The sequence below is a fragment of the Ambystoma mexicanum genome, chromosome 10 (assembly GCF_040938575.1).
Source record: "Ambystoma mexicanum isolate Mex_15411 chromosome 10, UKY_AmexF1_1, whole genome shotgun sequence".
NCBI lineage: Eukaryota > Metazoa > Chordata > Amphibia > Caudata > Ambystomatidae > Ambystoma > Ambystoma mexicanum.
In genome coordinates, this window is record NC_090932.1 from 1,194,917,826 (window position 1) to 1,195,062,004 (window position 144,179).

Genomic DNA, 144,179 nt, shown 5'->3' on the forward strand with positions numbered 1-144,179 from the left:
TATGCAAGAGCAGCAGGGGACCAAAACAAAGTGGTGACAGTGTGCAATATAAATATCCTTAACATAGCATAATGCATTGACTGAACTGGCAGAGTGGTTTAGCTATCATGTGAAAATGGCCTCCACTATGCAATACCTGGTACCAACGTTTGTCACTCAGGAGTCTTTCATAAATTGGGGGAATGCCTTGCCATTTATGAGGATGATGATTTGCCTGGTACTTTTGAAGACGTTAAAAATGAATATGAAATATGGGCATTGACATGGCTCAAGGTGCCCTCTCATGAGAGGCCACACAATATTATGGATGCTTTAATGCATGCAAAGGTGACATTCTACCCAAACTTGCATTGCTTGCTAAAAATCTTAGTCACATTACCAGTGACAAGAGCCTCTCCAGAGAGGTGTTTTAGTTGTCTTCATAGACTTAAAACCTACATATGGTCTACAATGGAACAGGAGCACCTTTCTGGACTAGCTATGGTGAAAATCTTGTACTCACATTGCCCCCCCCCCATAGAAGCCATTATTGAAGAACTGGCCAAAAAGGGGAGTCACCTTGAAATAGCTTTGTGACAAGTACTAGAGTTATGCTGTACACGTGTTATGATGTACAATCTACTTTTTTTCGCAAGAATATTTTTTCAAACGTTTCTATCCATGGCATGGCATATATAAATTATCAAAGCAGCTAAATGTGTGCCTTGTCTTTCAATTCAATAACATTTTCATTCTTCCTGGTATATTATGCTTTTAAATGTACCATTTGATACTTGGTCCCCACACCAGTTGACCTTTGGGGGCAAAACAGAGGGGTTGGAGCCTCCAAGTTAGCCCAACCCAGTTTTAAGTGGACCCTCCCATTCCCAGTTAATCTCTCCTAAAATGTAGGTTTCACTGCACCCCTGCTGACAACTGTGCTCTCATCTCAGCCCGGGGCTGAAAGGAATTAATCGCTGCTTGATGCAAATGCTGCCACATTCAAGTACTTGCAAATGTGAGTGAAGTGGACTTTTCAGTTAATTTCTTCATGAACTTTCCACTAATCTGATGAAATCTTTGACTGGTGCCACTCTGTCTAAAAAGGCAAATATTTTTTGGGCATCCAGTTTTCATTGTTTATGTTTTGTCAATTTTAGTGGTGTTTTTCCAGTTTCTTTAATCCAAAAGTTGTATATCTTTGTAGATCAATGTTATATATATATTTTGGGAAATAACATTGTTTTTGCAGTGTATACGAAAAACATGTATTTATTGAGATACATACTTTATGGAGTAGAAACATCATGGGATATACAATGTTGAGGGAACAGTCTATCAAAAGGGCTAGCCAACACGCTTCTCCTGATAAACCCGGCAACATATGTCAGTGAGACACTCTCCCTGGAAAGGATGTAGGCAATTTTGAGTACAGATTGATGTACTTTATCAATATCTAGGGCAGGTTCTACAATGTGTGAGGGCCTGTGTGACAAAGGATATGCAGGGGGCCCTAATTTGCACATGTATAGACATCAGCGTGAAATCACAGACAATTATATGACAGGAAGTGATATGAGGCTTTGATACTTGATGGTATCATGGGAAGCAACATTACCAGAAATTGTCATGAGTAAACCAAAGTGCAAACAAAATGTGTGATGGGCAATATATGTTATGTTGATTCATATCATGTACCGCTGACAGTTTTATGTCTCCACGCTCTATTATTTATTGAGCAATATAATGAGTAGGACATTTTGTTTCTAGAGTACAATGTGGATAGAATGAGCTCTACGGACTTCTTCTTGTCACAGATTTCTCACAGTGTAACAAAATGATTTGCCTACGATTACACACTTCAGTTAAGTGGTGATGCAGGGATTTCAGCCCAATCCGAAACATAGAATTGTGACCACATATATTTTCCTGGCACTAGTTGGTAGAAAGGTGTGTTTTTGTCTTTCAAGAATACTCTATGCACAAGTCATAATAAACCACTCTGACAAACATATGCATCCTTGTAGAATATTGTTATGCCAAAAGAGGATAACTGTAGATGCTTTGTTTTCCCTATCTTGAAAAGAAGTCTGTATGTGAGATAGCCTGCTGGTAAGATAGCTCAGTGGGTTGAGCGCTTGCTGCTGCAATCTATGTGTGACTTGCCGGTCATAGGTTTAAATCCTGGCAAGGCCAACTGAGCCTTTCATTCTTCTGTGTTCTATAAATGAGTATCAACTTCGGTTGGGATGATAAATCAATGTAAATATGTTCTATGTGCAGCGATTTGGTGAACGTGCTATATAAATAGCAAATCATTATTATCATGTATCAGAATGCAAAGCATCGTGAGATGAAATAATTACTTTTAAGTTGTGTAAATGTACTTTTAAGACTGCAACAAAATGTGTTGATGTGGCCACCTAGTTTAGTTTTAGTTTTACACAGGCAGTCAAGCGGAAACTAGGGTGGGTCAGGAGAGCCTTGATGCCCTCGAGTAGGAAGGGGCTTAAACATGTAACATACTGTGAAACAATGTACTTTGTTCCTAACTCCTTGGACACCCACCTCCTTCTCACCTGTTGCTGTCCTAATCTCAACATGTATGCAGGAACAGAAGCAAAGTGCCTGGGAGCATGTGTGCAGATACTGAAAATACAATGTTACACTGTTTTTATCTGTAAAAGAAATAAAACATTTAGCAGTGGTTATTTAAAGGAAGTGTGCCATTTTTATTTTGTGTGGCAAATGAATGAGTGGTCGCAACAATGGCTATCATTTGGTTCACTGAAAAATGTTTTACTTTACAAAAAAAGGATGTATCAGAGATTTTGCAGTGCCTGTGTATGTCCTATTCTACATATTTTACAATAGCTACAAATACAGCCTAGGGGCACAAATACGTATGCTATAAAATCTATGTAACAAAAATACTTGACTCTAGTCATGGGCTATTTTGAGGAATTTTACCAAATTTCGAGATATGTTTATTTGTGGGCGTGTGTGAATTCATGGTTGCATACAAAGGATTTTAAATGGTCTACAATACCTCAAAGTAGCTCCTGCCAACAGAAAAGTACTTTTGTGATGTAACACACATAAAATGTGCAGTGTTTATTATAATGTGAGGAGACAGGGGAGGAAGCAATTGGAGAAAGCATACAGGCATGCTGGGGGTGGCGAGGGGATAGAGCCCTTCTCCTACTGCATGCCCAGCCCCCTCTCCAGTTACATATGCATCCTCTCCGCAAAACAACATCCTCCCATCCTTGCTCACACTAAGGTACCACTAGGAGGAGGAACAGCCAGTGTTTGTAGTTTTAAACCAAGGAGGCACTTTTTCTCCCAGTGGTGTTTTCTGGGGGTTTACCAGATTCAACTGAAAACCAGAAAGCATAAATATCTTCTTTATTCTCACACGCTAAAGGCACTGGTATTTCCCAGCAGACTGATGAAAACAATTGCCCCTTGCGGAGGCCTTTCTAGAAGCCATAATGAATCAATGGAAAACACAGTTTTAACAGACTCAACTTTGTGAAATTCTTGTTTACTCCCCACAATAAAAAGTAGGAGGCCATTGATGGGTGCGTCCACTGCATGAAAATCACTGAGAAGTGCTTGGAGGTCCACGTGAAGTACTCATAAACGAAGGTCCAAAGCTGATTGAAGAACTTGTGCAGAAAGAGCGGCTGTTGTTGCTGTTTCCACCACGAGGAACGTTCACCAAAAGGAAGGGTGCTGCTGCATGACAGGTCCAGATACCTAAACCAAGCCCCATCAACTACTTGTGAAGAAATTCAATAGCCATGGAAAGGAATGTTGAAAGGCTGATTTCCTAAATAGCAAGCAAGAAGGCTGCTGGCATTGCTTCTTCTGTGGGCTTCTGTACAAAAGGCTTGTTTTAACTATTGAAAATGCTGCACCACTCATGCCATGGTGATGATGTGACAATACTAGGTGATGTCATGAAATAGACCAATAGCCCTCAGGAAGGAAATAGAAGGAAACTCACAAAGACTTACCACGCTGAAGACAATGCAGCTAGGTGAAGTCAAGATAGAGCTAGAGACCAAAGCTCTCCAGGTGCATAGGAAGCCGTAGACACTTTGAAATGCAGTTCTGAAGAACAACAAACAAAGCTCTAAGAGCAGTGAAACCAAGTGAAAATCCATTGGACCTCAAATGTCTGGGCCATTGTCTATGTCTATGTGCTTATAACGCGCCGGAAGCCCGTGGGCATCAGAGCGCGGTGAGACCAGTGGTGTTAAATTCACGGGTATAATCTATCAGGATTTAAAAGTCCCTACAGGTAATATCAGCAACCTAATGTGCTTCGGTACTACTGGAATAGAAATGTTTTCAGAGCCTTCCTGAAACTGAGATGGTTTCCTTCCTGTCTCAGGGCTACAGGTAGCTAATTCCAATATTTTGCCGGCTTGATAGGAAAAGATCTTCCTCTTCCAGTTGCCCTTTTGGCCTCTGGAATGTTTAATAGACCTCTGTCTGCCGATTTTAGACATCTATGGGGCACGTACAATGAAAACAGTTTTTTAAAGTACGACGGCGCCTCCCCAAAAAGGCATCGATGGACTATTGTCAACGCCTTGAACTTGACTCTATCCTCAATTCTGAGCCAGTGCAGTTCTTTTCTTCCTTCGGATATGTGGTCTCTATATTTCTTTTTCTTGATGATGCGAACTGCATCGTTTTGCATCACTTGGCACCTTATTAATTCTTTCTTGGAAGCTCCCAGTACCAAGGCATTTCCATACTCTAAACGAGACAACAGGATTGCTCTTGCGATGGTAGCTGTATCTGTCTCATTTATGAATGGTCTAATGGCTCTTAGAAGACATAAGTAGTATATGTTATTTTTGTACAGGTAATTAACCTGTGCTTCAGATCCTACTGACTCTTCAACCATCATCCCCAGAGTTTTTACTTTAGACACTACTGGTAAAATGGCTTCTTTAATGTGGAAGGCCTTGTATTGAGGGTCGAGTTTGGATCTGGCCTGACGTGATCCAAAATCCATAGTTCGGTCTTGGTATTGTTTAGGCACATCCAGTGTCTTTGCATCATGATATTGACGATATTATATATTTCCTCTATTTTCGATGGCATAGTCTGCCGTTAGTTCAAAGATCAGCTGCCTATCATCAGCATAATTGGTAAAATATACGCCAATTTTTTCCAGCAGGTTGCAGAGGCTTCTCATATAGAGGTTAAAAAGCAATGGGGACAGGCTGGCTCCCTTAGGGACACCAAGCAAGATCGGAGTTGCTTCTGAGAATGTATCGCCCCAGTGTATTCTCGCCTTCCTGTCCTTAAGGAATGATGCTAGCCATGCCAGTGCTGTTGGCGAGCACCCAGCTATTTTGTCCAATGCTAATTGGAGAAGCTGGTGGTCGACCAGGTCAAAAGCCGCGCTAAGATCCAGCAACATAAGTAACCCTGGTTTGGCTTTCTCTATCAGCTCCAGCATACAAGTCTGTAAGTCCAACATGGCTGACTCTGTGCTGTGGGCTCAAGAGCATTCGTTGCTCTTGAGCCTTTTACCTGGATGTCTGTCCTGAAACCTCCTCTCTCTGCGAGGTTGAAGACAACCATAATCGCACTTCTTTTATAAAGATGCATGCTCCACGCAGAGCTCTCTAATATAGGGTCCCTGCTGATATTCCTGCTCCTGTACAAGAAACGCAAGAGGAGAAGTCGTTGAAGTATCATTGCTAAAAAAGATAACTGATTTACCAACCCTGCCTCAAATAAACATATAAACATATATCAAATCAATTATCAGAAGCTTCAAAACAAAGACAGAGAGGCCTGTAAGAGGAATGCATAATGCCGATGAGCCCTCACCAAGGAAGTACAAAGAACTTCAAGAAACCACACAACTGCAGAAGCAGCAAGGGGCCGGTAACAGAGCTGGCGAATGAAAGTTTTCAGATGCTGTGGAAGTGGAAGACCCTCCGAGATGCAGTCCCATGGAGGATCAGACAAAGTTGTCAGAGCTATGGGTGTGAATGAGTGCACATTCATTGGCCTTCCACACACGGGTGCCCTGAATTGCTCCTTGTGCTTTTGACAGGGCTGTCAGTGCCGCAACCCCTGTGGGGTCCTTCGGTGAAAATCTCCAAATCATGCTCCGTTGTTTTAAGGAGGACATATCATATTATACGCTCTTAAGACATGTCACAGCATTGCTTGAACATACCCCTGGGAAAACCAAAATGAGAGATTACCATGCACTGTACCACCTGGACCGGTGCCAGTGGGCAAGCCAACTACTGCGCCTTGCACAGGCCAAAATCCGACACCCATACTCACCTCGTGTTGATCCAGAAGGAAGCCACCATTTCGAGCAGCAAGTGCCACAATTCAGACACATCACAAACAAACACCAGGCACTAAGATAAGGTAAGCTAGAATGCAAGAACAAACGTCACTGTTGGATGTGACTCCGCCGAAACGGAAAGATCTCAGCTTGAGGATGAGGTCAAGCATTGCTGCCTGCAAGAGAGGCGCTGAGGGATGGGTGGGAGGTGGGGGGTTCCACAGCAGAGACTAGGAATAGCCAAGCATTATTCCCAACAATTAAAAGTAAAGGTTTATGAAACTCAACGTTTCCATTAGCTATTTGCTGTCTTACACTTTCTCCTGTTTATGCTATTATTTTGCTGCTCTGTAGAAGACGGAAGATGTGACACACTGTTTCATTCACTTGTTTATGAGGGATAACGGATTGCTCTTAGGAGAAAGGTGATGCCCAAAGTCTCTGTGTTTCTAACACTGGAACAAAGGAGGTGGGAGCTGTACCGTTACAGTTTATGACGGTATTTACCCTCCGTTTATTTAACCAAATTGTTTAGGTCACAAAGTAATTTTGCTGACTCTTTTAGACCCCTTGACATATTGCTGGCATTTTGGAATATAGCGTTTTTTTGCCGACAGGGATACCTCTTCTGCAACTATTTTTCCTATACTGCCCTACGTAAATTATTTTCCTGCCAGGGCAGGGGTACTACAAACACTTTATTAAAAATGCCCCATTTTGTGCTGTGTGAGTGAGTGCCCTAAGCCTGTAAACATGTTCACTGTTATAGGCCTGGTCTCAGCTGTGTACTGTTCCTTTTGCTGCACAGTGTTGTAGCCTTTTTACTACATCGGTACCCCTGTGCTTCCCAAGCAGGAGCAAAATAACTACTAGGTCGTTTACAAGCTCCACCTCCAATCCATTTCATTTTGAGGTCGTTCTTTGCATTTTATTTATACAAAGACCAGGCAATGTGGATGTTTTTGCCGACTGGGCTCTCTCCACATCCCACAAAAGAGTCTTCATATGAGTGGCATAGAGTTCTAACTGGATGAGAGTCTCACAGACCTTCCAATGAATATCCTGGTGTGTGGTGTGTGTGTGTGAGAGAGAGAGAGAGAGAGAGAGAGAGAGAGAGAGAGAGAGAGAGAGAGAGAGAGAGTGTGTGTGTGTGTGTGTGTGTGTATGTGTCCCCAAATGTGGGGCCTGGCTGACCTGTCCTAATTGAATAGCTGCAAGCACTTTGAATGGTGCATGGATTGAGGCCACGCCAAGCATGGTCTGTGTTTATATCTCTGAGGGTCCTGTGCCATTCCTCAGAACCTGCTTGGGATCACAGCTGAAGAAGAAGGTGCTGTCCTCATGATATTTGGTGTGGGCATATCGCTCGTGTCTTCTGAAGGAGAAGATATCCTCTTTCCCGTGCATGGCTCATCCTCCTTCTGATTCTGTGGAAACAGCAGTATCTTCCTGTGCCGCAACCCTGTGTGGATGTGTGCATCCTGATCAGCTCCTACATGCGTTGTCCGTGACTAGGACAAAGGGTGGAGCCCAGCTGCTGAGCTGGAACTGTGTGGCATGTTGCTGCAGGTCAAATTCTGCTCTATGATCATTATCCACACGGGGCCCACCTACTTTGGTTACTGAGTCCTTTGTTCCCATCGAGCACCACTGGTCTGTAGTCAAAGGCTAGTACTGTGGTACCTCTCTGCTGAAGATTCACTGCCATCCACCATTCTAAGGGCAATTTCTTGTGGGTGACATGGTCTAGGTCACTGGAACAATCCTTCGGTCCCCAGGGGCTTTGTTTGCAGTCCTGGGATCAGGTGTTAGAACAGTGAACTGCAAAACCTGTTATCTCCTTTGAACACTGCATCCTTTCAATCAACTCCATTTTCACAGAATCAGCAGCCTCCCTCCTCCACATAATTGAAGTCTGCTGGCTTCAAATCCATTGCTGTTGTCCATGTTCATTCCTTGGGGGCTTCATGTTGAGACCATTTTCAAAGGTACCACTGTATTAATTTCACTTTATGGTATTCGTTGGTCAGTTTTGCAACCTTCTTTTCCTAGTCCACTGGTCATCGAACATGGGCCAGGAACTCATCTGGCGGGGTACTCCACCCTCGGGAGCCTTAAGTTAGCTTCATTGGCAGCTCCCCTGGAATGTGGGTGATGCTTGCCTCCCGTGTAACCAGGAGCTTGAATATTGACTTTACCTCGTTGCTTTCTAAGAACAAATCTTTCGGAACTTCTGCAACTCCTTGTAAGTATTTGAGACATTTACGTACCTGGAATCCTTCTATGCATACCTGTTCTTATATTGGAGTTTTTTTTTAATTTTTATTATTCCATTGATTTGTACTATTTATCTGATATTTTAAATGCTTTTGTGTGTAAAAACCAGTGCTCTCCCCTCAGAAAGTCCCCTCAAAGTGGATTGTACTAACATATATCTAACCTATATAATGATGTATTCTACTGACTTTAAAGGTGCTTTGGATCTTTCATAGACTTTATGTTCTGTTTTTACTAATACGTGTGTCTAATTTTAGAACATAGCTGTATTTGTATATACCCCTTAAAATCTTTAATTGTACCAAAGGGTATATTTTTCAGTAGGTATTCTCTGTGGACAATTCTTTGTTACCTGCTCGTGGGTTGGCAAACAGTACTTTAAAACCGTCTTTGTCCCCTCTTAAGAATGAGTTCTGGCTGCGCTGTCACGTTACCAAAGTGAGAGTCAGATCTGACTTCCCTGTAAGCTCTACCTTACACTATGGATTGTTTTCCCGAGTGTTTGACAATGAATGTCATGTCATGTGCATTTCTTGACTGATAATGACATTTTACCATTATTTACACCTATGTAAGCTTTATGTTCTCGGTGCACAGTGTTCTGTTTGGGGGTACCTATTCCTGCTCTATTATAATTATGTGATAGCACATCACCTTCATCCACCTGCAAGGTTTCGAAAGTGCACAGGTTCTATGCCCCTTGTGTGATATTGTCTATCCTCTTCTGTTGAGCTTTGGGTGAGCTCAACACCTGTACACCTCATCTGTCTAGATGATGCTAAATGAAACACCTGTATGAACAAAATGAAACAGTGGGGAAAGGTCTTCAGACATACAATGGACATTAGTGAACAGTGGGATTTGGGAAAATGAAAGTGGTGTGGGAAAATGAAACTTGATTTGAGCAGTCGAGAGTACAGTAGAGTCTTAGCGGGAGCAGTGTAGGGATGAGTTTGTTGGGGGTTGTGAGAAGCCGGGGGACCTTAAAACACTCTCCCTGCACTGACACCTTAAGTGCCAATTCCTGCCTGTTGAGGATGCTGAATTCTCCATCCCCCTCCAAAGTTAAGCATAATGAAGTGTTGGGCATGTGCTTGAGAAGCTGGCGCCTGAGTTGACTTGTCAGACTGGGAGCTGTAACATTTGTAGTGCTGTTGCAGCATTCCTAGTTGCCTTTGGCATGTCAGGCCTATGAACCCTCCCTTCACTGACTGTCTATCTTACCATTCCATCCTGATTGTGCTACTCACTACTATCACCCCCTTTACAACATAAGCATGCACTAATGTGGCCTGTGTGTGAGAGAAGTTGATACCTAAATTGTATAAAACATTTACATTAGTGTATAGGATGCACGATTCAGGGAGAAAACATCATTGAATGCTAGCCTTTGGGATTCTTTAAAGAGATGTCAATTTCTCTGCCAGGCACACCAACTATTTACTTAGCATATTTGCACTGAGCAAACACACACATACTGGGTGCAAAGAAAATAATGTGAAGTGTGTTGAAAAATTATTGTAGGTGGTGATAACAGCTGGTATGTATTAGTGGTACGTTGACTGACGCAACGCGCCATCTGTAGTAGTATGGAGAACGAATTTGTGCTGGGCTAGCTTGATTGAACCGGCGCCCTCGCACACAAAAGTTAAATTGATTTGAAGAAACAGATTTGGAGCTGTTGGACATGTTGATAGAAGTGGTGATCACATGCTGTGGGCATTAGTGACAGGTTGAAAGGGACGCACTCACGCAAAAGCAGTTAAATTGCATAAACAAATAAAACATAAACAAATGTGGGGCTACTGGAACAATTGTTGGATGCCATCATCACAGGTGGTAAGCATTAATGGCAGGTTGATTGGCTGAATGGCACAATAAACATGCTTGGGCAGTTTGATGGAGACGGAATTTGCAGTGGGCTAGCTTGCTGGAAAAGGTGCGCAAACACACAAGCAGTTGAATTGCTTACAGGGAAAAAGCAATACCAACTAACATGTCTTCAGAACCAGTGGGCCAACTTAGTAAGAGCAGAAACAGTAGCTGATGAAAATATTGGGGATGCATGAATCTTAGGTAGAAGAGCAGTACAGCATCAGTCAGTGACCATAGGTTGCACATCAACCACTACTACAAGTATAGCAAACATTCAAACTCTGATCATGTTGGTGGCTGCTAATGCTTCTCACTTACCTGTGTCAGCCACCTTAATGTAGCCAGACCAAAGCCCAATTCCCTAATGTCAGAGTCTAGCAAATGTGGGATGTATCACATGCTCCCTGGATGCAACTGAAGAGCATACACATCCAAGCTGTTGAGGTGCCAGCTGAAGAGTCTCCCACTGTATCTGTGGCTGAAGGAGGAGATGTTCTTGAGGTGGGGTGGACTTGCATCTCTCTGCTATAGGTCAAGCACAGGGGTGGACTGGCCTATATGGAACTCTGGAGATTTCCCGGTGGGCCTCTGCACCCTGGGCTTATTTTGTGTGTTATTTCTAAATTTTCTCATAGGACCACATTGGGCTTGCTGAAAATGTGTCATATGAGGCCACTTTGAACATTATTTCCAGGGCCTCTTTAGGTCCCCAGTAATTATTTCCAGGGCCTTTTTTAGTTCCCAGTCCATCCCTGGTCAAGCATAGCAGAGCCATGCCCAGTTGCCCATGTTGAAGAAGTAGAATGTGTCTTAGTCTAGCACACCCACTGCTTCCCCCCCCATTCCACTCCTTTTGTCTCTGATATCAATGATGGCAATAGTGGTGGTGAGGGTGATGGGGGTAATGATGAAAACCAGGACATACATGACTACACCCCCTCTTCTCATAAGGGAACACTGAGATAGGTTCTAACGGCTAGGAGCACTGATAATGAGCCCAAACTTAGCAGTGGCGTAGCGCGAGGGTTACAACTACCCCCATATGTTCAGAGTGAAGAAATACCATTGCAAATCGTGTGTACACTATTTTTTTTTCTTTTTATTATATTGTATTTGGTTTACAAAAAAAATGAATTCTTTTACAAACAGAATAGTTACACATAAGAATAAGCGCATTAAAAGAAAAGAAGAAAAACAATCTAAATTATAATCATACTTCAAGTTTCCCTTCCCATTCACGTTTAAAATTTCTCCTATTTGAATAGTCAGTTTTACCCCTCCACGTCTTTTTGCGGTCCTTCATTGCTTAACTTCTTACCTAATTACTCAATGACCTACGTTTAGGACCTCAAAATTTACCCCCCACCACCCTGGAGACCAAGCACTTTTCTAATCAGAGGACAACATTACATTTTTCCGACCTCTGAATCACTGCTATTGTTAATCCCTGTAAAACACCAGAGATCAGCCTGTCCCAAAACATGTCCAGTATGTAATATGCACACTCAAAGCCACATTTTTCAAAGAAAACGGATCTTGCTTGCCACGTGCCTTCGCAGTCCATTAATAGATCCGAGATGGATTGCTTTTCAGGATTTCTACAAACCTTGAATAATTTAATTGCTGAGTGTCTCAGTCCTCTATTTGCTAGTGCCTCCCCTGTGTGAAATTTCACCAGATATTTATTTGAGAACCCTAATTTTTTGTCAGCTTTCAACAATGGGTTCGGAACATACTTCCTCAATGGTATTAATCCAATCCATTAAAAAACTGGATTTCTATGTCTCTCTTCTCTAGCCAGTCTTTTATGGCCATGTTTATGTCTTTATGTCTAAATATAATGTGTCTTCTTTTGCTAGATGGATGAGTCGGAAGAGGGAAATTAGTTTCCACCTCACCTGTGCCTTTAATGACTTAAGGACCTATTCGAACCTAATATTTTCAATCGGCAGTCAGGTCGGTAAGCCAAGGACTTTTTTCCACATTATTCCTTCCCATTTTTGCCATGTGCTATCCCACAGATGAGGTTTGGCTTCCACCCCATACGTTATGACTGGTATTACCTTTGCCTGATAGAACTTGATTAATGGTAAAGTAGACAATCTGCCGTATCTCATCAATAACTTTTTCATCTGAGCAGAAAGTTGATTGGTTTTCATACCAATATCTTGTTCTGCTTTAAATGCTGCCAGTACCACGTATATTTTGTAACCCAGATATAACAGCTCTTCGAACCTTAGAATTTGTTGGCCCTCCAGCTTCCATTGCTGGAACATGACCTTTTTGTTCTTTTGTCTGAAGACCATTATCTTTGACTTATTAGGATTCAAAACCAATCCATTCTCTTTGGCATAGCACTGTAATTTATTCAAAAGACGCTGCAACCCGATTGCCGTTTTATCAAGTAAGACAATGTCATCGACAAATGCAAGCCAACGGATTTTAACTCCATTCAGTGTTGGACTTGCCAAATCCTCTGGGACCAGGAAGTGCCCATATCAGCCAGATATAAATAAAAGAAGAAGGGTGCCCCCAGGGCACCCCCATTCCACCCTCACTGGGTCTGATAGGTGCCCCTCCTTGTCGAGATGAACTCCAACCAGGGTATTTGTATGTAGTTCGATTAACATACCCAAAATTCCTTCCGGCAGCCCCCTTGCTCTAAGCTTTGACCAAAGCCTACTTCTGTCGACTAGGACTAAAGCTTTAGAGAAATCGACCCATACCCCAAATAGCTGTTGTTCCTCTTATTCCCTGTATTTTTGTCATGATCTCTGCTTCCAAAAGGTCAGGGTTTTCCCAACTCCCTTGGAAGCAGATCCATAACCCAGGTTCCGAGTGCCAACCAGTCCCAATTGGGACCTTTTGGACCCAGTCCTGGCGCCAGTGGCACCAGGCTCATAAATATGCCCAGTCCCAGCGCTGGAAGCGCCGGGCTCATAATGCTTGGGTGGACTTACCTGCAGCAGACCATGCTGCTTACTTGCCTGCCAGTTGAGCCTCTGATCCTCTTCTGTTTGGAACTACTTTTCCTGTTGGGTGGGGCTGGAGCCACTCCCTAGATTTAGAACACTGGAACTCTTCTGGAAGGCAGGAACTCTTTTCTTACCAGGAACTCTTTTCTTACTTAGGCGTGGCTGTGGAAGGAGACACCTAAGCACTACAGGAGACTATTTAAACCACACCCGGTGGATGAATCTTGCTTTGCGTTATTCTGCACCCTCTGCAGCAGGACGCTCATCGTGTCTTCTGCATCCAGTCCTGGGCCTAAGGAAAAAGGCTTACCATCCTGAATCCAGTCTTCAGCAACACCTATAAAGACAAGAAAGAACAGGTTAGCATTCCGGCATCTGAAAGGCAAAGGCTTACCATCCTGAATCCAGTCTTCAGCAACACCTATAAAGACAAGAAAGAACAGGTTAGCATTCCGGCATCGGAAAGGCAAAGGCTTACCTACTCTTCGTGCGCTCCGGAGGTCTTCATACTGCATTCCGGCATCTGAAAGACAAAAGCTTACCAACTCTTCGCACGCTCCGGAGGCCTTCGGCGCTGCATCCGCATCTGAAAGACAAAACAAGGTGCGTTTAAAGACATTGGGGAACTTTAATACTCACGTGCCATTACTCCTTTCCACATCTAATCCAGTGGGTATTCCGGCACCCTGCAGCCGCTCCGAACTCGTACCTGCAAAATAAAAAGACAGTTAGAGCGCATCGTGAAGCAGGCAACAAGCGCTTACTCACGTGCTTCCAGGCGCTTCTATTCATCACACGGGCTCCATCTTCAACTCACTTCAGCCCGTCATCCGCCATCGCCGGAACCCTGCAAAACAAGAGACATCATTACTAAAGACTTTAAAAAGACATTTGAATGACTCGAAACTTACCGTTCGTGCAGTAAACGACGGACAGAAGTCCTCTGAAGTCAAGAGGCATGCGCTACCTATCCAGTGAAGAAACTGGCTACAGCACCCTGCCCCGAGGCAGATGGAGAGCTCGGCATTCACTTACCTAAGGTGAGAGCGTTAACCTTTGGGGTCTACAGGAGAGGAGAAGAGGAAAGAGATAGGGACACCCCAATAACCCCAGTTCATTAACCCCATATTTTCTATCTGCAGACATCTTACTCTACACGTCAGGCATACAGTGCACAGAGGTCCAGCCCAAAGAGCCAACCGGGTGCTACACATCACCTTTGAAGATACGGTAGTCGCCCAGTCAAGACCGGCGCCTCTGCGAGAATCAGGTGAGCGTTACAGAACGCAAAGCCTACCGCAAAACTCTCGCCCAGGCGCTATGGAAACCTCGGATACTGACCCCCTAGCCCGGTTACTTGGGGAACTAAGGGCAGAAGTGCATGCAACTCGTCAGGAAACGAATGCTCTAAGAAGGGAACTAATTATTTCCAAGGAGAGAACAGACAATCTTGCTAGACAAGTGCTACAGTCACAAGCCGGACAGACCCCGTTACCCGCATCAGGGGCAAATCTTCCTTCAACATCCTCTATGAATCCAGTGCAGATCAACCTACCTGGGAATGTACCTCTGGCTCCGCCCGAGCGATTTTCTGGTGACCCAAAGAGGTTTGCAGTATTTATCAATCAGTGCCGGTTGCACTTCTTATGCCGGCCAGCAGCCTTTCCAACTGATCAAGCTAAAGTAGCTTTTGTACTTTCGTACCTTAGTGGCAATGCGGCAGACTGGTCGATCCCTCTAGTTCATCAAGATGATCCGGTTCTCCATGATTTTCAAGCCTTTCAGCTTAGTATGAAAAAACTGTTCGCAAGACATTCACAGGGACAGGCCTTGGACAATGAGCTTCTTTCGTTGCGACAGGGTAATCAAGACCTTTTGGCTTATATTGCATCTTTCAATAGACTAATAGTGGAAACTCAATGGCCTGAGGACAAAAGGATTACGCTGTTTTATAGAGGTCTACGTGGAGAGCTCAAAGACGTTTTAGCCCAAGTAGTGAATCCCCCACAAGACTGTTCGGATTATATAGACTTGGTCGTTCAAATAGATCACAGGCTGCAGAACAGGAAGACCGATCGTTCCAAGTTTGATGCTCGAGTATTTTCCAAACCGCCAACTCCTTCCAAAGGAGTAGACTCCGGGGAATCCATGCAAATAGGGGGTCTGAAAGGTCCTCTAACACAACGGGAGCGGGAAAGGAGGAAACAGTTGCAATTATGCCTATATTGCGGAAACTCAGGGCACTTTCTTCGAGACTGTCCGGTGAAACCTGCCAAGAAGGCAGTAGGAGCTGCAGTTACCAAAGTTACAAACTCTGAGCAGGGAAACGACCTCGCCCGACAAGAATAGAGGTCCTCTTGCCGAGCGTAAAAACCAGTTCCGTAACCTCGCATTTCGTGATACCTATGGTCCTCATTAGCCCTGATAATCCGGATCGATTACATGCAATTGAAGCTTACGTCGACAGCGGTGCCATCGGCAATTATGTGGATCATGAAATGGTTTTGAGGATGAATCTAACTCTTTGTCCCAAGGCTGTAAAGGACGTCATTACTACGGTGGATGGTACAGAGATAGCCTCCGGGCCAGTAACGCATACCACTCAAGAAGTGACGCTAGTAAGTCAAGATGGACACCATGAGAAGATCGTGTTCGATGTGATCAAGGCCCCTCAGTTTCAGATTATTCTAGGAATACCTTGGTTAGAGAAACACAATCCTCTGATCGATTGGCGAGCAAGAACGGTCCAGTTTCCAGAATGTGTCTCTACTTGTCACCCTCCACCTGGTGTTGCACTGGCCGCAATTTCTTCAGAGACTCCCCAGTTACCTCCCGAATACCTAGAATACCAAGATGTTTTCCGGAAGGATCAGGCTAACTCTCTACCTCCTCATAGGTCTTATGACTGCCAGATAGACCTGATACCTGGATCTACTCCTCCTTGTAGTAGAATTTATGCCCTCACCGAGCCTGAGAACCTTCACCTTCGACAATACCTGGATCAATACCTGGCAAATGGGTTTATTCGTCCTTCCAAGTCCCCTGCTTCTTCAGCTTTGTTCTTCGTTCCAAAAAAGGAAGGAGACCTTAGAACTTGTATCGATTATCGCTCCCTGAACCAGATCACCGTTAAGAATAGATATCCGTTACCCTTGATCCCTGAACTCCTGGACCAAGTCAGAAAAGCATGCATATATACAAAGCTGGATCTTAGAGGAGCTTACCACTTGGTACGAGTAAAAGAGGGCGATGAATGGAAGACGGCCTTCCGCACCAAGTATGGGCTATTTGAATATCAGGTCATGCCCTTCGGACTTTGCAATGCTCCGGCCGCCTTTCAATATTTTATGAACGATGTCCTCAGAGAGCTCATAGATGTTTGTGTTGTTGTTTACATTGACGACATCCTCGTTTATTCTTCATCGGAATCTGAACATCGGAAACACGTGAAAATGGTCCTCGAAAGATTGCGTCAACACAAACTTTTCGCTAAGTTGGAAAAATGTGTTTTCAACGTGACTGAAGTTGAATTCTTGGGATTCATATTATCACCTGGCGGGGTGCGTATGGATTCAAAGAAGGTTGATGCAGTTCTCAAATGGCCGTCACCATCCTCCGTAAAGGGTGTGCAAAGCATGTTAGGCTTCGCTAACTTTTACCGCAGGTTTATCCCTGAGTTCTCTCGAATAGTCCAGCCCATCACTGCCTTGTTAAAGAAAAACAAACGTTTTGAATGGTCTACCGCGGCGGAACAAGCTTTCCAGGATTTGAAGACTAAATTTATCTCTGCACCAATCTTAAAACACCCTCGCCCCGAACTCCCCTACATCGTGGAAACTGATGCTTCAAGCCTTGCCATGGGGGCAGTTCTATCACAAAAGGACCCGGTAACCAATCAGTTGCATCCCGTGGCATTTTGGTCCCGCAAATTCTCGCCTCCTGAAGTCAATTACACGATTACTGACAAGGAACTTCTGGCTATCAAGTCTGCCTTTAAGGCTTGGCGGCATTATCTGCTGGGGGCCCGACACACCGTTACTGTGATTACGGATCACCGAAACCTGCAATATTTGAAAACCGCAAAAGCCCAATCCTCTAGACAACTCCGTTGGGCATTATTCTTTGCCGAGTTTGACTTCATAATTACCTATCGACCAGGTACAAAGAACGGTAAAGCCGATGCCCTTTCTCGGATGGGAGTGGAAGAACACTTGATCAACCCTAAACCTGTACCAATCATTCCCGAACAAAGAATTCTGGGTGTAATCGCCACAGAATCCATAGAGGAAGTTAAGGATAAAGCCAGGCAGCTTGTAACTCCAGCAGATATACAGAATTGGCATCTGCAGGGAAAGGACTTTGCAGTAAAGGACAACTTATTGTATTTCCAAGAACGATTATACCTACCCAGCACAGATTTACAGAAAAAAGTAATCTCTTGTTATCACGACTCTTTAATGGAAGGTCATCCCGGTATAGCCAAGACCTCAGAAAAGATCAAGCGCTACTTCTGGTGGCCGTCTTGGAAAAAAGATATCAGAGACTTTATAATGTCCTGTGGAGTATGCGCCCAAAACAAGAGTCAAAAGGAAAGACCAGCAGGCCTCTTACGCCCTATTGACATCCCACCTCGCCCTTGGCATACGCTTTCTATGGACTTCATCACCGATCTACCTCCATGCTCCGGATACAATACGATTCTAGTAATCGTGGACTTATTCTCCAAGATGGCGCATTTCATTCCGCTCAAAGGCTTGCCAACAGCAGCAACTCTGGCCCGAGAATTTCTCGAAAACATCGTCCGACTGCACGGTTTTCCTTCGGTTCTAATTTCGGATCGAGGTAGTCAATTTATTTCTCATTTTTGGCGAAGTTGCTGTCGGTCGGCTCAAATTGATGTGAGACTATCGACCAGTCACCACCCTCAGACCGACGGACAAACCGAGAGGACCAATCAAACTCTGGAACAGTATTTACGCTGCATGCTGCAACAAACTGAAAAAACTTGGAAAGATATCCTTTGGATAGCCGAGTATGCCTACAATAACTCTGTCCACTCGGGAACTGGGAAAACCCCGTTTTTTCTTTTGTACGGCAGTCACCCTCGAACCTCGGAGTTGGATCCCCTCCAAGATCTTGAAACACCAGCAGTAGACTACCTGCATTCTACAATCACCCAAGCCTTTAAGGAAGCTGTTTCTCACCTTCAAAGGGCTAAAGAACAATACAAGAAAGGAGCAGATCAACATCGGAAGGAAGCCCCTCACTATCAAGTAGGGGATCAAGTCTGGTTATCCACCAAATATCTATCTCTAAAAGGGCCACGCACATTCAACCCAAGATACCTTGGTCCCTATTCCATCACTACCATAGTAAACCCAGTAGCGGTCAAGTTGGACTTGCCCCCACACATGAAGATACATCCGGTCTTCCACGTCTCTCTATTAAAACCCGTGCAACCTCAAACCCGACTAACCAAATCTCCAAAACCTATCCTAGTGGATGGAGAACTCGAGTTTGAAGTCAAAAGCATTCTGGACTCCAAGATCTCCAAATCTAAACTATTCTACCTAATTGACTGGAAAGGCTACGGCCCCCAAGAGAGATCCTGGGAACCTGCTGGATATGTCCACGCTCCTCGCCTAATCAAAAGATTTCACCGAACATTTCCTGACAAGCCAAAACCCCCGGAGAAGTCCGGTTTGGGAGGGGCCTTGAGGGGGGGTACTGTCATGATCTCTGCTTCCAAAAGGTCAGGGTTTTCCCAACTCCCTTGGAAGCAGATCCATAACCCAGGTTCCGAGTGCCAACCAGTCCCAATTGGGACCTTTTGGACCCAGTCCTGGCGCCAGTGGCACCAGGCTCATAAATATGCCCAGTCCCAGCGCTGGAAGCGCCGGGCTCATAATGCTTGGGTGGACTTACCTGCAGCAGACCATGCTGCTTACTTGCCTGCCAGTTGAGCCTCTGATCCTCTTCTGTTTGGAACTACTTTTCCTGTTGGGTGGGGCTGGAGCCACTCCCTAGATTTAGAACACTGGAACTCTTCTGGAAGGCAGGAACTCTTTTCTTACCAGGAACTCTTTTCTTACTTAGGCGTGGCTGTGGAAGGAGACACCTAAGCACTACAGGAGACTATTTAAACCACACCCGGTGGATGAATCTTGCTTTGCGTTATTCTGCACCCTCTGCAGCAGGACGCTCATCGTGTCTTCTGCATCCAGTCCTGGGCCTAAGGAAAAAGGCTTACCATCCTGAATCCAGTCTTCAGCAACACCTATAAAGACAAGAAAGAACAGGTTAGCATTCCGGCATCTGAAAGGCAAAGGCTTACCATCCTGAATCCAGTCTTCAGCAACACCTATAAAGACAAGAAAGAACAGGTTAGCATTCCGGCATCGGAAAGGCAAAGGCTTACCTACTCTTCGTGCGCTCCGGAGGTCTTCATACTGCATTCCGGCATCTGAAAGACAAAAGCTTACCAACTCTTCGCACGCTCCGGAGGCCTTCGGCGCTGCATCCGCATCTGAAAGACAAAACAAGGTGCGTTTAAAGACATTGGGGAACTTTAATACTCACGTGCCATTACTCCTTTCCACATCTAATCCAGTGGGTATTCCGGCACCCTGCAGCCGCTCCGAACTCGTACCTGCAAAATAAAAAGACAGTTAGAGCGCATCGTGAAGCAGGCAACAAGCGCTTACTCACGTGCTTCCAGGCGCTTCTATTCATCACACGGGCTCCATCTTCAACTCACTTCAGCCCGTCATCCGCCATCGCCGGAACCCTGCAAAACAAGAGACATCATTACTAAAGACTTTAAAAAGACATTTGAATGACTCGAAACTTACCGTTCGTGCAGTAAACGACGGACAGAAGTCCTCTGAAGTCAAGAGGCATGCGCTACCTATCCAGTGAAGAAACTGGCTACAGCACCCTGCCCCGAGGCAGATGGAGAGCTCGGCATTCACTTACCTAAGGTGAGAGCGTTAACCTTTGGGGTCTACAGGAGAGGAGAAGAGGAAAGAGATAGGGACACCCCAATAACCCCAGTTCATTAACCCCATATTTTCTATCTGCAGACATCTTACTCTACACGTCAGGCATACAGTGCACAGAGGTCCAGCCCAAAGAGCCAACCGGGTGCTACACATCACCTTTGAAGATACGGTAGTCGCCCAGTCAAGACCGGCGCCTCTGCGAGAATCAGGTGAGCGTTACAATTTTCACTCATGAGATTTATTACAACCCCATTTAGGGTGGTGGAGTGACCTCTCCTTAAACCAGTTTGGAGTTTTGACAGCATCCTCTCTCCCCTTCCCCAGCCCTCCAATTCTCCCAGCAAAATTCTCATAAAGAGCTTACTTTCTATGTCCAAGAGGGCGATCGGTCGGTAGTCCGATGCCATTGACCAGTCACACCCCTTGAACAACGGTATTACAATTGCTGATTTCCATGAATGGGGAAACCCCTGCCTTGCCAGGATTTCCCTAAATAGCCAATATAACAATTTTGACCATAAATGGGGGTTATTCTTCAAGACTTGGTACGTTACACTATCTTTGCAACACCTCAGAGAGCTCTCGGTGAGTATGGTGTATGACGTCAATCAACGACAGCACCTGCCAGATCTTCACAGCAACAAGTACAACGTCTTACACCTGACCGCCTTACAGAGTCCCAAGAACCCCCATCTTCTGCTTCTACTAAAGAGCAAATTACACCTACTGTGAGTCCACAGAACATATCTATGCTGTGCAAATTCTTTGTAGAGATTCAAGAGCAGTATCTTGCCTCCTGCACTCTGTGCAGACAAGTTTTGACCCATGTGAAGCCATTAATCAATCTAGGTGCATCATCTTTGCTGGGCCATATGAAGTGACATTGTGCGCAAGAGTGGTACCAACCTACTACATGGCATACCTCTAAGAGCAAGAAAATACTCAGCATCATGCTGCCCCTTCCCTGCAGGAAGAACTGGGTCGTGCCTCAGCCATGCAGCAAACAAGTGTAACTACCAGTGCACTCAGCAGCTCTCAGATATAAAGTATAGGTAGGGGAACAATGTCTATGTGCGAGTCTAGCCCTAATGAATCATTTAAGCACAATGCCAGTGTAGCCAACTACACATGCTGCTGCTCAATACTAAATTGGCAATAATGCTGTCAGCAGACCTTATGACATAAGCCTTTGTTGAAAGCAAAGGTTTTAGAGAGACAAAGGCAAGTGCTGATGCCCACTGGTAACACGTTTCATACAAGGATGTCCCTGCATTGTAGGATGGAGTAGTTCTTATTGTGAGAAAGGCCTTGGACAGGCCAGATGGTAGAAAAGTCCACTTCACCATGCAGACAAGTGGGTAAATAACTGATTACATGGCAGTAACAGCGCATTGGGTCATCTTCCCCTCTAGTGGTGAGCAAGCAAAGTCATCAAAGCAGCTGCATGATGTCCACCAGAAAACCACTTTGTGTATGCAAGGCTTTGATTGTAGGAACTGCACATGAGCAGACATCAGGAATACAGTGGTGCAGGTCGTGGCAGAGTGGCACACTCCACAGTAACTAGCATTGAGATGTGTCGTAGTAATCAATGGCTCGAATGGCATTGCTGCACTAAGTCTGAGAAACACAATGTGCGTGACATGCTTTTTGCATGTTCTCTTCCTTGTGATGGGAGGGTGGTGGCAGGAGATGCTCCGCTGTACTTGACATGCTTGCAATTGCACACATGATGTGCTCTCATTACCAGCCAGTCAACAGCAATGGAAATGCTTTTAGTGTGTTGCAGGTTCACTACAGACATCAACACCCCCAGCTAAAATTGTCTGTTTTGACCCACTAGAATTCAACATTGGATATGCTTGATCAGCAGTGTGAGCAAAGCAGAGCTAATCGACTACTGCTAAAGTCACAGTTGAGCATTAGATGGGGCTTTCTTCAAACCAAATCAGTGGCATCTCACGCACAATGTCTGCTTCTTGCTATTGCCCTTTTAGGAAGCCAGAGTGCATGTGAGCAAAAGCTCTGTGTCACTGACTGAGATACTTGTATTGATCTACTTGAAACAAAACCCTATTTGCATATGGTCATTCCCCTTTGGCAAGCGAAGAACAGTGGTCTTGAGGGTTTCCCAGAGCAATGCCAGATGTTAAGATTAATTTGAAACCTTCCAGCCATCACCTCTTTTGTTTTGCTATAGTCACCCCAAGTGGGATGGGTATGTCCTGTTTAAAAATTCAACAGAACATGGTAACTCGGGCAAGTCAGCAAGTCAGACATTGCACAGATAGTGAGAGAACTGATGGAAACGTTTCAGAATGGCCCACACATAAAGTGAATGAAAGAAAACAGTGTGTATATTTTGCCATAATTCATTGACCCCCAGTTAAGGTATAGGTGGCAGAATCACACACTGTGAGCAGAAAGACAGCAGATAAAGAAGACATAGTTAGAATATGCAAGACTGCACTTGAAATACATGTTGCTAATTAACTTGCTTGCAGAGGAGAGTCTTGAAGCACAAGCATCAACAAATTAACATCCTCAGCAACCAGTAAGGTGTCTGTCTACATCTGTTAGTGTCTACAACCAGGGGATAAGATTAATTCTAAACCTTCGAGCCATCACCGCTTTTATTTTGCTATGGTCACCCCGTATGGGGCAGCTATACCCAGATGTGGGTTGCGAGCCTTCTCGGCCTAGAGACCCAAGATACTCCTCACAGATGATGTCCAATGAGGTTGAAACATGTCTGGGAATGCTTGTGGTCTCATGCAGAAGGGATTTGACCAAACAGTTCAGGCTGGACTGCCCCTTTTGTAATGGCTTGGTGGGGAAGAACAAAGGTCTGGAGGATTGCCCAGATCGATGCCAGAGTTTAAGATTAATTCTAAACCTTCCAGTTGTTATCTCTTTGGTTTTGCTATAGTCAACCCAAGAGGGATGTGTATGCGCAGACATGGGTCCTGTGCCTGCTGGGCCTGGAGACCCAAGCTACTCCTCACTGATGACACCCAATGAGGCCAAAACATATCTGGGGATGCTTGTGGTCTTGTGCAGAAGGAATGTGGCTGAACTGCCCATTTTGTGGTTTGGATCAACCTTGATTTGCAAAAAACTGTAAAACGGAATCCTTCCCATTCGGACCTCTGCACCCCCGTTCTTCCCTTCACTCTGGCCTTCCTCTTTGGGCTCTCCCCCTGCACCTTCAACTGAAGTCAGAAACCTTGGTGTCATCTTCAACTCCTCCCTTTCCTTCCTCCCCCACACTCAGGACATTGCCAAGAAGTCCAACTATCAGCTCTTCCTTCTCAAAGGAATTTGACCTTTTCTCACTTTCCCTCAGAGGCTCACTGTGACTCAAGCCCTTGTCCTCTCTAGAATTGACTACTGTAACAGCCTCCTCCTGAAACTACATTCTTCCACTCTGCAACCCCTCCAGCTTATCTAGAATAGGGCAGCAAGACTTCTTCTTGGCCGTAAGCCCAGGGACCGCATCTCTCCTGCACTAAAAATTCTTCAATACTCTCCCTAAACCACATCACTCCTCTGGCACCAACTCTGTGTGTGCAAAGTGTTTTGCTAAGCAGAGGGCCTGGAGTTGTTCACTTTCCTCTGTGGTCTCCCTCCTCTGGAATAGCCTCCCCCTCCACCTGCGCCTTGAACAGGATCTGCTCAAATTCTGGAAGATCTTTAAGAATGTCCTCTTTTCCTCCTCCTTCCCTCCTTCTCTCCTCTGATAATCTCACAGTTGCTGAATTGGTGTCCTTGGCTCTTATGCATATTTTGTGCCTTGGCTTCCCACATCAATTCTTCCCAACTCCTGTCTTTCCACAGCACTTTGCATCTGCATACCCTCCTCTCTGGATACTCACACGTGCACCTCTTGTGACCCAGGCCTTTTCGCACTCAACATTCTAGCACTTAATCCATGGTCCACCCATTGGCTCGGACTTCCCAGCACTTACCCCCTCTTCTCTCTTCCTTTCTGCACTGCATGTTCTGAATTACTTGCAAGGCACAGTAGGTTTGTCCACCTCCCTCTTCTCCCTCTGCTCTTAAACATTATATTGTAATGCTGTAATGTATTTCCCTCTCTCCTTCCCTCCCTGCCCTGTGGGGGCTTTGAACAGTATATTCTTATTGCATTAGCGCCTAACAAGCAAACAATAAATACAATAAATATGGCGTTTCCCCTTTTGTAATGGCTCGGCATGCAAAGAACGATGGTCTGGAGAGGTTTTCCAGAGCAATGCCAGAGGTTAAGATTAATTTTAAACCTTCCAGCCATCACCTCTTTTGTTTTGCTCTAGTAACCTCGAGTGGGATGGGTAGGCCCAGATGTGGGTTGTGGGCCTGCTGAGCCTAGAGACCCAGGGTACTCCTCAGTGATGACACCCAATGAGGCCAAAACATTTCTGGGTTTGCTTGTGGTCTCATGCAGAAGGTATGTGACCAAGCAGTTCAGGCTTGACTGCCCATTTTTGGGTGGGACCACGCCTGATTTTCATATGGCTTTCCCCTTTTGTAATGGCTTGGCAGGTGAAGAACGATGTCTCGAGGGTTGCCCAGAGCAATGCTAGAGGTTAAGGTTAATTCTAAACCTTCCAGCTATCATCTCTTTTATTTTGTTATAGTCACCCCAAGTGGGACCGGTGCACAGATGTGGATCCTGTGCCTCTTGGACCTAGAGATCCAAGCTACTCCTCACTGATGACACCCAATGAGGCCAACACATTTCTGGGGATGCTTGTGGTCTCATGCAGAAGGGATGTGACCAAGCCTTTTGGGCTGGACTGCCCTTTTGGGGTGGGACCAAGCCTGATTTCCATGTGGTCTTTTGCCTTTTGTAATGGCTTGGCAGGTGAAGAACAGTGGTCTGGACAGCTGCCCAGAGCAATGCTAGAGGTTAAGATTAATTCTAGACCTTCCAGCCATTGCCTCTTTTGTTTTGCTATAGTCACCCAGAGGGCGATGGGTATGCCCACATGTGGGTCCCATGCCTACTGGTCCTAGAGATTTAAGCTATTCCTCACTGATGACACCCAATGAGGCCAAACCATGTCTGGGGATGCCTGTTGTCTTGTGCAGAAGGGATGTGACCAGGCAGTTCAGGCTGGACTGCCCCTTTATGGGTGGGAATAAGCATGATTTGCATATAGTGTATCTTCTTTTGTAATGGCTTGGCAGGTGAAAGACGTGGTCTACAAGGTTGCCTAAAGCAGTGACAGAAGTTAAGATTAATTCTAAGGCTTTCAGCCAGTGATGCTTTTGTTTTGCAAAGTTGTCTGGGGCAGTGGTGCCACTGGCATAGTGTACAACACTCACACATACAAGCATGTGGGACTCACCTCTAAATTATGCATTCTTGAAATGCCTGGGTCAGAGAACAACAGGTAGCAGTAATGGGACTACAGCTACACAGATGGTGGATATGAATTTGAGTTATAAATGCCAGCGTGGCAAGAATGATGACCCACTGCAGTGTTGGTTCTCCAAGCATTCTGTGTGGTCAGAAGCACTTGTCTGTGTAGCCATTGCCATTCTAAGCATCAGACCAGCAATTATACATTCAAAGCATATTTTTAGTGCTCAGGACATTATTGCCTCTGACCACAGGAGAGCCTCAGTGTAGCTCTTGTAGAGCAACTGGTATTCATTAAAATGAAAGAGCATCATAGCCCAGTTGACTGCGGCAAGATACTGTTGCTTTCACAAGCATAGAAACAGCATCCTCAACAGCAGAGCATAGTTGAGTTAGCGAATGACCTGTGTCCCAGTAGACAGCATAGCATGGGTAACGGCGTGGGGTGGTGGCTTTTGTGGTTTTCAGTGATACGATTAGCTCAAGCTCTAGAGATTCAATTGTATTGCAGTGGTGATGGATGAGGACCGTGGTGATGATGAGCACATTTGTAAAGCCCCCTCGTAGAATGTCAAGTACCAAGTGTGCTGCATTTTGAGTGTCTACTATCAGTGCATAACACATGTATGCATGATCAATTCACCCTAGATTTTCCAACAATTAAACATAGTCATTCACTCACTGAATTTTTACATCTCTATGTCTTGCAGGGGTGATGGCACAAACTGAATTTCGATGTAGCTCATCTCTCGCTGCAATAGGGACACACACTTAATTGATATATATCTCCTCTCTTCTGAGGGTATTTGTACACACTGAATTTGTATGTCTCTCCACACTGACCGAAGTGCTCTCTCTGGGGAGGGGACACATGATGAATCTGTATGTCTTTCCTCTCTTGCAAGAGTGGGAACACATGCTGAATGTTTACATGTCTCATCTCTCACAGGGGTGGACACACATACACACACATACACACACTGCATATTTCTCTTCCATTGCAGGAGTGAGAGCACACACTGACTTTTATATCTTCATCAGTAGACATGAGCTTGAATAGGGAGGAGTTGCTTAATTAACCATTTTCAAGCCTGAGCTGAATACCTTCATGTGGTGGGACTTGTTGCAAAATAACATTACCAAATCTCAAGAGAACTGTTCCTATTCACATGCTCTCGCCCTAGCCATATGAATGGTGCACCACCTATGCAAAATAGGACAGGGAGATAGTGAGAATATTGGAGAATATTGGAGGTCTCACTGAATGTTGTATGATTCCATTCCTACCCAAAATAATTATGCCAAATTAAATGGAACAAAGTTTAACATACCATTTTTTCCGGTATTTCTTTTTGGTTTTTAATATTTGCTCCATTCAAGTTTATTCAGATTCCTCCATTAACAATAAATACATTAAATCAGTAAACATTTACACAATTATATAACAATTTCCAATCGAGTAAAAAATAAAATCATGATTCAAATCCAAATAAACCAATGTCAACAAATTCCATAAAATGTAAGTTTTAATATCATGGTCTAAAAGTAAATTCCACACTCAAATTTGTTTTAAACGCCTGGTCTAAATATTTGATTAGGTCGAAAAGAAAATTTGGGTCTGAACAATTAAAAATTAGAGCCATCACTTCCTTACAAGTTCTGATATTATGCACGATAATGAGAGGCTATAGGCTGGGCAATCAGAATAAAATGTGCCAAATCTTGATTCAAACCCATATCACAGTGACATGTTGGTGAGACCTTTAACCACATAGTTCTTTACGTCAGTGGTGACACCTTTAACCTGGTCATAATTACTATTCTTCTCCCCTCTGGAAAATTAAGACTGTGAATGGGGCCAGTGGACATGGAGCTCTTCTTAAACTCCATGTTAAATTGCAAGCAAAGACAGGGATTGCAGATTTTTTTGCATCTTCTCTAAACCAGATTTTAATTTCAGATTTTACTTGCTCTGGAATTTCCAGCCCTTTTTTTGGTAAAAACGAGTCCCAAAGCCTACATCCTATTTTATCCCAAACCGGATTGTATACCACCTTGTTTACCGCTGGGGCTCCCTCCATCACTGCAAATCCTCTCTGAACATTTGAATATTTTATATCCCCCAATTTATGTTTAGTGCAGAAAGCCAGATGACTAGCTTGTGCCCTGGACTGATGCTCTGTACCCAAAGTTCTATTCTAAGGGCACTGCTTTGGCAAGTCGGAGAAAGCCCAAGAATTTGGCACCACATTCTATGGACTGCACTACCTCCAGAGGCTTACAGGAACTGTGACCCCAGATCTCACTGCCATGCAACATCTGAGTTTCCACCTTGTAGTTGAAGACCTCTATGCACTTATAAAGCCTACGGGCTCTGTATTTAAAATAACATATTTGTAACCCTTGAAGGCTGGTCTTAGCCCTATCAACGGTTATTTGATGTGCTCCTTTCAGAGACCATCTTTCAAAATGTTAGGCCCAGATAAGTGTATGATTCCACTTCTATGAAGTCCCTTTTTATTTCTTAGCCTAAAGATGTCTTCTTTTTTCCAAAGATCACAATCTTGGTTTTATCTCTATTTAACTTTAATGTGTGTGCTTCCAGAAAATCCACGGCAAAGTTAAGCCCTTGCTTCAGCCCTTCAGCCCTTGCTTCAGACCTGCAGGAGTAGGCTCTGGGAGGAAAGTATCGTCGGCATAAAGTAGGGCACTGTATTCCTTATTAGCCAGCCTCGGCGGGCACACTCTATTATTATAACTTACAGGATCAAAACCTTTCATAAAAAGCATAAAGTGGAGTGGCACAAGCGCACAACCATGTTTTACCTCTCTATTGGTCTAAAAAAAAGACTGTATTTGTCCCCCTTTCCTCCATATCTCGCCACCGTCCCAGTTGGTTGTAAAATAATTGAACCAATCTTAATAAATCGGACGGGATCCCAAATGATATTCCATCAAAGGCCTTTTCTTGATCTATAAAATCAGCATACATCGCTCTGCCTCGTACCTTGCCTCGCACTTTGCAATATTTGACATTAAATATTGATCAAAAAAAGCAGTGATCTATTGTTGCAAAACCACTCCTGCTTGCGATTGGTCCAGGATATTATTGTGCAAGGCCCAGTCTTCTAGTCTACTCAGGATGCATTTTGCATAGATTTTGGCCAAAATGTCCAGTAGCGAGATGGGACGATACCAATTGGGATCATCCACATCCCCTTTCTTAAAAATTGGAACTATGATAAATATTTGTTCAAATGTTCATATTTTTTTAAGGGAATGAAGAAAAAAATGAAAACAATATATAGCATATATAGACCCACCCCACCCAGAAACAAAGCAAAATGTATTTGAATAGTTTCCACAAGTGCCATGCCACACAACAAAATCCTGCTCTATAAAATGATATTCTGCACTGGCCATTATTACCTCATAAGCCAATTCTCCCTGGCTGAAGATGTACCTGTACACTCAGCACAATGACCCTATCTGCCGGGCAATGTTGTCTGTAGCCCTGCCCTCTGGGATATTGACACTGTTTCCCACACAGCCTGAAATGGCACCTGTGATTGGCTTGGTCCTTTTGTGTGTAGGTACCTACCCATCACTGTGTGAGTGGGACTTGCTCAATGCATTGACAAGCGTGCGCTTATGACAGTATCTGATCATATTCACTGGAATGGTTCTGTGTTGGGTGGAACTTGTCATACACATCCCTGTGCCAGTGTCACAGATTTTAAAGCGGCCCATCATAGCCAGTGAATCTGTAGCAGAGATATTCCTTTTCCTGATGGTCTTTGACTCCGGGCACACGGTACACCCGTCAAATTCAGCCTCTGGTATTGAAACCCCATCAGGCAGCTTAAACTGATCCCAGGTCAAATAGGATGCTGGCAAAGGCGGGCTGTCTTCCTGCCCTCCTTGCATTTTCGGATGGGTTCCTGGGCCCTCCATGTACCTTCATTGTGCTTTGTGACTCCTCCTGACACCTGTGCTATCGTCTCACACTTCCTCCTGACCCCGGTAGTGGTAGCTCCCCTCCTAACACCTGCAATACTGTCTGTGTCACCGCCTCAGGCTCCTCCACTGCTTCCATGTAGCCACTGTTCAACACCGTCATCATAATCACCACCAGTCCCGCCAACAACTTCTACAACAGCATCATCTGCAGATTGTCTGTGTGCCTCAGCCCGAGAATGTTCAAGAACTGTCTCTGCCCTCTTCTTAGTAGGAGGATAAAAGACCAACGTCAACTTGTGGATCCAGATGGCTGCAATTCTCCTGCTCAGACTGCACCACATCAGATTCCTCACACTGCTATTTTTTCAAATTACAAATAGGTTCTCCTAAACAAAACAAAAATCACGTTTTTTCTACAAATAGTGAACAAATTAAAGTTTCTTAACTAAAATATCAAAGTTTTCCAATGTCAGAAAAAACTGGCTTTGCAGGTATACTGGAATGGCCTTCAAAAGTTTGAAAAAAAAGGTTTCTCTAACTTAACCAACAAAGGTTTCAAATTAAATTCACAGCACAAAAACATTATTATCTAACACAATGGTTTTCCAAATAAACTGCCTGGCTCCCAAAGTAAAAACAAAACAAGGCTCTCGGCTAAGCTAAAAAAAAAAATGAAATTTTCAAATCCCAGCACACACAGTGCCCCAAAAAAAAAACACTTCAGCAATTACTCTGTTTCTCTAACTCTTGATGTCGAATAGCCTTGCATCTTCTTCTTGCCGCAAAATCCAACCTGGACTCAACATATGTGCTATATTTAAACGGGCCAACCACCTAGAGAATTCTGCCTGGTCATATTTGCAAAGTTAGGAATCTTGGGATACTGCTTGAGTCCAACCTCTTACTCGAACCACTGATTGGGACACTATGCAGCAAATTCCACCAACAACTCCATAAAACACATCACTACTGGATCTCAAAGAAAAAGTGGAAAACATTAACAGCATCTGTATATGCCTCACAAAGAAGCAGTTCTGTAAACTCAGAGTAATCCAAAAAAGAGCACCCCTCCTGATCTTTGGTCTCAGAAAATAAGACCGCATCAGCAAAATGCTGCAATCACTGCAATGGCTTCCAGTCAGTCCAGCAATGCATAACCTTCAGATTCGTATGCATTTCATGCTGAACCTTTTGGTGCACAGGTCACAAATACATCAACAACAGAATTCACTACTACATCCCAATAGAGAATACTCTGCAATTACCAACATGCAGAACAGACTTGCTCCAGACAGAAAAATAAGCACAGGTCAAATGTTTGCCATCAAAGGCTCAGAGGTGCGGTGCAAACTCCCAGTTGAATTAGTACTGGAGACTAAACAGCTCAGGTCCAGCAAGGCCCTAAAATATAGTATGACGTGATCCTTGACTGATTTCCACCTTTGAAAATCTTGACCAGAAGTAATGCATTTAAGACTGTGTGTGTAGACATTTGTATTCAGCTTCTGGCATTACCACATTGACACACAATACATGTACTAAGGGCCTCATTACACGGAATGTGGTAAGGGTTTACCGGTACCGGTAAGTGCACCGGTACTGGTAAACCCTTACCGCCTTACTACGAGGTGCCTTTGCGGGACCCGACCTTAACGGCTGGTTTTACCAGCCGTTAAGGAACGGGCCCGCAAAGAGACCTTGGTGCTAATTACGCCGCCGCAATTTGTGGTACCGTAATTAGCTCCTTCCCCATTCCCATTGAGCCCTATGGGGTCAAAAATGGGAATGGGGAAGTGCCTTGGTGAATCGGGAATTACCGCCCCCGCTCACCTTGGAGTAGGGCGGTAATTCGGCCATCCACCAAGGTGGACACGGTAAAATACTGGCGGCAACCATGGCGCTAGTAGCGCCATGGTTACCGCATACCGTGTAATGAGGCCCTAAATCTTTAAAAAGGAAAAACAGAAGACTACAAGCCTCAAAACATCATCATGGAATCTGTCAAGTATAAAATACATATGCCTAATATATAAAGTAAGAACTGTAATCTTGCTGTGGATTATACCATTGTTTCTCTGAAGCCTTCTCTTCCAACCCTTCCCTGCTTTGGACACGGCCCACCCCTGTCCAATCTTTTTGATGTCAAATGGCTTTGTATGCAAGCAGCATGTTGTACAGCCCCAAATATGTAACTAAAGGTAAGGTGTAGCATTTTCATATTCTGCAATGGCTTAAGAGGTAGAGTGGGACAATCAAAGCACAATGGAAATAGCACAGGCAACAAGTGCAACGACCTCTGAAATTGGAAGAGCCGCCACCATATACAATAGGTATGTCAGTGGTAGCACAAACAGCTGAATTCTAAATAACCTCCTGCTTTTGAGTTTCTAACCCTAACTGCCCCCACCTCACAAGAAAGGAATTAGAGTTGTCAAGTTTAGAGTTAATTACCACTTGATTGCGTAGCACTGGAAGTTTGAGCAGAAAATGGCAATACAGCGGGCGAGAGTTGCCAGGTATTGGTTGAAAAGCCAGGGCGAGAGGTAAGACCCCGGGGGAACACCACATGTGGAGAGGAAGACAGATGATAGGAAGGACCCAAGTTGGACCTGGGAGGGTCGATCAGAGAGGAAAGAGGTCAGCCAGGCCAGAGCCTGATCAGTGATGCCCAAGTGATCCCGGAGACGGTTGAGCAGGATGGTATGGTTGACCGTGTCGAAGGCAGAGGAGAGATCAAGTAGTAGACAATAATGATGGTTTTGGAGGAGTGGAAGGGGGCCAGGAGGGCCTCTAACCTGGTACCACCATTAATGAGAGAGAGAAGAGAGATCATATGTGGGGTCCATAGGCCTGAAGAGGAAACAACAAAGAGGATGTTGCTAAGGGTCTGTCTGCAGGTGTAGGTATCAGTGATAGGGAGGCCTGGGTTTGAGAACAGGATGTCCCTTTTGAGCTTCTTCCTACCAGAATTATTGAGAGGTATAGGATAGTCAGTAGAATAGCAGTTAGAGAAGATAGGGGGGACAGAGAGCACCATAGAGGGGGCGGGCTGAGAGTATCTTTGGACTCTATCCAACGTTTCACTTGGTAGTGCATTAACAATCTGGGGTGATTCTATTATTGCACTTTTATAGGTGGTAACATAATTACTGGCAACTTTACCACTCTGCCAAAATGTATAATGTGTTGTTAAATGGGGGATTGGCCTCCAGCCAAGCCAACTCCAAAAACTAGGTACTGGCATGAGCAGAATGTGTGTGCATGGTAATTCCTCTGGCTCCCCAAGGGAGTTCCATGAACCACATGAATGAGGGTAAATAACACCATAATGCCACCTGTAATCTTGTGGTTATTTCTACATAAACTTTCAGCAATCGTGTTTGGCAGTGATTCTGGCAGAATTGTTAACAAATTCATAGTGATGCCCAAAGTCGTAAACTGGTTCAACTCCTGCAGGAATTTGAGATGGGTTTCTCATGGCTGTAATTATAGGTGGGACAGGGGGTTTTGTCCCCCCAACTTCTGTGGCATGCCTTTTTGTCCCCCACATCTTTTGGAAGGAGGGCAGGGGGGCTGCAATCATTAATTATGTAATTGGACAGCGCAAGCCCAGCTGGGGTGACCAGCAAGGCTTGCGCTATCTCCAGACATAATGCTGAGATGCCTGGCAGTCACACTGAGAAATGGAATGCAGTATTTGAAATTCCACATGGTCTCATTTGCGCCCCCAAACCTCCCACCCCTGCCTCAATCTACTTTTTTGGTAACATCAGTGGAAGATGGCATTTTAAAACACAACAACAAAAAAAAAGCTGCAGGTTCATTCCAGATGAAGGAAACTCATCTATTAGAGCTCTGTCCAAGCCCTCTGAGACAAAATACATGCACACGTCCTAATTATTATATGGATTGCACCAACAGAAGTGACTTCACAGAAAAGGATATTGCAAGGCGCATCGTCGGTCTTTGATACTTAGAGGCACCATGGAAGTGACTTTAGAATAAGTTGTCGTAAATAAGCCAAGTGACCAATAACTTTGCTGTGCAAAATACATAAATTGCACTATTGTTACATGTGGAGCAACTCTAAAGCCATTAGGCTTCTCCATTATAATACCATGATACATTAACATAAGCTTTGAAGTGAATCAGAGTCACTTTCACTTGCAGGGCTGCAAATAAGGCACAATGTAATTAAATGATTTGCTCACTATCACACACTTGGTTAAATGGTGAAACTGGGATGTGGACAATTTAAGCGACCGGGCACATCTTTCCAGGTTTAGTTGATATAGATATTTATTAAGGTTTTTCTTTACATTTCATGTGCTTGAATAATTATTTATATCAATGCTTTGGAAGCAAACCACATTACATAACAAAATAGCCTTTCATAGTAAACTAACCATAAAATATATACATTGTCATAGAAATATGTTGAGCAATGGGAGTATGGCTTTAGTTTCATTCCCCCCATTTTGCATGCAAAGTCAAATTAGCATCATGTAGATTAATGTGAGCCTAACAAATCCCCCTTGGGTTTTAAGGCCATAGTCATTATTTCATAAATCATGCAACATTATGCACCCTTCTCACTTATGATCACTCCCTACCATTCACTTGTCTAAAGGGACAAAGGTCCCTGATAATAGTACCCCCCTCCCTCCCATCAGCCTAATGGTTCACATTGTAATACTCTGTTGATAGAGAGCAACGTGACGACCCTCTGCTGCCTGGAGCTCCTTGGGACATGGTCTTGCCAGTGGGACACCTTTACCATTCAGAATGGGTAAGGTGTCCTGCTGCCAGAACAATGAACATGCTGAGCAGGAATTGCTCAGCACACATTGTCCTGCCAGCGGGACACATTTGCTGTTGGGCACCCTCTTTGAGGTGCTGAATGGGAGAGGTGTCCCAATGACAAATGTCCCAGTTTGGCTCTCAAAAGAGCCACGGGGGTCAGCTTGCCCCCCCCCCCCTGCTTCTCCCGTGCGGTACTCCACTGCTTGGAGCCATTTGAATACAGGAAAACATACCTTAATTTTAATCTGTTAGAATCTTGTAGACAATTTCTATCAGCACACACACATATAAGGTGCTGTGCAGAACCCCGTTTCGAGATATATGGCATTTAAAAATTGATACCAAGTATACTTGGTCACCCACTGCACTGCATTAACCGATGGCTTCTGCCCTTGAAAGAAAGGAAAAATCAAGGGAATTGCTGACATTCCAGTGAATATGTTCCTTTCGGCCGTGGCATTATAGTTCAGCTAGGTCAAGTCAATTTAGCCCAATATTTCAGGGATCAGGGGGTGATAAAGTCTGGTCTGCTCAATGGATGTTGTGCCACTGTTTCCATGTGTTATTGTATATGCACATATAAATGTTGTGTGCACACAGTGTATGTCAATGGAGGTGCTGGGTGCATTTGTGTGTGAGTGAGAGTGTATGCAAGCATATGTATCTTGACTTTTGTGTCAGAATGAATGATAAATAATGCATTGTTTGTATGTTCTATTGTAATTAAGTGTGTGAAGGTTATGTTGTGTCACTGGGTGCATGGCAGGCTGGCTGAAGATGTGGGGGGGCCCAAATGAATTTTAAAGATACGCCCCCAGTCTTATTATGAAAGTTATACCAGCGCGTCAGCAATGGACTCTTGTGGTGTAGTAGTCTAGTGTTATTCCTCAGGGATTTAGGTTGTTTGACTGAGGTACAAACACTAGGCGGAATTGACCGTAGTCATTTTTGCTGCAAATATGTTTTTACCTCGGTACAAAAAACCCATGTCCCCCCAAACTGCCAGTACATCCATAAACACCCCAACTTACCTTTTCTCCATCCGCCAACTCCCCTGTACCCTGCAGTCAAATCCATCCATCTAACGTGGGTCGGACCTGACACTGCAGGGTCCCCTTTTCTTCTTTTTTTTGTTGAGTCCCCTGCCACCAATGCTGAGGAAGGAGGGGACACCCCTGCAACTGCCAAAGCCAAAAATACCGAACATGGGGAGCGTGGGACACCCCCACAACGCTAGCTCTTCATGTTCTGTATCTTCGACTTCTAACTAATGGTGGTGACCGAATTCAGTCAAATCTACCATTCAACCAAATCTTTTCGAACAATTTGCCCGAAACTATCCTTAAGAGCCACCATCCGCCCTCCCTCCACCCCACCAATGCCCCCCCAACATTTTCAGCAAAGTAACTCCACCGGGGCTTCTCTTTCAGGTTCACTCTGTATCCTTCTCGCTCCCCACACCAGCCAGAGCACAATCACTCCCATACAAGAAGCACAGGGAAAGCTGCCAGAATTAAATAACGAGGAAAAAGCAGCCCTAATTGAACTTATTAATAAATCAGAAAGAAATCATCTAGTGTGATTGCTATGCGCAACCGCACTTGCATCCAAATTTCTGGACAATTTGGCTGTGTCTGCTTGGAAAATTAGCTTTCAGCAGCAATTGCTAATAAGGCGCCGACTCTGTAAGCCCCAGCACAAGAGCTTGATTTACACCGATCCAAGAAATTTTAATTAGCAAACGTGCATTGTTAAAAAGTCATGCTTTTCATGGCAAATGCACCCCAAAGACCCAATATTTAATCAGTTTGGCTGCGAGGTACAAGCATAGATACACAAATATCGATGTGAAATATGGTCTGCAGCGTCATTCGGTTGTAGGCCACTTACTTCTCTGCCTTCTGTAACACCATTGATATTTGTGTTGTCTCCACAAATTTACTTTATAATTATAAACCACCATGCCGTGAGCTTTTGGCTTTAGGTCACCCTGAGATTTGTCATTACGTTCATTATTAACATAAGTGAATGTGGCCAGGGCTAAGGGCGGCCGAGGGGGATAATTATTCTCAGCTGAAAAACTTAACCTATATCACAAAATATGTAGTTTTCTCAATGTATATGATATGCTAATGCAGAAAGGTAGCGGTTTGGTGTTTTCCAAATAAGCGCTGATCACAAAAAACAAGTTGAGTATTTCTGTGGCTATTTATTAGGTAAATTAGGTATGTCCCCTGGATGACACGTGTTTCGGCACTAAGCCCTTCTCAAAACTGGACATTAGTTATACATTCCAAATGGCCTCTTAGCTCAAATCACCATGAGTCAAATCATGTCCCATCTTATACAGTCATGGGGTAATACCTGGCTTCTCGAATCTTGGAGAAAATATCCATTAGGTCTATAAACACAGTGTTCCAAAGCTTTGGAATGCATTACTAACGTCCAGTTTTGAGAAAGGCTGAGTGCCGAAACGCATGTCAAACGGGGGACATACCTTATTTAGGTAATAAATTACCACAGAAATACTCAGCTTGTGTTTTGGGCTCAGCGCTTATTTGGAAAAAACCAAACCACTTGCAATTTACAACATGGAGTTAAGGGTACTTCTAGGTTACCAGGAGCGACATGCAGATTTTTCTAATAAAAGACCAACGGTGCAGTGAAGCCCTCTATGTTACCCCAAAAAATTGTGACAAATTTATAGCAGAATAGTCTCTGCTTTTCATCATCCTTTCATCCTTCGAACATCTATAACAATGAGTCCTATTGGGTAATGGTGTCATATGTTACACTTGGCCAACAGGGACGCTGTGGTCACCTTAGTTACTATTGTTTCCCTAGATCAGTGGAAAGCCAGTGTGATGCCTCCCAAGCCTCATCACACTGTTTACTGTTATGTCCTGCACGGGCAGAATTTGTTTGTATCTTCCAAGTTAGGCAAGATTTATCCACCAGGTGCTTGATCCCCATGGTATTTGAGGCTGATTTGGGGGGTTTTAGTACAGTTTTCTCGAGTTGCAACACTGGAAATTAACTGGGACAAAACAGGCTGCAGTTTGAGAGAAAAAGGACCCACAAGAGTTAAGGAACAAGACATGGGCACACATATGGCAAAGCTTGGCTGTTGACATTCAACCGAAAATAAAACTGTTTGACAAAGTGTGATATGTTGGTCATCAATTAGACAATATACAAATTACCAACCAATTTCACTGATAAACATAATGGTTAACAAGACTTACAAAACATGTACATTATAATTTCATAGACATTCTTTGTAGACATGCGTGATCATGATAAATATATAGTGACAATCAAGGTTGATTCCTTAATACAGACAGATATCACTTCTATTATTTCTTTGGGACAGGATGGTGTGTCCTAATGTGTCTACTTGTGTGTAGTACGAGGCATTTCGGGCATATGGGATATCTGTTTTGCCAACAACAATGAAGATGATAATAATGTGTAAGTGAAGCTTTAAATCTAATGAATACTTCACGACCTGAAAAGAGTTAAATGTTAAAACACAGAGAAACGTCATTTGTGGGAGGTGTCAGGCTGTGCTTGTCAGATGTTGTTTCCAATGCTGCTAGTTCACCCTGTAGAGGGCAACAAAAGGGGTGTCTTTTTAAAGAATGAATTATGAGGCAGATATATTTCAAAACTGTTTACGGTGAGTGGTCTGGCATGGGCTCAGTCACTACAGTGCAGCGATGGGTCCCACGTCTAGACCACTAGTTTCTGGAAGCTGGTTTAATAAGTAAGGGTGGGTTCAGATATGTGAACATTGCACTAACCTTTTATATCTTGAAGTATGATTCACTTGAGTGGATAGTATTTCTGGACGATGTCATCACCCACAGTCACTGTAAAAGAGGGGTGATGCTTTTTAAATGAGTTGGATGGCCAGTTCTCTGGTAGGAGATGCTTGATAGTGACGGTGAGAATATATACTGATACAGAGTGTGGCGTGCTCCTTACTTGAGGAAAACAGCATGTAAACTGCATGCTATAATGTGGGAGTCTAGACAGGGAGTCCGGATAGTGCTGTTACATCTGACAAACAGAACTAGTGCAATTCAATAGGGTGGGACTTTGGAGGTGCTACTTGGTTTTGTGGAAATCTGTCACGTCCACAGACAGGAGACGTATGGAGAAATCCGTCCTTTCGCGTTGAGCGATATTGATCTGTGTAGTCAGGGCAACGCATGCGCGTGCGTTCATGTGTCCTGTTAGATGTGATGTCTGGTGAGCGCTGTAAAGCAGACCGGCATGTTGAGTGGATGTATGAGGAATGATATCAATAACTGAATAACAGATCTACTCAATGTGAGAATCCAAGATGGATATGATAGTTGTAATTCAGATGGATAAATAAAAACAGCAAATGGCTGGGACAATTGTGAGTGAAACGTTTGTTACAGCACTACAGGTGTTTAAACATGAGCATCATTGTCTAAGGTGAATAGACATGTCTACATTATTGTCTCAACCTTAAATATATCTCAGAGTACATCATAAATCTTACACAGATGTAGGTAAAACATAATAATTCAGGAAAACATGATGCTAAAAGGTAAGAAAATATAGGATGTAACTGAAATGGCACTATTACAAATGACAACTTAGATCCCAATCAACATTCATCGCATGTGGGGACATAAAGTCAAGCTGATCTATCCAGTAAATGTCTCTTTGTAAAAATAATCTAGTAATGTTTCCACCCCTCTCGGGTAGGCATATGTGTTCAAGAATAAAGAATTGCTTTAGGGCAATGGTGTGTCAAAATTTGCTGAAATGCTGTGTGACTAGTGATCTTTCTGATGTTTGTCTGACATTGAATTTCTGCTCAGACCAGCATGTTTTGGCTTTACTCGAAGTCATACCAACATAATAAAGCCCACATGGACATTTAATACCATAAAATACAATTTTGGAGTCACAAGTGGAAGTGTGGTGAAGGGCACTATTGTAGCCTTTGTGTGGATGTGTGAAGGTGTTTCCTTTAACCACTATATGACAATTATTGCAATTATTGCATGGCAAAGTGCCTTTAAAGTTGCGAGCTTTGTCCTTTTTTGTAGCAGGGTCTGCTTTCATGAGAAAGTCTTGTATAGATTTACTCTTGTAAAGTGTGAAGAGAGCGAGAGTTGGAAACAACTGTGCTAGGGCTGGATCCAGTGATAAGGTTTTCCAGTTGTGTCTAATGATTTTCTTTATTTTGGGACTTTTCAGGTCACATATACGAGGTTGTTTTTTGGTGCGCGATTTTTAGGACATAAGCCCTCAGTTCCTGTAATGTTCTTGGCTCTCTGGGCACATTCTTGAACAGAATCTGGATTATAACCAGGGTTGAGGAATTTCTCTGTGAGCTGTGTTGCTCTATCGGCATAGTCTTTATCATCTGAGATAATGCACCAGTACTGTAGGAATTGACTTAAGGGAATACTGTCAATAGTTCTTTTTGGGTGAAAGCTTGTAGCATAAAGCAAACTATTCCTGTCTGTTGGTTTGGTTTGTATTGTGGTTTGGAGTTTACCTAGTTTGACCTATACTAGTACGTCTAGGAACTCAATAGATGCTAGACTGAATTTACTGGTGAACGTAATTCTCGGTGCCAGTGATTCCAAGAATGTAAAGAACTCTAGTAATTCTTCCTGTGAAACGTTCCAGATGCCGAATAGGTCATCTACATATCTGAAAAAAACATTTCAGTTGTTTCTTCCATCTCTCATTATTGGTAACATAGGTTTCGTCTAAGTAGGCTGTGTATGTACTTGCGTAACTCTGGGCTATTGCTGCTCCCATCGAGGTACCAAAGGTTTATACAAAGAGCCTATTCTCACATTGAAACATTACTTCTGAAAACAATCTTGAGCAATTTCAGAACCAGTAGTTGGTCAGCTTTACATATTTCCTTTGTGGTGAGTAACAGCCATTGCATGGCTTCAAGCCCAGCATGTTGTGTGATGTTTGTGTAAAGACTAGATACATCCATAATGAACAGAATATCTTAATTTTCTGCAAATGGTATAGCATGAATATTCTTCAAGAAGTAATTGGTGTCTTTAATGTAAGTCATGAATGAATGCATGAGGGGTTTAATGGCTCGGTCTATATATTGTGCTAGTGGTTCAAGTAGGCAGTTGTTAGCCATGATTATTGGGCATCCTGGGGGTATTCAGTAAGTCTTTGTGGACTTTGCGAACAGAGTACATCACAGGCATTGATGGATATAGATTTGTCAGAACAATACAGGCTGCAAACAGAGTCGCATAGTCAAGATGGGAATATATATGGGTGCGCTAAAACTGGTATAATACTGAAACGTGTTAGTTGAAAGTATACTGTAATTTTTAAACTCGCAGAGTACTGCAATTGTGTGATGGTAAACTGAGAGTTACCGCCATTGTGTATGCCGAGGTGTAGAAGAAGTGTTGTGATTCTGGGATTTAAAAAAAAAACGTTATAGCGCAAATTGGGAATATATTGGCATTGCCAAACTAGGAGTACACTGGGATTTTATAAACTGTATGTGTGTTGGGACAAACTGGGTTTATGCTGGAAATGTGTAACAGTAAACTAGGTGTATATTGTAATTCTTTTGACTAGTCTGTAAAGCTTTGAATCATTGTGCGGTCGTGCAAACTGGGAATGAACTGGGATTTCACAAAGTAGTGTCCGGGGGTTATCAAATTGAGATTTAGAGCTAGGCTTGTACCAATTTATATTAATGACTGAGAGTATGCTGTGCTATCAAACTGGGACAATACCAGCATTTTAAAAACTGAGAATGTCACACTGGAGTTAAACTGTTAATGTCAATCAATGGTCATACTGAGATATTCAGTCAGCACAGATGCTGGGATTGTTCAACATGTAATATGCTAGCCTGGTGATATTGGAATATGCTGGGAAGGTTCAAAGCAGGAAAATATTGTGGTGTCAAAAAAAGTGTATTGGGCTTGGCACCAGAAGATCATGGTGGACATTTTCAAAGTGGTTGCACACTGTTATACTAGAGCTGTATAATAGGAAATATACTAGATTAGTCAAACTGCAAATACACTAAGATTGCCAAAACAAGGGCATTCTAGGATTAACAAAATAAGGGCTTTCCAGCTGAGTCTAACATTGATTTGTAAAACTGGGGATACAGTGTGAGTTTCAAAACTAACACTCTATTGGGCTTTTAAAACTGGGGGTACACTAGGGTTATGAAAATATGAACATATTGAAACTGTGAAAATTAGGATGGTCACACTGAGAGCATACTGAGACTGTCAATTTGGATTTATATTGACATAGAACAACTGAGTTTTCTTGCTCTGCAATTGTGCAAACTAAAAATATATTGGAATTTTTTAACAGTAAAGTGCATCTTAATTCATACCAGATAGTATTATGTATATAGCATTACAAATCTAGTAGCTATACGGTGAATGCGTTCGCCAACAATGGTAGGTAGAAAGCAGGCATAGCTCACCTCCCACTGTCGGTGCAGGGCCCGCCTATAAACACGATTTGCATGCTCTGTAGCAAAAAGCTACAATTCACCCATTGCTGAAATTGGGTTCAAGGATCAAAAAGATCTGCAATGTGCTTACCGTGAGTGTTTTTCCTTTGAGGTTTGGTTCTACCGTGGTATCTGTGTCTGGTCAGTGTTACGATGGTTGCTATCATAATGATAACTTTGGAGTGGGTGGTAACTCCAGATAGTATAATCCGAAGGTGGCCATATTGCAATGGTTTCTAGATGAGTAATAAGTCATCTATTGTCTAAAACATATCTGTCGACTGGCGAGTTGTATAGTTTTTTAAAAAGGAACCGTAATTTCAACAATTTAAGGGTGAAGTGTCTATAATAGCTTGCTAGTTTATAATCCACGCATGTGAGAAAATCCTTACATATATAAATATATATCTGTCATCTGATCATAGTAGCCATAGATTGAGCTACCTAAATGTAGTTCTACTTAATGCCTTGTGGTATAACAAACCAATCCTAATACTGTGTCTACACTAAAACATGTAGATCTAGCCTACTCGTATTATTGTAACCTCAACAAGAGGTTTTGGTTGGGTAGCTCAGAGTGACTAGAGATATGATTGGAAAGCTCAGGCTCGATTAGGTCAGGGAGTAGCTAATATGATAAAACTAACAGAAAAATAAAAACCAGGATTGTTGAACATAGGAGTACCTTAAAAATAAAATCGATCAGGCTCCCATGGTTAAACATTTCATTAGTAACAATCATGACTGTACGGAATTCGAATAGACAGTCCTACAAGTGTTAAAAGGTAACAATCAAATCACCAGAGAGGAAAAACTGTTCAAACGGGAAAACAAACTCATATTCATGACCACAAGTGACATGAGAGGCCTCAATGAGGCAGTGGAATGGCACAAAATCAAAGGATAAGTCACACATGAACTGAAATACCTATCCACTATTTATTAATATAACGTTGAACCACCCCTCTACAGTCCATTAATGAGCTACATATGGACCGTAAGCAAGAATTGCTAGTTATAATGAGTTTCTTTCTATATACTAGCTATTAAATATAGGTGAACCTCTATACACCACCCTAAACCGAACCGTGGAGCTTTAAGATACCCTGTCTTGTCCTAACTATTCAATACATCAACATACGTGGTGGCCATATCATAATTTACGTAGTGGCCATATCATAATAGCTACTCCCTGACCTAATGAAGCTTGAGCTTTTTGATCATAACACTAGTCACTCTGCGCTACCCAACCTAAAGCATAAAGGAGCCGGTATTGTACTTTCCCAATAAATACCCCTAAACAACTGTCATTAAGGTTAGCTAATCATCAGACAGATAATAGGGGATACGCAAAGTAACTTGCATGCTATCGATTTAATGTCACAAGTATAACACTACTAGACTGAGCATAGCTCAACTTTTTCTAACGGTTCACCTTTAGGACACCAAGGCCTAAAGAATATTCAAACACAGTGGCACATTGATACCAGCTACCACATGGGGTAAGTTGTTTTATAGTTCATTCCTAGCTACCTGTATCAGACGTCAGAAGAGGAAATAGGCACCAGGAGACTAAAATCAGTTCCAAAGGTGTTTCTCAGCTCTTTAATGAACACAAAGATGACTTAAGAAACCAGACGACTATGACAAAATCAACTGAGGCAATCTCAGAGACCCACCAGCTGTCATAAATTCAGGTGAATTCTCCACCTTAACTATTCATGAATGAAGTGGAAGGGAAAGAGGATGAGCAGGTATGTCTAAAAGGTAGCATCTAAACACCAACATATGTGGTTTTTAGAGAGTAGACACAGAACTGGGTCTAATTACAAGATTTCACTCTGCATAACCTGGCTATCCCCACAAACCAGCTGAGGTAACAAACACCAATAGTTGGTTAAGAGATTTTACCTAATCTCTAACAATAGATATAGCACTAATAGCTATTGTTTTTGTTTTTATTTACAGCCTGTAATGTGATAGCAGTTACATATGCCATTGGAACACGTATTCGGAAGCGGACCTAATAGAGACTGATGGAACTCCTAATTCTAGAATCTGACTATTACGAGTGATCCCAATGTTAATCTCCTGACGAATGTTCACCATCTGTTGCAACATGAACAGAAACATGTTGAGAATGTGCCAAAGCCCATAAGCAGAGGCAATGTGTGTATACAATCCAACTACACACAGTTACCAATACCTTTCGGAGACCATAAATAAACATCAACTTACTCTATCTATAAGAGTTGTAGAACCTATAAAGGTCAATAGTCACTATTTTGTATCTAGAATATTAATTGTACGCTAAAGATTGCTGTGTCCATTGAAACTCACACAAAAATCAAAGGACATGAAATATACATTAACATGGGTTAATTTACCCAATTAAGGTTGGCCTGTCTGTGATAGACTCACTGGGTGGTGGCACGCACACATTCACTCACCATAATGTCTAGTGAAATCATTTCTGGTAAATAGAATTCTAACATTTATAACACTAAACAATACAAGGCCACCTTTAAGCAATGTTTAATTCTATGACCATAATGCCACTTATCAGCCAGTTCATTAAATCTCTCTTAGTTAATATTAACATTTACACAAAATCAACTTCAGCTAGTAAAGAGCCAGTCCAGAATATTTTATTTTCTCCAATATCAGAGAAAATGTACAGAGAGAAAATCTTGTTCGTACAGATATTTACATCATTTCACCCCCACTGTGTGAATTTGGGCTTGCGGGATTCTAACATGTGCCTGCAATTAAAATATAGACTATAATAAATGTAATCTAAATCTGCAGGTTTGGGTTAGAAAACAGTGCATTGGAAGACACATGGGGCCTCATTCCGACCCTGCGTTAACCAAGGCGCTACTAGCGCCTTGGTTGACGCCGTTATTTTTCCGACTCCGCCATGGTGAATGGCGGAATTACCGCCCCATTCCAAGGTTGGCGGGGTCGGTAATTCCCCATTCACCAAGGGCCCTTCCCCATTCCCATTTTTGCCCCATAGGGCTCAATGGGAATGGGGAAGGCGCTAATTACGGCACCGTAAATTACCAACCCGCAAAGGGAACTCGACAATAGGACGGTAAGGGTTTAACGGCACCGGTCTCGTTAACGGTGACCGTTAACCCTTACCGCCCTACTCGGAATGACCCCCATGATCTTGGTTCACCCATCCTTTGTAGAAACATTATTTTATGATGTCCTACTACAAGGACCAGTACCCCTCAAAGTTCACGTTGTAAATCAGATTCCATAGTTGGAGAGCTTACTGGGCAATAAAAAGGGAGAGGAAGATGCATTTTATATTACTATGATTTGATTTGGAATTGGAATTAGGATGGGTAAACTCCCTTTCATTTACCCATTAGCTGTTTACATTTATATGGCTTTCACAGGCCACAAATATCAAGCAATTTCCTATTCCCTATTTAGACTATGAAAGTGTGGCTGCTGATTCACAGTCCAAAGTGTTAGACTATACCTTTGAATACTACAGGATTCAATTTGATTATCACTTACAAAATGCTACTTGGCCGATGCTGGGAAGTGCTCCCTGTTTTACAGAGCACTCACTGCACAGAAAAAGCCTTTTTGGTCTATTTAAATATGATTTGCCTCACTTTTGCTGCAATGAAAGTAGGATAAAACTCACACTAGCATACTACAATACCCTATTCTCATTCTGATTGATCAATTTATCAGCTTCTGTACCCTTTGCACAGTAAATGCTATGTTTTCTACAAGCAGTTATATGTCACTTGGCTTGAAATATAGTCTGAAATCACTGTTGAATTTCACACAAAAATAGATATTCCATTTGGAATGAGTGTCCCCCAGTGAAAATAACCTCTGCAATCCCTCCCACTCTCGGTACTTAGCAGGGCAGTGATTCTAGAGTATGTTTCTGATTGCATTTGGGGGAATCTTTGTACTCACTTTTTGATATACATTACCGTGCTGAGTCAGAATGGGTCCCGATGAGTTTTCAAATAATTCTTCATTCTTGGAAAGTAGGTCTGCTGCAGGTAACATTCTACTCAGAATGAAGGCCAAATTGTCCAGTTAATGCCTATGTTCAGCCCTCATCCATTTAGAACAGGTGGTGTCCAATCTGTGTAACCTTTGATCCCCTCTCCATCAGTTGCACTCCTGCACTGGTTGCCCGCCTGGCAACCTTGCACTCGGGGTATGTTTCTGTATCCCTACAGTCCCCTACCAGCACTTGACACTTGATGTCTGCACGTACCCTTGCACTTGCTACCAGCTGGCCTCCCTTTTTATTTATTTGTATTTATTTGTTTTATTTTTTCTACTGGGTGATCCCATGTACTGCACTTCCCCCTCACCTTTCCCCTTGCACTTTTCCCCTTCCCTGCACTTGCACAATATCAATGTCACCTGTCCTAGTAAGATCATTGTCTGTCGTCCCTCTGTTAACCCTCCCTTTCCTCGTCACACCTTGAAACACTTGTGTATAGGCGCGTTATAAATGCCATATCATATCATATCATTCCAGAGACAGCTACTATTCTGAGCGTATTTCCTTGTTTATCATAGGTGAAATTCCAGCACTTTGTCATGCTTCTGTCACACATTTTCATTTGTCACATTTTTACAATGGCTTGCTTCATAGTCAGACACTCCTGTACAATGCACCCCCCAATCTACAAAAATAATCATAATTTCAATGCATGTGAAAAGAAAAGTGGGGGATTTTTGATCGCACACTTTTGAATGTAGAAATCATTTGTATTCATATTTCATTGTATCAACATTCCACATCGATGGAATATGGAGTTATAGGATCTCCCAGCCTAGACAAGAGTCTAAATATGCTACATGTATAATCATTTATATTATGTTATTGGGGATTTGTATAGCGCCTTTAACCATTGGTATGATTTCAAAGTGCTGTGGGTTGAACGCCCTCTGCGACCGTAGTCCAGATCAGTGGAGAGAGTAGTGTAGTAAATAGTGTTTGGCTGCCATCAGTATGTGTGCAGCCAGGGTTCATAAAGTTATTAATATTTATAATTCAGAAAAATATTTGTAAAATAGGCAATTTGGGGGGGCGTGGCTTGGAGCGCCATCGATGTGGTCGCTCCGCTGAAGCCACCCGTGGAATGCCCCTGCCGCGGCAGAATTCATGCAGTTCCCATAACTAAAACGGACCACTGACACCAGCTATGATGATTGGAACCGGTAGACCATAAACATTCCAAAGATGAAGGGCTAGTGCAGGAGCACTGTACCCAAAATCGCCGGCAGAAACCCAACACCCAGCGCCACCCGAGAAAAGCAAGATGGTGGGCGCATGTGTGAGTGCGTATGCGGCTTGGAAATGGAGGCGAACCTCACAACGACACGCGGGCTGGAGATGATGAGTGCCCGGACGGGAGGTGCAGACTGAAACCCTACATCTGCGGGAGGCGGCCCGGACCCAGCGGGAGCATCGGAGCAGAGGGGGGGCCAGCGGAACACCAGTCAGGAAAGCCAGCCCCGGGCCCAAGCGTGACACGCAGCGGTGAAGACTTCCACGGTCAGAGCAGCCGTGTCAAGGCCCTGGTGGGGATTCCCTTGGAGCAGGAGCTACAGCTGAGGCGGGCGGCGTAGGAGGAAAGCCCACCACCCGCTCCCACCTCTAAAGGGGCTCAAAAGTGGACTCCATTTTCAGAAGGGGACAGGCGGCAGAAACACCAACCAGGGGAAGAGGCCGCATCAGGGCTACAGCTGGTGGCCCCTTTTAGCTGGAGCAACAGCCAAGGCAGGCGACACAGGAGAACAGCCCAACGTCCACCATCATGGTGACATTAGAGGACCCCTTCCAGATCCAGGCCAACAGGGGGCTGCTCGCGAACAATGCAGTTATCCGGAGACTCCCAAAGAAGCACGTAAATACAGCTGGTGCCACATTACACATGCTCCTCCATTGACTTGCTCCTCCGGAACACCATAATACTCTGCTAAGGGGGGCCCCTCTTGCTTCGCTCTCCCCCGCTAGCTGCTCTGACCCTCCATTGCGGACCCACGCCCTCCCAAGCTAAAGACACCAGGGGCACAGGTGGAGTCAGGAGGCCCCTGGCTAGGTCCCCCCCATCAGAGGGACAAATCGCACTCGCAACAAAATCACGCCCACTCCGGCTAGCACGGTAGGCGATGGTCCACACCCAATGGGACCCCTTGCTGCACAACTCAACTGCTTAAGTTACCGGCCGGCCCCTGCAGGAACCCCCTCTAAGATTCACCTCCAGTACGCTTCCTGGGGCGCCCTGGCCCACATCCCCACTCAGCGATACCGTCCTTCCGAGGGGAGCAGTACAAGCCCCTGGTTCTCCCCTCTTCATCGAAGGCACTCGGACCTCCCACCCCACTTAGCCTTACTGAGATGACGCAACCTACCGGTCCAGTAACAAAGACGGACTTCACCTCGAACCCGCAGAGCTCACCTCCCTAGAAAAACACAGAGACCGCTGCCTACGAGATCTTCTCCATGACCTCAGAACCCCCTTGGGGAACCTCAGCACCTCTTGGTGCATCTGCCCCACTCAGTAGCCATCTCTAAACAAGCGAATGCCGGCAAAAACTCAGATATAGTCACTATGTTTTCGACATCAGACAAGGGTAAGAAGCAGTACCCTCCCAGACTTACCCCGCAGAAACCCCAAGAAGAAAAAGAAGCTCTTGATACCAAAGGGGACTTAGTGGCTTTTATGGCTGAGTGAATTCCGCTCATGCTTTTCAGAACTCACCACCAAAGTTGAACAGACTGACCAAAGGGTGACTGAGGTGGAGCAGAGGCTGGGAGAGATCGAGGATCGCTCACAAGAACACACAGCCACACTGGGGGAAGTCCAGTGCTCAATCAGAGCCCGACAAGACAAGTACAAGATTTTAGAGTTGAAGCAATAGGACCTCAAAAATAGGGCCCGCCGCAACAACCTCCGGATCCGAGGGATCCCGTCCTCCTTACCCGATAAAAACCAGGCGGAATAAATAGGGGACTTTTTTCAGTCTTTGCTACCACAGCTGGACAAATCCCATCTTTTGTTGGACTGCACCCATAGACTACGCCCATGCCGGAGAGTAAACTCGGACCTCCCCCCAGATGTCATTACCAGGGTCCACTTCTGCACTACTAAAGAGGCCATCTCAGCTGTTAGCCGTACTAGAGACAAACTCTCTTTTCAAAGCTCACCACTCCAGATTTACCAAGATCTTTCAATGCTCACTCTCCAGAAAAGAGGGGCGCTCCGGTCCCTGGCACTCTTTCTCCAAGACCAACAGGTGCGATACAGATGGCTATTTCCAACGGCCCTGCAATTCTCATACAAGGGCACGGTGCGACGAATCAGTCACCTGGAAGACGCTAGCAAAATCATGCACCCAACCTCGCCCAGAGAATCTGCCTCGCCAGACCCGGAGGTAACTGGAGACCCGGAGCCAGTCCCTTCCCCGAAGCCTAGTCGGCGGTCATGGTCAAAGGTGCAGCGGAGCAACAGGAAGAGATAATCGAGGGTGGGCACGCGCCCTGTAGGCTCACATCACACATACTCATCGACAGTCTGGCCTTGCCCCACAGGGAACCATCAGCTCCATTCTAAGGAACGTGCGCCGCTAACTATGGAGGCAGGCTACATCCACGGCTCATTCCCATTCCAAGGGACATCCCAACCCTGAGTCCTTGGAAACCCACAGTACACAGTACTTCAATTTATGTGTTGGCCCTGTTGGCCAAGGGTGCGACCGCACACACAATGTCGGCCCACCCGCTGGTTAAAGTTACGGCCTTCCGTTGGGGGCTTGTGTCAAAACTCCAAGTGCAGGATGACACATTCTTAGCTCTCACCAGAGATGGCGGTTGACCCGCTCTCCACTGACTCCCGCCCCAGACCGGATGGCGGAGGAGAACCTGGCCCCGGATCACCAAAACCTAAATCTCCTCTCCCTCAACATCAATGGGCTGAACTCTCCCGCTAAACGAAAAACAATTCTGCAAAAACTCCAGGACGAGGAGGCCGCGGTGGCTATGCTCCAGGAGACTCACCTGCTATGGGCAGACGTCGGGCGGCTCTGCTCCCGGCTGTACCCACTCCAATTTTTCAACTCAGTAGAGACTAAAAAAGGAGGCACCACAATCCTCTTCAGGAAGGACCTAAACCCCCAGGTCCTGGACACAAAAACATGTCCGGAAGGCCGGTTCATAGCATTCAAATGCTGCCTGCTGGGAGACCTGTACACCTTCATCTCTGTGTATGCCCCCAACTCTGGGCAGTCGAACTTCTACGACTCACTAAGCTCCTCTCTCTCATGCTTTGTACATGGCCAAACGATAATAGGAGGGGACTTCAACGGAGTACCAGACCCGATAAGAGATAAATCGCACCCCCGACCCCGAATGACTTCACCCAGGTGCTGAGCCTCCTACACTTATTCAGATCCCTGGAGGTGGTGGACTCATGGCGGGTCCTTCACCCCACCGAAATTGACTACTTCTTTTACTCTTATGTCCACCAAACCTTCTCACGGATCGACCGCCTCCTGACATCCCCGCAGACTCTCGCCTTAATTAAGGAAGTGTCCATCGACTCAAGAATCCTATCCGAGCATGCCCCAGTGATCATGGAGATCTGGGCTCAAAACCTCAAATCTAACTCCCCACATAAATGGTCGTTGTATGACCCAATCCTCAATGACATGTCAACAAGGGACAGAATCGCAACTGCGATCAAGAACTTCCTTGAAGAAAGTCCAGCCGCCGATACCTCCCTAGTGAACAACTGGGATGCCATGAAGGCAGTGATTAGAGGTGTCCTGATTGCACAGGGGGTGGCCTATCATTGGAACAGGCGGCAGATCCGGATGGCCTTGGAAGAAGAACTTAGAGTGGCAGAGGAAACCCACAAGAAAAAAGGTTGGTCCCCAAAACGCAGCGAGCCTTACGCACGGCGAGAAAGAAACTAGAAGCCCACTATGCGGAAAAGACTGCACAACTAATGGCCAAGGCCAAACAATCTTATTACGCAAAGAACAACAAGGCAAACAAAATCCTGGTAGCCAAACTGGCCAAAATAACACAAACTAACACTATTTCCAGCTTGCGCAACTCTCAGGGAGTCGCCCAATACTCAGAACCTAAAAAACAGCAACTGGCGGTAGACCACCTGACCCAGGTCATGACAGCTATTCCACGAGACCAGCTTAAACAAGAGGAATACCTGCAAAGCGTGGCGCTGCCCCAACTATCCAATTCAGCAAGAGAGTGCCTGGAGACAGCTATCACAGAGGAGGAGGTTGAGGAAACCATTAAGTCTCTCAAAACACGGGCCCCAGGCCCAGACGGATTCTCGGCCAGGTATTACAAATTATTCAGACCCCAGCTGGTTCCCCCCTTGGTGACACTCTTCAACTCCTTCAGGGAAACAGGGTCGGTGACCCCCTCGATGCAGGAATCGACCACCACCCTCCTGCCCAAGCCTGGGAAGGACCTGAGAGACCTGGCCTCATACAGGCCGATAGCACTACTGAACATAGGCGCGAATCTGTATTCCAAAATTCTCGCAAATCAGCTCGGTCGCATCCTGCCGGAGATAATCCAGCCGGACCAGGCAGGTTTCATCCTAAACCGTTCAACAGGAGACAATATCCGGAGGACCTTAAACCTGGTGGACCTTGCCTCCCAAAACTCCCAGAAACTAGTACCCATGGACTTGGACGTTACCAAGGCATTTGATAGGGTTGACTGACTGTTCATGAAACACACTCTGGGGGCCTTTGGCTTCGAAGCAGCATTCCAGACAATGGTTCTGGCCAACTACAAAGAACCAAAAACATTCCTGAGGACTAACGGATCCATCTTGGCCCCAATCCCACTGTCCTGTGGAACCAGACAGGGCTGCCCATTATCGCCTCTGCTTTTTGCACTCACCATGGAGCCTTTTGCCAGAGAATTAGACAAAACAACCGGATTAAAGGCCCGCAGGTCAGCCCATCGCAACACAAAGTCGCTTTATACGCGGATGATGTGCTGCTCATGATCTCGGAAGCCAGCTCCTCTTTGAAGCACGTCCTAGCGGAAATAATCAGCTACGGTGAGGTGTCTGGCTTTTCAGTCAACTTCGCCAAGTCGACGGCTTTGGGCATTGGTCTCTCCCGGGAGGAACGGGGAACACTGATCAAGATGTGCCCAATCATGTGGAAAAAAAGGACCATCCCCTACTTAGGGGTCTACATTCCGGCGGACCCAAAAGAGACATACCAAACCAACTTTCTGCGGCTGTTCAAAGAGCTAGAGGGAGACCCAGGAGATCTCGCTAATGGGACGCATAACAGCTTGCAAAATGAACCTTCTCCCAAGGTTTCACTACGCCTGGTCCTCCCTCCCAGTGGCAATCCCCGCACCAACCCTTCGAGACCTACAGAGGAAAATGTTGAAGTTCATCTGGAGAGGTAAGGAGGCTAGAATCCTTCACAAGACACTATTGGGTGGCTCCAAAATGGGAGGGCTAGGGGTCCCGGACCTACAGGCCTACAGAATGGCAGCCCAATTGGCACATGTCCACGCATGGCAACAATCACAAACCCCCCCAGATGGGTAGAACTGGAACAATCGCAGTTGCCCCTACCCCTACGATTACTGCCACACATCCGGCCCCCCCTCAGAATATGCTGGGGAGGTCTCCTTCTGGCAACCAAACACACCCTAAATACCTGGTACTGGGCATTAAAACGAAAGGGAGTCCCGAGGGGCCTGAGCCCACAATCGCCGATTTTCCACAACCCAGCTTTCTCTCCCGGGTCGAACCCCCGCAACTTCCAAAACTGGATAAACGGTGGCCTTGAGACCCTAGAGCAGCTGTACGAGGGAAATGTACCCCACACATTTGAACAGTGCAAGGAAAAGTTCCAACTTAAGGAAAAAGACAGATTCACTTACATACAACGGCGTCACTGGTGCTCGCACCCCCAAACCCTACAAGCAGCAACGCGCGTTCTCACCCCCCCTTGAACTAACACTGAAGGACCACCCGATTCGAGGAAGGATATCCACCTTATATAGGTGCTTTTTGGGCAATTTCCTGGCAAAGAGAACCTACTGCATGGCCCAGTGGGAGGCTGATTTGGGGCACCCGATAGAGGACCAGACATGGGTGGGTATCTGGACCCGAGCAAACTCCTCATCCACCTGTGTCACCAACAGGGAATGTGCATTTAAAATCATGCTGAGGTGGTACTACCCCCCTCTTAGGCTTCATCACATGAATCCCCAGGTGGACCATTCTTGCTGGAGAGGATGCGACCATCCAGGCTCCTTCTTCCACATGTGGTGGACATGCCAGAAAATCCAGCAATTCTGGAAACTATGTTTGGGAACTATTGCACAAATCACCAGGACAGCAATCCCGCTGGAACCGGAGCCCGTCCTGCTAGGGCTCCCGGTCCCTGCGATCTATCCACACCCCGAGAATAGGGCAAAATGGCTGACCCAATGCCTTCTAGCTAGGAAAACAGTGCTGGCCCGCTATTGGAAGTCACCGGACGGCCCCTTTATGGCCCAGTGGTGGACAAAACTATGGGACATACTGATAGTGGAGAAGGTGACAGCGGCAAAGGCCGGGGTCCTCCACAGATTCTATAACATTTGGGGCCCGGTACTGGATTATGACCAGCGATTTCCCGCTCTGACCTACAAACCCATCAATGCCCGGTGGACCCTGAGAGACCAGGAAGACACATAGACTATGGGGCCACAGAACAGACGGCCCAGAGGGTGGAGGTCCTGGCAGGGGAATGGAAGGAGGGGGGGACGGGTCTTGACTTTGGGGGTCAACAAGTCTCTGCTATTGTTCATGGTTTATTCTTTTCAACCTGCCTTGATTTAAAATAAACACATTAAAAAAAAATAGGCAATTTGGTTTCACGGGGTAGATGGATGTATCATGATCGTAACATATTTTTTCTGTTGTTTGAAAGTGATTTAGTTGTGGGCAAAATTAATTTTGCATGCATGAATAATATTGTTATACAAAACCCCATTTCATATCCCTGGGCATCTTTAATTTGCAGCTTTGAGTTTTGTTTCTTAAGATTGTGAAACCATAATACTAGCAGACCTCTCAGGCAATAATTAACCTGGATCTGCTGACATAGGGCCTCCATTGTTTGAGTTTCCATTGAGCTGACCATATGGTGTTTTTTCGTGAGGACTTAGGTCCAAAGGTGGCACATTAAGTACAACAAAGTTTCTTTGAACAGCCTTAGGAGATCAGCCTGGGTTGTGATGGGAGACATTTTGATTCTTATCAGCCGGTACACGTTACTTCTGCCTCTACTGGTAATTAAAGCTGTATTTATAAGACTAATCTCTCCTTACATGAACTTGCAAGGGTAGGCACCCCTCATTAAACTGAAAGCCTGGTTCACATGGCCACCTAATGGGATTTCATGGTAACATACAATAATTTTTTCCACTCCAGATAGACCTAGACAAGTCTCAATGGACACATTAACCTCCCACAGATAGGAACATTTATCCTTAGTTAACGTAAGAAAGAAGTTTGTGAGAGGTTTCACTGTAAAATATCCACACAGTAGGGCTGGAAAACTTCCAACCCTGGGTGAGCTCGCTCTGTCTCCCCTTGACGGGTTTCAATTCACTCTTCAATGCTTTTTATATACTTCATTAAATAATCACCATTCTTAGTATAGTATTACATATTCTTCACCATGATCCATTCCCAATAATTCACCATTGAGTGAAATTCATAAAGTAAATACATGCACATACCGGGTTAAGGTTGTGTTCCATCATGGTGTTCAAATCAATATGACAAATACAAAAATACAAAGACATCCATTATAGATCTTTGTTAAGCCTCCTTTCACAATATGATAAATATTAAAACACTTTCTACCTGTTTGGCTTTATGCTTCCAAAGTGTCCATTCACCACTGTTGCCAGTGTCATTATCTGCACGTATTCTGTGAAATAAATATTCATATATATGTGTATGATTATTTCCTAGTCAGTGGTCCCCACACATCTGTGTTTCCAATTAACATTCTCCTGCGCCGCGCTTACCTTATTTCCTGTTCTCCATACGCGTCAGCTATCCAAAAAAAGAGAGCTGCCGCCATTCGAAGTAGCGTAAATAAACGGTAGTCATTCTCGCGCATGCGCGCTGGTGTGCGCAATGCCGTGACGCCTTACACTAATCTCTCTCGCGTATGCGCGCTGGTATCTCCTCCATAATCGAGCACAGAACTGCTTGTATAACTATATATACTATACTAAGAATGGTGATTTTTTAATGAAGTATATAAAAAGCATTGAAGAGTGAATTGAAACCCGTCGAGGAGAGACAGAGCGAGCTCACCCAGGGTTGGAAGTTTTCCAGCCCTACTGTGTGGATATTGTTCAGAACCTGGTGCCTAGGCTCAAGGGTGAGCCCCCACAACTTATTGCAGAAAAAGGAACTAACAGAAATGAAAGCAGTGCCCACCCCATCTCCCAATTAGGTTTCACTGTAAAGCCATCCTGAATTGTCTAAGCCAACTCTAAACATCCTATGATCTTGTATGAATGAAGGATTGATTTCCTTCTATTGAAATGGCAAAGTGTGAGCCATTCTTATCAAATGATATTTCAATGGCTTTGTTCCTTTGTGTTCAACATGTTCTAAATTAGAATCATTTTGCAACTTAAACACTGACATAACCAGAAAGATGGTACTCTGTGATGTTTCATGTTGGCTTCATTGTGAACATGTGCTAATATTTTAATGTATAACATTCCAGATGACTACATATGCTGGTGATGTCTTAAACATTAATGTTTTCCTGGTCTGCAACTGGCACAGGTTTTCTTTAGCTTTCAGTGTATTGTTCCACTGTGACATGGTCCCACTTTATATCACTGCAGTTTTATTTTATGAATGTTTTCAGCACTTCTAGCTCTGGGTTTAGGATTCAGCTCCAAATGCAAACCTGCCCAAATTAAAACTGAAGACAAACTCATGCATACTCACTGGGGGCGCTGTAAGGTATGTGCCTTTTAATCAAAAACACATTCTCAAAAGGTACAGCAAACCACTGGGCAATGTGCTATTACATGCCACCATCAGTAGGACAGATAAGCAACCATTTTACACAAATGAGTTAAAAAAGTGCCAGACTACAAAATTGTTTTTGATTGATGCAAGCATTGCTTGGCCCTTTTCGGACTACTGCAAAAAAGGTCCTGTTTGGAAACTGTTTTCTTTCGAAGGTGCTCAGTAGTCTATGCGAATTGTGGCAACATGTTCCCACCCAAGAGGTCACATCTTAAAACTCACCATATACCTCGATGGGTTAATATATTTACTACAAATATATGTGCACAACCCATAGGCCAGGATTCAATCCTGGTGTGGTTGGTCCAACTTGTATTCTTTCGATGTTCGTAAAGTGACTACCATTGGGCTGAGTGGTAGTAACCAATATTATTCTGACAACTATGAAATGGCAGGTGGCTAAAAGGAAGAAATATATATGAAAGAAATGTGTTTCACTTTCTTCACCTAGCCTGGGCATAGCCTCTGCTCAGACTGAATTACAATTTTGATTGTAATTTTTTTTTTGTAACAGTGAGCTCAACAATAAGACTCACGGCATTCTGATGTCAATGACCTTTAGGCACTGACAGTGGCCATTTTGTTACTGACAGTCAGAGGGTGCATGACCCAAATATCTAAGATGCCCACACTGCCTGCTACTATGATCTACATCCACCTCAAACCTTTGTCTTGGCACTTTCTCTTACGATCATCAAAACAATTACAGAAACTTTGCACCAGTGCAACCTAGTTCCTAAAAACATTGGGGTCATATTAGAACATGTTTACACAATGGCTACTGCAATTTTGCATGGTATTAGCACTAGGGCAAAAATTGCCATCGTGCAAAAAACATATACTTTCAATTCAAATTTGCAGCAGAGAAAGGTTTGTCGAGCACTAGGGCAACCTTTGCCGTGGTGCAAAAATAAATGGAAAGAAAAGGTTTTCTCCCAAGAGCAAACTCTGCCCTAGTGCTAATACCATTCAGGATTCAACTTGTCATGATGCAAAGACTTCTAATACTGCCACAATGTGTTTTTCAGTAGGACACACTCTAGTGCCAATACAGCGCACATTTGCACTTGAACTGGTTCACAGTTTCTGTAATCTGGCACCCGAAGTACAATAGAAGACTGCTTTACAATACATCACATTGCATTCCGCACAGACCTCTCCCTCTCTGCGTCACACAGCGTACATCTCACCCAGCCTGAGTCCTGTATCTCCTGCTGCCCATAACTGCAACAGTCTGTCTCCTGCCAGCGTTTATATGTTTATTACACAAGCACAGAAGGAAAATACAGTTTTGTGCTGTGGCCGGTTTTGATTTATTAATCGCCCATAAGGCAGGTAATGGCCTGGCTCTGCGTCTGAGGCTGCACGATTTATGGCCGAAATACTCGAGCAGCATATTAAAAAGACAAGTCATAAACATCGGCAAGCACCATCCATTGAGTCAGGTTTAAGAAAAATACCCTCATTCCTGGGGGGACGAAAACATGCAGCGGCGAAATTGCAATTGCTGAGAAGCTCAGAGTGTGTGCGCTGCAATCAGCGGCCACAGAGGAGGGCTGGCATCGCTCCAGCGCACTTCAAATTAAATGAAGACACAAGGCGCACAGGTACTCTTGAAAGCAACCAGCAATCGCAAAGTCGTGTGGTGTACAGGGGTTCTCTTGTGCATCCAAAACAAGAGGACGGCAGAGTCGTCCACCAGTCCGACCGGTGTGCATGAGAAAACGGCAGCGTGGAGTACAGTGGTTCTATTGTGCATCCAAAACACTGGCTACGGGGGTGCTATTAGACAGCGAGGGAGCTATGGCGTGCACTAGAGGGGTCCTATCGTGCATCCAGAACACGATAACTGCAATGTGGTCATAAGGGATCCTATTATGTACAGACCACAAGTTAACTGGGGTGTGGACTAAAGTGGTCCCCTCACACCGACACAATGAGAGAACTGCACTTTGGACTACACGGTTCTTAATGTGCTTAATAACGTGAGAATTGTAGTGTGTGCGATAGGAGTCCTGTAGTGTGTAGACAACATGAAAACTGCAGTTTCAGCTATAGGGGGTTAAAAGGTACTGAGATAACCAACCACTAACCAGGACAATGAAGCTTGGATTATTGATCCTGGGGGCCCGATTCATGGAATATTTGCTGGGTTCAAAGGGAATTCACACTGTTGAAAAGTGACTTTGCACTGCCGACAGAAACCCTGATTCATGGAACTCTGCTTCATGGAAGTCCAGGCAAAGTCAATTTGAACTGCACAAATGACTATGCGCTGACTTTGACCGGACTTTGCACTGCAAAAATACACTTTGCACGGTTCCCGGAATTAGGGTCTGTGTCGGCACTGCAAAGTCACTTTCCAGCATTGCAAATTCACTTTGCATCGTGCAAATATTCCCTGAATCAGGCCCTTAATGTGCAGACACAGATCATTTAAGTGGAAATAAAAATAAGCATGTTCTTGTTGCACACCAGCTTATTTGAACACGATCCCAGTCACAATTAGGATGGTCCAAATGCTCTTGCAGTTCGGTAAGAGCCTTTACACTCTGCTCTTCAGGGAGTACATAGGGAACACCTAGGACCCTCAGCTCCTAGTCCCAGGATAACACCACCATTGTAGGCCAGTATGCCCCAGATCCACTGCCATAACGTGTCCCTCTAGAGCCGGCTTTACTCCTGGGGTTTAATCTTCAAGCAACATTGTGCAGCACTCTGTTCTCCCCTAACTAAGTGTGTGCTATATAAGCCCAAACACAAATACAGATACACATGAAATTCAGTGTGAACTGCAGGGTTCCTGCTATGCATACACAGCAAAAGAACTCTGGTTTGTGTAATACAGGAGTCCTAATGTGCATAAACAGTCAGATGTATGTTGTAATATTGTATCCCAACAGACGGAATTACAAAATCACAGAGCCCATTAACCTGCATTTTGTAAGTCGGTCTTTTGGAATTTTGGCCGTTTGCCCCCTGCTCTGCCTGTAATGTATGCGGGGGACACCCCTGCAACCCGTGCAGCCCATAATACCGAACTGGAGGTGCTGGGGACACCCTTACAACCCCTGCACCCGTGTTTGGTATTATGGGCTTAGATCTTATCTAAACTCTAAAGGTGCCTTCGGCATTTTAGATACAATCTTTTCGTGCAATCCCAAACAATCGGGGCAATGCAGCTTGGGCTAGAGGTCTCTTACTCTGCACACACAGTACGTGTGCTGGAGTACTCTACATGACTCCTAGTATGCTTACACTACAAGCAAGCTGTAGTGTGCAATAATATTTTGCATACACAACATCAGAACTGCAATGTGAAGTGATGGGGCCATGCACAACATGAGCACCTCAGTATGCTCTAGAAGGGCCCTATTGTGCATACATAAATGAGCACTGCAGTGTGTGTTACACAATCCTAGTCTGCATACAAAAAAGGACACTGCAATGTTGTCTACAGTGATCCTATTAAGCACACACGACAAGACAAATGTGGGCTACATGAGTCGTATTGTGCATATGCAATATGAGCACGGCATTGTGGTCTATCAGAGTCCTAGTATACATACACTACAAGGGCAGTAACATGTTGGTAGATGGGATGGACTTATTGTGCGTGCTACACACGGGCAGGGAAGCGTGTGTTACCAAGGTCCTGTTGTACATAGAGAAGATTATGAATGTAATGTGGGCTACTGGGATCTAATGTGCACACATAGACAGACCACTCTAGAGCAGTCTTGAAAGTCCTATTGTGCACACACTATCAGAGCATGCGCTGAAATATGGGCATTAACAACCATAGCACGTTAGTTTGGGTAACAATGATCCTACTGTGGATAACCAATACAGCACTGCCTTATGAACTACGTGGGATCTCACTGTACGTATACAACATGAGCACAACAGTGTGCACTGCAAGGGTGTGAGTGTGCGTACAGGACAACAACGGGCTTCTCCAATGCAGTACTGGAAAGGCCACAGTGGCTTCATTGTGCATACATGCTGCAAGGGGTCTTAATGTACACTCGCCAGAATAAATACTACACCTTCGATTACTGGGGTCTCATGATGTTTCTACTGCATTCAACAGCAAAGGCAAAGGGGTCAAGTAACAACTTGCTGGCAGTGCAGAGGGTTCTACTAATGTTTCTACATGTTAGAGAGCTGAATTGCAAGCCTACATCTGTGTATCCACCAGCATGGACACTGCAGCATAGGCCCAGATCTGTTAAGGTGCAGCCACCAGCCAGAGGCCTGCATTCTGCTCCCTGTGGTCTTATAGGTGCATCCAGCAAAAAAAAGCACTACCACAGGAGCCGATTAAAAACAAAAAGAGTATTGTCTTATTGCACGCGTTATTGTAACACAGTTCCTTCTATGCACACCAGAAAAGAGGAAACAAGTTGGAATTGACGGAAAGGAAAAAATAAACAAAGGCAGTGCCTCGTATCTCCCCAACAGCAGCCAACTGGCCCAGATGGGCCACAACAGATCCCAGCAGTGGCCAGTAACCTGTGCACTTCACCCAAGTTCCATCCTGTTCCCTGTCATTTTCAACCTCTACATGGAACATCTGGGGGAACCCTTCACCAACAATGACATCAAGATACACCAATACACAGAAGACACACAGCTTTATCTAAAGATCAATTTCCTCAACAACATCCATTTACTCAAACACGTTCTGTTCCTCTTCCAGCCTGGATGTCAAGCTTAACTGAAGTTCAACCGTGCAAAGACTGAATTCAGTCTCCTCGGAAGCTCTGCTTAGCATGCCCAAACCCAGTATTGGCTGACTGACTTGAAGCTCGACAGATTCACACGTGTAGGGACACTAAGGGCAATGACACACAGAGGAAGCAATAAATAGTGGTAGGGGGTTCATGTAGAAAATATAAACATCAGGAATGGCCGGTGCACATTATAATTGAAATGCACACATTCTGGCACTGGCACATATTTTAAAATGGTCTAGTTCAGGGTAACAGGTCATCTGTCCGGTCTGCACTAGGCACAACTAACATGAACTAATCAAATAACAAATCCTTCCCAATAACTTGTAGCCTGTCATTAACAAATGTGTGCAAAATGGGCTCAGATGAGATTAACTGAAAATGTGTGCTTTTTGGCAATGGAGTTAAAACGTGCAAGCAGAATGGCTGTGTGATTTCTTTCAGCATGGCACATTGCAAACATTGAATGGGCTCTGCTGAAAAACACTGTTGTGAAGTCAGGAAGTCAAAGGGAAGGGAAATGTATAGTTTTGCTGTCCAACAGTAATACCATGTGGATTTCAGTGGCATGATTTTCAAAGGGGAAGGATTCTGTTGAGGGACAGGGATAGCCTTTTAAAGCAAGAAAGAGAGGGGGTGTAGTCAGACTGGCAGGGCAGAGGTTCAGAAACTTCCTGGGAGATGGGAGACGGCAGGAGACGGGCGGTAGACTGGGGAGGCAGATATCCTGGCACACAAGTCGTGTCTTTCTTGTGGGCTCCCTGAGTGTGCAGAGGTCGCTATCCTTCTGTTTGCTGCTAAGCCACAAAGAGGGGTTTTCCAGAGGTAACAGCGCAGGAATCTCACCAGCTTCCAAGGTGAATATGAGCCAGTCATAAGTGAGGTGAATGACTGAATGGATGCATTTTAATAGTTACTCAGGGCTGGCAGGTTTTTTTCATGTATAATGTTCTTTGATGTAAAAATGAACAACGTGGACATTCAGAAAAAGGGTTTTGTTTTGCTGTTATTGTTTTTGTCCTTGTCTTTCTCAGTCTGTGTTTGCTGCCAAGTTCATCGAAATACGAGGTTGGTAGCATAATAAAAACTGTATCATATGATATCATGTAGATGTTCTCTTCTTGTAACCAAGTTAATACTGCATGACATGTTTTCTGAATAGATACAAATAACAGTGTATTTAAAAGACATTTTTATAACTAAGACAATTTGGGTTGAGTTTTCTCTGCATAAATGCGCTCAGGGAAGAGCCCAATATACTGCAGGTGGTAAGGCATTTTACCACAGGTGGTAAAACCTAAAGTGAATTTTGGTAATCATAGCAAGTAAGTTAGAAGTGTGTAATGCATGTGTATTTTATGGCCCGTTCTTGATGGACATGCTGTGGTTTTGCTACTAGAACATAGCTCGGCATCGTATAGAGGTTGCTGAGATAAAACAGTGACACTGTCAAATATAAGTGTAATAAGTCTGGTAACTTTTATTTTGAGATGCCCAGGGATGAAATACAGGCATTAGGGTTTATTCTGAGGGGAGCATTACCACTCTAAGTAGGGAAGACACCAATACGTTACAACAATAAGATATATCACTAGTTTACTGCAATAACAAAATACCACAAGATTAGGTGTATCTCCTCCAGAAAATATCTCTAACACACCCAACTCTCGACCAGTGCAGAATCGCTCAACTTGACTATTGACTGTGACCCCTGACTAAAAGCAAACATCATCAAGAAAACTCAAGCAGCATGGTACAAGCTTGCACTCTTCTGCAAAGTCAAGCCTTTGATCTCTGTTCCAAAATTGGGAACAGTTGTCCAAGCCCTAGTTATATCCCACCTGGATGGTGGTAAGGCCCTACTTGCAGGTGTCCAAGATGCCACATTGGCCCCTCTGAAAGCCGTCCATCACACAGCAGTAAGACTATATCACCCCCATCCTCAAGGCGCTACACTGGCTCACCCTTTAAGCGCACATTGTGTTCAAGACTGCCTGCATCACCTACAAAGCAGTCACAACTAATATACCACTCTGCTTGGCCGAGAAACTCACCATTTCCAGAGGGTAGCTCACCACCAGAAGCCACATCATCGCCAGTCACGAAACAAAGAACTGCAAGAGAGAAAAAAAAAACAGGTATTTTCCTGGTATGCACCCTGTCTATAGAACAAGTTAGCAACACAGATAAGACAGATCTTTTCCATTTTACACTTCAGGAAGGACCTATAGACCCTATTTTCAAAGAACAACTCGTCAGTTGCTGATCCCTTTACTCAACCCTTGTCCTCCCCCTCTGGAGTTCCCTCCTCCCCTTCTCCTTCTAACCCTCCCATCTCATCTACTCCCCTGCACCTAAGCCCCTGATTGCATCCCATGCGTACAGCACTCCATTGATTTACAGACAGGGTTGCACTTTATAAATCCTGCACATCTCATACATAGTGCTGTATAAATATTATTTGTTATTTAACTAAGAATATATATATATATATATATATATATTGAGACAACCGTGTACATTTCCGATATACACATCAATATTTTGGATGAAAATAATTTACTAAGTAAATATAGAAACAATATTATACATTTCAAGTTACATATCACCCAGATATTACATCGGAGCTGAAAAATAAAACATGCAATTGTAGAAAGGGTCTTATAGTGTATCCCTTCTGTAGCATAGTCCAGAGTTGTGTTACTTTGCTCCACCATCAGAGGCACTGCAATGTGGGCTTTGTGGGTCTCTGAGATGTATCCCAAGCAACAACTTTATATATTGGTGTATAATGGTCTCATAGAACAAGCATCAGAAAGAGCAGCAGCATTGTCCACATAGGTCTTATTGATTGACTGCCGATAATACCACTCATACATAAATGTTAGGGGTGTTACAGTTCATCTAGCAGCACGAGTGCTGTAGTCTGGGTCGCAGGACTGTTACTGCGCATCCAGAACTACAGTTAACTTTTTGGAAGAGGAAGTCGTGAAATTCCATGCATAAAAGTGTGTGTGGAAGTTAGTCAAACGTTTTGTAAACCAAAGTGCTTCCATGCTTACAATTTTTTATGTGAATGGCTTCCATGAGAAAAAAGTAAGTGAATCATTACATAGTACAATTTTTGTGGCTTATTTTTTTTCCACACCTGAGAGCAGCCCAGAATATCATGTAGCAATCTAATATGACACAAATCAAATCTGGCAACACAGAGTCAAGGAAGGAACCTCGAAATGTTTAAGGAAAACCAAAATACTACAAGCATCTTTAAGAATACTTATGAGGTTCAACAACTAGAAGTCATATTCTAAACAACGTGCAGTATATAGGTGCCTTTGACTTCCTGGCCCCAATTCGGTGTACCGTTTATAGACTAACAAATGCTCAAAAGGGATTAGTGAAACACTGAGTGCATCCTCCAGCAAGAGTGCATTACTGTGTGCCACATTAGTGTTACAGTTCATCCACTGGTGAAAGCAGAGAGGTGAGGGTACATAATCGAGTGTGTGTCCTACAAGGTGAAGAGGCAAACTACCACTCTATTCCCTTACTCTGTGTGCCCCATACTGACCCTAGATGTCTAATCTGAGATCTCATATACACAGTTATGATTCTCTTGTTCATTGGCTTCTGATGTCATCTGTTTTATTTTCATTTGTGTTGGGCATTTATTGAACATCAACCTAGCTTCCAGAAGCAATGGAATGCTATACATCAGTATTGGTTACAAGACCAAATGTGATGGTTACGGGGGAGCAGTCCGTTCAGTGAGGGATTTATTTCCGGAATACCATGTGGCTAGCAGGCCATAGCTAACATTAATAGTTAGTGGGGAACATTTAGTGATGTGGAAATAGGGGGTGGAGGTGGAACATGCAGCTAGGCTGTGAAAGTTACTCACCAGAAGGGATAATAGGCATGTATCTCACGTTATTGGAAAAAGGTGGTCCTTGAAGAGGAGGGTCTTCACTTCTGTTTTCAATAAAATAGGGGTGTGGTTGAGTTTGATGTTGATGGGCATGATGCTCCACCATATGGCGGTGTGGGCACAGATGCTTATTTGCGGGTTCTTTGTTTTTTGCATTTCTACTGCTCTTGTTTGGCCAGATCCTATTGTCTAGTGATGTGCTGATCGCCAGAGATGGTGACTTTGTCTGCCAAGTAGGAGAGAACATGCCTGGTGTCAGAATTGTATATGACACGTCTCATACCCTTACAAAACAGATTAGAGAATTGTTAGTGTGCACCAATCTATTAAGTGGGCATGTTTTGTTAGAATTTCAGTCTATGTAATCCCCAAGAAGATGCTTCTTATCTCCATGATCTCTACTTCTCAAACTTTGCGCGCACTGTATGTTGTACAGAATGTATGATTCCAAATTGAATATAAAGGACCAACAATATATGACTTATACCATCCCAATATATCTGTGTGCCTGAATACATTTTAGATAACTAATTTGGCTCCTCTATGGGTGAGTAATATGATTGTTTAATTAAGGGTTCATGAAATGGGGCTGAGATATTGTTAATGTGTGTTGTTTCGATGTTGATGGTTCAGATGGAGGAATGAAGAACCACGGCCCCCAGGGTAGTTCAGACATGGTTTAATAGAAGAAGTTGTACATAAGGACATATGGAAGAAAACGGGCCAGCATGCAAGTGGCAGATATCATATTTCGTCAGGATTAATGGTATTATTATATGACTTCATATGTTTGTATCGCAATGCATACAGACTATCACATACAATTAGCAAGTGATGTAGTGTCTCTGTGACATTATGGCCGCACAGTCGACAGAAACGCATGTCACGAGGAATACCCATTTGTGTTCCATGTGTTTCCAATGCCTCAGAAATATTAAATTTTAGTAACAAATATTGCCGCACCGTTTGAGGGCTCGGGTATGCATTAATATAACTAGGGAGTTTGCAACGTGATGAGCGCTCATTATAATAGATTCCACTAAATGTTTTTGTGGATAGGTTTATCATCTGCTGTTCATAGCAGACTTCCTTCAGTACATGCTTTAATTTTAACTTCATGAGGGGCATACTCATCAATCTATATGGGGAATTCTGGCAATCCCATTTGCTATGAAGTTTTTGTAGTTTGCCCATTATTCCAAATTTAGAGTTCTGCACTAGGCGCAAGTAGGCAACCATATATGCACCAATGATTGTGTCTATCTGGAGACGTTTCAGCTTCTCAAAGTTAATAACGCAATGGTTAACAAATACATAGGAGATTGCCACCAGATCAAGTTCAAGGTATATGTGTTCCGCACTTACACATTTGGGTAATCGAAGCAGCTTCCTAAGCAAACAAACTTCGAATTTTTCAACAAGTTTGATTACATTATGGCCCCATATAACAATAGCATACAATAGGACTGCTCTTATCTTTGCAATATAAATTGTCAGTACTGCAGATACTGAATAACCACTATTACTTCCGATGAAAATGCTCAGCGCATTGGTAGATACCATGCACCGAGCTTGAAGCATAGACCAGTGTGCCTTCCAAGTTAAGCGGTCATCTACAGTGATGCCAAGATATTTATAGGTATTTACTTGTTCTAAGATTTCACCATTCAGTGACCACATAGTGATTTCCTTCCTCTCAGTGCTACAAATGCAGAGACCTTGGTGCTTGAATGAGGTCTAGTGTGATATGCCCACACAGTATCATCTCCAGGTAATATCGCTATAATCATATTAGAGATTCAGGCTAATTGGAAGGTAGCTTTTACTGCCCTGGTGAACCTTTCTGCATTCACAGTCTGTCCAGGGCAGTACTGTGCCCTGTTTTCGTGGTGGAAACTGCCTTCCTGAGGAAACACATGAAATGACTTGAAATTCACCTCATTATCTGTTAACATTGTAGAGGGGCAACTTTAATTATGGAAAACTGTCTAAAAAGCATGCAAAAGAAATCATTATGGTGTCTTCAGACCACTTACCATGCGACCATTTAGAATTGTAATCCAATAGAGAAATATTAGCTGTCCCTTTGTAGCAGCCCAAGTGTATGGGCCATTGGGATGATATGATAGGTTATTTATAACGTGCTTAATACCCAGAGGTTTGTAAGTGCGGACCTGGGAATCGAACCTGTGGTGCTCTCTGTCGTCTTGCTTCCAAGGCAAGCACGTTGCCCCTGAGCTTTCCTCCCGAGACAATCAGACATTGATGTCAAATGTCACTTTTCCCCAGGGTGAACTGAGTATTTTGACCAGACATAAGGGGAGTGCAACACTTGTGTGACACCTGTCACTTCAATACCTTCCATTACTCTGTCCATTCTAGGCCACCAATAGCACTCTCTCAGCCGTCATGTAGTCCTCCTCCTCCACAAAGGACCATTGTGAGCAACCTCCTTAATAATATAGGAACTGGTCTTTGTGAGCAACCTCCAGGATAAATGCAAGCACTCCTTTAAGGGGTACAACTTTCGCACCGGTGAACAGCATGTCCCTTGCCATCCATAACTCCTCACGAACCAGGTGAAATTGGCCGCTTACACCTTCGACCTTCTGCAGCCACCCTTCCACCAGCAGACGACAAACGACCTGCATTTGCGAATCTAAGCCCCTTTGGCCTGTGGTTAAATCTATTACTGTTGATATATATGTCTTCTTCTTCCTCCTCCGGCAGAAGAGGTGGCAGGCAGTCTGCCCCAACAATCATGGGACAGGGGTATATACTGCTGCAAGTTTTATTTCTTGTAGCTGATACCACCTATTTATGTTTGGCTACATACATGTATTGTATCCCGACAAATTACAGACTGAAGGTTTGTCCTCGGTTTTAATAGTAAACGGGATACCCCACAAAAAACAAGATAACGTGCTTGACAGTCCAATGTCATAATAGGGCCTCCCTTTCAACTGTTGAATTATTTTGATCCCGCCTTGCAGAGTGCCCAAGGCAAAACCTACAATAACCTCCTGCTCCGGGCATATGTGCATGAGTGATGCACCTGGACCTACATTACTTGTATCAGTCGTAAGAATAGTGCATCCAGGGAACTAAGACAGGCTACTTGGGCAATTTCCTCCTTAATATGACTGAATATTTTCTCATGTTCATCCGACCACTCAAACCTCGAGTAAGTCTCCCAACGGAATACAGCTTGTTGCAAAGTCCTCCACGTACCGTGATACCTTCGGGTTTGGGCACTATCATCAAATAAAATAAATAAATACATTAATTAAATACATTTCGAATAATACTCCACGAGCACCAAGAACATATGTATTACGTCCTTGTCCTGGGGCACAGGTGCTCTCTTTAATGCATCCACTAAAGTAGGTTTTGGGGGAATGCCCTGATCCTTTATTATGTGCACTAGGGATGTGAACTTCTCGCCCTTAACGTTTCCCGTTTGATCGTTAGCCTGGTAAGAAGTAAAGAACGTGTTTCAAACACTCATCATGCCTAGTGATGTCTTCTGCAAATATTAACATGTCATCCTGGAAGCATTTTGCCCAGGGAATCTGGTAAAATAATTTCGCCATGAGTCTCTGGTATACGGCTGCCCCTGACGCAAGGCCAATTGGCATTCTCTCAAATCTATATGCCCTGAAGGGAGTAATAAACAATGTCAAATGTTTGGAATCTTGATGCAATATATCATGATGTGTGCTATACAAATCTGTCTGGATGGCAGCCTCCATGACTTGACAATGCGAAGAATACAACAATTGGCTGGCTAATAAGCTACCATAACCACACCAAATCAATAGGCTCAAATAATTACGTAAAATAACAAGTTGACATAATAAGTTAAAATTATGTGTCAAAATAATTTGCTAAAATAATTACAACTGAGCTGTCTTGTAGTCTGAAAGATGAGTTGCAGGCATTGCAGATCGAGTCTTCACCCTGATCTGGACTTCCTTATCCGGTGTTTTTCCTTCTACACTGCATGATCTCTCATTGCCTGTTATCATGCCCTCTCCGGGCCCTTTTCTCCCCTCTAATTGGCTGGAGCTGCTTCGCTCTGTATCCTTCTATCAAAAGGTGGTTCAGTCCCTGTTGAGTGCAGGGCGTAGTTGAGCTCCTGCACATCTGATGCACCTCCTGACTCTCCCCCCTCTAACTTGGTTCACCTCTCCATGGCAGCAAATGGAAGATGGCCTGCCTACGCTCACATCGCCTTATTTGCAGCCCCCACACCCTGCCTGGCAACCTGGTAAGTACTCAATTGGGAAGGTTGCCCTCGCTTCTCCGAACACTGCCAGATTACAGTACCACATACCGGGTAAAGTGCCCCTCGTTGCCAGATGTGTTATGAAGCACCTTGCCACCTAAAGTTCATGAGACAGGGTTTAATAGGTGAAGTTGTACATTGCCGGTCACATAGCACAGTGAGCTAACCGCATGCCCATGATATCTGTGGCAGGTTTTACCCCCGGCAGGGTTAACTCAGCCTTTAAACCTTCAGAGGATCAATACATTGAGTACCACTATGTGGGATAATAATGTCTTCTGTTATTTCATCACTCCGAGACCTATGGGTGTGTAGCGCCATATAAGAAATAAATTATAAGGGGATAGGGAAGAAAAATGGCCTGCACACAGGCGGCCACTCTCAGTGCTCTGACACCACCTCTCTGTAACCATTGGGTGCAGAACGCTGGGTTTGGATCTCGCACCTGATTCACAGGTTTGACCCAGCAGCCCGTTCCCCATAGTTGCACAATATGGCATTGGCAATTACTCAGAAGTTTAAAAGGAGCCTGGGATAAGTTGGTACAGGTAAGGGGACTGGGCTTCATGTATCAGGTAAAAGCTCAGTGCAGATAAACACTGAAGTGGATTATGTTTACTTGCAACTGTCTATGGCATACAAGATAAACTGGACTATGGCGGTGGCCTTTATCCGGATGTTAATCTTGAAGTCATGGTGGAAGTGAAAGCATGGCCATGTACGCTCACGGCAGAAAAAATACAACCCACTAGGACAAAAAGGCCAAGACATTTCTTGCAAGGATAACAAGTTTTAATCTCCCAAAATAAGCAAAATAACTCTGCTGCTCGAGAACGTTGTGGTCTAAAGTAACACAAACAGAAGCTTATAAGGCATAACCGCATCATCACTGTACAGTAAAAATCTGTGTGGCTGGTTGGTGAGACCCTATTCATAGGGGATGCCAGGCTATGATTGGTTCCAGTCTAGTCTGTCTGTTTTCCCACACGTGGTGTCAGCTGGGCTCATCTCTCCAGGGACTGAATGTCAGGTTCTTCACATGTTGCTATTATAGAGTTACTATTGTAAGATAATACTACTACATCATTATGACCTGCACCTGGGAAGCTTGGGGACTAGTACAGGGGGAGGAACACAATCATGCTGACCCACACATTCTTTGCTCCATTCATATCACACTCTCTGCATCCAAGGCTTTCACCCTCGTTTTGAGCTATAATGTATTCCTCCCTGTACCTCGTATTCCAAAGTGTGTGTTTATGGGATAAGGTGAAATGGCTGTGTTTGTTTAGATCTTTTATGGCCATTGTTTTTATGGTTGGTGGTCTCAAGTCACATACTATCGTGGAATTCAGGGGTTCTGGACTGGGTCAGTGGTGGGTGCCATTAGGCCTGGTGGGCTGGGTGAGGTTTGGAGGTCTGCTGGTTGCCTAGCTGTGATGAATGCACACCGCAAGGAACCTGGTGCTGTCTCATGTCCTTGCAGGGGGCATTCCTCTCTGGTATAATGAGTAATTGCAACAGTTAAGGAACAAAGGGAAGTTTCTGTGGGAATTAGCAGCATGGCGGTGTGTGTCCTCAGCGTGTGGGCCTCTTCAGGTTTCTCTGTTGGGCCTATGTTTAGCGCACGGCCTTGCAGGACTTAACGTGTCTACCATAACTACAAAATGGTGTCCCTTTATCTGTGCAAACTGAGTCTATACATTGCAATATTGTGTTCATGCCAGGTTTCTTATCACAGCTCTCTCTCCCCTGGTATATTGCAAGTCTGTCTATGGGACTCACCTTACTCTAAAGTGCCTGGGGGGGTGGGAAAGGTTAATTTCCTTCCCAACATTCCCCCCTTTCATTACTTCTACAGTAACAAATTCCTCTGCATTCCTTCTTTGTACTATGAGGCACTTTTGAAATGGCAATTGAAACCATCATAATGCGCTAGCTTTGGCACAGCATCGGAGTCCCAGGTAGCAGGTGCAAAAAAGAACCAGGATGAACACAACGACAGGTACCAGCATCTTCACCAGTGCTCCCAGCCAAGATGGGGCTCAGCTGAATGCCATTTTAAACCAGTCCTACTCTTGGATACCAGCTTCTTTTTTCATTTGGACCCCCAGGCCATGCACTGCAGCTATGACGTGTGACAAGGACTCATTTTCTGCATCTTTAGAAGGCACAAACATGCAACACGAACTCCTGATCTTTTTGCATATGCCTCCTTCCATTGCCATCAGCATATCCAGGATGTAACAGTTCTGCATTGTCATCAATCTCAGGGCTTGCAGCTCGACCTTTATGACTTTGAACCCCTGCTCGGTATCATTTGCCAACTGGACCAGTTTCCAGTGCACGATCTGCAGCCATTTGGCATTGGATCGTGCTTGTAGGCTGGGTAACAAGGATGTGGGATTCTGGTGGTTGCAGTGGGCTTTGTTCATTGACTATTGGGGACAGTGTTGGTGTTTTGTTAGGCTTTGGCCCCCCTTTTGGGTGTTCTTATGGGACTGCTAGTAGCGCTGAGTGTGGAGTGGCCAGCGAACAATAGTCCCTCCACGATGGACGGAGGTGCAAGTACGTTTGTTGGCCACACACCCAGTAGTAGTCCATCAGAACTGCCGTGCCCCTCTTCATATCTGGAATCAGCAATGTTCTGTTACATCGCTCGTTGGAGCCAACTAAGACAGTTCCTTCGCTGTGGAAGCATAGCTCATAGTTCTCCTTTCGGTGCACTTTCAATGGATTTTTCATTGACGCAAACCATGTCAGTTTTGTGATGTACTCTGTCCATATTTGCACAAATGTTCTTCCCATGAATGCCACTGTTTTTTCTTCATATCCCAGGAGGCCTTCAGCTCAGCAACTGAGCGTCACTTCCTGACACTCGTGGTTTACATATTTCGCTCCGCCAATCACTAAATATGGCTATTGTAAGCAATTGATGTTCGTCAGGTTATTCTTGCATTTCAGGGCCTCTGGATTGACAAGTTCTAGGTACACAATGTGTGCCAGGAAGGTGCCTTTTAGTCTACATAGCGCAAGATGAACCAGGCATTGTGCCTTTATAATTGGAACTTCCTGTGGTCCTAAAACCTTGGGCGCCCCTAATGCGTGCAGTATCAACGAGCATACTGTTGGTCGTTCGTATTCCCACCGCACTCATATCTGAATACTATCTGTTTGAGTGTTTGTGATGATTAATATCTTCAATAGCATCCAGGCCTAGGCCATGGTATGCATAGTATGTGGGCCCACGTGTTTGCATTTTCATTCTTTCATAGCGCAATATATATCTCCTTGGTGGTATACTACCACTAACATTGGTACTACTGCTACTATTCATGCTACAAAGGAGGTTTTTAAAAGTGGAAATAAAATTTCTAACATTTTGTTCATGCACACACTCATTTGGGCACTGGTGATACTTGTTTGGAACGTATTGTACATATATTCAGTTGTGTTTAGCAGTTTGGTTGTATTGAGAGGTGTACTTTCATTCAGGTTTCCCCTCTCCCCCTCTTTTAGATGGCTTGTCCAGATAAAAGATGAGCCCCAATAAATTCCCAACATAAACATAAGTATGATTAACAGAATAGCGGTAAAATGCAATTGATAATTATATGAATATAATCTGGTAGAACTAATAACATTTCTATCACTATGCAATGAATAATTTGATGTGGAGTGCTCCATTATCTCCCTCATGTAATGGGAACAAAATGGGTGGAGGTTTGGGGGATGTAGGGCGATAGAGAGAGAAAGATTTAATTTACAGAGCTTATGCGTTTAGAAGAAATGCATGTTTGGTAGCTTGTACATGCACTTATATCAGCAGCATTAGGCTAAGCATAGTGAGGTAGATTGGTTGTTTGTTTTAGGATACTGGTGAGGAATTTGGCAGTACCATACGAATATCTGAGAGGTGTATCCAATATTGAGTCCCTTTCACTTTTACTGCGAGATGGGTGAAAAACACCACTTCATAAGGTCCTTGGAACCTAGGGTTGTTCCACTTACGCACAAAGCTTCTGACATATACTAGCTCCTCCTGCAGCAATGGTTGGGTGAGCATGGTGTCGGTGGCAGGTTGATCTGCAGTACTTGGAGGACTGTCTGGGCAAGGTGGCGCGATCTGTTGCAAGATGGATTTGACCGCACATGTTAGATTTGTTAAGTATTCTTTGAACTCTGTGCCTAGAACTGCTGCAGCTCTATGGGCATCTGATACCCACCTGAGATGGGTGTGTGCATGCACCTACCTGTCACAACTACGTGTGATCAAAGGGGATGGTCTTTACTTGGCTGTGTGTACAAATTGAACAGGGCCAGGGACAAACAATGTACTCAATTCTTTTTTAGGGTGGTGCAAAATTTGGAAAGTTTACTCTTGAGAAGGTGTTGATTAATTCCACAATACCATTTGCTTGGGGGTGATAAATTGAGCACATACAATGTTTAATGACAAGTAAGGATGTGATTTCTTTAAAGAGCTCATTGAAAAAGTGGGTGCCATTATTGGATCGTAAAACATCGCACTCTCCCCAGCGAGGAAAGACCTTGCATACTGGAAATGTTGCGGCATATTTGGCATCTGGGTGGGCACAAGGGCCAGACTCAACCCACAGGGAGAAGGGGCACACTACAACAATAAGATATCGTGCTCTGTTACAACTCTCACCCATCTCCACATAATCAATATGGAGCTCACAGAATGACCCCATGGGGCAGGGTAGGGCACCTCGTAATGCGCAGAGTGTCATTCCAGTGCTGAACACTTGGCATGTTGTGCACTGTGTTACCATGGTTGTGAGTTGTTCCTAAATGTTTGGTTTGAATCAGTCCTCCTGGATGTCTGCTGCAATGTGTTGCATTGAACTGTGAGAGGGGTTGTGCAATTTATAAAATTCCATGTGTAACAGTTCAATGGGCATTACTGCCTTGCAGATGCATTGCTGTCTCCGTAAGAGATAAGTGGGTGGTTGTATGCACCCTTGCTTGAGCCAAATGTCCTTTTCTTCCTGTGGTGCTCTGCATTTGAGCTCAATTAATTGTGCTCTGGGCAATGTTGTGTATGGGTCCTACTCTGGTCGTGCTAACAGGGGAATTACAACATACTTAACAGGTGTGGGCACTGGGAGATAGCTGCTGCTTTGGCCACCATATCCATGGCCGCATTAGCCAAAGAGTTTTCATTAGTATTATTGGTATGGGTGGTACATTTGATGACCGCCCCTACAGATGGCTCTGACAGGGTGGAAATCAGGGCATTTAGTGGCATTGCATGTTGCATGGGGGACCTGTCTGCTTGTCGGAAGCCCCTTCTTTCCAGCATGAGAGACCAGCGTGCACCATTGTGGTGACTTAAACTGAGTCTGACTAGATGGTCACATGACAGTCCTTTGATGCTCGAAGTGCTTCTATGAGCACTATGACCTCTACTGCTTGTGCTGAGTAGTGCACAGGTAGTCTTTTCATTACTAATGTTTCATATCCCCCTGCTTGTAAACACACCACTGCATCCCCAGTATGTCTTTGGCCTGTGTCCTAGTCCATTGTCGCCGACCAGTCAAAGAAAAGCACCTCACCCTCCTCTTGTGGACTGTCTTTTGCTTTGGGGATGTCATCTTCCTCACCCTTATATGTGACACAATCATGTTCTTGCAAGTCCTCTTCCTTACATGCTTCCATTAGGAATGTTGTAGGATTTACTCTTCTGCAGGGCATTTCATGGATGTTCGGGCTTAAGGTGATAATCTTGTATGCTGATGCTCTCTGAGTGGTCAGGGTAGACTTGGCTCTTTCTAATATTTTTGTTTTGTTTTGCACTTTCAATGGATTTTTCATTGCCGCAAACCATGTCAGTTTTGTGATGTACTCTGTCCATATTTGCACAAATGTTCTTCCCATGAATGCCACTGTTTTTTCTTCATATCCCAGGAGGCCTTCAGCTCAGCAACTGAGCGTCACTTCCTGACACTCGTGGTTTACATATTTCGCTCCGCCAATCACTAAATATGGCTATTGTAAGCAATTGATGTTCGTCAGGTTATTCTTGCATTTCAGGGCCTCTGGATTGACAAGTTCTAGGTACACAATGTGTGCCAGGAAGGTGCCTTTTAGTCTACATAGCGCAAGATGAACCAGGCATTGTGCCTTTATAATTGGAACTTCCTGTAGTCCTAAAACCTTGGGCGCCCCTAATGCGTGCAGTATCAACGAGCATACATAGCAAATACTGTTGGTCGTTCGTATTCCCACCGCACTCATATCTGAATACTATCTGTTTGAGTGTTTGTGATGATTAATATCTTCAATAGCATCCAGGCCTAGGCCATGGTATGCATAGTATGTGGGCCCACGTGTTTGCATTTTCATTCTATCATAGCGCAATATATATCTCCTTGGTGGTATACTACCACTAACATTGGTACTACTGCTACTATTCATGCTACAAAGGAGGTTTTTAACAGTGGAAATAAAATTTCTAACATTTTGTTCATGCACACACTCATTTGGGCACTGGTGATACTTGTTTGGAACGTATTGTACATATATTCAGTTGTGTTTAGCAGTTTGGTTGTATTGAGAGGTGTACTTTCATTCAGGTTTCCCCTCTCCCCCCTCTTTTAGATGGCTTGTCCAGATAAAAGATGAGCCCTAATAAATTCCCAACATAAACATAAGTATGATTAACAGAATAGCGGTAAAATGCAATTGATAATTATATGAATATAATCTGGTAGAACTAATAACATTTCTATCACTATGCAATGAATAATTTGATGTGGAGTGCTCCATTATCTCCCTCATGTAATGGGAACAAAATGGGTGGAGGTTTGGGGGATGTAGGGCGATAGAGAGAGAAAGATTTAATTTACAGAGCTTATGCGTTTAGAAGAAATGCATGTTTGGTAGCTTGTACATGCACTTATATCAGCAGCATTAGGCTAAGCATAGTGAGGTAGATTGGTTGTTTGTTTTAGGATACTGGTGAGGAATTTGGCAGTACCATACGAATATCCAATATTGAGTCCCTTTCACTTTTACTGCGAGATGGGTGAAAAACACCACTTCATAAGGTCCTTGGAACCTAGGGTTGTTCCACTTACGCACAAAGCTTCTGACATATACTAGCTCCTCCGGCAGCAATGGTTGGGTGAGCATGGTGTCGGTGGCAGGTTGATCTGCAGTACTTGGAGGACTGTCTGGGCAAGGTGGCGCGATCTGTTGCAAGATGGATTTGACCGCACATGTTAGATTTGTTAAGTATTCTTTGAACTCTGTGCCTAGAACTGCTGCAGCTCTATGGGCATCTGATACCCACCTGAGATGGGTGTGTGCATGCACCTACCTGTCACAACTACGTGTGATCAAAGGTGATGGTCTTTACTTGGCTGTGTGTACAAATTGAACAGGGCCAGGGACAAACAATGTACTCAATTCTTTTTTAGGGTGGTGCAAAATTTGGAAAGTTTACTCTTGAGAAGGTGTTGATTAATTCCACAATACCATTTGCTTGGGGGTGATAAATTGAGCACATTCAATGTTTAATGACAAGTAAGGCTGTGATTTCTTTAAAGAGCTCATTGAAAAAGTGGGTGCCATTATTGGATCGTAAAACATTGCACTCTCCCCAGCGAGGAAAGACCTTGCATACTGGAAATGTTGCGGCATATTTGGCATCTGGGTGGGCACAAGGGCCAGACTCAACCCACAGGGAGAAGGGGCACACTACAACAATAAGATATCGTGCTCTGTTACAACTCTCACCCATCTCCACATAATCAATATGGAGCTCACAGAATGACCCCATGGGGCAGGGTAGGGCACCTCGTAATGCGCAGAGTGTCATTCCAGTGCTGAACACTTGGCATGTTGTGCACTGTGTTACCATGGTTGTGAGTTGTTCCTAAATGTTTGGTTTGAATCAGTCCTCCTGGATGTCTGCTGCAATGTGTTGCATTGAACTGTGAGAGGGGTTTTGCAATTTATAAAATTCCATGTGTAACAGTTCAATGGGCATTACTGCCTTGCAGATGCATTGCTGTCTCCGTAAGAGATAAGTGGGTGGTTGTATGCACCCTTGCTTGAGCCAAATGTCCTTTTCTTCCTGTGGTGCTCTGCATTTGAGCTCAATTAATTGTGCTCTGGGCAATGTTGTGTATGGGTCCTACTCTGGTCGTGCTAACAGGGGAATTACAACATACTTAACAGGTGTGGGCACTGGGAGATAGCTGCTGCTTTGGCCACCATATCCATGGCCGCATTAGCCAAAGAGTTTTCATTAGTATTATTGGTATGGGTGGTACATTTGATGACCGCCCCTACAGATGGCTCTGACAGGGTGGAAATCAGGGCATTTAGTGGCATTGCATGTTGCATGGGGGACCTGTCTGCTTGTTGGAAGCCCCTTCTTTCCAGCATGAGAGACCAGCGTGCACCATTGTGGTGACTTAAGCTGAGTCTGACTAGATGGTCACATGACAGTCCTTTGATGCTGGAAGGGCTTCTATGAGCACTATGACCTCTGCTGCTTGTGCTGAGTAGTGCACAGGTAGTCTTTTCATTACTAATGTTTCATATCCCCCTGCTTGTAAACACACCACTGCATCCCCAGTATGTCTTTGGCCTGTGTCCTAGTCCATTGTCGCTGACCCGTCAAAGAAAAGCACCTCACCCTCCTCTTGTGGACTGTCTTTTGCTTTGGGGATGTCATCTTCCTCACCCTTATATGTGACACAATCATGTTCTTGCAAGTCCTCTTCCTTACATGCTTCCATTAGGAATGTTGTAGGATTTACTCTTCTGCAGGGCATTTCATGGATGTTCGGGCTTAAGGTGATAATCTTGTATACTGATGCTCTCTGAGTGGTCAGGGTAGACTTGGCTCTTTCTAATATTTTTTTTTTGTTTTAATTTAATACAGTTTGAAACAAACTTTTTAAAAGGAAACAAACTTTTTAAAAGTAAAAAAAAAGAAAAATGTGAGATAGAACCCATCCTTTTTTTGTTTTCCGTTCATTCTGTCCTCAAGAGCGGCCATTATTTTTTATTTTTATTTTCTTCTTTAGACTAAGTAACAGCTTTCCTATTTTTATAATGAGCGCTCGGTTTGCTGAACAGGGTTGTTTTGGATTCTTCTCAATGTTCCGTGTCTTCTCTTTCATACAATTTTCTTTCTCTATAGATTCTTACAATTGTTACGGTCAATGACTACCATTGTCTTCTGTCAATAGTTTCTGTAGTTTTTCTAGGTAGCGAGCCAGGGTTACGGTATGTCTCTGTGAGTCATCGTTGTGGAATTTAATCCACCATTCTTCTGAGCTATATGTAGTGAATTTTGCCAGTTCTTCTCCTAGATATTTTGTTCTTAGGTCTTTCATCTCGGGACATTCTAGTACAAGATGTTTCAGTGTCTCCTCAGAGTCGGTGCAGAAACGAAATCGATCGTCTTCACTCCCGGGTGCATACCTTAATTTCAGGATCTCCTTGGTCTCTAGTAGGTTTAATCTGAATCTCATGTATATTTTTCTGAGATGCTTACAAGGAAATACTTCAAGGTATTTTGAATGGATATTAAGACCTCTTGCTTCTTTGGGTCTGTTTGTCATGCATTTATGTTGATTTCGTTTCTCGGTCGTCTCAATCCAGTCTTGTTGGAGTAATTTCTTTTTGACTGCGTTTGGGTTATTCATTAACTTTGTTTCGCCAGTGTTCAATTGACTTAGGATGCCTCGACATCCTGCCCTCCATTTTTGAAGAAGATTGTCTTTTTTGCCATTTTCGTGTTCCCACAATATCTCAAATTGAGTTATGTTCACTTCGGCAAGGGTCTTTCTGTACAGTGCCAAGGTGTTCCTCATAATTCTCACATTTAAAGTGGATATAGTACACAGGCTGTTGGGAAACCTTGTGGCAACTGTAAGATTTTCTTCCAGAAAACCCCTTTGCATCTTTTCCATAACTCATTTGTACAACCGAACATGCTTTCTGCACCATATACAAAGACTGGTGTTACTTTGCCTTTGTAGAAGTTCAGCAGAGGTATATACGAAAACTTTCCATATTTTTTAAATTTGCAAATACCAAGTGCACCACGTACAATGTCACTGAGCATCCCATCACAATTGTGGATCTTTTCTCCATGGCGAAGGCAGCTGCACCGAGGGCTTTTTCGCATGCAAATTGCTCTCCATTACTGAATATAGTGTACCGCTGTAGTAGGCCAGTGGCTTATGGCCCATTGTGCTCTTTTGTGTCAGCACTGTAGTCATAGTTGTGCCATTTGAATGTGAAAATATGTAAAATTCCTGCATGCAGTCTGGAGTGGCAAGGTGGGACTGTGGAAACCACTTCTTTTATGTTGTTGACATTTTGTACCATGTCTGCTGTCCATTCTAGTTTATGACTGCCCTTCTGTGCTTCCTTGAGAACTTGTAAGTGTGACCTTGTGTATGCTCCATAGTCTAGAATCCATGCCCTGCAGTAGTTGCATAACCCCAGGAACTTCTGCATGTCTTATACTGTTACTGGCTTGGGCATGGTGTAGACAATCGCTGCTCTGTCTGGTTTGATTCTTTTGCCGTCTGCTGAAATAAGCTGTCCCAATTAGAGTACCTCAAGCTGGCAGTATTGGAGCTTATCCTTGTCACCCTTATATCCCTTGCAGACTAACAGTTGCAGCAAGGTGATGGAATCCTTGTGACATTTCTGCTCACTGTCACTGCATACTAGCTAGTCATACACGTACTGGATGACTATGCTGGGCACATGGATGTTACCTAAGTCTTCATGCAATATCCTGTTGAATATGCTATGGCTCTTGCAATACCACTGGGACAAACAAGTGTGCTCATAGCGCTTTCTGCCATGTTTGAACACTGTGAGTTTGGGTACAATAGTGGTGCAATGGTATTGGGAAGAAGGCGTTCTTTAAATCGACCATTGTGAAGTGTGTTGCTTCTTTGGGGATGTTGCACAAAATGGAGGGAGGGTTCGGAAATAGAAGACATTCTTTTTGTACTACGTCATTAAGAGGGCGGAGATCCTGGATCATTTTCCAATTACCCCCTGTCACCTTTTTGACAGGGTATATGGCAGTGTTGAGGTAGAGGGCACTATGATCCCTTGGCGCAGTAAGGCCTGTATTGTATACTTTATCCCTTCTTTTGCCTCCCTTGATAGTGATTATTGCTTCACTCGGGTAGAACTGCTCCATTTGTTAGTGTGGTCTGCACTGGGGCCACTTCTTTTAGTAACCCTACATAGTGTGGGTTGGTTGTCCATAATTGTGTTGGCACATGCTCTAAGTCGCCCAGAATGAAGAGAGGTGGTGCGACAATAGCCATTATGAAGCTCTGCACTCTCCTGGATTGCACCATAATATTGCAGGGGATGCAACTCTCAAGTAATATCTTCCCGTCATCATCATTGTCTTCAAAAGGTTTTGCATCTGTCAATTCTATGAGGGGTACAGGGGGATCAATGCACAATACAGTGCACCACTGGCACCCTGGGCTGTCAGTGCCAAGGACAAGAATCCTTTTGGCAGATACCAACAACCCTTGCAGATCTAGGGACAGTATGGGGCCTGCTACCAACTCTGGGGACAATACAGGGTGAAAATGAAAACAGTTGGTACTCTCCAACATGTTTTGGTAATTTCTGGCACTGCTTACACAAGCACTGTTATGCCATAGATGAACATGTCTGGGTCAATGGTGATGCCTCGTACAACTACGTCATGTGCCATGGTGTGTATTACGAGCATCGACTTAATTGAGCACATACCTGGTGTGGTGCAGACAGTGCCGCTGTCAGTGAATTAGATCATCATGTTCAAATTGCTAATCAGATTTCTACCAAGCAAGTTGACAGGAGAGCTCTCAGAATACAGTAGGGGGCCGCGTACTACCTTGCCTCCCACCTTTACATCTAAATCTTTTGTATATGGAACCGTTAAAATAGCCAGAGAGAATCCCTGCATGTCGAGAGTTTTTCCAGATAGCGGGACGTCTCCTTCACTGATGCATGATTTCTCAGCTCCTGAATCTACCATAAAAATGAGTTGTTTGTTTGCTATCTCTGCCCCCGCCAAGAGTTCCTCTACTGGGTTTAGGGTCATCGACAGGACTGGACATGCAAGTGCTGTTTGTGGGCTTTACTAGTCAGGATAGGTGTCTTCCTGGGAACGAGAAAGGGTTTCTCCCAATGACTGTAGCTCCTGAAATGGAGGCATTGTGCCACTGGGCGCATCGCCGAAGGCATTCGTGTTCCCTGCCTGCTAAATGTTGTTGTGGGGCAGGTGATGTTGCATCGCCTGTGTGGGATGTTGCAGCGTGGGAGGGCATGGGAGCTTCCAGGGCAATTGAGTGTAATCTTGATGTATCTCATATGGTATTGAGGTCATTCTGGGGGTCGGTCCTTGAGGAGCTCCTTGAGGGGATGCACCACATTTCTGTTGGCCATAACTGTATCCCATTCCTTGTCTGCTCCTGCACTCTCTTGAAAAGTGCCCCATTCCTGCTCCTCTGGCTCCTATTACCCCGAACCTCCCACCCCTTCATCCTCTGAACCCACCTCAACCTCACTGCTGTCCTCCTTGCCACTGCAACCCACAGCAATGTGGGTTTCCACCCCACTGCCCTTGTCCTCCTTCAGTCCACACCACTGCTATTCTATTTGTAAAGTTAGGGGTATACCCCGCAAATTTGTTCTGTAGCAGTTTTGCTTCCTCTGCTTGTCACCTCCGAAGCATTTCTTTCTCACGCTCTTTGATTCTTTTCCAATGATGCACCATAATGCTTTACATTTTGGGCCACCCCTCAGCCTCAATCCCCAATATTTTGTCTAGCGCCTTTTGCACCTCTTTAGGCAGGCCTTGTTTTACTATAAAATAGAAAAAGGGTATTGACTGGTCCCACGCATTCCCTGTTTCTGCTCTCCACATCTCCTGGACCCTGAGAATGAATTGGTGCGGTGTCCTCATCATCTCCCATTGTACATTGCATGATGGACGGTAAATATGGCGTGGCCAGGAATGCTCGCCACAATGCATCCCACACCTTTGCTCTGATTTTATTAAAAGATGCTCCATCATGGGCGTTGTTTCTCAATGTTACTCCTGGGTGCCCAACCTTCACCCAAACGCTAGCAGTCTTATCACCAACAGTGCCACCAATATGATTTTCATATCTCCTTTTGCTAGGTGTACCCCTGCTGTTTGCTTTTCAAAAGCATATATCAATTTTTCTGCACCCGCCGTAAGGGCCTGAAGTGCCTTTATTAGGTTGCTTTTGTCCATTTGTACCTACGCCCATAGTGTAGCCTCCCTGTACCCTTGTGGATTAAGGGCATTTGAATTTTTAGTTTGCTCCTCCTGCCCTTCGTTGCACTTCCCTTTTTCCTTGCTACTGCCATGCGGCAAAACCTCTCTCTTAGCCTACCATCACATAAACTCTCTACTCTAGGGGATCATTGGGGCACTTTCTCTGCATCTTCATCCTCATCGTCCCCAACCTCATTGAATGTGCTCCACTCATTTTCTTCTTACCTATGGGAACCAACATTCTCGTAACTCAGACTGTCTGCGTCACTGTCACGCTCTACGTGTACAGTTCTTATTGGTGCATTGTCTGTCCTGAATAAAAAGACCCATGACTTCTACTCATCCATCCCCTGATGCACTGTTGTGTCTGTTTTGGTTGTGTCACATGCTGCCTTGAGCCGGGATAGTTCTGCATGCGTTGATGCTAGTGCTATTTCTAGGTCCCTTGGATTAATGTCTGCATGTGCTGCGACATCTGGAGGGGAGACATATGGGGGCTATGGGACTGTCGCTGGGGGTTAATGTTTTGGAACCTGTTGACACATACGTTGGGTTTGTGTATCCCACTGTGAGAAGGGCTGCTAGAGAATAGAATCCTGATTGCCCCACTGATGCTTACCCATCTTCGCTTGAGCCTGCACTTTGGCTATTATTGCGCACCCCTCCCTCCTGCTCGTGCCGATCTGTATCCTTGAACATCTTCCAGAGGTTCAATATTTCTCTTCTGTTCTGTAATTGTTTCCCCTTGTACTTTGCTGTCAGGAAGATGGACATGTGTTCTAGCATACTTCTGTCAAATAAGCCCTGCTCTGGTCATGAGTGGGGCATCTCCCCTTCCCTAGTCTCAGTCACCCACTGGTTGTGATACTTTTTGATCCTGTCACAGTACAACGGCAGGGCCTTACACCTGTACTCTATTGTCCTACACTGTCAACCATTGTACATAGTGTGCATAATGGCTGCTTCTATTTTCGTCTACCAGAGAGAGGCGGACCTCTTGACCTGAGGTCCAGACCGTGATTAGCTGGAATTGGCAATATCCGCCCAATGTCATCACCGGCAGGCGGAAGCCGGCTTCCAAGGGCCACGATTAAGGGCCTGTCTATGCCGAACCACCACATTGCTGCAGTCGTCCTGCGAAGAGGGAAGGCAGGAGACTTCTCTCCCTGAACGCCACATTCTGTGGAGCTATGCAGCCTCCACCAACCCGTGAGATAAAGTGAGAGGATCAATTCAAGTCTTTATCTTGCCAATATTGCTCCGTGGATATCACTCACGTAATACAAATCCACAGAAGTTGGTTACTGCGGCCCATCAGCACTGGACTACACTGTCCACCATTGTACTTGGCGTGCTTAATGGCCGCTTCTATTTTTGTCTACCAGAGAGAGTCAGACCTCTCGACCTGAAGACCAGACCATGATTGGCTAGAATTGCCAATATCCGCCCAACGTCTATCGGCAGCAGGCGGAGGCCGGCATTCAAGTGCTGCGACTATGGGCCTGTCTACGCCTGTCCGTGGCAGGATGTTGGCGGTGGCTCCCTTGTCATTACTCTTCTCCTGGCCACTCCGGGTGAGTACTATGCCCTCGCCATTATTCTCCAGCTACTCCGCTCTGCACACCAGCCACAGCTGATCCTTAAAGTATCATCTAATGCGACTAGCTGCTACCTGCCGATTGGCCAACCCAAAGCACATCGGCTCAACCTGACTGCTGTCTGCCTACGGCTACCATTGCAAAGCACTGCCTGGCACTCTGCTTTACCGTAAAATACTCTGCCTGCATACTTGAACTGTGACCTACGTATTGCCTGTTATCCACTCACATGATGTCGAGATACAAGCCGAACTGTGATTGAACCTGTTTAATGCCATAACAATTGCTTCCTTGCTGCTTTTAGACGCTGCTTCATCTACCCTCTTTGCTATGTATGATGCTTACAATATCTATTGGCATATCCACCAGTTTAAAATCAATCCATCTTGCTATGCATGATGACTCTATCATCTATGTCATCAATGGAGCAGCCATGCCTGCGCACACTTATATAACCCTTGTCATGATTCAATGATGTTGCCGCCCTCAATGCTAAGACTAGGAAATATTTTGTATATTGCCATGCCACCGGTAGCGTCACTCTCTGTCTATTGATTAACCGCATCGCCTAAATCTAACCAAGGCTACACCTTGACATTCATTGCACAATTGTATAAACCCGAGCCTTCTCAAACTGATTTGAATTGCATACTGCCTGTCATCATCTGCAAGTATTGCATGGTATATTGTCAATGATCCTAATCAGGCTTGGCTTAATTGTATTGAATTGCTCTTCGCATTTGCGTATTCTCGCCATCTATCGGATCACCTTGACTTAAGTAATGTTGTCACTTGATTTGTGGAGTATCCCATTACCTTACTACATTTCACACAGCAACCCCAACCGTGCTACCCTTCACCCGGCTATTATTTGTGCAGCTCATCCATGACACGTATGACCTTCTGTCACATCCTGAACTAGCTATGGCCTGCAACTACGCCTTCTGACACCAGCTTATTGAAACGTCAACCCCTGCACCCAGCCACTAGGATACCAATATTACCGCGCAAAACAGAAATCCAAACTGAGTGACAGGTCACTCACACTCCATATACATATGCTACTAATCCTGTTTACAGTAGCATATCACCAACCTTCCAAACATCCTCATCACCACCTCATAATGGATTCGCCATGCACTTCAGGTGCATACATCCAGCTAGGCGATGGCCGTGAACATCTCCTCTGCCCTCGCCATTACCCCATTCCTTGCCCCACACCCTTTCTCAACAAATTGGCTCCTTTCCCTACCATTCTATGCCACACTAACCCAGATTTGCCTAATAATGGTTCCTTCACACCACACTCCTGTATTAATGACCCACCGCTTTCAGCCCTGCCCCCTGACATGACAATAAGGCTCCTCTGTCTCTCTGCGAGAACAGTTCAGGGACACGCACACATTGTCCCAACCACTCACTTACAAAAATCACTGCTCACATATCTGCATGCCCCTACCTTCTCCTCTCGCCCGATCTTAGGAGCTATGAGAGGGCATAGACTATCTTCTCACTCACCCCAACAACAAAGCAAACCACACACTCATGTTACCATTCACACCACCCCACCAGGCCTCATCACACCGAATATGGCCAAACACCTCAAAGTCACCCAGAGCAAGACATATACCAATACCAATGACATCACCCTAAAAGGAGCACTTATCAATGCTAGATCTATCACTGCGCACGCTCTGGATATTGCAGACATAATCACAATAAACAACCTTGACTTTCTAGCAGTCACAGAAACCTGGCTACACACAGCTTCAGGTCCACAGTTATCCTTAGATAAACCAGAGGGATATACCATCTTCAGAAAAGACAGAGCTACCTCAAGAGGAGGCGGTGTTGCCTTACTAGCCAAAGACACACTAAACATCAGAATATCCTCTGATCTCCCCTTTAATGCAGGGGAAATCATCACATAAAAATGTCCATTATACCACCATGCACACTTACCCTACACATCATCTATAGACCCCCTGGGGCCACCTCCACCTTTGAAGATGATATTACCACTCTTCTGACACACAATCTGAAGTCTCAATCCAAAATCATCTTTAATCTAGGACTGAACGTTCCTTCGGACATCCACGCAGACCTATTAGCGAAATCTATAGAAGCCCTTGTTTTCACCCAAAGGATTCTTGACCCTATCCACGAAAAAGGACGTACCTTGGACTGGCTAGCGGGCACCAATTGCATTAAAAATATACTTGCTAATACACCTACGTCTTGATCGGATCACAACATTATAATATTTACCACTACCATCATCACCAAGAATCAAAATCTTGCCATCCAGATGCCTACCACTCCATCCAGAAGTCTCAAAAACAGGGACATTATGCTACCCCTACTCATGCCGTTCCTAGACTCCAAACATCTAGACAATGACCCATCGACCCAAGTTGGTCAATACAACAAAATCATGCTGGAAATTATCAACAAAGTAACCCCACTGAAAAATAAAAAATCCAAACCCCTAGCACACGCTAACCCTTGGTTCACCCAAGAACTTAGAACATTGCGTGCTGCCAAAAGATCCGCTGAAAATAACTAGCGCAAATCACCCTCCTTAGCAAAAAAAGTCTACAACCAAAGAATTACCAAAGCTCAATCCAACACCAGAGAACTCTTTACAATTCTCCAGGAATTAGAATCTCCAGCACCTGCCCAAGACCATACGGTGAAAGATGAGCAATGGTGCTCTAACACTGAAAATGCTTTAGCCAACAAAATCTCCATGCTTCAATCACAAATAGGACAAAAAAAAGCCAAAATTGGCCTCGCTCAATCTCAGCCTTTCACGACACCTCTAGCGGAGACAAACACATTTTCTTTTTCTCCTCTCACCGTCCTCGACACCATCAATATTATCAACAGCCGAAAACCATCTAGGTGCAAAGGTGATATCTGCCCGGCTACACTGATAAAAGAATGTGCAGCAGAATTTGCACCATTCATCACTAGTCTTATTAATAACTTGTTTGCCTCGCATTCAGTACCAAGCGACCTAAAAACATCCTGGGTTCTACCCTTACTCAAGAAACCCATTTTAGACCCTAGTGTTCCCACTAACTTCCGTCCCATCACCACTGTACTGTTCCTACTTACAATAATCGATCGCGCAGCCTATTTGCAGATCCAAAAACAGCTAGAAGATAACAACCTTTTGGGCCTAAAACAATAGGCTTTAGGCCAGGTCATGGCACAGAGACTGCCTTATTGGATCTGAAAACTCAAACGGACCAATACAAGGATAAAGGAGAACTGTGAATTCTTCTTCTCCTAGATCTCTCTGCAGCTTTCAACTTAGTCAATCACGACATACTTTGCCAACACCTAGAGAATGTCTCCCAATTTTCAACTGACTCGATCAAATGGATCAAATCATTCCTTACTAACCGGACTATGAGGGTTTTCTCAGACAAATCGGCTGCCCCTCCTTTTCCCGTTACGTGTGGCATACCGCAAGACGTTATGCCTTCACCAAGCTTATGTTCGATAAATTAGGGTGTCACCTATACTAATTACGGGGACGATACGCAAATGTTAATACCTATTACTGGATGCCATGACACCGACTCAAAAAACATTAACAAGATCAATCTAGCCATCCAAGCATGGATGGCTTGCAATGAATTATGCCTCAACGATGAAACGACTGAGTTAATAATCATTGGCAATAAAACCAAACTGAGTAACCTCCCACAGACCTACAAATCCTTCAACATCGATGGCAACACCATTACAATCGCCAAAGAAATCAAAACATTGGGAGTGTATCTCGACTCCTCGCTGACCTTAAACAGGCAGATTAATGCAGTTCTCTCATCAGCCACCTATACCTCTAAACTGATAAGAGCTAGTAGACCATTCCTCTTTGCTAACAACTCCCTCACACTTGCCAGAGCTTTAATACTATCCAGAATAGATTACTGCAACTCACTTTTTTCAGGTATGAGCTCACGTAATATCAAAAAACTCCAGGTAGTTCAGAACAACGCCATCCGAGCTGCCTTAAACATCCCCAAACATGACCACATCTCCACTATCAGGAGATAAATCCACTGGCTCCCTGTCCGGAACAGAATTTATTTCAAAATATTGACACTTACTCACAAATGTATCTCCAACAATGCACCTCCCGACCTTAGCAATCTCATCTGCAAAGCTCAATACATCAGACCAACCAGATCACAGTACACCAATCTTCTCATCACACCTAAATTCAACCGACTGAAAGCATGTGGTTCCACCTTCCGACCATAGCGCCCAAATTGTGGCATGCTCTCCAGACTCACCTCAGAAATGACACGTCCTTCTGGGGCCAGATTACAGAAACTTTTCACCAGTGCAAGTGCAAGGTTTGCACGGTATTAGCATTAGGGCAAAGTTTGCCCAATTTTTAAAAACACTAGGACACATTAAAAAACCATTAAACCTCGACAAGCATAGTTTGGCATATTAAAAGTGCCAGGGCAAAAATTGCCCTAGTACAAAGAAGATGCATTTTCACTAAATTTTTGCTCCAGGGCAAATTTGGCCCGGGTGCTTTTAATATGCCAAACTGCACTTACCGAGTTGCAATGGTTTTTTAATGTGTCCCAGTGTTTCTGAAAATGGGGAAAACTTTGTCCTAGTGCTAATACCGTGCAAACTTTGCACTTGCACCGGCGCAAAGTTTCGGTGATCTGGCCCCTGGTCTTTTAGAAAAAAAAACCTAAAAACACTACTCTTCAGAACAGAGTAGCTTTTTTACCCTACTGACCCCCTTACTATCCTGCATCTAAATTGTATATAACTGTATCTTAACACTATGTGTAAATATGCTCTTCCCTGTAAATATGTACTTTACTATTTGTACCTTCATAACTATGAAGCCTTGTAACTAAGATGTAACCACCTTTTTAAGTACAAAACTGTGCCTAGTTGCCTTCGGACTTTGAGCGCAATACAAGTGAGCGAGTAAATAAATAAATAAATAAATAAATAAATAAATACAATATTGGCGTTTCCCCCCCATGGTCGCGCCTCCTGTGTTTTTGTTGGTAGTACTACACCTGTGCTAATGTGCCACACAGTTATTGTGAAAAACACAGTTCAATCTTCCCCCTCTTTGTCAATAAAAAATATCAAAAAATACTCTTTTTCTTCCCTCACACCACTGCTTCTCCTTTCCATCTCCTAACTTACACAAACCACACTCTTGTCACATACATGCAAACCACACAGCGCTCCTCCTGGTCCTCCTCCTTACACAATAGAATAGACAAATAAAACAAACTAAAATAACAAGTTAAAATAACAATCACTACTATGCCTGAGCTCTCCAATTATATGAAGCGCCTATGTATTTCCTCTTTTCTTCTTCGTTAAACAATGTTTGTGGTGCCACCTTCCCGCCCCCTCACTCGGGGAGGCTCCTTATTTTCCCGTTTTCTTTCTCTTATTATTCTCCTTAAATTAATAAAAAATAAATTTAAAAAACGAGCCACGGGCATGCCACACTCCCAATTTCAATCTCTGCATGTTCACACTGTTCACACTTCCCCATACTTTTTCACCTACTTGTTATCCCTTGCAAGGCTATACTCACGTGTTTACCCAAACTACTCCATTCACGGGGTTCCAATACCGGCCTGCTCCTCTCCTTGGGGCTGCTCCCCGCTCCAAAGAGAAGACAGTATTCTGCAAAAATGACTCCTGTACGGCCACTGGGAAGTACCTGTTTTGGGGACAGGTCGCTATAGGTAGGTGCGGGCCTTACAGAGAGGCTGCCTGGACACTTCCTCAGGTACAAGAGGTACTGGGATCACATTAGGCTCACCACTTGAAGGCACGCCCCTGTACGCTCACGCCAGAAAAAATACAACCTGCTAGGAAGAAAAGGGCAAGAGATTTCTTGCAAGGACAACAAGTTTTAATCACACAAAAAATAAAGATGCAAGCAAAGAAATCTGCTGCTTGAGAACGTTCTGGTCTAAAGTAGTACAAACAGATACTTATAAGGCATCACCACGTCATCACTGTGCAGTACACATCCGCGTGGCTGGTTGGTGAGACCCTATACATGGGCCTGCAACATAGGGGATGCCAGGCTATGATTGGTTCCAGTCTTGCCCGTCTGTCTTCCCTCATGTGGGGTCAGCTGGGCTCATCTCTCCAGGGACTGAAGGTCAGGCTCTTCACATGTTGCTATTACAGAGTTACTATTGTAAGATAATACTACATCATTATGGCCTGCACCTGGTAAGCTTGGGGAATGGCACAGGCGGAGGAACATGATCATGCTGACCCACACATTCTTTGCTCAGTTCATATTGCACTCTCCGCACCCAAGGCTTCCATCCTCGTTTTGAGCTATGAAAAGTACCTCATATTACAAAGGGTGTAGTTATGGGATAAGATGAAACGATCAAGTTCGTTTAGATCTTTCATGGCCATTGGCTTTATGGCTGGTGGTCTCAGGTCACATACTATCGTGGAATTCAGTGGTCCTGGACTAGGTCAGTGGTGGGTGCCCTTACGCCTGGTGGGCTAGGTGGGGGTTGGAGGTCTGCTGGTGGCCTTGCTGTAATGAATGCACACCATGAGGAGCCTGGTGCTGTCTCATGGCATTTCAGGGGGCATTCCTCTCTCGGAAAACAAGTATTTGCACAGTTAAGGAACAAAGGGAAGTGTCCATGGGAATTAGAAGTGCTGGTTCGTCTGCCCTCAGCGTGTGGGCCTGTTCAGGTTTCTCTGCCGGGCCTATGTTTACCATGCGGCCATGCAGGACTGAATGGTCTACCACAACTACAAAATGCCCTCTCTTTATATGCATGCACTAAGTCTATACATTGCAATATTGTGTTTGTGCCGGGATTCTTAGAACAGCTCTCTCCCCCCTGGTACATCGCCAGTCTGTCTATGGGACTTGCCTTACTCTAAAGTGTCTAGGGAATGGGAAAGGTTAATTCCCTTCCCAACAGAAGCTAAGGCCATGTAGAATAGCTGGTTCTAAACAACAGCTATTATTTGCTTATTTTCTAAAGAGCATGCCCTAGGTATTGGGTAAGATCTTGAAAAACAACCACATGGTAGAAAAGGCACAGGACCGTCCCAGAAGCTGCAGGCAGATATCAAGTGTGAGCAATGGCTGAGATACCAGGAAACATGGTAATGTGAGGTGCTATTGAAGATTAGCTAATCTGTGAGGTCCCGAGATGAATATCATTTTGGTGATATCTAATCTGAGCATATGCCTTCTACTAATGGCTGTGAAGTGGGCGTAAGCAAAAGCATGAAGCTATTGCTGTACATGCCTAAATAAAGACATCACCTAATGACATGCTTCCTCTATGCGGCCTGTATAAAGGACTGGGCTTAGAGCTCTTTTGTCCTGCAATATGCAGACCCTCCAGCTTATTGCGATTTTGCGATCCCGCAAAATGCCGCGAAAACGGCCGTTTTGCGCAAAATGCCGCAAAAATGGCCGTTTTGTACAAAAACAGCATCTTTTAAAAAAAATTTTTTTTTTTTTTTTTTTAAGTAATCTGCAAAAATTACTGTTTTGAAAAAAAGAATCCTCAGGGTGCCAGGTGCTCAACTTTTTTTTTTTGTTTTTATTTACACAAGAAATGAAATCACTTGCGCCCCAAAAATTGCAGCCCAATCCACAAGGGACACATGAATGGGCACATTTTATATGCGCGCCCATTCAGATGGCCTTTTTCACCTCCTTGATCAAATAAAGTGGCGTTTCTGTCCATTTAAAAGCACATCCCTCATTTCCAAGCAAGATGCACTTTTAAATGTGCAGAAATTGTAGGCAACCCTACGCGCACGGGATGTGGGGCTGCTACTGCATGACAGGGTCTTTCCTGACCCTGTCATGCATTTCTTTTAAGGTATGAACCGCTGCTGATTCGCTTGCATTTCTGTTCCTCAAACAGGATAAAAATGCATTTTTTGGGTCACATTTTACAGCGGCAGGCACCTAGAGTGCCTGTCCCTGTGAAAGGCGCTGGGAGCTTGCAGAACACTGTCGGGAGAGCGATTCTATTCAAAGTACTCCCCATTTTGATGACAAAAATCTATCGAATGTTACAATTTGACCAATTACGTGCAGTACTATTCGATCGATTTTTATAAATACTGAACATGTGTTGCGGGGGTGTCACCCGCTCCCCTTGTTTAGTATTTTTGGTCTAGGGTGGTTGCAGAAGTGTTTTCCCCTTTTTCCTCAAAATTGGAGGCGGGGACAGAAAAAAAAGGAAAATAACGAAAAAAGGACCTTGCAGAGTCGGATGCGACCCGCGTTAGAGGGACGGATCCGACCCGCGTTAGAGGGACGGATCTGGCACCGCAGGGTTTCAGGGGAAGCTGCAGCGACCAAGCGGTTAAGTAGGGGAGGGGGTCGGGTGGTGGTGAAAGGTACATTTTGGGTTGTTTGGCTGAAGTGCAAATCAATTTGCAGCAAAATTGACTACGGTCAATTCCGCCGCAAATAATTACACTTCGGTCAAACAACCCAGAACACCATTCAAGGCAGCTGCCAGCGCACAATTTGCGCTACAGCTCAAGCCTGTGGAAATGTGCCGGTCACCTTTGAGAATAAGGTGACCTGCTCATTTCCAAAAATGGGTTGTCTAAAAATAGCATATCCTCCGTTCTTTTTTTAAATGCCCCCTCATTTGAGGAACTGGGACAAAATCTACATTTAAAAAAAAATAATAAAAATGGTTACACTATGAGAGAGAGGGAGAGTGATGGGTGAGATGTGAAGTGATGGGCAAGAAAGCAGAGGAAGAGCAGTGGGTCAGAGGAGGAAGTGCTGCACAAGAGAGCAGAGGAAGCAGTGATGCGGTGGGCCAGAAATCTGAGAGCGAGCAGAGGTACAGAAAGTAGAGGAAGCGGTTGGCCAGAAAGAGGCAGTGAGCTGCAGATTGGGAAAAAGGATGAGGGAAGAATGTGATAGAATGGGAGAAAAGATGCAAGATGCAGAAGCAGCACAAAAGAATGAAGGACTGTATATTGAGGGAGGAATTGTAGAGTGTAAGGTGTGAGTTGGGAGTATGATTTGGAGTGTGGCAGGGGCTGGGCAGTGCAGATTGTGACTTGACAGTGTGACATAGCACGTGAGTATTTGTATGACATAGTGAGAGGTTAAGGAATGTAAGTTATGATGGAGAGTTGGTGAGATGTTTGTGGGTGTTTGGGGGATTGGAGAACATAGAAGGGGAATATTTTCAGCATTACAATTGATAATGATCAATTTAGTTAATACTATTAAATAGGCATGAACATTAAACCAGAAATGTAGCCAAATCAAACACTGTTCTGCCAAGCCAGAGACATCTGGGACTCTTCCTATTAAATTAATACAAAAGACACATAATAATGATACCCTGGCTCTCTTCTAGCCTTGCACTCTACCTATTTCCTGCAATGTGGCAATCTTACACCCTCCAGTTAATACAAAATGTCCCGCAAAAATGCCGCAATAAATAAAGGTTTGTGCCGCAAAATTTGCCATTTCATGCCGCAAAATTTGCCATTTCATGCCGCAAAATCCTGGAAGGTCTGAATATGGGTACATTATGTCTGCTGACGTGGTCTGCCTTCCCAGGGAAGCGCTGCAGCATTTCTCGCTGGTGCAGTTCCTGCATATTTTAACAAATGGAGAAAGACAGGCGCCTTGCAATGATTTATTTAATGTACTTTTCGAGTTAGGGTCACCTCAGAGGCTATTAGAGGCCAATTTGTCATGCTGTCGCGTCGCATAAAGCCAGGCATTTGGGACTCTGATGAATGGGTTATTGTGTTCACTGTGGCCACTCAAGGGATTGAACCCAATGAATAGTGTGCGTACAGCACCATGTTCTTAGGGGTTGTTGCAAGTGGAGGCTTTAGCCCAAGCACTGGTTTCCACTCTGCTAGCTGATAAAAGAGAACATTACATCTTCAGAGATGTCTGCCATGTTTGTTTACCTCTGCAAAATGGCAATGTGGGATTGCAGTCGCTCATTGCTGTCATTCTATGGGTGCAGAAATATGATGTCCTCTTTCCTTTATTGGCTGTAGCTATGTATTTAAGCAGCTGGAACCTGGTTTGAGGCATAAGAAAAATCTTCAGTGATGCAGGTTCTCTGTGCTGGAGGAAGCCACCTGCTCACACCATAAAATACAAAATATGTCAAATTAAAGCTTTACTGAATATGGAGTGACAGCTTTTGCCTGGCTTCCTTCATCGGGGAAAACAGTCATGCTCCTGGGGTCCTTGAAATACTCGTAGCAGTTGAGTGCCTCTATCGCTGCCAAAGTACCTCCACAACCCTAGTTAACAGACAATCTTTACCAAATCACAGGGCAGCATGAGCTGTACATCGAGGCTCTACATCATGGTATAAGAACATGAAGAGGAGGGCCTGCCTCACTCTGTAAGATGAGCAGTGCACTGTGGGTCTGCATCGTGGTTTAAGAGGAGCAGCAAGCTCATAGCTCTCAACCATTTGTGTTGCAAAGGCGGGTGAAATCACCCGATTTTGTTTTTGGCGGGTGAGACGCCCATTGGAATGAATGGGCGTGCAGGAGGCTTGGCGGGTGAGTCAGCCCTTCACAAGGCGGGTGACACCCGCCAAAAGCGTGTGAGCTGAGAGCTATGCAAGCTGAGGGCCTTTATCATGGTATAAGGCGAGCAGCGAGCTGATGGTCTGAATCACAGTGCAAAATAAACTGCATGCTGAGGCTCTCAATCAATGTGTATGATGAACAGCGACCCATGGGTCTGCACAACAGTGTAAAATGATCAATGAGACGAGGGTCTGCAGCACAGTATAAGGTGAACATTGTTTTAGGGCCTGCATCACAGTGTGAGATGACTGGAGATTTGAGGGTCTGCATAATGAGCTGAGATGAGTTATGATCCGAGGGTCTTCATCACACTGTACTATGAGCAGTGACATGAGAGTCTACATCCTGGTGTAGGATCAAGGGTGAGTGAGACTCAGCGTCGTGTTGTAACATGATCAGTGAGCTAAAGGTCTGCATTACTGTAACAGAATGCTATTTGCGAGGTGTGTAATCCTGAGTTCCTTTTTTTATTGTTGCTTTGCAAAATGTTGGTGGTTTTCTCTCCCAAAATGGGGCTTTGTAAAATAGACATCACTTTCTAAATGCTCCATACTGAAAAATATAGTTCACACATATGTGCTTTGCTGAACTCTGTGACACATCAACAGCTGCAATGTGATTTGGCAATATGGCATTTGCAGAGTGTGTCTTCCTAAAAAAGCTTGCCAGAACCAAATCCATTCCAACAGCAATTGGCTGCCTTTAAAAGTACTGGCACTCATGTTTAAAATGCTTTTAGCTGTACAACCTAATTTGTCTGATGGTAGTGATTTGGTTAAATACAAATGTATTCAGTTTTATATAGTCAGATGATGAGATACTGTTAAAATCGCCAAAACCCAATCTGGAGTTATTTATTTTCCCACTAGGTTTCCACTGGGTATGCCACTGCGTGTCTATTTATGCATTTCATCTGGCATCGAAGTTTCACCCACACCACATGGTGTGCCTTGCCCAGGATGCCACTTGTTTTCTACTGGGAAGCTTTGACATCTCTCCCAGGTGAACAGGACATACCTCACCTAGGGGCAGGCTTGGACCTTGGAGCTTTGAAGAGGGCTCTGAAATACAATGGGGAAGTCAGACGAGGGAGATATTTACTCGGCATACAGGAGTTGGGGGGTGCAATGCAGGTGAGAGATGACCTCCACACTAGAGAAGGCACCTCCAAACTTCTTTCAGACAAGGCACTCTAGAAGCTGTCACAAGGAATAACCCTTGATGAAATAGCAAGAATTGCCCCGTTACAGAAGGCTTTGAATCGACCAAATCACTGTGGCAAAGTGACTATGGAAGGGGTGAGACCCCCATTAAATGGAATTATCTTTGTGACACCCCTTGGAGCATCATCTGCAAGGACAATCTTGAAGAATCAGCTTGAAGCCATCTTGAAGACGATTTCAATGGAGCCTTGTTGGGGTAAAGGCTGACAAAAGTTCCAATCCAATGACTGAAGACAAGGGTTTCCGAGAAGGGTATAGACCCTCTCCCTAACTGCTGCAGTGGAACATTTGAAGTGACCTGCTGGGGGAAAGCCTGACTGCAGCTGAACACTGATACCCAGGACACTGTCTGCTCAAGTGGCAGTCCATGCACGTATCCCTGGATATGTTCTTGGCTGGGAAGTGCAGAAGACGGATTCTGAACCACTGAAGGACCCTAAGGATCAAAAGTACCTGCATTTGGTTCTTTCTGCAGTTTTCTGGCAATTTGATCAAATGAGAGCACTCTGAATGTCTTTGAACTGCTGCAAAGACGCAGCACCACTGTCTTTAACACTCTCTCAACTTCGAACCAGTTCAAGCTCCTTTGAGCTATGCTGACCTGTTCCAAACTTCTTCGTAAAACAAGCAGTTGCAGCTTGTAGAATTGCACTGCTTTGTTGAATCCAATCAAGCAGTTTACTGCTGAAGCTGAATCTTTGTTTTCCTGACATCAAAACGCAATAAGGCCTTCGAGCTATTCCTACAAGAAATAGCCTGCCTGTCCCAAGCTTCTTCACACTACAAGCTAAGTGTTAGGCAGAATCCTATGCAGTGCCCTTAGGGACCACTGCACAGAGTTAAGACTACAAGTGGTAATACAAGCCCACCTTTGGTACAAGCCTGTACTACACAGAAAGAGTGGTAGCAGTGACTGAGCAGCCAGACTTATCTCAAGAGCAAATGAGCAGTAGTAGAGATTACACAAAGGACTACAAACACTGTGACTCAAGCAAACACTGACTCAAGGTTTCTGGTTAAAAAATATAAGTACATTTATTTGTAAACCATCTGTTCACAAAACAATTCACTTCTAGTAAAAAATAAAACCACACTTCAATACACAACACACAACCAATTCCCCTTTGAACAACTCAAGGTAAGTACCTTATGATTTGACAGACCAGTGTTATGAAACAAAAGACATTACCGGGAATACATATGCCATCACTTTTTGACAGTAATGACAGTTCGGTCTTACTAAAGATCTGCGTATCCGCAGGAAGAAGTGTTACCAGGGTAAAAACACACTTAGCACCTGAATTACCACAAGAGAGTTGGGGGCAAAAATCATAGGCAATACTTGTGTCAAGGCAGACAGAATCAGAGAACACTTTCTAACCCAAATATAAAAGTCAATAGGGCTGCGGCAGTGTTAGGTGGAACAGGGTTCCTGTTGTCGAGGATCACACAGTCAGATAGTTGACTATTCAAGGTTGCCAGGAGTACTTAGATATTGTCAGAAGAGGAGGCAAAAGTTATAAGAGGGAACGAAGAAAAGGACAAGCCTTTAGCGAGGAGACAAGGGTTCACCCTACTTCCTCGAAGTTGGACACATTACCTTATTCCTTGAGGAAGCTGGTACCACAGCAGTTGTTCCTGGTAGTTTCCTGCAGACTCACGATTCCTGGAGAGTCAGTCGTGGTGACAAGAAGGAGGATGTCTGGAGCGATCTGCACTACCCAGGGATGAGGCCAGCAGCAGCGACGGTGAATAAAAGGTGCGCTCCTTTAAAACAGGAGAGTCCATTTAGATGGCAGGGTGCAGTGATTTCGACCACGAAAGGGATCCTCTGGCTGTGGAAGATGAGCTGGTTGCCCCCACCAGGCTCAAGGGAAGAAGACTCCGGACTGGATCTTCTCTGGTCGTTGAAGGATAGATAGCTTAGAACTGCAGCAAGGCTTCACCGGGACTCGTGGTTGCAGCAGCCGTCTTCTTCTCCACTTCTGTTTGGTTCCTTGCAGTTCCAGTGGCGACTCTGACTTCCAGCCCAAGAGTCCTGCCTTTTTTGCAGAAATCCCCCATTCACACAGCCTGGCTGTCAATCACCCAGCAGGGGGGTTGTCCGGCCCAGACAACCACCTCAGCCAATCATGACAAAGTGTGACTTGGGTCTCCATGGAGACCCTGTGCAGTGGGTGACTACACCCCTCCCTCACATTCAGCCCACCTAGACATCCAGGCGCAAAGAGGAGGGCTTCTCTGCAGAAGCCCGCCAAAAGACGGTGAACAAAGAAGGCAACAGCCTGGAACAATACCACGTTTATATAGTATAATCCCGGTAGAAAAGTTAGGGTAGATACCACTGCCACCAGCCAAGTCTAAATGTTAAAAGAGCAAAACAAAGCTCAGAGAGGCACAGACAAAAAGGGGTAGGAGTTAACCCTTTCCAATACTCCATGTAAGATGGGGTGTACTTGGTCTGTAGTTTTAAAGTTAATGGCAACTTTACACGTTTTTGGGGGACAGTAGTCTGCCCCAGAAAAATTGAGTCAGTGGGAAGTCTAAAAGACAACCTGTGTCACTGCACTGAAGGTGCTGTGTAACACACACACAAAGTGGGGCCATGGAGTGGTGTGCTCCAGAGCCCAAAATCACAGTAAAAATACACATGGCAAAACACAGGTAAGAGTGGGAAAAAAAGGCTCACACTCTTAATAGGTGGAAAAATAAACCTCAGAAATCCAGCAAAGCTGCTGAGGGACTCACTAGGTGAGGGAGATTAGCCATAAATGAGAATTCTCCCTAACACACGCTATTACCACTTCTCGAACTCACCAACTCAAACCTGACTTCAAGCACAGTAAATCTCCAAGAAACTGCTGTTGAGATCCTGAAAGAAAACAAGAAGGTACGTGTTAGTTCTTCTGACCCTCTGGCCTTGTTCTATGGGCCCTAGTGCCAATTAAGATCCTGTTGCACCTTAAAGACATATTCTTGAACTTGTTTGACTTTTCTACAGTACCATTTACCTCCAGACCCCAATTCTTCAAGACCTGAAGTGCCCCTTTCTCTGCATTCTCCTAGAATCTTGTTACAGGAGTGGGTTGTTAATGTTTTTAATAGTTTGTCTGTTCTTTTATTGTAAATAAAGTCTTATTTTTATCAAACCTTGATTGGACATTTCCTTTATTTTCTCACTTACTATACTATTGTTGTTTTTGATGCTTCCATAATGCTCAAATTATCTGGGCCCATGGTACGATAAAGCTGTCGGGTCATGCTGTGCCTGTTTCACCTTTATGACTGTGATCTCTGCTGTGCCAACATTAGTGTGCTACAATAAACCGGTGAAGTAATATTGTGCCTGTTTCACCTTTATGATTGAGATTTCTGCTGTGCTAGTAGTAGTGTGGACTAGGTAGGTGTTTAGAAATAACTACTTATTGCCATACTGATGTTCAGAAGAAGACATTTTGGCACAATTACAGTGTAAGATAATTAATGAGTTGTCATTGAAATACCGAAAAATAACTAAGCAACCCCTCTTTTATTACTATCTAATGTATGTGCATGATGTCTGCTTGCATTCCATGTGCAAACATAAAGAGTATGCTCTTTTGTGGTAAATTTTCTTAGCATCCTGCATAATGACAAGCTTCATGACCGTGTCAAGGAATAACTGCAAGCAGGTGATCTTATCACAGAGTGTTAGCTGCTGGTGTGGGTTGCCAAATTTGGAAAATACAACTCCAAAACCCAGAGGAGAATGTTTAGGTTGACATTACCTTGCTTCATATACTTAATAATCTTCCATCCGGGAAGTGTAAATCAAAGCTGCAGTCACACCCATTTTGTTTAATCTGTTCACAGAAGTATATATATTGTGTCATGTTTATATACAAGGAAATGTGTTTACTTTTTAAGTACTCGCCAGAAAACAGTGTATTAGTCAAACATAAACACATAGACGTGTCATCTGACGCTGAGAAGATATGTTGTGATATGATATATGATATGATATTGCATTTATAATGTGCCTTTATACAAGTGTGTCTAGGCGCCACAAGACAAGGAAGGGAAGACAAAGGGAAGACAAGACAAACGAACCAACTAGGCCTTGTATCATTCGGATCGTGCAAGTGCGACAACAGAAGTGCAAGGGGAAGGAGAGGGGGAAGTGCAAGGCAGAAAAAGGGGGAAGTGTGATCAGGGCAGCAGGGCTCTGAGTGGAAGGAGGGAGGGGGGCGGTCGGGGTTACAGTTACAGCTCCTAAGTGTGTGGTAGGCTCGGAGGCAGTGCAAAGGAAGACTTTTCATGGAGGAGCCTGGTAACCAGTGAGACTCTGAGGGAACCAAGCAACCAGTCGGCGCAGCAGACATGTAAGTTAGCAGGGGATCAGGAGAAAGAAGGTAGAGAAGAAAAATCAGGTCTTGAGCTGTTTCTGGAAGTTCAGGTGTTCCGACGCATGTCTGAGTGGGTCAAAGAGGCCGTTCCAGAGGGAAGCACATACAGAGGAGAGAGATATATCCCCCACTCTCTGCCTGGAGAAGTGTCTGACACTCAGAGAGTTGAAGGTAGCAGAGCCAAGGGCTGGGGAAGGAAGGCATTCCGGAAGAGAGAGTTGGATATAGTGCAGGCCCCAACCCCAGAAAGCCGTTCGGATGATGCAGAGGGTCTTGGACATGATCCTTGCAGACACCGGGAGTCAGAGGAGATATTGCAGGGCTGGAGAGATGCAGTCTCTGGGTTTGAGGCCAAGGATAATTCTCGCAGTCCTGTTCATGATTAGTTACAGGGGGCGAACATAGAGGTAGGCAAATTGAGAAAGAGACTGTTGCAGTAGCCCAGCCTGGGGAGAACCAGGTCTCTAGAGACAGTGAGCTTCCGGGGAAAAGTGAGAAAAGGTAGAAATACCTCTGAGGAGGGGCAGCTGGAAGTGGGCCTTTTTGGCAAGGTCCATGATGTGAGGAGAGAGGGAGAGAGTGGAGTTGAAGATGACACCAAGGTCTTTTGGCTCACAGGAAGGCGAGGGTAGAGGTGGCCAGAGTGAGCGAGGAAAGCGGGAGCAGTGGTCCCAATGAGAAGGATCTCAGTCTTGCTGGCTTTAAGGCAAAGATTGTTGGAGGCGCACCAATCTGATTTGTGGATAGACAGTCAGGAATGAGCGAGGGAGGAGAGGGGACTGCGGGAAGCCTGAAAGGGAGCTGAGTGTCATCCACATAACACTGAAAGTTAGAAGAGAAGTTGGAGATCAGGTGGACCAAAGGGGCCAAATAGACATTGAAGAGCCAGTATGAGAGGATAGAGGGCTGGGGATACTGCATGTGGAGAGAGAGGTGGAGGAGAGAAAGGACCCATGTTAGACCTTGCAGGGACGGTCCAGGAGGAAGGAGGTCAGCCACACCAGGGCCTTATCTGTGATGCCCAGGTTCACACAGAGTCGGTTCATTAGGGTGGTGTGATTGGCCATGTCAAAAGCAGAGGAAACATCAAGGAGGGTGAGGACAGAAGGAGAGCTGGAATCGAGGTTAGAAAGCAGATCTTCACGTATGTTCGGGAGAGCAGTTTCTGTGCCTCTGGCTGCTCTGAAGACAGACTGATGGTCTTGGAGAAAGCCAGCAGATTAAGTGAGGAGGGTCAGCCGGGAGATGGCCAGCTTTTCCAGGATTTTGCCCAGAAAAGGAGTTATAGAAATCGGGGTAATAGTTTTTACCGGACAAGTAGGATCGGCAAAAGGCTTTTTTAGGGGGGGTGCACAAAGGAGTGCTTGAGGAGGGAGGGGAAGATCCAGTGGTGAAAGAGTGATTGCAGAATTGGCCAAAGCTGGAGTGAGGATGGCAATGTGGTCATTGACGGTTCTGGAGCAGCAGGGGAACACCCGTTTGGGGGACACTTTCATAGATCTGACTTGTCTAGAGCCATCATCAGGTGTTATCAGGGAGACGGAGGAAAAAGGAAGAGGAGAGGGAGAGGCAGCCAAAGGTGGCCTGAGAGAGGTACAGGGAGAGGAAGAGAAAAGCGAAGAAAGTGTCCAAGTCAAATTATTTCCTCAAAAAAACGGTTTAAAGACCTATTTGCTACAATTAAGAACCTTTACCTACCATTTTGTGCTTTCATTAAATTATCTCTGTCCTGTACTCTGGCTAATGAGTTTAATGTTTTTTGTTTTTTTTAATGATAATATCAAAACCATTCAAAAGAACATTGACTCACAAACTACTACCACAATAATGCCTTGTTTGAGTCAGAATGGTTTAATAGCTTCTACTCCCATGTTCCATACCTTTTCCTTCTCACCGGTAGACCTAGAGTATATTGTATACCTGATTCTTAAACTGAAACTGACTAATCACGATTATGACCCTATCCCAGTTTATCTGGCAGTGCAACATACGTCATCTCTTGAATCTTTTCTGATGGACTTCGTGAATACTTCCCTAAGCCAGTGGTTGGTGCCACAAGATTTTAAGAAATTGGTCCCTACGCCCCTGTTAAAAAAATCCACCCTGAATCATCATTTGTTGGGAAACTACCGACCTATTTCAGGCCTACCTTGGACTGCAAAAAGCTTGGAAAATATAGTCACCACACAGCTGCAGACTTACCTGGAGGAAAATTCCATTCTAGATATCTTCCATTCCAGTTTCCGACCCTGTTGCAGGACTGGGAATGCCCTGGTGGTTGTGTGGGATGATATTTTAACGGCCACTGACGAAGGTGATCTGAGCATGTTGATCATGCTCGGTCTGTCAATGGCCTTTGACACAGCAGACTTTGGTCAACTGCTGAACAGACTCTCAATGGTTACCCATGTCTCTGAGGACGCACTGAAATGGTTCACTTCTTTTTTAGAACATAGGACACAAGTAGTTAAACTTGGAGCCCTTTGCTCTAATGATTTGCTAGTCCTTTGTGGAGTACCATAGGATCGTCATTGTCCACCATATTGTTTAATATTTATCTTCGACCTCTGGTGGAAACCTTTTCAAGTTTCAATCTGGAGTACCATTCCTATGCCGATGGCACGCACATTTATGTTACATTAAAATCTGTCCCAGAAGCAACGGATTGTGTCCTAGCTTGTGCCAATGTCATAAAAAACTGGATGACTGAACGCAAGCTTCAGCTTAATTCTAATAATATAGAAGTGATAGTGTTTGGCTAAAAAAATCTTTGTAAGGATTATCATGCTTCCTATCCCTGCCCCACTATCTTTGATGCAGACACTTCCTTTTCTAGTAAAGTAAAAAATCTTGGTTGACTTTGGCAAGCATCTTTGGATTATAATGCTCAGGTTTCAGAGATAGTTAAAGCCATATTTGATCAATTTAGGCTACTGAAACCTATTCTGCTGTTCATTCCAGAATCGGATCAGGCAGTGGTCATGGCGACCATGGTGAACTCCAGGCTGCAGCACTCTTCTTTATGATGCCCCAGAAAGTCAATGACATCATCTGCATGCAGCTTAGAACGCTGCCATTAGACTTATTTATAATCTTCCAAAAAGGGCTCACATCGCCACGTAGCGGAGAAGAATGCACTGATTGCCTGTCAGGAAAAAGACTGAATGTAGAACACACTGTTTGATCTATAAGTGTATTCAAGGAACGGCCCACAGATATTTGATATCTAAAGTTCATCTTTATCAGCCATCTCGAGCGTTGCGCTCATTTGGCCAACATTTTTGGTTGTCCCTTTCTCTCACCATGCCATACCGGCGGGATCGTTGTTTCTCCATCAAGGGTCCTTGCCTTTGGAACAGTGAATTGCGGAATACCACTTTCATTGCTGAAAACCTTTTTGTTTAAATAATTTAGGAACTTGGTGAATATACTTGAACTGCTCAAGCACAATAGCATATGCGCCTAGATGCAGGATTCCTGCTTGGTTCCAGAAGGATTTGTGTGTAACAAATGTTAAATCAATCAATCAAGGATGTCCTGAGTTTTAGTGGTGACATTGGAGGCCAGAGCCACACAGAGGTCCTGGGAGGGAATAGGAGATGCAGGATTGGCCAGGTCCTTGCAGATTTGAAAGAGTTTGGCCGTGTTGTTAGAGGCCACAGAGGTGCAGGCTTGGATATGGATGCTCTTCTTCAAGAGGACAGAGAGACTGTATTGCCTTTGGAGCAGGCAGCAGGCCAGTTTGCAGAGGATGCGCCCAAAGCCGTCCACTTCCTCACAGCCACCCTGCACTTGTGTTTCAGCGTGGTAAGGTCAGAGTCGTACTAAGAGCTTGACTTGGCTTTAGGCTTCAGACTGATTTTCGTGGCATGGGCAAGGATGTCCAGAGTGTTGTAGATAGAAAGATGCAGGTTAGAGAGGGGTGTATCAGGGTGCAAGTCAGTCACAGGAGTAGGAGGAGCAGAGAAGGTAGAGGTAAAGGTGTCCACTGACACTCGCTTCCTGGGCCAAATGACCGAGAAGGAAGATGGCAGTGCTGGGGTAGGCTTTGTAGATTTGGCCCATACATTTCTTTATAATATAAGGAAGGTGTTGAGAGTTCATCCTGACATATTGTCCTCCATTCCAGTAGGAGTAAGGATATAGAGAAAGATCGATTGAATGTTTGGGTCATGTCATGTTTGCACCAAATTGATAATGTTAGGTTTGAGTGGTTAAAATGTGTTATGCCACCTTCCTTGGTAGAAGCCATTTTGGTACCCAACCTCTTATACTATTAGTGAGCAAATGAAGTCTTTGTCCACAAAAAAGTGGGCAACCACAGCATGGAACACCTTACAACTTAACATCCAAATTGCACCATCCATCACCACTTTCCGAAAGGGCCTAAAAAAATACCTGTTTTCCCAAATGTACCCAGCGTCTCCACCTCACCTGCTACCACTTGTCTATCCTAATCTTTCTATCCTATCCTGAAAATGCTTTTTAACTTCTGTTTCATCTTCCACCTTTTGAAACTTTGACACCCTTCAGCTTAGGGCGAGCGCTGAGCAAAAATGTAAATAATTAAAATAATAAAATACATTGTCCCAATGATTTGTGAGTTTGCTAAGCATGTTGGCAATAGTGCCAGAAAATGTCATATCACAGCTATAAATTGCAACATGCAAATGCTTGTTTTTGAAGGGATTTCAAAGATCACGATGACAGTGTTACTTTTTACATGAAGAGAAGCTGCCTACTAATTCTATCGTGGCCCCAGTGTTTTTAATTGACATGTTTGAATTTCCTAGACTTCCAAGGAAAATTATTTCTGATGGAGAATCCAAGTGTTTGTCTAGGTTTGGGGATTACAATATGATCTGCTTGGTGTTCCAAAGGGCTCCGTCCTATGGGTATCATACATATAGTAGTGGCCAGTCAGAGGGAGGGTGTAAACTGTACACTGGAGCAATATGTTGTTTTCACTCCTCACATATGTAGGAAGGCGATATTCAAAAACATGAAATTTGCTTATAATAAGTCTATGCATTCTGCAACTCAGCTGTGGGTATTTGTAGGCGATAACACCCTTCAATGTAAAGTTCCTGCATTTGATTCCTTTTTACAAGAATCACAGCAGGCTTGTTCTTTGGTTGCTATGAGTTTGAGAGCTTGTTTTAGCACGGGGCTAGTAGGAACACTGAGAGATTAACACGTGCTCTCCCCAAATATGCTTAGCTTTTTTTACTGTTTCGTCCAGCAAGTGCGTTGTCTCTGATGTTGGGTCTTCGATTTTATGGATGTTTTTTGGTTAAAATGATTAACAATCCCGTGGCACTCCTCTTTCATCTGCCTGCCGATTGCAGAGCTCAAACAGTGATTCATGTGTCGATGTAAAGCCTATGTATACGCATCCCCTGGTCATTTTCACCCCATCATTGATACTGGTGGATGACCATTCTCATTTCAAATTGCCTGTGATCTGGGATGCTGACATATCTCTGAGTCGTCTACAATAACAAGCTCATTGAAAAGATGCATTTTCTAGTGAGAGATCTTTGGTCCCTGCCTCCCTTGTTCTTTCCCCACACTTATCTGCTTGTTTCTGCCAAGAGGTTACTAATAAGTCAAGTGATCTGGTGGAGAAACGTAATAGCTCCATGGCGGTCCAGCGGATAATCTCGGGGTGTTGATGCAACGTGGCATTTTGGGACAAAGGTATCAGTTTAGCCTTTGGAGTGGTTGGTGTTAGGGTGGTGCTTGGGCTGGGAGTTTCCTGGGGGCCAGAGGAGAGAGTGTCAGTGTGACATCATGGGAGTGTGGTGCCATAGTTTAGGGAGTATCAAGAGTGGTGGGCTTGGTCCTGTTTCGGTTTTCTCTCCATGAAAATGTCATGCCTGCCCTCTTTTTCTCTCATTGTAGGTTTGTTGTATTGCTTGTAGTGCTGCAAAGCAGTTCCTCATGCATGCACACCAAAAGAAAGAAATGCATCCTGTATCCTGGTAGAGTTGTGGTAATGACTACTCCTCTAGTCTCCCTACCTCCTTCAGTTAATTGCTCTTCTCACTGTTTTGTTGATTGATTCGTATTGTAATTTTGCTTCCACCGTTATATTGTTTATGTTTTTATGTATTACGTTGTTCCACTGTACAGCGCTTTGGTGTAAGGTGCGCTATAAATCAATAAATGCAAATACAAATACAAATGAGCTACCCTCCTTCCACTATTGGCTAGTGGTGCTTCTGATTTAATCGGTCAGTGAAACTATGGAGGTATGCCCTGACTCCTACTCTCTTCATTTTTATGCCACATAGGATGTATCATCTTGGAGACCGTGGTGACAATGTGCCGAAGAACATCTGCAGTTGGGCCTTGTTTCTATTGACTATGGGTCTAATGTATGTGCTACCGTGTGGATTTCCAAGATCCTGCATGCACCGTCTCAATGTATGTCTCTTGCTCTATTCATGTCCCTCACTTTGTGGAGATACATTTTATTAGCACTAGACAAGCTGATAACAAAAACATCTGTATCTGGAATATCATCTCACACATCAGATGTGCCTCAAGGGCAAAGAATCCACTGCACCAAATGCGGGTGCACCACAAGTTGCCACAGTGCAGCTTGAAATCTGCAGTGGCATCCACTGGAATTGTCCTTTGCACCCGTTGGTCCGGGCTAAGTGACCAATGATATGCTGTCAATAAGCACTCCTATAGACCCTACCGAGCATTATGTTAGGCATGTTTGGCTCCACGACAGTGGTATCCACTGCTGGATGTCTGCCCTGGGCTTCAGCCTTTGAAAGGTGTCACAAAGCATCTTAGCCACCTCAGAGAGTCGTGATTCTGCAATGTGGATGGCTCTTTAAGAATGGTTCCATGTGATTTTATCGAATTAATAAACACAGAATGAATGTTTAAAGAACCCAAAACATCAAGAAAAGAATAACAAATGTTGTTCTCCGTTGTGTTTGAGGGGGTCCCCCCAAACTTCCTTTAAAAAAAATAGTTTTCCCCCACCCCTTAAACCACTTTTCTCATCCCCAACCACTTTTACTTACCCTTCTAAAAATTCGTTATTTATTTTGCGGTTGTTTTGGGTTCGTGCAGCATTGCATTCTCTGTTATCTTTTCGATAACATGTCTACATACCTTTAAGAACATACAGTGGATATTCAGCAAATCTGGACGCTTACCTTCTTGATCCATCTCACCTGGGCAGCAGTGGAGTATCATTACATTATAGTGCAGTTAGTGGTCCTTCTGGCCGGCAGCATTTGTGAGAGAAGCTATAGAACCACTTGGCTACACTCTTGCCAGTATGCACTCTGAGTTTGTCTTGCAGGGCTATTATTTCTGAGGAGAAGAAAAGTGTTGTCTCTTGTTGAACAATTGACATGTGTTAAGTTAAACAAGCCCTACTTTATAGACTTTATAGTGCAGACTATAGTATGTCACCAAGTCATAGCCAACATACCAGCTCAGATGATAAAGACTTGTGGCTCACTTTAAGCAACTTAACCGAGAATTGTCACAGGACTCTTTGAAGGTGCTTGTGGTTGTGAAAGGTATGGCTCTAGTGACTAACTGGTGACGATTGTAATCGTGAGATGTCATTAGTCTTTGGTCTAGTAAACTCTTTTCCTAAGTCATGCACCTGCTATCTGTTATTGAAATGCGTTAAAGCACAGACAAGAGGCACTTTCCCACATGGCAGAGAACAGCATTAAGAGTGTGCAGATTATCTGTTACCCAAGAGCCACAACCTTGAGAATTCTTCATGGTCTTGCTATTGCACAAGAGCCGCAATCATCTGATTTCTTTTCTGTTCTACCTGTTACACCGGAGCTAAAAGCATGATGGTTTTCTGGTTCCTCTTGCTATATACTAGCAGGACCATTTCGTAGGCCATCCCAACGTGAGAGATGCAAACATGATGTTTTCAAGATCTTACAGTTATCCAAGAGCTGCAAACATGAGGTTTTCTGGATCTCGCTGTTACATGAAATCCAAATTCGTGGTAATTGTGTTGGTTCTCCCTGCTACACGAAAGCTACAAACAGGATCCAATAGAGCAGTGTGTGCCACCACTGAATATGGAAGCTCATCTCAGTCATGTCCAATGTGTAACACTCTGTCTTATTGATTCACTCAGCTTCTTGTTGATGAGGTTGCACACAATTATGCGGCCCTCTGCAACACATAGTAGACCCATATTGTAGACATTGATGGAGCATTTCACTAGACGTTGTCCTGTCCCCTGGCCCACCTTAATTCCCCCACAGGAAGGGATCCACCCGCATGAGCTAAGACAGACCCCACCTTCTCCTCCTCCGGTTGCCAATCCTACTCCTACTGTCTCTTTCTAGTGCCCTCATCCACATCATTATTTTTCTACTTTATCCATGCATCAGCCTAAGCTTATTTGATCTCCTGCTGGCGCTCCTCCTCCTCCTAACCTGCATCCATGTGTTCTACCACCTGGTGCTGATCCCTCTTCTGCCCTCACCTGACGCCTTACTTTCCACTTACATCCTCTCCTTTATCAGTCGTACATCCTTGTGTTTCAACCTCCTGTTGCTCTTAAGGGATATATGTTGATGGTCATTTGAGGGCTTTTGAAGTAGCTGTGTGTACGACAATTACAAAACCGATCTGTCAATGAATGCAAGCCTTGTTATCGCCAACCTAGGACGCCTATTGGCATGCATATAGTGAGATTATTAGGTAATCCAGCACTAGGGTAAAGGTTTGTTTATTAGATCAAGCAAGCATCTTTTGATCTCACTGGTCACCAGTGGCAGGGTTTTCTCGGTGCATTTGCCACAGTGTAACCAGTGCTCTGGAGTGGTGCAGCACATCTCCAATGTTCCTTTCTACTTTGGCCCTTACGAATTCTGGAGCATGGTTACAATATTAGTGAGAGATACAACCTCAATACAGGTTGAAGGGGTCCAAGACCCCAAATTTGTGGTGCAATCTTAAACTGCACCCTTTCTCCAATGGGGGAGGTGGGGGGGGGGGTTAGTCTGGTATCCTCCTATCTGTTTTTGTGGTATCCTTCTGTCACCTCTTTAAAGTGTTCCCTCAGAAGTGCAGTGTGTGTGTGTTTGTGTGTGGGGGGGTGTGTGCGTGTGTGTGTGTGTGTGTGTGTGTCCCTGGTAGAGAACAGGCATATGTCCCGATTGCCCGACAAATGGTTTGATAATGCAAAGAATGCACGACGGTTAATTTAGTGAAATGGAGATGTTCTATGGAAAAAAAGGGAATGCCCCCCCAAAAAATGATTGCCTCTTAAGGTAATTGGCACATAAATATACAATATTAAAGCCTCAAGACAGGGGATGATAGGATACTTCTTTAGACAATGATATGTGTAAGGATATTGAGAAGACATCTTACCAGGGGAAGAAGATCTACGCAAACAGAATGCATTTATCTACCTAAACTTTGCAAAGGAAAACATTGATAAATGTATCTTGGATGAAGACATAAGAACAAAAAAAGCCCTAGAAAAGGACACGTTTCTAAGAACAGCAAATGTACAGAGAATGGTATAAGCTGCACAGTATTTGGGTAATTCAAAGACTAACGCATATATGAAATAAAAAGCCGAGCCATGACAGACTGCATGTGTAAACGTAATTCCAATTCCATGCAAAGACTTTAAAATATGATCGTTTAGACCTACATCACTTTGACATTTTAATTGTAAAATATGCACCAAAATTCTGGCCCTCAGGAGGAACCGGTAAATAGGAAAACTGATCCGTGGGAACCAGCATCAATGCATTGCAGGCAAACATTAAAAGCATCCTTGACGCTCACGTTAAGTCTGACAATGGACATATGAGAGAACATATCATTAGCTATAATGCCATGTGATGCTAAGGAGGCATTTGATAGAGTCTCTGGGACATTCCTAATATATATATAGGAGTGCAGGGTTTTGGTATAACTTCATTAGCAATTTGGAAGCATTGTGCTATGGTCTGGTATTAAAACTAAAAGTGCCAGACAGGGCTGGTCATTGCACCCTCTACTCGACAACTGACTGAATGGCTTATATCAGAACAGAGGTCACCTCTATTCAGGCATTAGAATTGGCAAGTTAAGCTTAACACGTGTGGGGGAAGATAATCAAAGATCTATGGACTTAACACGGGAACATTTTGGCTAATTAATAAAACCAACTAAAGCAGACATTAGGGGGAAAAAGCAACTCACCTGTGGCATTTAAACCCAGGGAGTAATACAATGTTTATTTGGTCATCTAAGAAACTGAGAATTCCAAGTACAAAACTGACAAGAAACTTAGCAAAGGAATGTTGGCACTCCCGTATTTTAAATAATACTACTGAGCATCTCAACTGAAAACACTGAAATGTCTGATGGCAACGGAAAAAAAACAGCAAGACAACGCACTGTCGAAGCAATGGTAAATCCTCATAGACTTGATGGATAGAAAAAATCCCTGATATTTTAACAAGGTCAGGCTTAAGAGGCTGACAGAACTGGCCCTGCACACACGGATAGATAACAAGAGAAGATTAAAATGGCCGACAATATCTAGATAGCAGCCAATATGCGGCCCAGAAGTTCATTTACAGACGGCAGGTTTTAGAAAAATCAGAGAACTCATAAACTTCTCCAGGATTTGGAAATTATTTCAAGATGCTGCACAAATATTAAGTATATACAAATTCGGACATTGAGAAAAATATTGAGAAATAGCATTAATCAGGAGTACATGATCAGGTAGAGGAAGCTTGTATTACTGTGGAAATGAAGAGGAAACAAGCATCATAGACGCAAATGCACAGGCGATAGGATCATACACTTTTGGTTTCCACCTTTCTGATCTAAAACAGTAGAAAACAATGAAGAGACAGAGAAGGGAAGCGCCAGCACGAGCAGAGTGCAAATGCAGCAAATGAGTGCTAGGGGAACGCTTAATCTGCTGGAACGCAAGGCCACAGACTAACACGTAGACAACCATATGACCCACATCAGTAAGGTGAAGGAAAGAGGGGAATAGAGACACATACAAATATATAAATACATACGAGGAGAGCATATGGTGCCCGCTGATAGAATTTGCTCCGAAAAGACGTGATCATGGGTACCCTTTGATAGGGCACTGTGATGAGTGTCCTAATAGCCCGGCTAGTTGGCTCATACGAGCTAATACAATCTGAGGGGATAAGTCAGAGGACCCTTCCTGCAATACGAATCCATGTAATACTACCCCGCACTAATGCGTCTACTGCAAAACGTATGTTTGCCCCCTGCAGCACACATGGTGCAATGCGCCATTAGTGCCAAGGGCAGTCACGTTTGTTAACAAGGCCCTAGATGTTCTGGGCTCTATGCCAGTGCTGAGCGCATATAATGAGAGCAGGCCTGTCTGATGCATACTGGCATATGTTTAACAGTCGTGGCACAGACATTACCTGGGAGGTGAACAGTAGCAATGCAACAAGGGGCATTTAGGGATCGGTGATGCACAACAATGACACACTGTTCATTATAATGGAATAATAAATAATTCCTTCTAGCATCCCAGGCACGTTATCTTCTTCTATCTTTCTTTCTCTACCACCTGTTCTTTCTTTCAAGCATATGCACCATTACTTTATTCTCTCCCTCCCTGTCTCCTGCTCTTGCCCAGCACACACATCACTGCATTAGTCCCGCCCTGTCTATACTCCCTACTCTGCAATCCTATCACCACACACCAGTGATTTAGTTCCCTCTCTCTCGCTCTCTGGATCTCTTGCTCTCTGTGTATCGCTTTGCCAATCACACTCATCACTATCTGTTTCCATGTCTCCCACTCTTCTTATCCCTCACACACACACATTCATTTTTATGTCCTTCTCCCCTTGTCTCCCAGTTGACTTACTATGATATTAATCACGTACGTACTTGTCCATCGCACTCCTCAGGTCTTCATGTCCTACTCTCTCTGTCTGCTGTTCTCCTTGTCTATCTCATTAATCAGTCGTCTATTTCCTTCTGTCTGTCTCCCCCTTTGCGTGTGGCCCATGCGCGCATCACTTTGTTGTTTTCCTCTTTTCTCTACCCCCCATAATCAGTCCAAAAGTCCTTTCTCTCTGTCTCCTGCTCTCCTTTCCCAGCACATCCCCCAGTCCTTTATTTCCTTCTCTCGTTGCCTCCCACATTAGCTCCACATCACACACATCAGCATTTTATTTACATGCAAGTGGTAGTTTACATATTACAAATCCTAGAATTATGGAGGTACCAGAACAGGGTACCAAAATAAAAAAAATGTATATATAAAGTAGCTTTCTAAAATTGCTAACAAGAGGAAAAGGCCATACAGGAAGAAAACTTTCATACATTGAACTCAATCATGGACATTGGTGGTGTTCATCTTATTGTGGCAGAGTGTGAGGGGGGGAGACAAGGGCAGAGCCTTCCAAACAGCTCATGAAACCATAATCTTTCAATGAAACAACAGGGTGAAATTCCTCTTGGACTTAAGGTTCCACAAATGTGCCCATCGGTGCACAACATGACTGCAGATCAAGTCGCCTGTTTCCTTGAGGCTTTTGGAAGACCATATTGGCCAACTTGTATTTCACACAAAAAACAACTGGTAGAAATCACAGAGTGGGGATAATGTATTCAAAATGTGAGACACAACTCATCATTTGGGTATCAGTGTTCTACACTATCTGGAGTTTCCACATTATACACCTAGGGATATTTGCATATAGCACACTTCCCTACACAACACATATTGGGTGTTATGTAGGTCCTCCACACTAATTACAAGAAGGGTACAGCTCTGTTTGCACTTTCCTGAAAGCAGACACCATCCAGTTGCTGGCTCTGGCAATTTCAGTAGCCGGTCACCAAATGGCATGGCTCTTATAGACACTCCAGGATGTGGCAGGGTAAATTACACCGTCAGAATTTCAGTTTTAAGTTGGCTATAAGGAAGATGGTGGCTCAACTGCAGCTTTCCATACATATCATGGGCACTGTAGGAGTACTGAGTGGGCACAGATCTTCTGGGGCACACTTACCATCTCATTTAGTGATAAATACTACTCATGAAGCGGTTTATCACAAGATGGAGGACGTTGTAAAAAAGGGCAGATGTATGGATTTTGCCTATTATCAGGGGAGCTACATTAGATCAGTTGTGAGCTGCTACAAAGCCCACTTGTAAACCATGTGGAATGAGCCAATGTAACACAACGTTATTGGCTGCTGTCATAGGGAAGGTGACTCAGTTTCCATGATGGCCATGACATCTTTCAGTTGAGCATTGGTTCATCTATTGTCTATAAGTCTATTGTTGGGCCATTGGGCCTGTGCCATTTCCTCCGCTTTCGCAACATGGTCGTAGAGATACAGTCCTGAAGTTTGCATAATGTAGCAGTGACTTCGTTTTCCCTGCATGGATGGATGTGGCCAAGGAACATCTAAATCCATGTTTGTCTACAGAGGCCTTTGCAGAGAATTTTTTGCCAACATTACACCAAGGATGTCATTTTATGGATAGGGCTTGTCTTTTGTGATATTTTGTGAGACACTCAAAAACCTTAGCAACACTGCTCTGGAACACTGCAGGGTGGCAAGTTGTCTGTGTGCCGTGTTATCTGCAGGAAAAGACAGCATTCTGACATGGCTTGTGGAAATCTGTGAATCCACAAGATTCGTCCATATTGCAGTTCGAAATGGTGATGCAAAAATGCTCATTGCTTGCAGTTGATGGCTGCCGGTAGGCTGCCATGTTCCCTTTTCCTTTGATCAAGCAGGCAAAGGATGCCATCCCATGTGGAGTGGAACCACAGGGAAGAGGTTCCCAAATATCTATCCAGCTCCACTCGCAAGAGCATTTTTGACAGGTGGCTGTATAAGTATGTTGCTTTTCTGACATACAATAACTCTACACTCCTGATTTTTTGGGCGATCTGAGACAGGCCTTTACATCTCCTCCTTCTCTGTGGGGTGCTCTTGACTGAGAAGCTTATGCTGTTGCTGTGTATGACTGCAAAGGTGTACTACTGCTAACATGTTCTTTTTCTGACCCTTTGGAACATGATTTGGTCACTGCCTGCACCATCTGTATCTTGGTATTCCTTGCTATCTGTGATAACTTCAAAGTAGAGTTGTCCAATTCTCAATCTCAAATCAGGGAATGGAGCATAATATTTGTGATGGTTTTCACTGTGATCTGTTTCCAAGGAAATCAGAAGTGGGGAATTTTAAGGAACCACCTATTGTTTTTATCTGTGGATTGATTTCTTTGTTGGTGAGGAGATGTCATATCTTCTCCCTCTTTTTCCAGACAGAATGCACCCTATTCCCATAGAACATATTTTCTAGCAGTGGAATTTGCATGCATTATGTTTAATTTGAAGTTAAGAGCATGCAATGGAAGATGTGTTAATGACCAACAAGCTAAACAAACCTTTAAAGGTCACATTGGGAATTAACTTATTGACTATACCTTTGTTTCGGCAGTCAACTGGGAGAGAGTGGGAGAGTTTGGGATCTTAGAACGGGCTGAAAGTGATCACCTACCTTTATTCATTTGCATTTCATTGCCCACTTTGGGGTGGGCAATGCTAAGGTCTCCCCAGATACACAGCAGATAGAGATCAATTGACATGCACGTAAAGTGGTGAAGTGGGTCAAGGTTGTGGAACATGAAGCAAAACCAATTATTTATCTCTCTATTGTTGATTATCTAAGAACCATCAACGAACTAGACCCTAAGGATCCAGCAATTGTGGCTGAGTTTGAAAAACTAAAGCTTAATATCCATCCACATGTTACTTCCCCAGCTGGCCAAGTAAAGAGGAACAGGTTGAGCCATGACAGCTGGTATGATGGGGCTTGTGGTGCAGTCAAGAGAGAAATAGACAAATGTATTGGTTCCTCATTGGGGGTGGATAGAATGTCCTCCAATCTGGGGATACTGTTTCATTTTGGAAAAAGGTAACTGATAGGAAGTTAAAGGGTGAACAATCTCTGAGTTGCTATATTAGTGTAGAGGATTGGAGGTTGCATTTTACAGGTTTATATTGCCCCTTTTCTCCACTCCACTCCATTCCCCACAAGTAAGGCAAAAGGTGTTCATTAAAGAAATACCAAACATCATGGAGAAAGAGGTAGTGCATGCTATTGGATCTTCAAAAAGTGGGAAGGCTGCAAGCCTAGATTTAATTGTGTCATATCTATTCAAGAATGAGACCCTTATCTGGGCACCTGTGTTGCGCAAAATATTTAATGCGATCTTGTTAGAGGAGGAGATTCCTGATTCTTGGCACAAGGCAGTGATCGCTCCTATTCAGAAGAAAGGCGGAAGGGACAGATCTTCTAACTATAGGCCGATCTCCCTGTTAGATTGTACAGGGAAGCTGTTTGGAACGGTCATGCTAAACTGCTTGCGAGCTTGGGTGGATAGCAACAATATCATTAGTGGCCAATGTTTTATGTTGTTTTTGATAATCCAAAAGTACACTGCCTTGTGGAAAATGAATGTGTATGAGTTATTATTTTACTTAAAAACAGCTTTCAATTCAGTTTCCAGAGTACATTTGTGGCAGATGCTTCTAGCACGTAAGGCCCCTCCATATTTGTTTTTATCATATCCAAGCTTTATTCAGACACCAAGGCTTATGTCTACTATGGGATCGATGGGGAGCTAACAAGTACCATTGATGTTGGGCAGGGCATCAGACAGGGCTGTGTCCTGACCCCACTCATATTTAACATCTATATCCAGGAAATTATAGACTCATTGGTAAGTGGGGCTCAGGATTGTCCTAAAATGGCTTTAGTTAGACTTTCTATACAGTTGATGCTTTTTTGATTGCCACCACACTGCAAGGTATGCAGAAATCTTTCGCCATTTTTCTTGGTACGTGCAATGATTTACAACTGGAACTGAACATCAGTAAGACCAAATCGATGGTGTTCAGACCCCAATCCTCAAAGCATGTTTCAATCAGGATGGCGGTTGAAGGTGTCCGTACAGAACAGGTCAATCTTTTTGATTATCTGGATGTGAGTTTCCAGGAGTGTCTGGGATGGGTGATTGGGGTAGACACAGCTACTTTGTCTTGGAAAAAGTAGAGTGCATCTATTTTGTCTTTTTTTAAGCAACATGGGAGTAGTACCATATCCCCGGCTCTGAACCTATACAATAGGCAAGCATTGTCAGCAGTATTGTATGGCGCAGCGCTTATAGGATAAGCTAATGCTGGGAAACTGGTTATAGGAGAGAACACATTCCTGAAGAAATTATTGTTACTTCCCCTGAGTTCATTGTCCATCAAGAATATGGCACTACCTCAGTTAGTGTGGAAGCCATGTGCAAACTGTTTTTCTTCTGGGCCAAATTCTGGACTCAACCAGCGTTTGAACCAGTGCAGGAATGCAATTTTACATATTCTGTCCCTGGATGGGGGGAGTATCTTGAAATGGCCGGCCCATGTCAAAAGTATGCTCCACAAATTGAATGCAGCTGAGCTTTGGGCAAATCCACAGTCCATCTCCCTGTCAAATCTTGGTGTTCTAAAAGTGTCATCAGGGACATGGGCATTAGAACAGCTCATGATAGCTTCCACCAAGCTGAAGTTGAGCCCTGAGTATTTTGAACATGAGTCAGTGATGGGGTTTAAACTCTACCTCGACATAATCTCACCTGCCTATGAAAAATCGATGTATGCCTGGTTCAGGCTGGGTATTCTTCCAGTTGCAGCTTTTACACACTCGTGGAGGGGATACGAATCTGAGTTATGCCCAATGTGTGGTGCTGCAAACAAAACAGTGTCCCACTTCTTGCTAATTTGTCCCTCGACCTTTCGGCTGAGGGGTATGTATTTGAGGCCTATATTGCAGGATGCTGGCCCTCGCACTTTAAGATCTGCAATGCTTTTCCTGATGCAGTCTTCTCATTTACCCGCAGTATTTGCCACCGCTTGTTAGATTCACAGAGCTTGGTTGCAGAGGAAAAGGGCACCAAATGAATTATGAATGTGTGTATGCTATAATTTTTGTCAGCCTGTGTACTGAACTTTTTAGAATGTCGGGTGTACTATCGTTGCTGAGTTTTTAATGTTGTTTTATTTTGTGCATAGTAGCTGATTTTCTTTTTAATGTTTTTTTTATACATAAAACTCTTTTTATATATTGATTGTATTTTGCAGGATTGTATTGTTTATGTCATTTGTCATGTACCTGAAGACATAGGGCCTCATTATGAGTATGCCGGTCCAGTAGCAACAGGTGACGCCAGGTCTGAACGGCACCCGCCTGTAGACTTTGTCGGAAGCACCAGCACTGTTGGACACAGTGCCGGAGCATCCGTCCTCCCCATTCCCATTGAGTCCAATCGGTCTCGAATGGGAATGGGGAGTCATTTTTTCAGGTGCCCGGCAATGGGGAATTACCGGGACCACCAGTGGCAGCCGTATCATTTTTACCAGCACGGCTACTGCTTGGGTCATAATCAGGCACCTAATGGCCAATAAAGGAATTATAATGATGATGATATCTTCTCCCTCTTGCACCTCAGTTATTGGAGGTTCAACTTCTTCCTTCTCCTGCTCCTGAACTCCAACCTCTGGCACCTGAAACATGGATGTTCCACCATTGCATTTCTTCCCGATGCACAAAAATCATTGGAGACAGATACCCTTGTTCTCTGCAGAGGAAGAGATCTTTGCTTAATGATTGACCCATGTGGCTGGCTCAGAGACCCACATGCCATCTACGCTTTTCCAATACAAAAAGCTACTGAAGCAGGGGAAACATCCTAAACAGATACATTCCTCCCCACCCTTACCCATTCTCTACAACTTTTGGGTCGGGCAGCAGAGTCAGACGTGTAACTTTAAATCACACTTCATTCAATAAGTGTACATGGGGTTATTAGTGATTTGGCCACCTCCTAAGCCGTGTACATGCATGTCGGGTTCTCAGAGCTTTAGCTTCCTTCTAGGCCTACTAGATGCAATGTGGGGTCTCAGTACTTTGGTCTTCTCCTATGCCTGCAAAAGGCATGTGAAGTTCTCAGTGCTTCGGCCTCCTCTTACACATACACCTAGTAAATGCACGTGGTTATCAGTGCTTTTGTTTCACCTATGCCTACTACATGTGGCTGGGGTTCTCAGTGCTGTGACTTGTTCTCCAAGTACACAATGCATATGGGTTTTCAGTGCTTTGGCCTTGTCCTATGCCTAATAAATTCATATGGGTTATCTGTACTTTGCCCTTCCACTATACCTAGTAAATGCATGTGGGGTTCTCAGTGCTTTGCCTCCTCCTCTGCCTACAAAATGCATGTGGTTCTCCCATGGCTTTGGTCATCCCGTAAGCCCAGAAAAATGCATGGCTGGTTCTGTGACGTGCTGTCTTCTCTGACTATAAAATGCACCTGGAGAAGTCAGTGTTTGGTCTTGGAGATTTGGCTTTCTCCTATGCATATATGGTTCTCAATGCTTCAGTCTTGACCTACACTTACTACGTGTGTTTGCGGTTTTCAGTTCTGTGCCTTCTTATCCACCTACAAAATGCACATGGCGTTCCCAGTTCTTTGGCCTTCTTCTAGGCCCAGGAAATTTATGGTGAGTTGATGGTTCTTTCTTCTTTGCCACAACCTACAAAATACACATAGATTTGTCAGTGCTTTGGCTTTCCACTACGCCTAGTAAATGCATGTGGGTTTATCAGGGCTCCGACTTCTAATCCACTTACAAAATGCATGTGTGTTTTTCAGTGCTTTGGCTTTCTCCTATGGCGTTCTCTGTGATTTGGCCTCCCCTGTGTCTAGTACATGCACATGTGGTTCTCAGTGATATGCATTCACCTCCATCTACAAAATGCACATCAGGTTCTCAGTTTTGTTGCTTCCCACTACACCTTGTAAACACACATATGGTTCTGAGTGTTTTGCCATCGCATCTGCCTGCAACATGAATGTCGGATTCTCTGTGCTTTGGCCTTCTCCTATTCCTATGCCTTCAGAATTCAAGTGGGTTGGACTGCATCTCCACCCTCAATTCACACCATACACACACAATTCGTGTGGCCCCAAGTCCTATTATCAATTTACTTCTAACTATTCAACAAATAGTTTCCCTAACAAGCATGGTCCTCTCCTGCTCTTCAAATGGCAACCATTGTTTGTACTGAGTGTCTGCTGATCTCTCTTTATATAGCTGTGAGATCAAACCCAATAGAACTTCATATCTCGAACCTCAGGAAAAATCTATTGTTGCAAAACACATAGAAAGTCTACAGGCTTGAGTTTTGTCCGAACCGTCCCGCTAATGTATACTGACAAATGTTAATGGGCTATGCATTTTTGCATGGAGCCACGCAGTAACAAAGGCCATCAACTAGCTGTTTTCTGTAAACAAGAGAGGATGTTCTTTCTTTTTTTTAAGTTGACAGGTTTGATATTTTGTGCCACCTATTTGTCCACACCTCCAAATTCGTGCCCATTAGGTTGTGTTGTGATTTGAAAACTGGTTTGTATATCCTGTCATATATGTTCCGGATCACTGGCTCACTATAACAGAGTTTATCCCCTCAAAACACTTTAGCCCACTAAAGAATTCTACATTTCTTTTAAGTTGTGGCCTGCTTTGTGCACCCCTACTGTTTTTCACAACATGTCTTCATATGCTAATAGCTATCTTGCATTGTGAAGTCCCTGAGGTTAAACAGCAGGATCTTTACAAGTGTCAGAGATTCCTCCTTCACCCGAGCAGGCACCTCTGAGTGTACTTGGGATGGGCGTTTTAGCAGGCCTACCCTGTGTAATGCCTCTGGAATCTGGTAAAGCGTCTTTTCATGTGGTAGATGATTTGGTCATAACAACAACCTAGTCAGACTTTTAGTCAGGTCATTGTCGAGCCATGCTGGTGTGTCATTCTGCTTCAAGGGTCACTAGGTTAGCAAAGCACGTATATGTCCATGGTCTCATGGTCCTCTTTCCCTGTGTTCTCTGATCTCGAGATACTTGAGGCCATTCATGGTCTAAAATCTGCCTCTCCAGCAGATGCTATTCCACTTACCTTGATCAAAGGCACTGCTACTGAGTTACTTCCTCACATTACTGCCGCTGTCCATAACTCATTTAAAACTGGTACAATTCCTAGCCAACTCAAACATGCGCTACTGCTTCCTCTGCTGAAGAAGCACACTCTCGACCCTAAGGTCATGGCCAATTTCAGACCTATCTCTTTGCTACCTTTTAATATGAAGCTGTTCGAGACCTTGGTCTCTGCTCTTTTTTCCTCTTCCTTGAATCGTCTGGTTTCTTTGATCCTTTGCAGTCTGGCTTTCGCCCTGGTAGGGGAACAGAGTCTGTTCTTAATTCTGTTATGGATGATCTTGCCCGGTTAGTTGACCAGGGTGGGGTGGGAGCGGTACTATTGTTGGACCTGTCAGCCACTTTTGACACAGTGGACCACTCCGTTCTTTTGGCTCGGTTGTCCTATGCTGGCATTTCAGGTCAGGTCCTTGACTGGTTTCAAGCTTGTTTCAAACTGATAGCAAATAAGCGGCAAACTAAGATGAGCAATGCTCGAATAAAAACGAAACAGTTTGTGAGAAATCTTTCGACACCACAAAAGCTGGGACTTTTCTCTTGCAATCCATTAAATGTTCATCAGGGTGAGCGAGATGATGTTCTCTCAAGAAATCTTGTGTCGAAAGAAACCTCTAAAATAAAAGCAGCCGAACCATCAAATCCAAATAAAAGACGAAGATGCGAATCTGATTCTGGTTCAAAGAATTCCGATCTAAGTGTCACTGATTTATGCGATCTTTCGATATACTCCGACAAATCGGTCGAATTGATGCAATCAGAACAGGCAGTTGAAACCCCCTCGCCCTGTTCTAATACCTTCCCAAGGTCCGGGAAAAATTCATCAGGTGTTCAGATCTAAAAATGTTGAAACAAAGAAGACCCCCACGTGTGCAAATGCCAGCCACTCTGGTGCAGCCTCACAATCCCAAAATCGAGAACGCGAAAAGGCTGCTGCACAACATCAAAAAAAACTATTCACTACAAAGCTAAATCCCAGGATGACAGCTGCACAATGGGAAAAGCAAAAGCAACGTCGTCCAATAGCAACTGCACCTGTGAAATCTGTACAGGAACAAAATCTCTGGAGATTAAGACTCGAGAATATTTTCTCAGACTCAAACGAGGTCAACCTAAACCGTAGAAATGTGATGCGATTACTACATAATTTTCCATCCCTAAGAACGATAACGTCCAACGATATAACCATTGTGGAATACATCAATGAAGACTCTCTGGATATGGTCTATCTGCATATCACCTCTCAGGCAGTTGAAAATGCCTTGCTTGCAGCAAAAGACGAGCTACTGTTGTATGGCTTCGATTTGACATTAGAAACCAACCCACAAAGAGAAAGAAGAGGCAATGATGTGCCTCACGATTGAGAGCAAACTCACGAACAACGCCGTGAAGTTTTACGACAACAATTTAATATCAGACAGAGATCAGTCGGACATCAAAATGCCGTCTTCAATCGTACCTCACAGATTCATTCGAACAGGACTTAGCTATCGCAAAACATTAAGGACGACGTGAATGTCCTTTTATCATGGAACACCAGAGGATTTCGGCATCTGTTCGAAAATTTTGAACCATCTTTAGAAAATTGTTTTGCACTATGCCTCCAGGAAACATGGTTGAGGGAGTCACCGCACAGAGACGGGTATTCCATCGTTCTAAATCCAGCTGGGAAAAACCAGTTTGGTCGACCATTCTCTGGGCTCCTGACCATGATAAATAACGCCTCCGGATGGGAGATTTTGCATTCTTTTTCTCCAAATTTGTTTGTCCAGGGAACAATTCTTCAAAACAGTTGTAGACCGAGCTCAACATTCAAGGATCTTCTGCTCATTAACATCTAATGGAACACAGCAATGATTTCCTCATGTCATTTTATCCAATCGATAACAAAACTGATTGATGATTCCATGGAATTGCTGTCCGACCTACAAGTACTTGTATGCGGTGACTTGAACTTTTCGTGGTTTGATGATACCCTGAAAACGATTAAATTTAAGCAGAAACCACAAACCTCGTGTAGAGGTTATCAATTTCAGTCAGCAATGAATGCTAGGAACTGTTATATGCTCAATGGTCATACAAAAGGAGATTGTCCCCCAAACTTTACATGGCAGCGTGGTGGAAATGGAACTATTATTGACTATGTTTGGGCATCAAAAACTATGTCTCATGACATCGTCCAGTTGACGGTTCTGAAGTCAAAATTGAGCGATCACTATCCGCTCGAATTAACTCTAAGGGCATTTTTGCCACAAAATGAAGAGCTTTTCAACCAGCCGATCGAAGTAAATCAAGGAGGAAATCGATTAAAAATAAACACTAAGCAATTGAGAAATCTAAACGAAATGATGTCCTCTGAAGAAATAGCTCCACATGACAAATTAAATTATACTGCCTTGCTGGTAGACTTTCAAATAAAATCTAATCATTCAAACAGATGTTCATATTTAAAAAAATATGAATTTAGTCCATTGGTATCTCTCAAAAAAAAACAACTGCAACGTGAATTAAGGAAATTAAAGAAAAACTTAGACCCCAATGCTATGGTGCAAATGAAACATCTGAAGGTGAAGTACCGAAATTGGTTGAAATGTTTCAAAACAATGAGAGATCAAGAACGAGGAGAACGTATTCTGAAGATCATCATTTGTCATCAGACAAAGGACCTATGGAATATCATAAACCACAAAGCAATTTTCCATCAAGCAAAGATGCATCATGGTATTTCCAAGGCCAGTTGGGAATCATACTTTGCCAAGGTCTTTGGAACTGCGGTAAATCGGCCAACAGACCAAAGGTGTGAAGTTGTCCAGTCTTGGGATGTAATTGAAACAAGAGAGGACATATCATCTGCAATTAAAAGGTTAAAAAACTCTCGAGCAGCTGGCCCTGACGGCCTCTCCAATGTCACTCTAAAAGCCAACATTGAGCATTGGACAACTTTTATCTACCATCTATTCCAAGCGATAGCTATCACAAAGCTAATTCTTGAAACCTGGAACTCGGCTATCATAGTTCCTATTTTTAAAAAGGGTTGCCGAGACGATCCGGCGAATTATCGCCCAATTGCTCTGTTAGACATCTTGGGTAAGATATTTGCGTCCTTCTTACAACAGAAGCTGGCAAAGTGGGCTATTAGCTCAGGACACTCTGATATAAGACAGTCAGGTTTTACAAAGGGCGTGGGAACTGAGGTAAATCTAACCATTCTGAACCTATTGAAATTAAAAGCATTTCATCAAGGCAAAAACCTGTATATCGCATTCATTGACATGAAACAAGCGTTCGATTCTCTGGACTGCACAAAATTGTGGAAAAAACTGATTACCTGGTCGTGTCCGCTTGAATTATTGTGCCCCATTATGGCCCTCCACAATAAAACATCAATCCAAGTGAGAATTAATGAGGCTGGTGAACTCACTGAGAGAATAAGTACGAACAAGGGATTAAAACAGGGATGCCCCCTTGCCGCCTTATTATTTAAACTATTCATACCTGATATATCTGAAGCATTCTCTCAGACTCGATGCTTCCCCCCAAACATCGACATTAACAGTATCAGTTGGACAATTTATGCAGACGATATTGTCCTAATGGACGCAACCCCAATTGGTCTTCAGAGACTCTTATTAGCCCTTGAAAATTACTTGAGTGACAACTCGCTACAAATTAATGTGGAGAAAACCAAGATCATGGCGATTGGAAATTCCTCCAAAAGACAAATTAAAAACTTCAGATGGAAACTCGACGCATTACAGCTACAACTTGTACCATCTGTTCGGTATCTAGGCATCATTTTTAATACCTCAATCAGAGAACATGATTGGATGTCTGGTCTCAAACAACGTATGTTGACCTTCGCGCTACAAGGGGCTAAGCTTCATGCTGAATACGGGAAGTTTACCCTAAAACCAGTACTAACCTTCTATATTCAAAAGGTGATCCCTTCAATCACCTTTGGAGCCGAGGCCGGCTGGAATCTTGACTATCATCTGTGGCCGACCCTCGAAGGCTTATTTTGGAGACGCATCCTTAAGCTTCCAAAGGGCACCTCAATGATTTCTATAAGACATGAACTTGGAATCGAATCAATGTACAACATAGTTGTCTGGAAATCGCTGGCCTTGTTACGGAAAATGTCAATGACAGACAAGGCTCCGGCTTATCAAATCTTTGCAAATGCAACCAAACAGCAATCTTGCGGTATCATGTTATCGTGGTGCAGCGGTTTAAAAAAGATTCTAGACTCTGCAGATATAAAGTGGGAAACATTAATAGCAACCCCCCAACTTGCGAAACAGAAACTAAGGAAGCGGAACTGGATCCAAAACTTAGAACATAGAAATCTTCTGTCTTCATCGATCGACTTAGGGCCATTAACAAATCGTCTAGATCAATTACCTAGATATCTCCAAAAATTTCCATCAAGAAAACATCGTAATCAATTTATGAGACTTCGGTTGAACGTTATTACAACTAAGGAGATCCAATGGCGACGAAGAAATAATACTACTAAGATCGAGAATAACCTCTGTAGGTTCTGTGGAAACTCAATTGAATCAGTAAAACACCTGATCATTGAGTGCTCCAACATATCACAGCAACGAACTCGCTACCTTGGGCCTTTTGCCCCAGCTGATGAAGACATGGACAGATGGTGGTTTTGGATCCTATCTGGTTCAAATGTTTCGCTCACATGTGCAGTATGTGAGTTTGTGGAAAACATTTTGACTGAGGATATGCTCTAACCGGAAATATGTTGGCAATATGTGGGCAATATGTTGGCAATATTAATTTATTCATTTATTCTTTTACTCTTTTACTCTTCTTACTGTGAATTCATAGAATGTGTTGTTTCGCTTTGGTTGTATTGTTGTTTTTCTTCTTGCTTTGTTGTATATGTGAAAATTGGATTCTTCTTATTGTAATTGAAGTTTATTTATAAACTAATTGTTACAATTAAAATAAATAAATTAAAAAATTCAAGCTTTTCTGTCCAACCGGACCCAGTCAGTGTCCTTGGCCCCTTTTTGCTCCCTCCCGGGACTGCTTTTCTGTGGTGTCCCCCCGGGAATCGGCCCTCTCTCCAATACTTTTCAATATGTACATCCGTCCCCTCCTCCTTCTTATATTGTCACATGGGTTCAGATACTACTCTTACGCCGATGATATGCAGATCCTGGTTCGGCTTGACCTTACCAGGGCCGACATGGTATCTCGGCTAGAGAGCTGTTTGGAACATCTTGGCGCCTGGATGATGGCAATTGGTTAAAACTCAATGGATCGAAAATGGAGGTGCTGGTGGTGGGCACCTCCAGCACCCACTCTTTCTGGACCCCAGAGTTCTGGCCTACTTCATTAGGTTGCCCTACACCAGCGACCTCAGTTAAAAACCTCAGTTTCTTACTTTCATCTTCTCTCTCCATGGATCCTCAGGTAGCTTCTGTATGCAAGTCTGGGCATTTTAAATTGCGGATCCTACGCAAGGTGCCCCCCTTCATTCCAATTAAACATTGTGCTCCCGTGGTTGCTGCTCTGCTACTGCAACTCTCTTTATCTTGGTCAGCCGAGATACCTCACTAAGCGCCTTCAATTGCTTCAAAACTCCACTACTCTGGCGGTGATTCGTCCCCCACCCTCGTGCCCATATGACCCCGCTTCTCAGACAACTACATTGACTGCTGATTGAGAAGCATATTCTTTTCAAATCTTTGTGTTTGGTATATAAATAGGGCATCAAATACATACAGGAACATTTTTCCTGTTATGTGCATTCCCAGCTTCTGCGCTCTCAGTCAGCTCTACTGATTGCTGTTCCTCGAGTTAGACTCTCCTGTATTGGCAGCCACGCTTTATCTGTGATGGCCGCAAAAACTTGGAATAATCTTCCTCTGCATCTCGGTGCTACTGATAATCATCTGGCTTTCCGCCGTGCTCTAAAGACTTATCTCTCCTCCCGCTACTGCACCTTCTGCTCCTTTCAGCACCAAGAGACCTCTGGGTGAACGTGCGCCTTAGAAATGTATCTAACATAACATAACATGTCTTCCAAAATGTGGTGAACTTATTTTCCTGCATGATATTTCCTTGTATAAATAGACATCACTTTGATCATTTTGTCATCTTCTGTCTGAGGGGCAAGTCAAGTTTACTTCAACTATTATCATATAGGCTATGAGACTTTGTGGTTGTTTCTACACACCTGGTGAAGACCTCTAAGTATTTGTCACAGACCCACCCCCTAGAAAACATACATTAGCTCTGGTACCTCTTCTCTGTGTCCGACATCTGAAATGACATTTGGTTGAGTGTCCAATGCTAATGTCTCCCGGAAAATCAGGCTGCCTTTCCCAATGGTTGAAGGAACTAAAATCATCCCATATCTCCAAGAGCTTGGTCACAATGTACCACCTCTTGCCATTTAGAAGGACTGTCACTTCACCCATGTTATCTCTCCAAAGGATTTGGGCTGGTAGGGGGAAGCTGCAATTTCCCAGGCATTATACTCAGAAGTTTCCTGTGGATTTTGTGGTTGCTGTTGAGAACACGGTCCAGGTGCATGGGGTCCCTCACTGATCAATTTAACATTTCCACGTAAAACTGTCTCCAGCAATTTTTTGTAGTCTACTTCTTGTCCACTGGCATTGTTGTTCAAGCATCCTGCCCAAGGTAAACATAGGAAACCAAATTAAATGAGGTTCTTATATTGTGTTTCATGCCAGAGTCCAGCCTCTAAACACAGGAGCAGGTTTTAAACCCACACTGCTCCACATAGTCTTGCTTTCAAGACCAGTGCATAGACCCTGAGCTATCCTCCCACTCTAGGGAGGGATTCTTTTGCCATATCTGTGGTTGTAAACAGCGTTTTTGTGTGGGTTGGTGTGAGGATATTGCCATCTTGCAAGGGTGCAAATCACTGGATTTTTTCAAATTTGTATTGAATAATACAATAATGGAGGTAGTTTCAGCTCAGAAAGAGTAATCTGCTAATCAGATTCACCTTTTGCCAGCTCCATGCCAAAAGCATAGCATGAATATGTGGCCTGCTGCATCAGTATCCTGATTCTTAGCGCCTACTCTAACCGTGGCTTGGAGCAGGTCTAAAGTCACAGATGCAAATGTGACAGCGACAGTGACAGAAATGTCTTTGCTGCGCATGGGCAGCATTTAAGATATGCACCTATGTACCCAAACGGCGATGATCATAAGTGACCCATGATGGTGACAGGATAATCTCTAAAATAAAGCTATGCCTTAATTTAGGCATATTTCATGGTACTACTTATGATCATGGCTGCCACATTCCAATTGATATCACACATGTGTCATCTCCTGTGCGTCAACTCTGCTGTGGAAGATGATGTGTATTCTTGTCAGCTGAGTGTAGCCCCCCCCAAATGCCAGGACAGGAACCTGGAGGGTTGGGCCTCCTCTTTGATATCTTTGTGAGGGCAGGTAACATCCTCCACCTGAGACAGCCACACAGCATGCAGCTGTCCTGCACCTGGGCATCAAAGGAGCACACCCAGTCAAAAGGAGTAGACTCACATCAGGGTGCTGCATCTCTTAAGGCCTTTGTTCTCAGTGAGAAGGGAAGAGGGCGGGTGACCTCTGCTGTGGATCAGGACCTTCCAATCTGCACCGGAATCTCCTTAGCTGGGAGAGCACACCCAGAACTAAACCATCTTATCCTTAAGTCCCCCGGAGTGGGCCTCAACACAGCACCAGACCAGCCGAAGTTCTGTGTTCTACCGGAACCAAGCCATTCACTCCATGTTCACGACACCCAGAACAACAGGGAAGTCACCAGCGCAGGTTGCTCTGCTCCTCCACCACTTTGCACTTGCTGGCCTTTTGAACCAGCTCGACACTACATTCTGTCCCAATAAATTGCTAGGCCTGAAGTGAATGCTCAATGCTGGGACCCAAAACAAATCAAAGGAGATCCACACACCGACTCTCATTGCGGGTTACAACCACGGCTCAACCCAGCTAGTTCTTGGACTGCCGCCTCATCGATCGCACATCGAAGCACCCAAGATCAAGAATTTGATGACTGTCACCCACCGACTCGAACCGCTGGAGCATCACTCATCGACCCCTCGCAGTGGCTGAAGTCCCACTCGTCCTGGCCAACTGTCAAGTGCTCTTGGGACCACCCTGGCCTGCATCCTTAAGAGACGCCATCTACCACACAAAGCACCCGCCTTTAACCCTACTCAATGCACACTTGTTGCTTGGGCCCACACAATCCAACGTGGCTGAACTGAGCTTGATCCACTCGCATCTTCGTTGGACACTGGGTCTGACTGCGTCAGTAGCACCAAGAACTGAACCCAGGTTCTGTTGACTCTAAACTGCCCCCTCAGACCACCTGAACCCTAGAGACTGGTTATATCATGCTCACTCCTGTTTTTATGCAACATTTTTTTTGTGTCTAGTGATTTACCTAACACCCATGGAACTACGGTCAGGATGCTACTTTCTCCTTTGGAGTGGGTTTTTGTACAGTATTATGTATTTGTTCTATGTGCAGATGGTGTGTTTGATTAATAATAATAATAATAATAATAATTTAGCATTTATATAGCGCTACGAGCCCTCAGGCATCTGAGTGCTGCTTATTATTACCCACGGTGTGTGGTGCTCATTTATCGACATTGGAAGGATGAAAGGCTGAGTTTGGCCCTGCCGGGATTCAAACCTTCTTCAGCAGGCTCTGCACGGATGTCAAAGCAAGCATTCTACTCGCTGTGGTATCGGACCGGCTAAGTACATTGATTATTATAGAACTTTGATTGGATATTCCCATTATGTTGGACTGTGATTCTGTGTTGTTTGGCTCACTACTGGTTCACCTTCACACCCCTCTTGAGAGCATAGCCTTTCCTCAGCCCACATAACCACAAAAGGCAAAGGAGGTATATCTATTAACTGTCCCTGTTTTACCTTTGTGATTGTGTTGTATTTAAGTTTGTAGAAATGTGAGGGCTGAGTGGGCCATTTTACCCCTACTCATCATTGTACTCCTGCGGAGCAGAATCCAATTCATCACAGTGAGATTTCCAGTTTTGCCATCTTTGAAACTATCTATCTCTCCATTTTCACAACAGTCAGCTAAAGCCTGACGGTGGGGCCTGGGACAAGAGCATCCTTAGTTTGTGGAAAGAGGAGCATATGAGGTGAATTGAGACAATATTATTAGTGGACACCCGAAAGTGCTCTAAGCATCATTTATTGCAATGATACCTGGTCACCTCAACAAGCTTAACTTTTCTTTGTACTCTTTCGAGGAAGAACATGATAATGGAATATATGTGTAATCATGGGAGTAAGGATGGATCGGCATGATATAAGAGGAACTGTTATAAGTAATAACATACTTCCCCCTTCCAGCCTATTAAAGTAGTCACATCACTAATGAAGGTCACTTTGGGAGCAAGCAAAAAAGGTGTAGTGACAGACTTAAAAGGGACCACACTTTACTTGGCCCTTTAAAGACATGGCTGGGCAGGTAAGCAGCCATTAATGCCCACCCATCAAGGTAGATTGGGATCTCTCTCTAGCCCAATATATGCTTGACAAAATACATCCAGCAGTGCAACTACAGTGCATTTTCCTACATTCTTGGTTAAAACCACAAAGATTTTAGAAGCAATTTCCAGTCAGAGTTCATGAAATCTTGAATTATTTCAGCAGACATCTATCCGCAGTCCTGGAAAAAAGGCATCATTCAACCTATCTTCAAAAAGGGTGATTCTGCCAGCCCTCTCCCTTACAGGCCAATTTCACTGCTGGACACCTCCTTCAAAGTTTGTTGCCGGGTCATTCGGCAGCACGTTGAAGACTAGATCTCAACCAATCAGGTTCTCTCAGAGGTCCAATTGGCCGATTTATTTAGCCTTGATGGATCTGAGCACTGCATTTGACAAGGTGGACAGAGCTTCTCTCTGGCGGGTGCTCATGTGCATGGGCTGTCCAACTGAGCTGCTATGGATCCTTCAATTGCTTCATGAGGACACCAAGGCCTGTGTCTGCTTTGGGGAACAGGGTGAATGCACTGACTATTTCAAGGTGGTCACCAGAGTTCGTCAGGGCTGTATGCTTGTGCCAATCTTATTCACTCTCTACATAAATGGCCTGTTCAGAGCACTGTTGAATACAAAAGTAGATTATCTGTGGGTGGGTAATAAAGAATTCCCTTGGCTTGCATATGCCGACGACACAGTGCTCATTGTCCATAGCCCTACAAAAGCTGATTAATGCCTATACTGACTTTATGACAGATTTAAAACTCACCAGAAACACTAGTAAAACCCCAGCGGTGGCATGTAGTGCCGGGAGATGGAAAACAGTCAAAATGCACAGTATGATGAGCAATGCGTCTGTTATTCCCAGGGTAACCAAGTTTGATTATCTAGGCATCTGTTTCTCATACAACTGGAGGGGGATGGCCCAAGTCCAGAGACAAAGCACAAAAATGAAACAAGTGCTGGAAGCATCGCAAGATTCATGAAAATGTGTCAGGGTCAACAACTAAATCTTATCATGGAAGTGTTCCATGCACAAACAAAGGCTGTGATCAACTATAGGGCAACACTGTGGAGGACTGAAAACGTAATGGCCAGTGAAGTCAGAGAGCATCACTTCTTGAAAAAACTGTTGCGTCTCCCCAGTTCCACCCCCAATTATGCCATGCACATAGAACTAGGAACAACCCACATCGGCGATGATTGGTACGAAGCCCCCTTTTTGCACTAGTTGGGGATCTGGTCAAACCCGAGAGCCACTCTGACACATGGAATTATTAGATCTTTGTTGCAGGGCCCCCATTATCAAAAAACACTGTGGTTGAAACATATATTTGAATGTGTGTCTCTGGTCAATGCCCCGTCTGTACAATGGCCAGCCCAAATCCATTTCGAAATTGGATATTTTTCAACCGTATATGACACATAGCGACAAACAGTCTGATCGATGGGCACTCACTAGGGCGCGCTTCAATCTACTCCTGCTGCGGGATCTCATGGCTGTCTGTTTTCTTTTTATGTCTTTGTAAGACTAATTATGTATATTGTGTTTTTATATTGGACTGTGCATATTTGTATGTGAGCATTGGTTTATGGACTTTGATCCGAATAAACTGTTTCAATGAATTATCTCAGAGTCTAGCACTGTATCAGAATCACCATTCATCTGCAGCATCGTTAACATGTACATGCCCAATAAAGCATGGGATGCACAACATACATATGGCATAGCACAGAAGAAATCACCCCTTATAATTTGTGGGTTTTCACTTAGATCCCACACTTTTTTGGTGACTACACATACATTTGAAGGTGTCCTGTTTTAAAAGCCAGTCTCATTTATGCCCCATTACACTGAAAGGTGTGCTCGCATCTTTTCGGGCTACTCTTAATTGCAACATCCAATGTGGTGAAGAATCACGTCACTATCCGCAGACAAAAACATTAAACTTGAAAACCTCTGTTCTTCATATTTCAGAATTGTTTTGAATGTATGACCATTTTCGGGGGTTCACACTTAGTGGCGAGTGATAGAGATTCTTATTTAAGTCTGTGATGCTCTTTGATTATACTTCTGCTGCTTAAGTATTTCACTAATGCTATCTGATTTAATATGGAGGTTACTGGTGTTCTTCCCCTATCTGTCATATCTTTTGGTTCCAGTCCTGTTAATACATAAAGGGCCAGATTGAAATCTTTGTGTAGGGTTCCTGGTCTGGTCAGCATGTGTTAGAGAAAACCAATCAGATCCAATTATTCTCTTGGTGTGGCTTACTTCCTGATATGACAAAGGTCTGCATCTGCCGCTATGAAAGCATGGGGGAGAGCTTGGCAGTTCCTCCCCTTGTTTCCACCACAGGACAGTCAATATTGGATCAGCATGTGGTTGTGCAGTAGCATCTTTGGCAGTTCTCATGCTCAGACTGGGATTACCATAATAAATGATTTTGGATCCAAATAACCAGATAGACTCAAAGAATATGGCAAAAACACTACTTTATTATCAGCTCAATAAAGTAGGGAAACCTGGTGAACAACAAGTCATAGTCCACGCACTCTCAGTTACATTTTAGTTACACAAAAGGCTTTACACCTCGATGTGTGTTAGCCATGATGTCATCCTGCGTGGTAAATAATCAAACCTATCAGACCGAGGGATTGGTTAGGGGAACATATCTACTTATAGTTAATGTAGGTGTTAGTAACATCATTGGATGCCTCTTATCTAATAGGGACGCCTTAACCAAGCTCTAACTATGTACAATACAGATAATAAAGTAATACCAGCAGCGGATAGGCCCAAGCAACAATGGTCCACCATTACATAGGATGTCTGATTGGTTGACATTCTCTTCCAACCTTTAACAGTTGGCTTGCTAGCAGCACGTAAGCAAAATGAAACCCAGGTGCAGAATACAACGTCAGACTATTGTCCACTTGCACAATTAGTCTACCATCTCTCATCAGCTAAGCCTTCAGCCAAGGCTTCTCCTTTGTACTTGACTGTGCTCAATGTTCTCTTCCCTTGAACTTTAAGGGGAGTTAAGGTAGATCGTTGTCTACATGCGGGGCTTATGAATAGGCCTTGTTAGCTCGTCTTGCACCACATGTGAAGAGACCATGATTTATCCATTATGCCTTTCGATTTAGTGCTATTTGATTCAATTATATCAGGTGTCATTACCTTCTTTGGCCTCTGAAGACTTGGCTGCTCCGTCTCACATATGCTTTCTCCATCTTTAATTGTTCAATACTTGGCATTCACAAATGTTCGCTCATTTACTTAATCTAAGAGGAATATGTCATGCGTATGTTGCTTATCCTCGTTCACTCCCTTTGTACTCTACCGTTTGCTTCTTATTGTGGCATCATTGATCTCTGGCCAGCAACTATCCCCTGTTCATGTACAAATTCACTTCCAGCATCAATCAGCTCTGCAGCCCAGGTCTCTCTCCTTCAAGCTTTTCGCTTTACTTATTATTCAGAGCTGACGCCCATCTTTTCAACATGGCTGCTTTATGCATGCTATATTTTCTACTGCAGCAAACTTCTATATGATTCATCTACCTTGCGTTTCTGCATATATACATTTACTACTCATCTGATTTCTTATCTTCTTTGTATATATGGTTTCTTCTCACTCGTATATATGTTTCTTCAGTTACGTCTACATTCTTACGTATTCTTATATCGTTTCAGCACGTCATCGTCTCTTCTTCTTATGACTTCACTTTGCGCCTATACAAAAAGGCTATTATGGGAGACACTTCAAATTGAAAAGATTCCAACCGTCTGCATTTATCCTGCAGGCATACATCATCTCACTCTACTCGCTGTATCTTAGACTTGCAGAAAAAGGAAACACTCAATTCCATGCTTCAGAAATGTATTTTTAACGGTATCAAACAATAATTAAAAAGAGAATGATCTCAATAAACCACAGAGCAATCTCACATCCACTCTAGGTGGATAGATTTAACACAGATGAATGTGTTGGGGTTAGTAGAAAAGTGACTCTTATGTACAAATAATACATAAAACAGTGTTGATAAAATACAGACCATTTCTATGACACAGTCAAGTATCTGAATGACTAGCCTCTAATTTCGAATTCTTGAAATTGATAAGTGACAAATTGGCAACTGTCTATGGCCCAATATAACTAGCGTCACTGTGACAACATAATATTACTGTTACATGCTTCGTCTCAGACCCACATTCTTGACCTCAATGCACTGTGTCTACATAAACCAGAACAATGTCAACAAATGCGTATTTCAGCCTTTCTTGCAGTGGTTTTGATTCCCCAACCCCACTATTTGATTAGGCCTTCATCAGGACAAAAAATATATATAGTAAAAAGAGATGCTCCCCACGGTGAAACTGCACTTTATAGCATGGATAGATCCTTATGTTCACACTCTTTTCCTGCAAGAAAACAAACTGACATCCGTTTCATTACTCAATCACTCCAACCGATTTTGTTTTGCTTTCACACTGTAAGAAAATAACATACTTGGAACTCTGTAATCTGAGTCTTTTCAAAGGCTGTGTATGCTGTTTCTAACTGCATTATTCATCGTTTTAAGTGTTTCTCATCATGGAGTTAATCTAGGAAACACATTTATATATATATATATATGTAGCGTGTGGGTAAACATATTGCCTTTATGCATAAGTACAAGCTGCTTTACCTCAAGCCTCTCGCCGGTTGCCCAAACACACAGACTCTTCCTGGATGTTCTCAAACCAGTTGTGCCTAAGTCCATAATGTCTAAAGAAATAAACATAAGGAATACAACACAAAAAAACTGCTGTGGGGCATAATATATTGACACCAACATTGTTCCTGTTTCTCCTGGTCGCATTTGGACCCATATGGCACATGTCCTCAATGTCAGAAAACACCATACAGTCCATTATTAATAAATGTAAGGACTTGCCACTGGTAGTCTATCATTACCATGTGCCTATCTGGTCTCCTGACGGCATGCCTGTTGATGTTGTAGCTGCTGGGTGCTAGAAAAGGAGCTATCCTTGTTGCTCCACTTCAAATGCAGGCATCTAATTCCAGGTCGCCTTTTCAGCTGAAACACAGAGTTTTTTGTGCAGTGAGGATGAGGTATGTCCACTCCTTCAGTGCTCTATGTTTGTGTGCATGCACTACAACTATAAACGTGTAATTATTACGTGGTTGTTAAACTTGTCTGACTTTGCCGGCAAACACTGCTATCCGTCAGTGTCGGCTGCCGCAACGTCTGTCTATCTCTCTTCCGGCTCGTCTCTCTAAATTTCTCTGGTCTATATTATGTGTATGATGCTCGTGGATTGACAGGGTGACCACTATACGGCCACTGTCAAATGCTGAGTACTCGTTCTCCAGATGAAAGCTATGTAGAAGCGGAGGGAGCTTGACTTCATTGTTACTGTTGGACTGCCTCTCCAACATCACCTCATGACATAATTGATATGCCTAAGGCTCCGTTGTGTGGGGCGAGGCTATTTCCTCAGTGACAGATCTTGTCTGCAGTCTCTAATGTCCCAGGGGGAGTCAATAAACATATCTTTCCTCTTTCTGCATTGGCAGTAAACTACCTAGACGACTGCCCTCCAGAACGGGTCACACCTCCCCGGGAGGAGTCAACTAAGTGTCGACTGGCTGTTTGGACAGGCTGTCATATGCTGCTTACGTTCAGCTGTCAAATTAAACGATAATTATGCCATATAGACCCCAACTTGGTTTCTTTCCACTGTCTAAGTTTAAATTCAATGTTTGAAACGTTCTTCTCCTGGAGCACTCCTATTTCCCTCCATGTATACCTGAACTCGATATACCGAATAAAGCTCATCACTGCCATTTTGTGACATGCCCCATTGAGAGTTGAGTGACCTGCTGAATATATGTCGGTGCATCCCGAGACCCCTACCTACTCAGCCCATTATTGCCATTTGGATCCAATTAAAGGACCCCACTCAATGCATATGTTTAAGCCATGCTGCACAGTGTTAAATTATTGTACAAGTCTATGCTCCATCTTCTGAAGCAAACTTTCTTGATTGTTTCCTTTGTCCGTTTTCATTTTCCACATGACAAACCAAAAGATTTCATTGATGCCGTGTTTCTTTGCCTGATGATGTTCAACTAGTGGTATGTCAGCCACCTTGTTCTTGACACAAAAACGGTGTTCCCAAATTTGTTGGTGAATCTCCCGTTTGGTTTTCCTATGTATACAAGGTTGCATGGACATTTAATACCATCAATGACATACTTACTTTTGCAATTTACATACAGAACATTGTCCGCATTTGAAATGTCCAACTACTGCAGGAAGTCCCCAACGGGGTGGTTCCTTCAAACTTTTCTTCTTGGTATGTGCCACTTTGACTAGTTTTTGTCTAATGTTGCAGCTTTTCTTAAAAGCAAAACATTGGTTTTCCTAATTCAAAGTCTGTCGTTTGGACGATATTCCAGTTTTTTCACACTTCGTTTCTAATAAGATTGCTTAATGGGCTGTATGTGGTGACACATACTAGTTTGTCTTATTTTGCGCTTGGGCATTATGTGAGGCTCTCATTTCTGCTGGTGTTGTATGCCCTTCTACAACATTGTTTAACTGTCTTTTTAGGATATCCGCCGAAAATCAGGTCAGACTCCAGTCTTGCTGCTTTCACTACAAAGTCAGTTTTAACTGAACAGTTTCTTCTAATCCGTAGGAACTGTCCATGGGTAGATCATTCTTGAGGGCCTGAGAATCGAAAGCTCTCAAAGTGAAGGATTCTATTTCTGTCAGTTGGCTTTTTATACAGTGCAGTATTGAGTCCTCCTTCTGATTTTATTATCCAGGTGTCTAGGGAAGGAAGGGTCGAGGTGTCTTGACTTTTTATAAGTTTTAAATTTGCATCTCTTTCATTGAGCCAACTGTGGAACTCAATTAGATCTTCAGGAGTGCCTCTCCAAATCATCACAATGTCATCAATATACCATTTCAATGTTAGGAGATTGGATTTGAAAGGGTTGGAGTCAATGAAGATGTGTCTGTCCCCAAAGTTCTCTACATAAAGGTTTGTCAGGTCTGGGGCAAAAGTGGCTCCCATGCTTGTCCCTTTATTTGTTTGTATAGCTAATTTCTTAACGAGAAAAAGTTCTCTGTTAGTGCCAATCTAGCGCACACTACAATAAATGTGCATGTCAGATTTTCTTTACAGCTCTTTGATATTCAGTGGTGTCAGCAAATCGCCTACTACCACTCCAGTTTGAGAATACATTTGATATGGTTGTCTGAGTGCATATCGTCTCTCATACACCAAATACAGTATTGGAATGATACCTGGTGTCATGAAAGTTTCTTCTTGTACTTCATCCAATATGTTGGAGGTCAGGGGGGCGGGTTCTATTAGTGACATACACATCTGCTTCTCTACACTGCCCCCTCTGGTCGAATCCTCGATAACCTCCTCAATTTTCTTAATTTTTCCACAGAATTACGTCTTTGGGATCCATATCTTAGTCACCCCCTCAGGTCACCTGCATTCTTTATATGTTCATCCACACTTCAAGTCATATGGCATGACTCCAGAGTTGGTTGACAGAACACTCAACACCCTACATAATTCTTATGATCCTTAGGGTAATACAATTTAGTTCCTGGAGTTGCCAGGGGACTTTCTTTGAGAAGCTCACAGGTGGTGTTCATCAGCCACAGCATTCACATCGATCATTATCTTCTTTCCAATTGCTTTCTTTGCTGTCTTCTTGCACTGTCTGATGATTATTCTTATAAAACTGAATCCCAGCAACACTAACACTAGTACACTAGTATAGCTCCAAGTAGTTTGAAGGCATTTGCCAACCGGGTTGGAACCCATGAAAACAGGGACGAAATCCAATCTTCATCCTCGGTCTCATCTAACTTCTTCCACCATTTTCATATGCAAGGCTGCCAGCATAGTTATTGCTTCTGTCAGGGTTCCATTTTCTTCATCATGGGCAGGTCTCAATGTGAAGCAGGAAGGCCCGATCTTGGTGCACATGCATCCTTTCATTGCTTTAATTAAGTCCTGGACATACCTGTTCTTGAGGGCCATGATTTATTGTCATGTTGATCATTTGTAACAGCTCCCACCTAGTGATCTGTAACCACTTGACATTTGCTGCAGCTTGAATTACTGGTATGAATATAGCTGGGAATATCACTGCCGTTCTACTGAACAATTCATGGTCATCCGGAATGTCATGATAGGCATCTATTGATTTTGGTGAGAAGTAGTTCTCCCTCTTTTTTCAGATAAGGTTAAGCAATCTTTTCTTTCTCTGGTGTGCATCCATATTTGGAAAGTCTGTTATCTGCAGGTTGCTTTGTGGTACTACTACGGCTGGCATATTCATCAGTACTAGTTAACAAACTCCTCTGCATTCTGGTGGCAACTTCATATGTGCTCTTGATCCAAAGGCCCAGCAGTGGTCCTTCAGAACTGCTGTTCCTCCCTTCATGCCTGGTATGTCAAATAAATGACCACATTTAAGGTTTTCTCCAAATGTTATTGTGCCATTATTTCTGTACCATAGGGACTCATTCTTCAGGGGTAATATCTTCAATGGTCCCCCTTCATCAGCGACCCACGTTAACAACTTTTTGATCTTAGACCATTGGTCCTTGCATTCCTTTTCTGCATTTTCCCCAAATGCTTCCCATTGTCCTAACAATGCTATTGCCTTGCACACAATCAGTCCATCCGCCCATACTTTAGGAGTAAGGACTGTTCATTTGATTCATAGTTGACCTCTTTCCCAGCATTCTAGTACTTCTTTCACTTCCTTATCCTTGCATTGTAACATCCAATTTTCCTCAAATCTGATTCCTGCTCCATTTACTCCAGGCTGCTCATAATTTATCATTTGGTTCATTGTCTCTTGCTTTGCTCTCGACTTTGTCTCTTGTATATAGTTACCTTCTCTTTGGGATCTCGCTTTATTCACCCAGACCAATGATGCTGTCTTGCGTTGGTATTGTCCTCTGGTCAGGCAAAGTACAAGGTGTGTCAGGCAGTGTGCCTTTTTTACTGGTACTTCTGTTGCTTTGAATATTTTAGATGCTCCCATAGCATATGGAATAATACAACATACTTAATAGCTTTCATCTGACGTTTTTCTCCCCACTTTCTTCATGTGTTGATACCACACGTTATTCTTTAAATGTGCCGAATTGTCAAGATATGAATGTATATCTTCAATATATTCCCCAGCATCCCTTTTAAGTCTGACAATTTGTTTGCAAACATCAGGAAAAATATCACTCTTGCTCTCGTTGGGGATGAGAATAGATATCACAATGTCAGACACTCCAGATGTATTATAAAATAATATATCACGAAATGTAGAGCATATAAAAATAAAGACAACACATGAGGCAAAATGTAGTTACAAGAAAATGTATTGAGATGCCACATTATCTCTTTTGGAGTAGCTGGTCTCCATGTTAGCAATGTATGTTTATATAGTGAAAAACTCCCATTTTTACTTGAATTATTCACCTTCAATTACTTTTCAAAATCTGCACTTTGTTTTAACAGAAACTGAATTATAATTGAAAAAATAACTTTGCAAATAATAGGACTGTATTTAGGTTTTCCCAAAAATGCAACAACATCCACATTTCATCGCACTAGAGCTGGATATGTTCAGAGTATGTATACAAAAACAGCATGCAGAACAGTGTGCAACGTTTTAGGCAGCATATAGTGCACTGTGCAATTTCCGTGTCTTATTTTTAATGTATGGTCTGTTTTAAGTTCAACTGAATAAGTTCTTGTACTGCAGCAAGTCCATGTATTTCCCTTTAAACTTAGTAAATGTTGATTTGTTCCAGAATGTTTTTAGTCCACTGGTTCTCTGTCCTTGCCCTTGGTAGCTGATCTGGTCTGCATGCACGGAACCTCTTCTCTTGCTTCGCTATCAACGGTTTCCGGAGGGGTCAGGGACTCTTCTTTTTAGAGCTTTACGTCATTCAGGAGTAGCCAGGCACTTCTCCCTTGAAGTATCACGGCATTAGAAGTGGCCTCCGCTACTAGATATAGTCTCTCAAAACAGGAATTGTTCCAAATATATATGAAACTCTTTACTAGTACTTGGTCCTCTGGGTACAAACTAGGCTGCTTGAGCATGTCTGTTAGCTGTCTGTCTTCCTCAATATTCGTCTACCCTTCAATCTGATTTTTGAGCTGTTGAGAAATTAATAAAACACTAGCTGACATATTTCTTAAATAATCATGCATCTCATTCCCTAACGTGTTTGCTACACTATGGGCATCAGTTTTTATTCGAGTAGGAGGAGCAAGTGGTACCCTCATGCGTCATCCAGTCACCAACTCATTAGGAGTTAGATGGTGATCTGAGTCAGGCTGGTTTCTCAGGGCAAACAAAGCAAGGGGTAGGCAATGTAACCATCCCTTTTTCAGAGTAATTTAAATGTTTGCTTTCCTCTCTTTGAGAAGTTCATTTAGCCTCTCACAGACACCATTCACCTGTGGGTGATAGGCAGAGGAAAACTTGTGTTTTATGCCTAATAGAAGAACTATTTGCTCAAATAATTTATTTACAAAATTCAGCCCATTGTTACAACTCACGCACTCGAAACGTGGCAGCGCATGTGGCATTGGGTACGTGCATGGACCTGCCTAAATCCACAGGGAAAAGGGACATACTATGAGTAGCATGTACCTATAACCATATTTGTAACATATCCAGATAATCTACATGTAGATGCTGAAATTGACCATTGGGTCTAGGGATTGCTCCTCACAATGTTCGCACGGTGTGTCCTGCTGTATATTTCTGGCATGCAATGCAATTTACAATAAACTCTGCAAAATGTTCTAACAAATTTGGTGTGAACCAGTCTTCTGCAATCATTGCAGCAATACTCTCTCTGGTGGTGTGCGCGGTGTAGTAAAGCTGCTCCAGCACCACCTACAAAAATGCTAGCGGCATAACTGGCTTTCTGGTGCTGTTCTGTCTCCATATAGACTCAGTGGGCGATAAAGAACACCCCTGTCTGTTCTATGAATCCTATTTTTCTGTGGAGCTCAACCTTGCAACTCAATTAACTGTACAATGCATAACATATTACATCCTTCCTGTTTTAGTATGCATCATTCAAACCCCTGCTTAACATCCTCTAATTCAAAGTCAGAAATATTTAGAAAATATGCTGCTCTTTTGGCCTCTACTTCTGCGGCTTCATTACCGCAAGCAATCAGGTCTGCCCCTTTAGTATGGGCTGCGCATTTTACCATGACGCTAGCCAATGTGAGCTTTATTAGCTTAATGAGCTTGCCCAATAGGGATGCATATAGCACTGGAGTGCCATCTGCATGAAAGGAAAATCCTCCTTTTCCAATATGACAGCCCTGCGTGTACAGTTGTCATCACGTAGGTGAAGTCTGAGTACACTGTCACTTTCTCACCTTCAAATATTTGAAGCACCACTTATTCTGCAGCTTGCACTGAACAATGTGAAGTCAATCTTGCACCCGTCGTTACTTGGAATTCACCATTCTTTTTTAGCTCCAATGCTGCCATCCATATATGCCTTTCACCAGTCGTTTGGTCAATTTATGAAGAACCGTCAATAAAGAGAATTTTCCCTCCTCCTAGGGCATTTTATCTAACATGAAACATATTCACATAGAATTCAGTATATGGTGCACAGTCATGTACAAAGTCCTCCTTTCCTACTGCCTCGAATATAAATGTAGCTGGATTCCCTATTCTGCATCTAACATTTTCAATTGCTAGTTTTTAAATATTCACTTTGTATCGAGATGCTCTTTCTGTAGTCAATGTACGTTTGGCTTTCTCCAAAATAGCAAATAGGGAATGCTCGACAAATAATGTTATTTAGCATCCCATTGTAATACTGGCAGCTTTTTTCAATCACGGAAGCAGCAGCAGCAGCTAACGCTTGTTCACAAGGGTAATATCCTTTCATTACCGGGTCTAGAATCCCACTATAATAGGCTAATAGTTTGTGTCCATGTCCTAATGTCATCTTCTGTTTAAGTGCTGCTGTTTTCACCTCTCTATTTGAATGCGAGAATAAGTAAAACTCTTCATTATAGTCTGGTATTCCCAACACAGGGGTTGTGCAAATTGCCCTTTTCAAATCTTCCAATACTTCAGTCATGTCATCTGTCCATGTTATCTTACTTTTACCTATCTGTGCTTCCTTGAGTCCTTTTCAAGGTGGTTGAATATATGTACTGTAATCAGAAACCCAGGCCCTACAATAATTACATAGGCCAAATAATTGTTGCATTTCTCTTACTGTTTCAGGTTTTGGAGTTCTTGTGATTGCTTCTGCTCTTTCAGGTGTCACTTTTCTCCTCTCTTGAGAGATGAGTTGTCCTATGTACAGGACCTCCTCCTGACAATATTGCAGTTTCTCTTTGTCTACTTTGTATCCCTTTTCTGCTAGTATTGTCATGAGTCAAACTGAGTCTTCCATGCAACTTTCCCCCATTTCACTGCACACTAGTATATCATATACATACTGTATTATTGTGCTCTTGAGTTGTATGTTACCTAACTCCATATGAAGGACTGAACGTGACTCACAGTATCCCTGAGGAAGTCCTTTATGTCACTGATTTCTATACGAAAACAAAGTCAAATCCTGCGATTGTTCATGAAGGGGAATTGAAAAGAAGGCATTCATTAAATCTATTACTGTAAAATATTTGGCTTTAGCTGAAAAGTTATATAATATTGTAGCAGGGTTTGAAACCAAAGGAAACTCTGCTTAAAAATATTGTTTAAGGGGCAGAGATCCGGGAATAAATCTCCACGACCTCCCATTTGATATCTTCTCTGGGTACACAGCAGTGTTACATGGGGACACTGAGGGCACCAATAGTCCTTGCTTCATTAAAGCGGAAATGGTCTCAAATATGCCTTCATCTCCTTCTCTGGACATGGGGTACTGTTTTTCACTTGGCAAAATTGGTCCTATCTTAAGCTTCATTTGAACTGCTCCTGATCCACTCAATAGACCCAGGTCATATGGACTGCTAGTCCACAAGATGCTTGGCACTTTTTCTAAATCTTCGTTTTTACCAATGCCCTTCTCTGTGGTGTATCTCTGTTCTCAATTTTCATTCAATAAATGAGAATTATAAAAAAAATACTAATTAATCATCCGAATAGTCATCTCTGAATAAGTCTTCGTCTGTCAAATCTGTTAATCTGAATCCTTCCTTAAGAGTTGTTATTTTTCCCCATGCTCTTCCCTCATCATCTGTCCCATCAACAACCACCCTTTCTTGATTTAACGCTGCTGCCTCTAACTCTATGGGAATGACCATATGTATCCTATCATCATCCATATGTATTTCTGTTGTAAACAAAAATTCATCAGGTATTCTCAATATTTTCACTGTCAATCCAGGAAGCCATGTCAACAAAATATTTACTCTATACAAACATATTTCTGGATCTAAAGGAACCCCTCGGAATGCTTTTTGGCATGTGAAAGCAAGCATAAACTCTCTCACATTTAGATAATGTATCCCTGGAGTTGAACACACTATCCCTTTGTCGGTAAAGGATATTGTCTAGTTTAATTTTGTCATCAAGTCACGCCCTAATATGTTAAGCGGGGTCTGCTGAGAGTACAATAGTGCCATTGATATGCCATGTTCACCTATAGAAAGTGGTAATTCGTAAGTAAAGGGAACCAAACTTGTGGCCCCAGAGAATTCCTGCACATTCATGGCAATGCCAGACATTGGGAATGTTCCCTCTCAACACAGGAACGAGTTGCTCCTGTATCCATGAGGAACAAAAATGTCTTGCCTCTTATCGTTACCCTGACCCTTGGTTTCTCTTGTGGGTCTGGTGTCACAGATAGTACTGAACACATCAGGTCGCTCTATGGGTTGTCCAATTGTGGATATAAATTCATCCCTGTACCTGTAAAAGGATTCCCTCCTACTACTGTCACACTCACTGTCCTGGGTGTGGATACTTGTGGGCCTCCTGTAATCCTCTTCCATTGTGGCACTGTCGCTTGTTGTACCGGTGCATACTGTGGTTGCTGTGCCTATACTAAGTGTCCCTGCATGGGTACTTACTGTGGTTGCCCTTGTGGCAACTGTATTTGCAGTGGAATCTGCTGCGCTTGCTGTATTTGTGGCGTGCTTGTCTGATACTGCATGTGATCTAGGATATAATATTCCTGTGGT